Source organism: Falco cherrug, chromosome 10 (assembly GCF_023634085.1).
Source record: "Falco cherrug isolate bFalChe1 chromosome 10, bFalChe1.pri, whole genome shotgun sequence".
Lineage (NCBI taxonomy): Eukaryota > Metazoa > Chordata > Aves > Falconiformes > Falconidae > Falco > Falco cherrug.
In genome coordinates this window covers 6,342,434-6,483,064 of record NC_073706.1, presented here as the reverse complement: position 1 = coordinate 6,483,064, position 140,631 = coordinate 6,342,434, and the positions used below count along the sequence as shown (strand labels likewise).

The following is a 140,631-nucleotide window of genomic DNA, read 5'->3' as shown; positions in this document are numbered from 1 at the left end:
ACCGCCCTGTGCTCCCAGTGCAGATGTGTGGAGCTTCACCTGCTCCTCAGCTCTCCTGAGCACCAACACTCCAGGATAACCGAGGACACTGCGTGAGTCAGAAATGACCCGGTTTGACCCTCTGCTCCCAAACTAGAGATTAAACTAATTAAATTTTTGTGGTAACCAAGCAAATTTGCCCCAAACAAGGTGGAACAAATGGGTGATGCTTTATAATAACTCTTCCAAGGCCAATTCTTTGGGGAAGCTGCTCCTCTAGATTAGTTTTTATACAGCTCTTCACAGAATGCACCCAGGGTAAACAGGCAGTGGAGTTACTGACTCCAGAACTACTTCTGTCTAGCTAAGGGAGCTTGGTCGGGGTAAAGGCTTAGTGCTTCACAGACTGCGGAGGGCTGGCGGTGATGGAGAGGAAACCTCAGGGAAAAGTCAGCTCCCCTTCCCCAAATTACCCTGTGGTGATGATCAGGACTGTGGCAACGCATACTCGGGAGTCCCTTTCTGATCGTTTCAGGAGTTACAAACTCATTGTCTTCACAGCTCGGGTAATAATGTTTCCTGACTGATTCCTACAGGTTATGCGTGCTATCATTTTAAGGAGAACAAAAATGAAAAAGACAGTGGATTAAGACAATCTCATTCGCTGCAGTTAGTGTGTGAGTGTGCTGGCACGGGCAGGAACGCCAGTATCGATATACACCTGCATGGAGATATAAACAAATATAACCTTACAGATGTAGCTGTGCAAGTGCTAACAGAAACACATCTACACGTACACAGATATTATAAATCTACAAACATATATACGTATCCCCATGTGACAATCTGTGTAAATCTGGGGTAAATGCACATTCTTGCTCACAGGCAGAAAGGCAGGTGCCCCTGCTCTGGCACACGTGTGCACAGACATGTACACAGGTGCCACCTGTAATTGTAGACCAGGTGACATGTGCACACACATCTGTCGGTGAGTGCTGGGCAAAAGAGGTATCAGCGAACCGACCTCTGAGTCGGGGCTGGTGAATTGAAATCCAGAAGTAGCAAGGCTGGGGCTTTTAATGAAGTGAATAAGAAATGAAAAAAAAGAGAGATTGAAAGTGCCTGGTGCTGTGATACATAATTGATGAGACTCCAAGCAGGGCTTCAGTGTCTAATAAATTATTAAACACTGACTCATTAGGGAAAGATTTCATTATAGGATAATTTAATTAAACAACAGGCAAAAAGAGGAAAGAGCTTTAAGGGACTGAGTCCTGATTTTTCCACTGTGAGACTGATGATTTAAAGAGAGAGCAGCCAAGAAATGGTCCTGGGGGTGGGAAGTTGTTTACTGTGCACGAGAGGACTGCTCCTCGGTTTCCTCGATGCTTACATTTTAACTTACCTGTGGCAAAGTGGATGTGGGCTTTTGTTTTTCTGCTTTAAAGGCATTTTGCAGACACTTTTCCCCAGTGCAGAAGATGGCCCTCATTGCAGGCCGGCTGAGAAATGGCCCCGGCAATGCTGTCCCGGCTGGTGACAGAAGTGGGCTTTTGGGTTGGGGTTCCTGGGGAGTGCAGGGCTGGAGCGGTGGCTGAGGACAGGCTTTGCTCCCAGGGGCTCCGGTGGGGCCGGGACTGGGGTGACCCTGGTCCCTCACTCACCAGCCCCCCTGCTCCAGTGGACAGGACAGCACATGAGGGCATCCAATCTCAATTTTCAATCTTGATGAGGCCAGAGGCATTGAGCTGAGCCAGATCTCAAACCCAGGCAGGGCAGAGGGTCCAAGTGCCTCTGCCTTTGGCTGACCTCCATAGCTGCCCAGGGCGCCCACCTGTTGTCTTTCAGAGGAAGTAAAGTCCCTCTTGATATCGCTCGCCAAGTAAATATGGAAGGCAGTATACAAGACAAGGACCACCGGTGGTGTAGCTCCCAGGTGGATGGTGTCACCAGCCTGGAGAACAAGAGCAGAACGAAGAGCGAGGTGAACTCTTCCACGGCTCAGATGTGTTTGGATCCAAGGGAGCTTTTTTTTTTTTGCTTCTCTTTAAAGAGAATGAAGATGCCATCTAGATCCCTGAAGGTGGGTTGAAGGGATGCTGAGTCACCTGGCAAATACTTGGCAGCAGCAAGAGGGCTCTGTGAGGCAGGGCCAGGGTGCCCAGACACAGCTCCCTTGGGTCCCTGCATTGTCTGGCCTGAGCAGAGGGGAGAGCTCCCAAAAATCACCCTGCAGGCACTGCAGATAGCAGGGCCAGGGAAAAGAGACTGAGTGCTTGACATCTTCCCATGAATGGAGGGGAGATATTTCATCTGACATTTTCATCATCAGGACAGAAATTTATACAAAGAGTGTCTTTTTGCTTCTTTTTTCCTACAGGGTGTTTTTTTTACCCAGATGAGTTTATTGCTCCATCTTGGCTAGGTAAGGACGTCAGAAGGGGCAGATGAGAGACAGGGTGGTCAGGTCAGAGAGCCACGGGACAGCAGCGATGGTGAGCTGAGCAACCCAGAGGGATTGCCTTCTGCGTCTGCTGGTGAAGGCTGGTGAACCTCACTAAGTTCTTCCCCCCACCCTTTTTGTTTAAACAATGTCTGAAACAAACCTATCTGCAGATTTGTTGGGTTATTTGATTGCTTTGCTCAGGGTTGTGAGCAGGAGGGCTGCCCAGCTGCTGCCTCTGCACAAGGAGGTTTTCAAGATGGAACAGACAAGGTCAGGTGCATCCAAACTGATAAATAAAACAACAAGAACTTGCAAAATGACAAGCATAGCAGAAGCAGAAAATCCTCATTTCCAAGCAGCTACATTCAGTATCTGTTTTACTTCGGAAAGATGCATGCAGCTGTCTAACATTTGCTCAAGCCCTCAGTTTTGGGCCCCATTTCAATCCTTCAGGCTTTCCTACAACTAGAGCATATCTGCAAAGTAGGCTAAATGAAGACTGGTTTTCCAAAAACAGTGAGTTTGGTTACTGCAAAACCAACAATACCTCTTTTTTTTTTTTTTTTTTTTTTTTTTTCTCACAATGCAAAGATAAGGAACACATGAACATTATCTTTGATTGAAGGAATCTGTTCATCTCACCACAGGGAAAGCAAGGAAAGGGAAGAAACACTGAATGCATAGGTGATGAGGGCACATGGGGCTGTATTAATCAGAGTGCAGCCAGCAGGCTGGAGAAAATGGTGCTTTCCCTCTGCTCCGCAGCGGTGTGACCCCTTCTGGAGAGAAATGCTGGTTCTAGGCTCCCCTGTTCAAGATATTAATAAACTGGAGGGGGTCCGGTGAAGGGCCACTCAGATTATTAGGAGACTAGAGCAAGCAGCTAGGTGGGAGCTAGGAAAGGCTAATGGGGATCTTAATTGCTTCTAATTACCAGTCTTTTCTAGGGTTTTTAACAGCTCATTTCATCCCTCCAAGGGTGTCTCTGGTTATCAGATTGTAATAAAATGTTCAGCTGGATGTCATTCTTAAGTGTATAGCAAGCAGGAAAAATACCTGCCTTGTATCATCAGAGGAGAGCTCGTCATACATTTAAAACTGTACCTATCTGCAGTCGTTTGCCAGCAGACTGCCCACAGCTCCTTCCTATAAATGCTGACCTTTTGGGGTGCCTGTGTACTATTTGTCACAGAAAAACAGGAAATGCTGGGGTTTTATGCTGGAATACAACCCTGTGGTGAGTGTGGTCAGAAATTTGGGAAGTCCCCCCAAATGCCAACTTTTTATTATTATTCAGAAAAGAGGGATCCAAGAGAAAAAAGTGCCTGTCAGACAAAGGAGGAACCTGACAACATCTGTCTCTTTAAAATCACCTATAATTGCATGAGAGAAAGGAAAGCAGTCCAAAAAGCACTTATGTGCGCTGCAAGAAGAGATTATTCTGTCTGAGACTGAATGTGTCAGCTTTAGTTCAGAGTCTCATTAGATTCTGGCACAAAGCTGTGAACATGCATGAAAGAAAAAGACTTGGGAAAGGTCTTTTCTGCAGAGAAAGCCAAACCCGGGCTGTTTCATCTAAAAATATTACAAGAGATGGTAGAAAGTATGACTTCTTGGCTGTCTGGCCAAGCCTTTTCAGATTAGCATGGAAGCTGCTGCTCTGCTAAGACAGGGAGGCTCTAGGAGGCATGTGGAGCCACAAAGCCCATCAGAGGTAAGCGGTGGCTGGGCAGGACACGTGCAGTTCTGCAGGGACACCTGGACCTGTCTTGCTGGTCAAAATTAAGGAACCTACTCTAAAGGTAAGTCCCTTTAACTGGTCACCTGGGAAATGGAGCTAGGGTGCTTAAATTCAACAGATAAGCAAGTAAAAGCCAATTAAGCAAAAAGACAGTGGAACAGCTGAAGCAGATCACAAAATTAAGAGCAATTAACGTATTCCAAGGGACAATCTTGACCTGTCTCACAGCAGCGTGATGCACACCCATTGCTTCCATTAGTTGTGGGGTAGTTCACTAGTGAACTTCTGCAGTGTGGGACAAGGTGGTTGACACAGAACCAGTCTCCTGAGGCTCTGAAGAACTCAGTCTTCAGCCTTATTTTTCCTTTCTAAATTTTCCCAGATTAATTCAAAATTCCCTTTCTGCAAGTGTTCTTTGACAGATCTCAGTGTGTGAATTAGAGAAACCTTGTCCCCTTTCCTTATAAAACCCTTCACTTTCAGCATTTCCTGCTGCTGTGCATAAAATGTCTGTGAGGAGAAATGTCTCCCTTCCTCTGGCTGACAGTGAGCATCAGCTAGTGCGCTTCCGAGAGGATGGCACATGCTCGCATCCCTATTGCTGCCAGAAGGATTGCTTTTCTGATGACGCCTACTTACTCGCAAGGACAATTTTGGAAAGAAGACAGTCAATGAAGCTGAAGAAAGCTGTCTTAATAATGCAAATTAATATTTTTGCATGACTGCCCAAATGCAGTGCTTGACCTGTTCCAAGTATTCAATAACAGCTATGAAGAACTCCTGGAATCTTCCAGTTTTATGCTCTGAGTTTTGAACTGCCAAAGATTTAGAAGTTTGGCTTGGTCTGCATAGATGCTCGGGAGATGATGCTTATTTTGGTCTGCAGAGGGAGCAGATAATTTTCTAAGGAAAAGTGTTTCTGAGAAGAGTTTCAAGAAGATTTGATTGCCTGCAGAGGATCAGGCTATTCCTCTGGGATAAGGAAGAAAAGAGGTATGACATGGTTAAAGGGGGAAAGAGGTGAAGAGGAATACTTCCCCTGTGTTAGTCAGGTTTTGCATAAATTCACTTTTGGTTGTACATGCACAAGACCAAGGTTTTTCTCCCATTTATCCCAGAAAAAGTCTAGAGTGACTCTAACCAGTGTTCACAGGTACCTTCCTGCCTCCAGACCAGTCCCTCCTTGCTTTTTCACCCTTCTCCTCAGCTGAGGCCATCCTTGCAAGGCTTTGCACCACCATTCGGTTAGGTCTTTAGCCACTCCTGCAACTCCTAGTTACAGAAGAGCTAATATTCATCCTGGCTCTCCTTCCTAGGGCTCATCACTCCAGTGATGTTGGCACCACAGCTTGCAGCCTACATTTTTCCTGGCCGTGCTGATGACAGGGGATTACTGCAGCAGAGCTGGACTTGGCACCAGCCTCCAGAGCCAGGCTGGCAGCCGTGCTGCGGTCGCAGGAGGTCCTGGCAAGGGAGGTCTAACAGCTTCCAGGTCCACTGACACCCCACGCCCCGTCACTGAACCAGGACTTGCATGGAAAAGGTTGTTGGGAAACGCTGTTCCCTGATGAAACTTTTTTCAGGTGTGAATGTCCTTCTCTGCTTTCTGTTAGTTGGAGTATTAGGATGTTTCTTGATCCTTAATGGAAAAGGAGTAGAAAAGAGATTTATCTAACGGAACAGGTCATTTGAAGAGCTTTAGTTATCTGTGCCTAGTTCCTGGCACTCCCACAGTTTTGTTTGGTCATCTCTAGAAAGCATGTAACCTCCTGCCTCAGTTTCCCCAAATATAAAATGTAGAAGTCTCCAGATGTGCTGTGAAACTTAATGTTTGTCTAAAACTTGCCTGGTAATGGAAGACTGTACTTTGCACTCACCGTGTCTTTTGAGTCAAAGGTTTGGGGCTGCTTTGTAGACATTACATAGCCCTGAAGCCTGGAAGTCAGGCAACCGGGAGGGAGTCAGACGGTGTGAGGTGGGACAGGCAGGCGTCCCTCTCAGTAGTACCAGCATCTGAACTAGACATGAAGGACCGGCGGCATGTTACTGGGATCAGCGGAGCCCTGGGGAGGGAAGAATGGTGGGCTGCTGGGGCCTGTCTGTGTGCTCCGAGAGCAGCCCAGAGCCTTGTCCTCCGGCTGGAGCCGTTTCAATGGCAAAGCTCTTCCAAGAGCAGGAGCAATGGCCACGCCAGGCTGTGGAGGTGCTTGTTGTTGATGCTCTTTCCCAGAGCCAGCTGCCCTGCGCTGGGGTTCGATAAACAGATTCTGCAAAGCCTTCAGAAACGTTTTGGGTGGAAGTTCTGGCAGCAGAGTAGTCTTTAAGGTTATTCTTCTTCTTTGTTATCATAATGATTGTTTTGAAAGATTTAACTTGTTGTATTTCAAAGAGATTTTCTACCTGATATGCAGAAAACCACCCCGAGGGGGAGGAAGAATCCTCTCCAGTGGAAGGCTCCCAGTTACAGCCCAGAGCAGAGACAAGCCCCTCTTTTATTGTGCCAGTCTACCTGCTTTACAGGCTGACGGCTCAAAAGGATTTAAACCCTCTCTGTCCCTCCATTTCAGAGGTGAAACGGGCTTGTTCTCTCCACGTGACCTCCCGGGAGCTTGGCACATTCCTAAGTAAGTTTGACCCCAAGTTCCTTTTTCTGACGTTTTTGGAAGAAGCCAGCCTGGTCATTGACATGGGCTGGGATGTTGTCAGTGTTCCGACCGGCGATGGTCTGTCGTGGCTCAGCACAAGCGATGGGCTGCTCAGCAGAATGGCACAGTGCTGCCGTGGGGCTGCCTGGGGGTTAGCACCGAGGTGTCTTAGGGGAGCGGTTCTATAGGCAGGAACCCTGTGGGTACCACAGAGTAGCCCTGGGGTGCTGCAATGCTCAGCAATGCAAGAAAAGCTGGGTCACGGACGGAGCATCTCTCTCTCGGGCATTTCGGGCTGCCTCGCAGGCGGCACAACTTCCCTGTCGTCCCATGCGGGATTGTGCGGAGAGTATCCCTGCGGCACAGGCTGGTGGTTCCAGAGGTGCTGAGGCCAGGTAGACGCATCTTCCATTGCTCATCTCAGTTCTCCAAATGCCAGCCATCACTTCATTGGTAACCAAAACCAGACGGAGCTGGAAGCCTGGGAATAAATGCAGCTTGGAGTACAGCAGGAGGCACTGCTGTCTCGTTGAGGGAAGGTCTGAGGTCAGGTCTCCTCCTCTCTTTGTAGGTGAACCAGGTATATGGGCTGTGAGATCCCAAGGAATGCATTTGTGGCACTAGACCAGAGTCAGACAGTATGCTTAGATCCATGGCTCTGGAAGTTTACTTGGCCGGTGTTTGATTCTGCTTGGATATGTATATATCTGATACAACACTGATAACTTCCGAGCACCCTGGTTGACATTAACTGTGATTTCTGCAGGTTTATTGCTGAACATGGGTGTGTCTATGGGTCCTTTTTTACCGTTTCCCTTTTTACAGTTGATTCAGAAGGCTGCAAGAGTATTCTGGGTTTAATTTATTTTCTGTCTATTGATATTTCTAAGTTAAGAAAACAAAACAATTGCAGGAACAGGCCTTTATTGCATTATAATTAGACTCACGAATAGGTTTGTGGGTTTTTCTTAGATTAGTTGGAGCCCTTATATTTCATCTGAGCAGTAAGGAGTGCTGGATCATTAAAAAAGCAATTCTTTCTTCATTCATCACTGGAGTTACTGCTGTTTTGAAAATACAAAATTCAAAGCTCAGAAATTCTGAGTAAAAGTCTGATTTACTACATAGTTTCATCACCTTTCATGTTGCCTCTTCTTCCTGAACCCTTCCAGCACCACCTGTCCCAAAAGCACCTCCAACGTAGATACACTACTGATGGTGACCACTGAGTTATGCAGATCTGCTCAGCTCAGCTGGGTTGCAGCAGGTGAAGCATTCCAAAAGCTCATCTATTATAGTTTTTCCAAGTGTGGTTACCACAGGTGGAAAATATTGAGTCTCTGACACAGATACAGATGCCTCGTCTTGTCCCTGAGGCAAATTCAAAAGCTCTGAACAGAGACTAAGGGGATAAGAACTGAGTCACCTTTCTTACAGATTTGCTGAGGCTGCGGGCAGGTCTGATAGTAAGTAAAGCAGAAGCTCCGTGTTGGATGGCTGGAAGGATTTGTGCATTTAATGTAGGATTTTTACATTTAAATGCAGCATTAAGAGGAATCTTAAGCACTCACTTGCTGTGACCAAAGTTAGAGTTAACTCCCTCTGGGATACTGTGCCCTTCCAGAAGCCTTCCTTTGCAGGCACCACGGTGGCATCACCGGTAGCTTTCTTGCTGTGGCTCGCTCGGTCTTAACCATTGCAAAGTGCCTTTGGTGAGTTTCTTCAGAGTTTTGATTTTTTAAATAAATTTCCAGGATAAGCCATATTTCATATGAAAAAGCAGCAAAAGGAGGAGTGGAAGCAGTGGAGTGGAGTGAGAAGAAAGCTCTAAAACTCTAGAGACTTTTCAGTTAATTTTAACTGTCCTAAGAGGCACTATAAATATCACAAGCCCAGTTTTTCACCCTTCGTTAGGTATTCCAGTCCAGCTGTATTTATTGAGGGTGATTCTCCAGCTGGGCAAAACTTCACCATTTGTAGCACTTGAGAAAGCCAGTGAGAGACTAAAAGCAGAGCTGAGGTTGGTAGACCGAGTACAGACCATAGCCAAGAAAGCTGCATTTCTGGCTTCAAATAATATTTTCCAACCCCCTCCATAGTCAGACACTTGCCAGATCCCTGTTTAAGTTCTAAAATTATTGGATGTAGCACCTGAAATCAAACGTAGACATGACTTTGTCTTTAAGGAAGGAGTCAGGTTTAAAATTATGGCACCTAAGAGCCAAGGGAAATTTTCTAGGTGCTAAATTTGGCTCCAGAGCTGCCATTTCCCAGCATAGTAGAATAGCTCACCCCAATCCAAGAGGTCACAGCAAAGCATGAATGAAGGTGTTAATGTAAAACCCCAAATCCACAGACTTCTTGATTTATGGAGCTGACTCTGCTTTCTAGGAACGAAGAACAAGATTCGTTAGAGATGAGGATGAAAAAATAGCTTTCATGTTTGTCATGCCACAAGGCTTAGATGTGCCATTTGCTCCTGCCACTGACAGTTGAGGATGCCGCAGCCACGCTGTGTTTTGTGGTGGTGTGTGGAGCCTCCAGGGGCTGTGGCTCCAGCAGGACTGAAGGGGTTCTACCAGGCAGGGAGCAAGGAGAAAGAGGAACTGATGAGATTGTGGATATTGATATATGCTAATAGAGGCACGTGGGCTTCTATGATGCAAAAATAAATGGTGTAAACCCCTGCCTTTGACCTCCAGGACTAAACTGCTCCTGTTCTCAGCATCCTCCTTTGCTGCAGAGGTACAGGAGGTAGGTTAGCAGCTGTGGCAGGGCAGGTGTACCTGCTGATGAGCTGATGAAAAAGCTCAGGCATTAATTTATTGAAAGAGAGGGTCAGTGCAGGAGGAAGGAGTGATGGTTAATGTCATGGGTCCTCTCCTCTTCTCCCCCATTAGTGTCACTCACTGTGTGCTGGGTGCTTTATGTTACAGGATGGGAAGAAGATGTAGTTCCTACTCCTGAAAGCCTTTACCTGCTGGAAGACGCTGCTGATCCTGAAATAAGACGGTGAAGAGGGAAAACATGTGTCACAAAGCCTGGGCTTGAACCATGGTGGAGCGGGTAAATGGGATATCTAAGCATGCCTGCTATTGCATAGGGCTGAGTCCCTCTGCATCTCCCCAGATGGCACCATGATGTTGTGGAGCTGCTGTAACTGTGCAAACTCCTGAGGCTCTGACCTCAGCAACAATGAAAAGAAAGCAACAGAAAGAGTTTTCCTCCACTAGATCCTCCTCCGCCCTCGGTATCCATAAGCTGCAGTGGGTGACCGCAGTGTGAAGGTAAACCTTGCATTGACATGGAGAGTGATGAATAGTTTCTACCCTGAAATCCAATCTCTGAAATTGATTGCACTGTCAGAGTAAATCCATTACTGGAACAACCCATTTTACCAATGCCACATTTCAATAATTTATTTTAGAATAAAAGGCTTTTTAAAGTATCAGATGAAATTAAGACCAGTTCTTTGATATCTGTAAATACTGGAAGCCCTGCTTCAGATGGATGTGTCATAGATACTTCCTGAAAGCAAAATTATATTTAATATAGATAATAGGCTAGAGAAGGAGGGAGGGCTAAAGGGAAGGAATCTCATTAAAAGTATGCACCTCCCTGTTAGGGGTTGGCCAGTTCTGTCATCTTTATTAGGCAGAATCGCTCAATGACTTACTTATTTTGAAAATACGTGGTATAGTGGTTAATAAATGTAGAGACCAACGGTTCTGTGAGTCATGTCTCTGCACTGATGTTCAGACAGGCCAGCATACTTTTATTCAAAGCTAATTAGGTGGCAGATACAAACACCCAAAGCAGGTCAGGCTGTAAGTCCATCTGACCTTGCACACAGTCTCTACCACAGGCTGGCACTGGGGAGGTGTAAGACAACAGGAGCAAGCTCACATGTCCCATCACAGCTGCTGGTGAGCTACTGCAGGGACTTCCACTGGGGTGCTTGGTACCCCTTGGTGGACTTCTTTATTGTTTCTATGTATAGTACTGTATGGAAATCGCAGCATTAAATAAGCATTAAGTCACAAGGAAGACACGTTGTTTGCAGTAGTTAAGAAGGATAACTACCATTGATTCCTAATTGTCCTGTTAAGGTTTTGAGTCTGTGGTTATCTATACACCTGGTTATTTAGCTCCAATGCCACCTGTGGATAGCTCTTAGGACTCTGTGTAATTCTCTTGAAGTGTCATCTACAGACCCACTAGTTCTGCACTGTCCAAAAGCTACTTTCTGATGTTGCGTGCATTGTTGACCTGGATGGCATAGCTCATCCCACAACAGTGTTAAACACCACTGGGTGAGCTCAGTCATCAGAGAAAGAAAGGCTGTCTAGTCTGTTTTCACTGTAAGTACAGACTGTCTCTGGTGCTGTCTGCCAGGATTTTGTTCTTAGGTGGTACCTCACCAAGTTACCGGGAACTGAAAAGGGTAAAAATGAGGTGGTGTGCTTCATTAATGGGTCATTTTTATCTTCCTTTGACCATTTTCAGAAGCAATACTCTCTCGTAGTTGATGAAATGATGATTTGCACATGTTCCTGTAGGACTTACTTCACTTGAGATAACAAAATGATCCGAGGGTAGCAGTAGCACCCATGCCCTGCCCATGCACATGCCACCTGCCCTTGCCTGCAAACACTACTACAAAATAAATTCACAGACTGCTCAGAATAGGCTCTTGCTTTGGCTGAGACTGTCCCTTTTTTAACATTCGACATTTTAACATATGACATGAGACGTTCACCCAAGGTTGTGTTTATAACCATGGCTATTCCCCTGCACTATGGCCGGACTCTGTATTGCATCCCACCTCCAGGCGAGGCAGCCCTGACCTGGTGCAAAGCAGCCAGTGCTGGGTTTAAGGCAGTTGGAGGTTTCTGTGTTCACCATGTGGTGCTCTGCAGCTACCCACTGATCAATGAGGATCCGGGTTTAGGAAGCGGAAAGAAGGGGAAATGCAAAGCAGGGATATATCCCCATATTTAATAAACATGTAACATTTTATCCTCCATCTTCTGCCTGTTTACAATACAAATAAAATGAGCTGCCCTTGGTGTGACATTCCTTGCATTTTTACATCAGCTTAACCCTGGAAGAGCTTAATCCTGGTTTAATGGTCTTTTAATAGAAGTGGTCAGTAGTTTGGTAAATGTTTAAGTGACAGGTTGACAGACGTGGAGTTAACGCTTTAATCCTGGCTGCAGGCCAAATGGCTACCAAGCTGGTTTTTCTTTAAACCTGAGTTGGGCATTTATTTCCAACTCAGCCTCAGGTTAGAAGTCATAGCTTAGGCAGCAAAGTTTGCTCTGGAAGTTTACAGGAGGGAAATGGCTGTGGCGCTGGGCTGTCAAGAAGTAACTTTGGGTGGTGTGAAGCATTTCTATCCCAAACATTTGACAGACAGTTTCCTTTTCTGCTGTAGTATGCAATAACGTTATTACATGTGGGTCTGAATGCTCTGTATAAAAATTTTCTTCCTCTGAAATCCTATGGACTTTCTCTATAAGCGATTGCTATAATACAGAACCATAGAATCATTTAGGTTGGAAAAGACCCTTAAGATCCTTAAGTCCAACCATAAACCTAACACTGCCAAGTCCACCACTAAACCATGTTCCTAAGCGCCACGTCTACACTATGAAGAATTCTGGAAGCAGAGTATTAGACTTATTAGAGATTAGAAATTTCTCAGAATAAGGAGGTACTTATAAAAGTTGTAAATATCAGTGTCTTTATGCACTGGTCGTCTTGGATCGATTTCTCACAAAATCAAGCATGGGTTTAGAACTGAGCTTTGGTGACAAATCTGGACTACAGAGCTGATGCACTTGTAATCCAGATGTGCTCACCTTCCCTGACCATGCTGCCTTCTGAGCCAGCTCCGACAGTGCACATCTGGTGCCCGTCCACATGCATCCCTCGCTGGTTGTGCCGGTGCAGGAAGAGCACGGCACAGCTCAATTAGCTAAGAACCAAAGTGAAACCAGAGTTAAAGAAAGAGACTGGTACCTCAGACCACCTTTGAGTGCGGTGCAGTTCTCGGAAGAGCGAGCTGATGAGCTCAGGCTGTGCAGAGACGCAAAGCAGCCCTTTCCCTCTGCCGCGGTGTCCAAGACACCTATGGGAATGTGGCCGTAGCCCTGTGGTGGTGCGGTTCCCAAAAGAAGAGGCACCTTGTGTGGGGTTGGCACTGCCAAGAAAGGACCACAGCACTGCCTGAGCACAGCTGGGACAGCTGCCCACCCTGCTCTCTGTGCCCTTCCCTCGCACGTGCTGCTGCTCCTGCAGCGCACCGGGGTCCTCTAAGCCTCAGCAATGCCAGTGTTTGATTTAATACATTGCTTAAATAAGTAGTACTCTGAAAAGGACTGAAATAATTTCTTTTCTGTTCCAGACCATATTTTGCTTAGGTCAATCTGTTAAACAGTAAGTTCTAATTTTATGGGAACAGTCTTTCTTCCTTTATGGAGGAGGCATTTAACAGATTCATTACTTGCTACCAGTTTACATGGGAGGCAGTGGGTTAGTATGAACAGGCAGCTTGAATACATTTCAACTAGTAAATGAAACTTTCTATTTGTGAAATTTACACACCATGTTTTTAACTATGCTTTATTTTCCCCTTTGTTTTGGAATTTACTCTAAGATTTTTGTTACATTCAGCATGTGTATGTTTGAATATATGTCTGTATATAAAGTATATTCAGTTTGAAATGACCTATTCACAGAGGGATAGATTAGAAAAAAGCCTCTCCCAGTGATTGACAGCTGCACTCAGACCGTGGGGATTATGGGGTATCAATGAGGATTATCTCATTTACTTTCATTAACCCTTGAGTTTACTTTGCCAGTTTTCTTCCACATGCCACTCAACTAACGTTAACAGTTTCTTTTAACAGTCAACTTTGCTGCCAAAGTTGAAGGCTGGGTTTTAAAGATACACTTCAGTGCTCTAAAGTGGTTAGTGATAAAGAGAGATGTTTAATGTTAAATGCCAGTAAGCATTGATGCTCTCCACCAGTGTAAAAAACATGTTTCAGAATTTATCCATTTTTATATAATTAACTCAATGGAAACAGAAATTTAACTCCTATAGGTGTTTTCTTCCTACCATCCCACAATTTCTTTTTTGAACTTTTGAGATAAAATTGAACAGAAAATTTAAATCCCTTCCCCAATGGTGAGCCGTTCAATACTAACACTTAAATTCAGTACTTTCACTCATGACACATTTGAAAAAGCTCCTGGTGGTGTTGAAGCTACGCATCTAGTTTCTGCTGGTGAGAAATACCAGCCTGAGACCTTCAAGAAGCCAAAAGTTAAAAACCAGGTAGAAGAGATGGTCCTTGGAGGACCCTGCATGTCCTCAGCCTTTTTGTGAGGTTGCTACCAGGTGCCACTTTGTAGCGGCAAGGTGGTAGTAGTTCTGTTTCTGTTGGTACATGTTCAGCATCCACGGGAGAGAAGCCCTCCATCGTGCCACCATTGCCAGAGGCAGGTTAACTCCTGGCAGCTTTAAAGGCTTGCAGGGAGACGTTTGGTGAAGGAGCTGGGTTTGCATTCAGAATCCTGTTGGCTGGAAACAGTCCTTCACTCAGCCTTGAAGGAAGATTTATCAAAATTTTTCTGATTCCAAATGTATGCTGTATGAATAACATCCCCCTTGGTTTCTGTCCCTACTCTCCCAAGGCCCAAAATACAGACGATACATGAAATGTGAAACCTTCTGGTCTCTTGGAAGAAATTAGTTTCTTTGCTGACGATTGTGCAGCACAGTTGCTTATGTGACTGCATGTTACATGTGTAATACTAATGGCAAAAATGGAGAGAAAGCTACTTAATCCCACTTCTGCTCCCGTGTGACTCTTCTAGGGGAACACCCAGTTTTCGAACATGTGGAACTAAATGCAGAATGGATATGTATATCCACGGAGGCTGAGCTCAGCCCAGAATTCCCTGGATTAAAGGCTGGATATAATTTTCATTGTTCATGCTTTGCACAACTGCCTACTGTATTTCAAATCCTGTGTTATTCACTTGCAGATCATGAGTGAAAGATGCGGCTGGATGGGTCCAGACAGATGCTCCACTGGAAAAATGGCTTTGCCACGTGGGGGTCAGGTTATAGGCTCAACATTCGATTTTGGTGGGCAAATTTACATAGTTCTAAAATGCTTTATAAAAGTATGGACAACAGGTCAGTGATTATAAGAGAAATGTGTATTAAAATTCATGTTAGTAAGATATTTGATAAAGTTAATTAAAGATAAAATTAATATTACTAACTAATCTAAAATGGAAAGGAATATGAAGAGTACGGTTTTTTAACAGAATCTAACTAACTTTCTAGGAAGGCTTTTTTGCAGAACCTCCTTCTATGTGCTCAGAATACGACTATTACCCCAAGAATGAATTATGAACAGCAGTTCCTAATGTCATGGATGTTACTGAAACCAAGGAGATGTCTTTGCTTGACATTAAACGACAGAAGTAAATGTGTGCAGAATCACAGCACTGGGAAGTGTGCTGGTAAAACAGAGGAGATCTTTCCAGGCACGTATGTTGCTTTGTAGTATTGCACAGAATTGTTTCTAAAATGTGAATATATAATATAATCCTATGATGATTTTAGGTCAAATATACCTAAAAAAAAATCATTGGGAAATCCCGGTTAGCCACTTTGTGTGTCCCCTGCTAACACAGAGTCGTGCAGGCAGACATGGAACTTTCAGGCTGTAGGAATTAGGGTGCACCAGACTATTCTTATTTTAAAAACTTACTTTCTATTTCCAAACTACTCTCAGTCTTCTGACTTGATTTTTTTTTTATTTATTTTGTAAATTGTATTTGAAAGCAATTGCTTTCTTCGGTGTTTTCTTTGGTGTTTCAAACACTTCCAGCTGGAATTCGCGACTACCTTTGCCTAAGAATTTAGCTGCAATCTGCCTGGGCATGTCCTTTGGTTAAACAAATAAACACAGAAATGTTTGGGAATGAAGGAACATCGGATGTCAAAGGCAGCTTCACGCTCTAGAGAAACTTGTTGTGAGGTGCCTTACAGCCCCTAAGCCAGGACTGTGTCCTGCCCCTGGGAAGGTGTTAGCGGGGCTCCGCCGGAGCGCAGGTGCCTGCAGCTTGCCCGTAGTTAGGAAATTAAGAAACACAACAGATCCAAACCATTTGCTGCCTTAGCAACTCATCCCAAGTGCAAGAAGTAGAGATTTCCTTCAGGTTACACAGTTACTTACTCTCCAGTCAACCAATTAGTGCCAGACAAGGCAGTGACATCTGGATTTGGTTAGCAGAGCATTAGCTGTTCATTGGGATGTTTTGACTGGACTCTTCAATGGGATTTATTGTACTTTATAGTTGTTTATTTTCCAATCAGAGTCAGCCTTTAAGTCAAGATTGCTGCTTCAGCCCCTTCTGAGCAAAAAGAAACACAAAGAAAGAGTCTCCTCTGACTGTTAGGTAGAGAGGGTTTCTCAGCAATCATACATGGGCTTAAGCCACTGCAGGGCAAGTCAGCAGCAAGGGCTTGCGGCACGCTGCCGAGCAGAGCAGAGGTGGCAAGAGGGTGAGGCATGGTGGCAGCAGGGCAGGTATGTCTGAAAATACATCTGGTGCTGCTCCTCGCTTTAAAAATAGCAGGTTTTCAGCCAAAGCTGGAAAAAAAGTTGTGAGAACGGGATTTCCCTGCATTTTAGCCTCATCTAGCATAAAAGCAAGAGGAGCGAGTGCTCGCTCCGGCGCTGCCAGCTTGCCGACCTGCAGACCGTGCGCCTCCGAGAGCTGGAGGACCTGCAAACCGCCCGTGTCGCATCTGCTGAGGCAGCTTCCAAGGAAGCGTGCCCAGCTAGTGAGGTGGTGCTTTCATCGTGGGGTTCTCTCTTTGGGATTGGAATGAATCCTGAAAGGGCATTTTGCTTGCTAGGGCCAGTGACCATCCAGCACCTGGGAACTGCATGCAGCAGTTACAAACACAGCCCACATTCACTTGACCTGAAGGAAAAAGGCTCCTCTAACTTTTTGCCTCTGCCCAGCCACATGCTGGGGCATTTGCAGCGCCAGCACACAAAGCCATTGTGCAGAAATGCACCCAAATCTGACGGTGGAAGAACTTCTCCGAAGTCTGTGTGTAGAAAGCAGCCTGATTTTTCCTTGCATGTTGAAGCCTGAGTTTCACTGACAGTTTTGGGTGCCTTGCCTCAGAGGTTTTTTTGGGAAAAAGAAGTCCTAGATGGGCTCTGAGCCCAGTTAGGAGGTGGGAAGAGGTGCAAGTCTGCAGATCCTGGCCCTGGGAGACAATTCCCATGCCCTCTTCCCTCCCCCTCCTGGCTCGCTCCCTGCCCCATCACACACACAAATGCTGGTGGCGTTTGGCTCAGCTGACGGCCGGGCGAGTGCTCCTGCTCTCCTGGGAATGCCGGTGGCAGGCGGAGGGCCACCCAGCCAGCCGGGCTGAGAGCCCTGAGCACAGGAGGCTTTCCCGACATGGAAATGGGTTTCTCCGACACACACCTGGTATTCCTCAAAACCCCAGCCGTACCTCATTGCCTGGCCATAAAATAGCTATGTGCAACCGAGGAGGGGTGGCGCAGTGTCCTCCAGCCTACGCAAGCAGCCGTGACTCTGGTGCTCCCCAAGAAGAGGTCGGCGCGCAGGTGAGGTGTCCCATGCTGCTAATGGATCGAGCAGCAGGTCCTCCACAAAACTCCCACTCACTCGCCACGGCCGGCCTGCAGACCTCCGCTGATGCTTCCCCTCTTTAAGCAAACCCCAGGAGCTGCATCAGTCTCGTTCCGCGCCGTTTGGCAGACCTTCAGCCTCATTCATTAAACCTCCAGCCAAAAAATGTGCAGTTGCAGACTCACCACGGCTACCTCTTTTATTACCCGGCTCTACATAATCTGTATTTTTTTTTATATATATATATTATCCAGCAAAAGTGCATGTTTCTATGCTGGCCACATTTCAGTTCCTAATCCTCACTGTACAAAAAACTAGGACTGCTTTTTTTTCTCCCTCTTTTTTTTTCTCTTTATCAGTGTTTCCTTTGGGTCTGCATTGAGCTGCTTCAGTGATATTCAGTCAAGATTAAATACTTTGCACTTAACATCATTTCTCCCACGTTTTTTTGTATTTATCCTAAGCAGAACTGTAATTCACAGAGGAATACATCCTCAAATTATACTCCAGCAGCAGCCTAGCTGGCCTTTTTCTATGCCTGTTCTGAAATGAAAATGACTTTGAGCTCACGAATGGAAAAACCCAACTCCATTTGAGAGCAGGTATTAAGACTTGACACGTTACCAAATACGTCAAAAAAATAACTGAGGATCAAGAGTCCAGGGGGCATCGCATTGCCACTTGAAATTGGGTAATAGATAGGACGTTTGTTTTTCACTCACCACTTTGCTGGTAATTGTTGGGTTTATACCACAAATTTGATCGTACGGAGCACACAGCATTTGACCTCTCCTTCCCTTACCTCCAACCACTCGCACATGCTGTTCCACAACGTTGGCATTTGGGACTGATGCTAAGAGAGACCACATGGAGTGTTTCGGATTATAGGCGAGGGAGGTGATCTTAATTAATTCTGATGTGCTCGTGCTTTCTATGTGTGTCTGTAATGTCATCAAGAGCTTCTGAGGGAAACTGCTAACCTTGCAGCCTGTCGTTTTTAATGGAGGGAATAACAAGTAAAATCACCTAATTTGCTATGAACGTGAAGTGGAGAATTAAAAATGCCTGTGTCATCACATTTGTCTGGAGGTATTTCCTGACCAAACAAAGGCCCAACTAATAAAGCGTATTCCAGATTTTCACTAAATAATGTGGGTTGTTACATAATAAAGTCTCCGTGCTCCTGGCCCTGCTAGAATCCATGGGGAAACCTCTATAGCCCGACTGTTTGGGGAGGCAGAAAGTATCTGGGCTTATTAGACCTTCATGCATGGAGGGGGTGTACGCACAGTGCAAATTTTATAGATTTGTCTTGGCCAGACTTTTGCCGTTGCTGTGTCGTGCTCATGGCTGCCAAGGTTTGGAAATCAGCACAGTGCATGCTACAAGGAAAACTTTTGTCCCTTGGATTCCACCCACCCCCACTCCCAACATATAAGTCAAAAGTCTTTTATTTGAACTAAATATTTAAATGCTCTGTTATTCAGACAAATGAGAACATGATCTTGGGCCTGAGCTGTGGAATTAATGTCAATACACTGGAATATTTTAACTGACCTAATGTGTGTTCGTTGGGATTATGCCAATCGTCAGGTATGTTTGCACATGTGAGAAAATTCTTTGCTTTCACCAGAGTGGCTTGGAAATCTGCTATTAAGACTACTAGAGGCTTTAACCTCGAGCCTGGGGTGGGCTGGGGAGCTGACGTGGGGACACCCGGTTCATTCTCAGTCGGACTTCAAAAAAGATATATGGGATTTCCTTTATCATGTCTTCCACGCTAATAATAGTCAGACCAAACCCCACAAAGGTTATTGTGCTCATTGAATCATTCCTTATCATAATTTTTTTCACCAAAGGCTCAGATTTTATATCATTTATGTGAAACCATCCCACGGTTTTCTCCATGCCGTATAGCTGTGCTACCACACGGTGTGGACTGTGCCAAATGGAGAACAAATTTATTGTAAGATAAAATAGATCTTTGTTCGCAGCATGACCCCACCAGCAAACGCTGCTTGTAAAGCCCCAGTGCATGCTCAGCTTGGCTGTCTGCGGGCAGCAGCACAGTGCAGGGGGCACAGCAAAATGATCTTTGAAAGCTGAACAGAGCAACTGCAAAAGCATGGAAGTGAGGTAGGATTCCTCTTCAAAAATGACCTTGAATCCACAGTGGAAAAAATTACTTTTGAAAGTAAGAGGTAGGCTCCAAAACCATAGAGGTGCCTTCTAAAAATGGTACCCCGGAATGGGGTTTGCTTTTTCGTTATTTTTGCCCCTTATTTTCATTTCTGGAAGAGCCCATCAGCAGACAATTTCAGTTGACATATTTAAGGAAAAAGGTATCAGAAAAGACGTGGAAATCACTGCAGCTCCCATGGCATTTCAAAGCTTTGCTTCGGAAAGAGGTTTCTGGTGCAGACCCTGAAGGCGAAAGCCCCCCCAGCTTTGCCAAGGTGCCACCACTCACTTGGACAAGGATGGCTGCAGGAGCAGCTGTGTGAAAATGGTGGCTTTTAGGAGGAAGATCAGGAGGATTTAAAAAAAAAAAAAAGAAAGAAAAAAAAAGCAAGATGAGATGGTAAAATGGTAAAAGGCACAGAAGTTCTTACTAAAAGATGAGCTGTAGTAGCTCTGTGTGTCACCAGGGAGTTTGGGCCACAGGGAAGTTCATTTGAGGGCGCTCTGCACAGTGTGAGAGCTATTGCTAATGGCAGCTTCACAGTCACTGGAGTTTATCCATTACCATCTGTCTTTATTTTGCACATCCTACTCGGGGAGACGCCACAAATCAAAATGACTTGGTGCGTCATCCCCGCTCCTCCAGCCGGGCCACGCAGTGTGTGTGGCTGGCAGTGCTGAGCAAACCGCTCGGAGACAGGCGGAGGGCAGGAGCAGGGGTTCCCAAAGAGGATGGAGCCGGATTGTTTGCTCAGTATCAGCTCCACTGCTCTAAAGGTCACAGCAAATTGAGAATAGGAGCCCTAGCGAGTCAAGACAGTTAGACATAATATCTGGCTGTTCTTGCCCTTTTCGGATTTTTTCTGTGGTCTGGCGCTGGGCTCCAAGCTGGGAACTTCAGAAAGTTGCTGCAGGTGCGGTGCCAGTATCTCCTCCAAGGGACTGATAAGGGGAGTCTTTCCCATCACCTCCGCTAAAAAAATTCTCTTTCAAGTGAGTGATAGCCAAGGAAGCGTGGCATAAATTTTTCCCTTCGAAAAATAACTTCTGTGCATAATGTTGCCAGCATAAATCCTCTTAGTCAGCAATTCTCCCTCCATACATTAATGTAACTGTTCTGCAACATTGCTTTTCTTAAGGTAAACAAATAAAAATGTTTAACAAGAGAAAGCAAGCCAGTGTAAGGAAAGCAGTAGGTGGTAACTGGGACAAGCAGATGTGATAGTAAACAGAACGAATGCCATCTTCTCTGAATACTTTAATGATGCTCGATGGCTGTTCACAGATTTAAGGCAAATGATCTTCAGGAGTTCTCACTCATCTCTTCCCTGCAGCCACTTTTCAGTAGTTGTATTAGGTTGATTTTATTATAGTTGTAACTTCAATTTGTTGTAAAATTTATCTGGGCAAGGGTCATAAAAATACATGTTTTAATAGCCAGGAGTGTGGTTGACCTTGAATCTCTTGCTGATGAAGGTGGGGAAATTCTGAGAATGCAGTTACTGATGGTGTAACCCTAGCTGTGGACGCCACTGATGCTCACACATCTACCCAAGCAGAGGCTCTACAGCCTCTTCAGGGTCTCAGTTCAGTAGCAGTGCTTTGTCTTTTCTCTAAAACATTCATTTCATGAAACATAACTTGGGGAACAAGCTCAACTGCTGCATGCCAGCCCTTGTCCCATCGCAAAATAACAAAAAGACCCCCCCAAACTTAGAAGAATTCTTGTCCTGCTCCCTGGTTTCCTCTTTTATGGGCAGGAGGGTGGGAAAAAAGTGCTCTTTCTTCTGTTGAAAACAACACGGAAAGAATAATCTGCAGCCAGGTCCCAATAGGGAAGAGGGAACATGATGTCGAGCTCCTGGCTGCAGCGAAATGGCAAATTCCAGCACAGAAGCCGGGGATGCCAGGCTGGACTGGGGAAAACGCCGAACCGGGAACAATCTGTGACCACAGTGCCAGCGTGTACCCGGGGCCCCCATTACCCAGGAATGTGCTGTTGGCAGGGGAAGCGTCTGTGTGCCGCTGGGAGCAGCGCCGGGGCAAGCTGCTGGGCCAGCTGCGTGGCACCGCTGGGAGCGGGCTGGTCCCTGGGCCATGCAGGATGCCCAGGGATGATGCATGGAATGATGTCTGTGCTGCGCCACCGCTAGCCCGTGGTCCTCGGTGCAGTGGGATCTCATGCGGAGCATCTTCCGGTCCGTGTTTCAGTAACCACATCTTAATACATAGGAAATTAAGAGATAAAGCAACTGTTTTAGCAAACCTGGAAACGTGAGCGGCTTAATAAATATCTCTTTTGCTTCACTCCCAGATGTCTACTAAGCCTTGTAAAATGGTTTCCTGAATAGCCTGGAAAATAATTATGGAATTCAGCATTATCACAAATCTGACAATTGCTAGCTTGAGTTTCATTTTTTCTTTTTTTTTTTTCCTTTGAGCCTTCTCACCTTCTTTCTTCCCAGGAGAGCCGAGTCTAGACGGTGAGCCGGGAGCACTGGAGAAAGCAAGACAGAGCAAGTTCCTTCCTAGTACATCTGCTCCACCCTGTAGTCCAAGTTTTGCACATGTGCTTTATTCACAACTATTTCTAATTAGTTGTCACAATCTGACGCCTCATAGACTGAGAATCTAGGAGTCTGTTGCCTGTATAGGAACAAAAATATCACATTTGTCTTTGCAATCAATGTTGCTTAATTTGAACAGTGCTGTTGGCTGCTGCTCATCTCCAGGGGTAGAGGAGAGGAGTTCTGTGCAGAGCCGGGGGAGCTGACTGACCCTCACCGCTTCTTACCTCAGGCTCTTTTTTCCCCTCTTACTCCTACATTTTATGTAAGTAGCAGGAGAGCACTTCTAGACAAAGGCTCCCAAGTATTTGATTTACAAGAAATGAAAGACTCAGTAAACTACTTGGACCATCTCCTGAGGACGAAGCAGAGCTGTTCCCAGGCCATGCTCCCTGGATCGTTCCGTGTGTGTACATACACTCCTTGACATAATGCAGAGAGAAAAATAAAAAGTACATCATGACCGCATCCCATTTTCTACTCTTCATGAAAACTGTGTTCAGCTGCAGAAGAGCATCCAGCACTAATGTAAGTGTGTGGGCATTATGGAATGGGGGAATTCTTCCCGAAAAAAAGCCTGCAAACCTGGAGGAATCAGTACTGAAGTCAGAAGGCTTTTAAATGTGCCTTGGCAGGCAATGGTACTGCAGTGCCAGAAAAACAGCCTCCAGTTCCAAGCGATGCCATCTGAACGTTATGAAAGATGAGCCAGCTCAAAATAGTATTTTTAACACAGATTAAATTGCACTGATCTCAGAAGCACACGGGGGGCTCCTGACACCGATGCCCCTGTGTTCTGAGGCTGTACAGCACAAAGCAGGACAACACCAACCCATCTTCTTCTGGTTCTTGTGCACAGCCTACAGCAGCTTTGCGGGGGGGGGTTGTCCAGCTCTCTGGTCACGTGAAGCTCTACAGCAATGGTGGTTTTGTAGTAAGGACCACATTGGGAAAGCAAAATAGTTAGAAAAAAGAGCAGCAATGGGCCAAAGGAACGTTTTCCTTCCCGAAACCTTCCCTGTCTGGATTGCAAGGACCTTTTCCACCTGCATCAGTAACATGACGGGACTTTGCAAAGGAGTTTATAAGGGTTTTCCCTCTCCATCTCCAGTTTCAGCATCTTGGGGATATCGCTAGCCTCCAGCACCGGCCTCTCGCGGCAGAAACACATGAACTCCGGAAGCTCTGCTCCAGGTCTCAGATAGGGAAGCTGAATACTCGAGTCAACACTTCAAATTTATTGATGTCTTGCACAAATATTTATGGGGCCATTTCCTCTCCCAGTGGCAGGCAGAGAGCCAGCAAGCCCGCTAATTTATGGCATGGTATTTATTGACAGAAATGTATAATTGTTTGGCGTTTAAGGAGAAAACTGGGTGCTGCAGCATGCGGAAGGGCTGTGTGAGCTGAGAGCCGGGTGAGAGAGCGGGAACCTGAGGGGCTTTTCCCAATACAGCAAAGTGGGGGCACTGGGTGCTGTGCCAGCACGGGAAACCCTGGGAACAGCCAGGTCCCTCACCTCTGGGCTCTGCTGTTGTTCCCCTTCATTGTCCTTCCTCCAGCAAACTTCAATGACTTTGATGAGAGTGTGGGGAACAATCTCGGGATCCAGCTGGTAACCCTGCAAAACTCCATCTGCGTGGCATGGACACATGCAGCATCTCCTGGACCTGCTGTCCAGGCTAGTTGGACAGCAATACCGATGTGTCCTGACAGTTGCCCTGTACCGAATTTCTCAGACTTTTATTCCCAGCCAAGATCTCTACAATGAAGCTGATGGTGCTCAGCTCTGGAAGCACATATTTAAAGAACAGAGCGACAGCATACTTGTAGGCTTCCAGCTCTGAAGCAGTGCCGGGGGTTATGTCCTGTCACAGCCTGGGTGGCTGCGGCCGGGCTCCTTCCCGGCTCAGGCCAGCGCAGCACCAAGCACAGGCTCAGCACTAGCTGGGGTCCCACAGACCCAGTCCTTGGCATCTCCGTGGGAGCCATGAGGGAATCAGCAAAAAAAACCAGAGACCATTTCAAACTCAGTAAATATAAGCTGGAGCAAGCAAGAAGGTTTAGCCAGACGGTCAACACAAGCACATTGAGGGTTCCTCCCCTCTTTGGCTCCGGGGTGAGAGGATGGGGTTTAAGCACAACGTGGCTGTGTTTTCTCCTCGGCAAAGCTTCCTCATAAGCCATATCACCAGCACAGGCTGGGAAGCAGAGCAGGAAAGCGGGAGAGGGAGATGGAAGAAGCTGGCTTGCCTTGCAGTGCTCCAGCAATGCAAATCCCAGCAGATTCACACCAGGAAGGTGCCAGCCCAGCATCCAGGCATAGATAGAAGGATGCAAAGGTGGCCAAAAGCCACGTTCATCCATCCTCCCCTTTCCTCTTCAGTGATGGATCTCCCTGAAGCCTGCAACAGAGTCAAATCAAAGTGTTGCGCTTTCATGTATGCCTAATCACAGAGAGAAAAGTCACCAAAACTGTATGTCCCATAATTCTATTATAAAAAATGCAATAAAGTAAAAGCATCCTTACAAAGCCATGGTTGAAGTGGATTTTTAACTAGCTTTGTCACCGGCCTGTAAAAAATAAAATAAAAAAGCACAGGCATTAATTTAAAACAGAAACGATATTACAGTAACTCTGTGTATAGTGAGAGTTTCAATTTTAATTTTAGTTCATTATCTTTTTCCTTATTAAGAAAGGTAAATCTGTTTTGTGTTTTCATTATTTCATTAGCTCAAGAAACCTCATCAGTTAACCATGAAAGCTGCCAGCATAAATAGCACAATTTTCATATGTGAGATGGAATAATTTGCTTAACCACCTATTCAGCAGAGGCTGGAGCTAACAATTAGAGAAAGCAGCGTGAGTCGAAAATAAGTTACAATTGATTGTGTTTCAGTGGAAATGAAGTTTGGAATGTGCTAATTGGATTTCATGTACACATCTGAGCCACAGTAAGTTGACATGAGACTTGGGACACCTTGTGAAAGAAGACTCTTCTTAGGAAATGTACAAAAAATTGTTTAATATGATATTTAAAACACAATTAAAGCAACATGCTAATGACACCCTCACTTCTCAGAACTGGCTGGTGACACGTTCTTTTACAAGTTACACCCAGATGGAAAATTTAAGACAAGCTCTGCAGGGTGAGACATCGTGTGCCCTGAAAGTGCTAATGAACAGATTCACTTTGGAGCAAATGTTTTAGAACATTCATGATTTCAGTTCTTTTTTGGCCAAAAAGTCCTGTTCCAACGATGACCTTTGTGACCTGATTAAAGATTAAAGCCAATTAAGGGTAATCTCCGATAGCCTGTACAGTGAACTATACACTAGGATCAGTTTCAAGAGACCAGTTGGACATTTCAGCTGAGTTTTTGAAAGCCCTGTGAGAAGCAACATTTCTTTGTGGAACTGCAGAACCACACCGCTTGGTGTATCTCTACCTTGTCTTCTCATGACTGGGGATCCCTGTCCACATACAGAAAAGTCTGGGCTGCATCCAGGTGTAGAGGTGAATTTGGCGGATGCTGTGGCCATGCAGCTGGGAGCACATGTGGGTTCAAACCTTCGCCCTTCCTTCCAGGCAGGCATCAGCCTTCATAGGCAGGCAGCTCCAGCTCCTCCAGAAGCCTGTCATCTGCTTGATTTTTTTAAGCTTTCGCAAATACCTTTCACTATATTCTCTATAATGCGTAATTATGGTCAGAAAGGTGATACAGCACAGCCAGCTCCTGGACCTGGAGACGAGTGGCTCTGTATGAGTTGGCAGAGGTGATCTGTTCCAGCCATCACACCATAAGGTAAGAGCCGTAAAGCAGCAGTGATTTCCCAGGGGATCAGCAGAGCTGCAGCACCAAACTCTTTGCTACCCTTTGCATTGTCCAGTCATTTTTTTTTCTGGTGTACACATGTCCGTAGGGCAGTAAGGGCAGAGCTGGCATGCAATGTAGGCAGTTAACCACGCAGGTGCTGGTAGGGGTCTAGCTAGCGCGACAGAGAGCTCAGCAGAGGTTAATTTATCCTGGGTTTCAGCTTATCTGTCAGCCCACGCTGCGAGCAGAGCTGGTGATGGCCAGCCCGTTGCTGAAACCTGAGCTTGCTGGCACAAAGGGAGCAGGTATCCCTGCAGGATCCGGGCCATCTGGTGCATAGACACCGCCTCTGTGTGCCTTTGACCACGTTAGCTAATCTCTCCTCAGAGTACGCCTTTACATCTTAATTGCTCCCAACTCCTTCCCTGTTCCCAGGGTGTCTGCCAGAGGGATCAAGGACAAAATAATTGATGGTAACAGACTACTGTGCTCCTGGTGGGAGTGCCAGTTGCGGGTCTGCTCCCTCTAGCCAGCTTGTGTGCGTCCCCGCAGCCTTTTTTGCCATAGCTCCCTATTTTTCCTTATTTGAAGGATGCAGGTTGGTTCTTCCCACTCACAGGGCAGGCTCTGGACTCAGGACCCCAGATGTTTACTTTCTCCTATGACTACCCTTGCTGCTGGGGGGTCTTCCCTCTCGGAGCCTGGGACCAAGAATCACAGTGGCTTCCTTAAAGCGGATGGTCTCCTGTGGCTGCAGGTCTTTGCTTATCCTGACCCCGTGACTTAACGTCTCCCAAACATTTACTGAAAAGTGGCATATCCTGAGCCATGCTTTTGTTTAATTTACAGTTCCTCCAAAAGTCTGTATTAAAGTACACATACAACACTACTCATGCCAATAGCCCATTAGTCTACAGCATTCTTAAATTACTGGGCTGCTCCTGATAGTCATAACACTTGTGAGAAGGCTTGGAGTTAACACTTTGATTAACAAGGTGGAGAAATCAAAGCAGATTCCCTACAGGTGTGGGAAGAAAAGGGTGCATTGGGTACATGCACCCTGGGTGTGCTCCCACCGTGCCATTTCTGCAGGTGCAAATCTGGTTTAAAAGGTTCTGACCTTCCAGGTAGCCCTTCTCTCGTGTCCACCCCTTGTACTTCTCTCCACCTCGATGTGCTTTATGCAACTGCTCCTTGGGCCACACTGCAAATCAGAAGAGCAGTGCTGTTTGTGTTGAACTGAAACTGGGAAGTTGAAGGTGATATTTTGTGGCCTTTTTGGAAGAAACCTTGGACTGAAGAGGCTCCACATTGTGCCTGTGGTCAAAGCTGGTGAGTCAAGCAGGCAACATCCAACTGGCTGTATGGGTGTCTCCGTATTTCTAAGGAAAAGGAGTTTTAACTACTTTTTGTCCCCTACCTGTTCTGGTTTGGTTTCGCCTGGAAGACATGGTGCCATGTGAACCAGGTTTTGTTTGTTAATTTACACTGGTAAATGTCTCCAGGTAGCTCCATTTGGAGTGAAAGTGCTGTTAGACCTATGACACCTGCCTAGGCACCATTGCACGCTCTGTGCAGCCAAGGCATAAGAACCACTAATCTGTAGGCAGTGAATCCTCTGTGCGCTAACTCTTCCTCATATGTAGAGGCTACTGAGACAAAAACAAGGAGGTGTTTGTTGCTAATAGCTATATGTGCACTGTAGAAACCCATCTGCTAACCAGAGGACCACCCACAGATCATTGTTTTGGACACTTAAACTGTAATTTTCTTTTATAGATGTCCTGCAGTACAGACTCCACCAGGATTCTGGTCTCTGGCACATACATACGTATTGAGCACACTGACAGAAACCTAATGACTTACATGGCTCAGCCATTAAGAAAATATTTCAGAGGTTTTTAAAGGAGAAGTCCTGAATTGTTCACGGAAACCTCCTTGGATCTCCTTTTCTGGGAATGCATTACTTGTTGTGCTGGTGCCACGTAGGGGTAGGGAAGACAGATACCCTGAGGACGAGAAGCTAAGCTCCCTGTTGTGTTCACTCAACAAAGCCCAAGGGCCTGGTTCTGATCTTATTCATGTTGGTGCAAATCGCGAGCCATGTGGGCTGTGGACACGTGTTCTCTTCTTGCTTAAGTGGCGCCAGCACAGAAGTTGGCTCTTTGCTGCTTTCTTGCTACAGGTTTCCAGTTTGCCTGTAGTGCCTGCTCCTGGCAATAAGGTGTCCTGGCTGGGGGCTGCTCTTTCCTTCTGCAGCAACCCCAGCACCCACTTTCCCCGAAAGGTGTGCCAAGAAGGAAGCCAGGAGCACCCACCTGGGAAGCACCTATTTATTTTGCCAAGCCAGGTGTGGAGGTTTACTTTAAATAGGAGACTTGGGGCTCAAACCTCCAAAATAGCTTTGAAAATCTGTCTGTACTCAAAAGTAACTGTAGGATAGGGACCCATTTGGTGTGCCCATTGAATGATCCCACTGATGATCCCATCTGTGCACGGAGGCTGGTTTTTCCTCCCTGCTTCTCCTTTGCTGTCTTGTTGCCCCCATCTTTGCTTGCTGGCAGGCTGGTTTTCCCAAAAAAAGCTGCAGGGAGCCTGACCTTCTGACAGCTGTCAGCAGCGTGGGCTGGCTGGGTGTGTTCCCCTCCTGGGAGAGGCAGCCTGGCCCCGGGAAGGGCAAGTAGTTGTAGCAGGACTGACCTGCAGGAGACAAGTCTTCTCCAGCCCATCCTTGACTTGCCATGTGACCTGAGAAACATCTCAGATTGGATTGCAAGACCTTGGCTTTGGGGTGGTCAGTGATTTTGGACCTTTATGGCAAGCAGGGTGGTGTTTTAACACACTTTTATTATTGTTTATTCTTTCTAAGGTTTCTATGCAAGGTGTGGAATGGTGTCTAGCACAAAGTGGGGCATTTTGTGGTCTGGATATGAAGTGAGATTGCGGAGAAATAGAAATGTTCAATTGTAAATACGTGAGAGAAGGATGAATCTGTCCTTATTCTTTTCTGCTTGAAACAAGCAGTGTTGTTTTCTGTTGGTATTTTGCCCAGTAAGACCAGGTGGGCATTTGATCCTTACTGGCAAGGGCTCTTTGGGAGAGAGATGGCCAGTTTAGTCATAAGCTCCTTAGTATTACTGGTCTCTTACAATGTTATATTGTGGAGCTCTGAAGCTGCACAGAGATGTGGATTGGGATAGAGGGGGAATGGCGTTATGTGACAGGGGTGTCCCCAAATGTGCTAAGCCCAGTGATGGGGCGAGGGTGCCAAATGAAGCTTCTGCCTGGGACAAATTTTAGCAGTGTAGTACCCTGCTCTGTGGCAGCTCTCCTGAGCACCTCCCTGCAGCCGTGGGGGGACCAGATGTGCTGTCACTGGTGTCCCAGCAAAGGAGGCAGCAGTGGCAGCACCCATTGAACACACAACGGGTTTGCTGAGGTGGATGAGGAACAGGCCGTGGCCAAGGGACAGTTTCATGCTCAGAGAGTGAGCCCCAGCAGGTCTGCGTGCTGGGGCTGGGAGCGGTGCATAGCAGGAATGTGCACAAGGTGGTATTGCTCTCCCAAAGCCACCCTCTGGGGCCAAAAATTGAATTTCAGCCTCAGAAACGCTGTTGAGGCTATAAACTGGCCGCTTGCTTCATTTTGCTGCTTTCTGACTGCCTGGGTTATAAATTGCCACTGCATTAGATTCGTATTAAGGGAACGGCAAGGAACTTCAGTGAAGGGGTCCAGCTCGTTTCTTCTGTGTTTCTGATCCAGGGGCAGGATTTTAGCAGGACAGACAGAAACATTAGTAATGCTTTGCAGTTTATGGGGTGAATTTGAGCTTGTAGGAAATCCCGTCATTCTTCCAGCACGTGCATTCATTACAGCTAAGGGCAGCTATACAGATGTTGGGATGGAGGAGGTCACCTCATAATGTCTGTCACAGGGCATCCTTTTTCAGTGGGTGTAGCTCTAACTCTGCAGAAGGCTGAGGGTTTAATTAGACTGTGACACTACAGAGTCACGGAGATTAAAGGGCATTTGACTTTTTTTTTTTTTTTTTGCGTGCTATTTAGTTTTTAAAATGTCATTGCTGAGTACTTTAGGACCCTGTTTCATCACTACATTATTTTTATTCTATGCCAGTGTCACCTCATTGATTTCTGGATGTGAGGCTGGAGGGTTCAATGCACCATGGAAATTCTGAGGTTGGCTTTGAAATGAAATCTGGGATTCAGCTCATTTGTCGTCTTGGGGAGTTTCCAGGCTGTGGTCACACTGTGTGTGTTCGCGTATGCAGAGAATGAAAATTCTGCCAGTTCGAGGTTTCTTCCTGGGCTAATGACAAATATCACTGCTGAGCCAGTGGTCCCATGGCTTGTCTAATGTCAGGTGCCTTCAGGATTAGCCAGGCCAGATGTGGGTTGTTAGGAAAAATGACTGTTTTCATTAATATTACTTTAAAAAATTCTTGTGAAAAAGAACTGGCTTTTGGCATCTTTTGGTAGAAGACACATAAAAGTATGAAAAATAATTTTGAAATTATGGTTCTGATTTTGTTTTGTATCCTTTCTTTCCTGCTATCTTGTTCCTTTACTTCCTCATGGTCTTGCACTGAAGAGGTGAAAGAAGGCAGAGGAAAGGGAAGAGCAGTCATCACACTCAGAGTAAAACCTATACATTTTAATTTTGAAACCCGAGATATTTGTTTTAAAGAAAAATTTAAGGTTATCTAAAAAAATATCAGGAAAATGGCTTTCTCAGAAAGAAAAGCTTAGAAAATTGCCAGCCAGCTCAGCTTGAAATAAACTTTTGGAAAGTTGACAATACAACATTGCTAGGGTATGCTGGATTAATATTTCCAAATTATCATTAAGTGTTGTGTTGAGAGCCATATATCATAGAAAGTGGACATTCCTCCTATGGAGAAGCTGGGGCAGGCAGGGATTGTCCAGCCATCACACATGTGGCTTGGGGCTGCTATCTTTCCTCCAACTGCCTCCAGCCCGAGGGATGGGGCACGTTCTGCATCCTGGGATGCGCAGTGCTTTCCAGGCCAGCACCATCTCACACTGCTCCAGGCTGCTCTAGCCCTGCGTTGCCTACCCTCCAGCAGTAGGGCAAGTGATTGCATTATTTTTATTCTATGCACTGCAAAGACCTCTCTCAAAAGAAAGGAGAGGCAGGAAAGCAAAGACAAACTTGATTATTAATAGTGTTTGCTTGTGATACTTCAAGAGCAGACCATGAGGATCTCCCATTCAAATCCAGATGGTGTTACTCAGTGGTCCAAATGTCTTGCAGCTCAGAGTAAGAGACACTGCAACTTCTTAGAGGTTCCCAGGCCAGGACCAGTAAAGAGAAAAGGAACATAAACCTGCTAGTTTCAAATACATACTTTGTGGGTATGAACCACATGCATACTATATGTCCATGTGCTGCATCTGACTGCATTTATTTGTCACCCATGTGCTTGCACTTAGCATTTCTGTGAGTGTTTGTGCGCAGGGTGTGAGTGTGCAGGTGTCGTACATGTGCTTCTGTCCTGGGTTTGTGCAGTTGTTTATGAGGTTATGGCTGTGTGCACTGTAAATACATGGTGTAAGTATATGGTTCTCTTTGTGGCTGCAGAGAATAGATGGGAATGACCAATCTGCATGACTGGGAGGACATAAATATTTGCAAAGAATTCTCATAACTGCTCAGTTCAGCCTTCATTCTGGCTTCAACTTCTGAATTTGGTTTTGGAGATTACTCTTCATGGCATGTGAAGAAGGAAAAGATGTAGTAGCTAATCCATATATGCCTGCTGATCTCAAGCAAAAGCAAAATGTTCCTCCTCTTCAGTTCTCCCTCTTCTTGATTGGATGTCATTTTAAAGTAGTAAGAGATTTGACATTTCTGTAAGCGATATTCTGACCCATCCCTGTGTTTTCTCTGGAGAGCCACTGAGGACCACCACTATGGGGACACTAGCAATATAAAGTCTGACTTGTAGCTTCTACGTGGCCAGGCTGTTCTTCACATCTTCAAAGCACAGGAACAGTTTTACATGCGTCTTGTGAAAATTATGTCATTGAAAAAATAATGGAAGCTGATGAACTGTGTTTTCCCACCCTAGATAGCATGAACTGCTGTCTGAAGCTATCTAATAAGATTAAAGATAAAGGTTCTGAATTCAATTCGAAGTGTCAAAATGTAACTTCGTAACAAATGAAACATTTTTCAATTACTGGTAATATGAAACAAAATAGTGGGAAATAGAAATGGCAATCTTTTTAGGTAACCTGAAGGCCCTTTCCAAGAGGCACTGTGCATTAACAAAGCGGTGAAAATTTTTACATCGCTATTTTCCCCTGTGCCCATAATAGCATAAAATAAAAAGATTTTAGATAAGATTTCATTCAGTGACTCAATTGCAAAACCACACAGAGCCTTAGTGGGCATTCAGTCCTCAATCTAATGGAAATTTTTACGAGGATGTCAATGCTAAGTTGATTCCTATAGCGGAAAGCACATACAAAGGATCCAATTACAGATGGAAACCTTTTGCTTTCTAAGAGACTCTATTAACCCCTAAAGCACTGAATATGTAAAGGGTTAGTGAAAAGTTTGCTGCTTAACTGGATGATGGCTTATATCTGATTGCTTCCCCCACCATCAGATCACTTACCTTTTTCCTTCTGTGAATAGCAAATAATAGTCTGCACTTGTGGTAATTAACAGTCATGCTGAAGCATGCAAGGAATAGATCAGATTCTAGAGGAAAGCGACAACCTGGTCACATTAACTATAGGAAGTATCTACCTTACAGATTTTAACCTTAAAAAGATATCATGCCATGAAAATGGTCAGCCCTTGGTAGAATAAAAAAGAAAAAAGCCCTTGGCAGACCTTCTGCCAGGGAGTCCTCAACGGTTGAGGAATTTGTAATGCAGGAATGGGACCAGCAGCAGCAAAAAGTCAGGGGGAGAGAGAAGGGTGATGGCATCACCCCCTGAAATCATTGCCAGAACAGCATTGGGCTCTCTGGGCTCCCTGTGGTCCACAAGACAGTGCATTGCACTCTGAGCTCGCCATTTCACAGCGGTTCAGTGGCAGACTGGGGAGCATCCTCCAGTTCAGGTTCTCCCCCCCCATGGTGTCTGAGCAGCATAAAAACTGTATGGTCGTTTTTAAAGCAATATTCTTGGAGCCAGGATATGCAGATTTGGTGCTCTACTATTACGAGCCCATAGGCAGCTCTTCTTAAATTATGTTGAAATGTTTATTGACGGGAAAGAAGCACTTTGCCCGGTGAAGTCTCAAACGTGTGACTCCTGCCTGCTCTGAGTGACAAGCAGAGCTCAGGAGCTGAGTTTTTGGTGAGGGGCTCATGAGTGAGAACATTTTGAGGTGGATGTGGGTAGGGCTTGTAACAGGCAGTGGAGCCTGCACTGTGCTTGCTGCACTGGTGGTGATCATGTGGCAGAAGAGGCAGATGCATTTCTACATCCACTTTTGAACACTTTCTGTTTGTGTGCTTCTGCTGAGTCTTTGTTCTGCTTAATATTATCTCCTCCTGCCATTGCACTCGCATGCTTCGTCCCTGGACTGTGTGCACAGTGTACGTACATATGCCACTGTCCCTAACTATGCATTATATGCAGAAAAGTGAAAAGGTATGGCTGGTTATACAAGTAAACTCTGTTTGATTCCCACTTGTGGTCAGGTCTAACTTAATTTCATAGCAGTAACTTCTGATCCATGGCAGAGCAAAGCAGAAAAAGGCCGTGGCAGAAGTGTTTATGGACTGAGCTCCTAACTGAAACCCTAGAGATGGGAGTCCAACCACAAGCTTCAGATCTGAATCCAGATTTCAAATGCCCCAAAGTTTCAGTGGGTTTGGATCCAGGCTTTTGTTCTGGACCCATAAGAGCCCAGTGAAGTCAAGTATGGTGTTTGTTCAGCGCTTAGTCACCGCTCTGCTGAGGCTGCAGATATGAAAACATGCACAGCATGCCCTGGGCAGCCTGGCCGGGCTCCAGTGGGGAGCTTCATCCCCTTGGAAGAGATGGAAAGAGGTCCTGAGGCAGGGTGCTGGGCGAGCGTGTGTGCCTGCGAGCGTGCATGAGGGGCTTCTGGCTTCTGTTTTTTGATAGGAAAGACAAGAAGAATATAGGGTCGAAGTTCTTTTAATCTCCACTGATTTTTTTTTTTTCTTTGTGTTTAAGCTGTGGACATCTGAGACATGTGAGAATGTCAAAAATGCCTGGTGCAAGCCAAACTTTCTCACTTATCCCTTGCATATTTTGAAAGACTTTTATCGTTGTCCCCCCAAGTCCAACCTTGGTCTCAGGTGATGGGTAGTGAAATTGCTCAGTGTTTGTCCCAGGTGGGTGAGCTCTGCGGATAGCTGTCGGTACTAAGGGATCCCTCCAGTTATTTGTCAAAGACAAGGATCCTCTAAGGGCAGAAGCTTTATATATTTATGTTACTGCAGCAGGAGAGAAAGGGAGGCCACCGGGAAGGAATGTGTTGTTCAGACCCTGCTCGCCGCAGGCTGTGGGATGCTGGCGAACACCGCTGGGTTTTCCCTGAAGGAAGATGGATCAGTCTCCTGCTGCTGTGACTTCCCAAACCAATAGACACTCTGAGAGTTGCTTATGAATAACATATTTGTGTCTAAAAATAGGACAAGCCAGAATGCGGCTCTAGGGTTGGCTTTGTCCCCATCACCCCTGCACTGGAGAGGAAGGCAGGCTCGTGGGGGAGCTGACTTGCTTCCACAGGGACCTGTCTAGATCTTATTTCCTAGCCCTGCGTTTTTTTCCCTTGTCTATCTGAATCATGCCTTTCAGGTCAACTTGTGCTCCTGTGATCGGAATCAATGCAAAGCAGTCTTCAGCGTAGCATCTATCTACGAACCTAATTTCTGTTCAAAATGACTTGACATTTTTGGAGAACCGATCATCCAGCTTTGTCTGGGCCAACTTACCTGGGCCAACTTTGCTGTTTTAAGCTTAAACAGTTCAAACAGTGCTGTCTTCACTTGGGTGTACCAGCAGCATCAAGGTCTCTGTCAACACTCAATAAATAAGAATAGCGCACAGGCTGTAACTTCTAATGATAAGTACTGCCAGTATCCTGTGATACGCCTTTTTTGGGGGAGTGATGAACTATATTGACATTGTATACAAGGAGAAAATATCCTGCAACTAAGAGCAGCTATATTTAGAAGACAGACAACTGCAGCAGGCGATGGAGTGCTGAGGTGGCGGTAACTGATACCCCGCAGTGGAGGTCAGTAATGTGACCTTTCTGCTTGGCAGCCAAGCAGCTGAGCCTTGTTGTTGTCTTTTTGGACAAATTACAAGAGCAGAAGAGCTGCTGCCTGTTCAGAAATGCTCTAATAAAACTGCTATAAATTACTTAAAAAAATAAATAAATATTTACAATAATTTTGGTTTGTCACATGTTAGCAGACTTCAGAGCTTCTGCTAAAGGGGTGAGCACAGCTGTATTTCTCCACAAGATGAAAATACGCACAAAGTTTGAAAACTTGTTTGTGGGAAAACACTAAAAATTTCCAAGCAAATCTTGTCTTTCAAATGTTTCTTGAATATTTTTTTGTTATACCATAAAGCAATCTATTAATCAAAACATGTCTTTTGAAGTTACTGTTTTGATTTTTCTGCCTGGCTTTAAATTGAGAGATTGGATGCATTTGTTAGAATTAGCTTTTTGACCCAAACAGAGGTAGTCTTTGTAGCAATAATTAATGATGGGAAGACATCCTTCTAACATGGCCCAGACCAAAAGTTCTCCAAGTGATTGTAAGGGTCCCTGGCCCCACAACAGAGCAAGCAGTAAAATATCCTTAGCCATCCTCTCGCTGCAGGTGGCCCTCCGCTGCACAGCCCAGGGGCTTCCTGAGCCCCTGCTCGTGCCAGCAAAGCTACAACGGGAGAAGAGTCACCCAGTGCTTGTGCCTAGTATGGTCCATGCATCACTGAGGTGGCGTGGTCATTCATCCAATGTGATTGTAACAGAAAGGGATATATCTGAAATATTATCTAGCTTTTTGTATGCATCTGGATAACTCCACCACTGCAGCCTTCATCACATAATTTCGAGAGTCTTGTAGAAGACCTGTTTTTGAGGACTAGGGGTCCTCATAATTTGCTGTTCTATCCCGCACTGTTCCCAGCCACTAATGTGATTCAGATACATGGAAATATTAAAGAAATCTCCACCTAGTCACATTTAAAAAAAATAAGGGTTACAGGTGTGCAAGGATCACACATAGGTTCTCAGAAGAAATATCTTCTCTGATTCCATTGCATGCCTAGTATGTTGACTTTTCACATACATACCGCTGCTTTTTTTTTTTTACTGGCCTTGTCTCCTCCGTGCTTTGAATGAACTTCAGCTCTAATTTCTTACAGTGCTCCTTATGCTGCAGCTAATGCCACTTCCCTGTCATTAATTGCCTCGTTCATGAGCCCTACATGAGTGTCACTTTGTTGAGCTGCCAAGGTATGTAGGATATAACGCATCTAGCTTGTTTTCTTTTCCTACCCTCCTGGCCCTGAGCCAAAGAAATGCCATCACCTCATCACCTGCAGCTCTCCCTTCTAACATCTCTCATTTTAAATTAAATCTCACATTTTATTTCTCAGGCATGGCAAGAATTTTACAGCAGCAGCACTTGAAAGAGGTGGCTTTGACCATGCTAGGCAAGGACATGTGTCTCCAGATGCCCGTGGTCTCTTTGCTTCCTTTCTGCTGTGTGTGCATAGATGGACAAGCTGTTTCCCTGTGGATTTTGCACGGGCAAATACTGGGATAGGAGAAACTCTACAGAGCAATAGACTGAACCGTCTAACCTGACACTGCGGTGTCCAGCTCCAGGGTTAAGACACAAGTGACATTTCTTATACAATTTCAGTATGTCTTCAGCTTAATCTGACAAACGCTATTTAAGGAAATTTCAGGGTATTTTTGTCTGATTTGAGGGCCCCTGTGAACCTGGAGTGGGCAGAGTTTGTGCCACAGCTCAGCGTTACTCTTGCATATGCACACTGGCTGCTCTCTGGGCATTTTACCTTCTTCCTTGATAATCAAAGGCAAAGGCTTGAAATGAACTGAAGAGTGGACTACTGGTGACTGAGTTGTGTTGTTAAATTTTTAATGCAGAGGTCCAGGACTGGGCTAGACTGAACTTGGGTTTGGAAAGTTTTTCTGTGCCATGCTGGGCAGATATATGTTTGGATTCTCTTCTTGTTTATGTATTTTTCTTGGCCCCTGCAACTGCGTCTGCATTGTGATTAAAAAGTATTTAATTAACATACAAAAATAAAATTAAAAAGTGTAATAGTTATTGTAAATATAAAACTGTACCAAACCACTCAGGCAAACAGCACCCTGGGGAGTTGGTAAGCTTGGAAAAGCTGGAAAAATACAACTACAACTGTAACAAATTCTCCCAAGAGGGGTACAACAAGCTAGAAAAATAAAACCCACCATCTACTGCAGCCAACAACCACCCTGAGGGCACCGAGGCAAGGAAAATAAAATGCACACCCAAAGCTAAAGCAAGAAAAGTGCCTTTCCCCACACTTGCTCCCTGGACTGGGAGTGTGACCGGCCAGCAAAGCCAACTGGGCTTTTCCTGGGATTGCAGTGTTAGGAGATGTAGAGGTGGAGTTATGGCCTTTTGAGCCACAAAGCTCACGCCATGTAACAGCCAGCTGCTTCTGCCAGTGTTGGGTTGTCCCTGGTTCAATGTTTTGGCATCAGCCACTTCTTTTTCCCTCTGTTCTTGGGTTTTGGGTCTGGTGTGGCTCGCCCCTGTGCCGGAGCACTGTGGTGTGGAAGCCCCTGCAAGCAGCAGGGATGTGGTGCCCCAAATTCTTGCAGCCTGTCAGTAGGGAGCAGCGTCCAAAGAGATGTGTGACATGGAGAAGGCAGCTTGAGTAGTTGCGGTGTTGAATCCACCCTGTGGAGAGGGGCAGTATCTCCCCCAGGTACCCGAGGGCAACCTGGGGACTCCAGGTCAGACCCTCAAAAACCAGAGATTGTAACTTTTGCATGCCAGCAGCTCTTCCCTCGCTGCATTCCTGTGTTTTTGCTAGCTTTATTTCCAAATAGTAAGTTCTTGCTTTTCTGTCCTGGTAGTAAGTGGGATTAAAATGCTTGAACAGAATTAGCAAGTGAATATGGAAAACAGAGAGGAGGCTTAGAGTGGGAAACCGGGGTCAAGGAGATGGGCTTTGCAATTAGTCTTGCATGCTGTGAGGCTGGGGATTGTCATTATCTCGCAAAGACCCTGTCTTATCTTGAGCCCTTTGAAAGGGCTTTTCTTCCTGGGCCTCCCTGTCCTCCATGTCTCCGTTGGCCAAAGGCTCCTGGTCATCCCAGGGGACCACAACTGCTGGGCATGGGACCTCCCGGGTGCTGAGAGAGGGTGGGTGATGCAAGGGGCTGTTCATGGGGAGCTGGGATCAGTGTGGGGCGTGAGGGGTCCTGGCTGGCAGAGTGGGGGGGGGGCGGGGGGCGGGCTAGGAGGATACTTTGAATATGGAGGTGATAATCTGGAGTCCTCCTTCAGCTGAGACAGTGACCCCTTCTGTGGGCAGAGCAAGATTCAAAGCTCTCTCTGCCCAGAAATGCTACTGTCATATAATTTCATCTGGCTTTTTGTGTAGCCTGAAGGCGCACTAATGCATCTTTCTTAACTGAGTGATTTAAACCTCTCTAAGGTCTGAATACATAAACTCTTCTAAATTGCTATAGCCACATTTTTACTCCCTTTAAAAAACAAGTGTAAATTCCTCCTGGCCAGCCACTTTTTATGGATCCCTTCAGTGCTTTTGTGAATTGCAAGGTTCTTGGGCCCCAGCCACGAATATCAGGTTTGCAGCAACTGAATTATTTTCATGATTAAAGATAGTAAAGCATTTACAGGCTTTTTTTCATAGAAACCTCTCTTGGTTGCAGTTGTCCTGAGCTCTGTTGTATTTCACAGAAAATGAGATGGGAATTCATGCCAAAGCAAAAGGTTCATTTCAAAACCACAGTAGAATTGTGAATATAATGGCATAAGATTAGGCTTTATTTTTCTGCTGGTAGCTCTGGAAGCAGAGACCCCATCTTCTGTGCTCAGAAACTCCCTTTTAACATGAACAATGAGAAAACACGTCTCCTTCTGCCAGGGGAATTAGTGTGCCTTTGCCCTACAAAAAGGGACATTGCCTGCCTATGCCCAACCCTCTTCTCTCCACCAGATACGCTGGAAGTTATGTTGCATTTTGCATGTTCTTTCCCCACAGTCCCTGGACAGACTTTGTGCTTTTAGTTTATTTTACAAACTTTTCTGCAGACCTGGATGGTGGTATTGAAAAGCTCAAGGAGGCACCTGCATGATATCAAAGTACAGAACAGGTTGGGATGTGTGAACCAGCCTTGATGAAATAAGAACTGTCTTGGACTGCTGCCTGAAACAAATCAGTCATTTGATGTGACAAAACAGTGTGGTGGTTGATGTTGTCCCTGCCGGTATTTATCCCTGCAGCCTCGGGCATTTCCTGGTGCTGTTCCAGGCTGGAAGCTGATGTACCAGGTTCTGGAAAGCTCTTGTAGAAATAGCCAAAGCCCTGCTGTCTCCTGGGGCTTGACATCACCCTGTGGGAACCGAGCTGGTTCTGGGAAGCTCTGGAAAAGTATCCTTCAGATGATGTTGCATCCTTTCCAGACAGGTGTTAAACTTGGCCTTCCTACTATATGCTACTAGAAAGCAGAGATTTATGAGCCAACTCCATGATATATAGCGTTTGATCCTAGTCCTGATGGCTTGCAAAATCTTGGACCTTGAATTGTTCCTGATCCCTTAGCCTAGCGGTGCTGCGCTGGCATGGCTCCAGGGCAGAATTTAGCAAGTCCTGCAGCTCAGGCCAGTAAAACTCTGTAACTACTGACAAATGTGATCTTCCTTTGCTCCTTACCCTTCGTTTGCCCCATTTATTTTCCTGTCACTGAAATCCCTCATTACTCTCAGTTCAAGCCCTTCACAAACCTTGCTGAATTTCTGCAGCCTGGTTGTTGGTTGGTTTTTTGGTTTTGTTTTTTTTTTTTTCTTCAGGCTGAAGCTTTGGTCTGGCCTTATAATTACAGTATTATTACTGTATTTTTATCATTGTTAATTATTTTTACATGCTGAAATTGATTCAATATGCCTGGAGCTGCCATGCTGGAACATGCCTTGATTCTCTTCCAAGCTGGAGCCCTCGCGCACCAAACGTGGAGAGTTCCAATGGCTTTAAATCACTGTAAACCTCACTGAGTGATTTAAGTTATTGGAATGTATTCAAGTTTTTATAAGCCCTCAAATGTGAACCCTGCTTGGATTCTGGGTATGTACAGTGCAGCAGATCTAAAATGATTTGAGTGCTCGACATATTTTCTAAGCCCCTGGCCGGCTGGGGAATAATCAGGCTTGTTGGGCAGCGCACTGTGCAGGGACTTCATATGATGGGAACCATCACATTTTAAGGATGCTTCTAATTCCTTTAAATTGAAACATTCCTACTTCATTTAAGGGACTTGGGGTAGAGCTTTCTGTGTGGCTTGGAGGATCTGCAGCACCATAAAGTGTGTTTCATCCCGGAGCTGATGGATTGACTCCTGCGCAAGGTCAGTCTCAAGGCAAGCCATGACCACGTGACCTCTGGTGACAGCCCGGCAGAGTGTGACCTCTGCCAGGACCCCAGGAATGGGGTGAGCAGGGGTTGAACCCTCCTCTGATCTCTGGCTCAGGTCCTAAGTCCGAGTCAGGTGGTGTCCATCCTGATCCTTGCTTAGTGATGTCTGTGCACCAGAACAAGCGGGGTCCCTCGGGTGTGTTTTCTAATCAGGAGGGCAGCAGGGACATCAGAGGCCAGCAGCTGGATGTGCTGAAACTTTTAGCTCCTTTTTATTTTAAAAGGTCCTAAGTCAGGAAAAAGTTGTAAGAATGCAGGTGAGAAGGTGGCCATGAGATGGAGGGAGGAGACCAGGGTGGGCGTGAGAGCGAGCATGGCAGAAGGGCTCCCTCTCACCCTGGCTCTCAGCAGTACTTGCACATCATATGAGGCTTTCTTGGAACCCTGTCACTGGGGCCACCAAGTTCAGAGTCCCCACGATACCCGATGGAGCTCGAACACCTGAACTCTTCCAGTAGAAGCTGCAGCCTCCAGCTGTGCCGAGCATGGCTGGTGATGCTCCATCCACAGCTGGAGATCCCGTCTGCACCCAGGGTGAGCTGCAGGCTCGGGGTGCTGGATTGCAGTTCCAGCAGGCACAAAAGCAAGTGAAAATGCAAAATCTTCTGAAAGCTAAAAAAAAAAAATGCTCTCTGAGTAGAGGTGTTGCTGCAGAGCAGTGAGTCACAGCTCTGAGATGCTGACTTCAAGGGCGGGTGGACTGCAGACAGCAGAGAATCCACAGTTCTCCAAAATATTTACTCGTTTCAGGTTTCAGTTTTTATGGACAACTGCATAACATCTCCACTACAATTCCTTGACCTTGCAACCCAATAGCAAGCTCTTTTTATACGCACAAGTGCAGCTGCTGAACACATTGCCATAGTTTGGAGCTTGGCCTTGATGAATTGTTTAATTTGGTTTAATATCATTAGGTACGTATTGTGTGTATGTTAACCTGTGCAGTAAAACATCTAAGGTTTGTACCTGTAAGACTAATTCCTGCCGCTCCTAAATAATGTAAATAATGACAGCCTTGAGACCTGTGAGTGCTGAGGACCTTAGAAAATTCAGATGCTTTTAGTTCTGTGCCTGTATGGATCTAATAGTCTCAGTTTATTAAAAAAAGTAGGTTTTTTAACCGTAATGAACTAAATTTTGCCCTGAATTACCAAAAGTAACTGTAAATAAAACAGAAAACCTGAATTTACCCACCTATCAGTGAGGGCAGAATTAGGCCCATTATACTGCTCAAATCACATTTTAATAGTAAGAGATAGTTTTGTTAGTCGTCTTAATGACAGCGCAAACCCCAAACTACTGTACATTCAAGGAACAGCTTTTTCTATTTTAAACAACATATAATTCTCCTTAAAACCTCTTTTATTAAAAAGTTTGAAGAATAATATTAAATACATAAACAGCCATGTTAATTAGATTATATAGTTAATGTACATTGGAACTATGACTTATTGCAGAGTTACTGACCATGAAAGCACATTTTGATCATTTCAGGCTGTAATCCCCACTTAATCCATCCCCAGTCTGTCAATCAGTGGAATACAATCAGGATATTTATGATCGCATCAGACTAGAGATCTGGAAGAATTTAGCAACTTTGCAGAGCTGAATCCAGAAAAGAAGGGGGGAAAAATGTTTCCACTGGCAAAATGAACCGTTGCCAGGAAAAACATTATTGTTGACTTGGCCCATGTAATTGAATTTTCTACTCAGAAGTAACTTACAAACCAGCAACTAGGAGAAATTATCAATACTGGGAACTCTCATAATAACAAGGCAGAGGAGTTTTACCTGGCACAGCACTTTTTAAAATCATGTTTTTCTTTTTTTAACATAGCACTGTGGGTTTTTTCCTCTCCTCGTTTTTGCCATCATGAAATAATTCAAATAGCTAGAGCAGCAGGAAAAAGCATCCCTCTCTCGGGCCCCCTACCTCCTGACATCCACCGCAGCCCCTGCTCCAGTGACTGCAAGTGCCTCCCAGCAAGAGCCTTGTCCCTGGGCAGGGAATGCCTGAGCTTTGTTGAGGCACCCGATCCCCTGCCCAGGTTAGGGAATGCTTCAGGATCCCCGCTGCCTTTAAACACCTGATTCAGGTCGGTGTTTCTGTGAGGGATGTGCAATTCCATAGCCGAACACATGGCAGTAGCCAAGATGTCCTGTAAGTAGGTGATACCTCTTGTAATGGAAGAGACACGGGGATGGTCACCTCTTGGGGACCACTGTGGCTGTCACCACAGGTGATTTCGATACCCTCCAGGTTTGGAAACATTTTCCATGGAAAGAACTGAAGAAACAGAGACCGTTAGGAAGAAAGATGTATCAAGAAGGAGGGAGGGGACCCTGGGAAATGATGATGAACCAGCACTGTTGGTTGGGGGGAACTGTGTGGGGCTTTACAGACGGGGCACAGTCCATCAAAGCCAGGGTAACCCCCCCCTGCCTGGCCATGCTCCTACCTCTCAGTGACAGGGTATAGGAAATAACTTCCATTACGGACGTGGGGTTCTCTCACTATCGAACAGCAAGAGAAACTGAGGCAGGAGGCTGTGCTATTGCCTTCTCGTGGCTGTTCACAGCTATACGTGGGGCATGATTTTCCCATCTGTTTAGACAACCACATCTGGTTGCTGAAGCAGCATACAGAAGCTTGATCTGGCCATTTCTGCCCTAAGTAACGTGAAGCAATATTATGAAGGCTTTTGCCTGACGGCTGATGTGCAGCCCCTGTGATCAAGCTCAACCAGAAAGCGGCTTTTCCCTCCCCAGCCTGAATGAACATAAGCACATTCGCACTTTGTCATTTGGTTGTGATTTGGTCCTTTGCCTGGATGGCAAAGGGCTGGATTCCAAAAAATGTTTCTTCCGTGATCTTCAGTGATTGGAGCTGTGCTGAGCTTGGATAGGCAATCCTGTGATGAACTTCCCAAGCTTGGCTTTTTAACAAACTCCTCCTCTTTAAGCTCAGAAGGCCATGGGAGATGGTCCTCAAAGAATGAGCTTGCTGGGCTTTTGTTGTTGACTCCTCCAAGCCCCACTTCTCTTAGTTGCTACCTTATCACCTCTGACTCTGAACAATCTCAATAACATTATCAAAATGAGAAGTGGATTAATATCTCTTAGGGTGGCTATTTTGTTATTGAAGAGACAAATCCAAAACAGAAAACAGCAGGATAATCAATAGTCCTTATGGTTTGCCAGGATCCATCTGATAAAGAGATTCAATCAACACCCCTTCCCCACTCTGATAGCAATAAAGTCCTTTGAATGGAGCATTGTCAGGGGATTAGTCTTCTGCTTGTAAAAGAAATGCCTTAGCAGTTAGAAGCATGATGCTGTTATCTTGTTGACAGTGTTCTGTGTCATTGATACTGTCTCTGATGCAGCTTCTGTTCAGCCACAATTTGTTTTCGTTAAGCTTTCATACAAGCCCTGCCTTTTATAAGACATTTCTCAATGTTTCCTTAGAGGTACTAGAGCATCTCTTGATAATTATATAAACTAAATCTGCTCTGGACCTTTTACTGCCCATAGCGCAACGTGGCTGCTTGCTGGAGAGCCTGAAATATGTCAGTCGTAGTTTGTTTCTATCAGAGTAATGTGGTAGTTGTATATATGCCACTTTCCCAGGAATGTAAATGCTTCGTTAGTTCTGTCCCTGTCCTGAAAAATCTAATATGGCACAAATAAAGTGCGGTAAATGGCTTCATGGAAAGCAGATGTGAGTGGAAGCCTACACTCCTACCAAGGCTTTAGAGGACTTCAAAGCCTGAAAGAAAGAGCTGAACAAAATATTCAACTGTGCCAAATTTTCACTGTTCTTGATGAAAGAGCAAAAGTGAGGAAAAAAAAAATAAAAATAAAATCTGGCTTCTTGTTTTAATTTTCTGCTAGCCTGGGGCAAGACTTTTAGAAGGCATAAATTACAAGCAAACAGGGAGAGAGACTGAATGGAGCAACTGCTGAACAAAGGGCATTCTTGGAAGGGTCTGGGTTTAGAGAACCTAGAAATTGTCAGCTCAGTTATCAGGAGGCAGTCTCCCTCCCCGCTCGCCAGCCTGCTGCTTTTGAGCAATGCCGCAGCTCCCCATGAGCTGACTGCATGCGAATGCTGTCGCTGCACGGCGGTGGCGAACGCTTGGAAAGTGTCCTCTGCAGACGTGTTTTGTAGGACAGCCAAACAGAGAAGGCTTTGAAAATTTGGCAGCAGATGTGAATGCGACATAAATGATTGCAACCTTTAAAGTTGTTTTCCAGAACAAGCCATTTGGGCTGGACTTGGAAGTGATGTAGAATATAGATGATGGTATTCAAAAGGCTAAAACATGCCAACTCTAAACACTAGGATAATTTATGCCTGTTGTTTTGGGTATCAAGTACTACATAAGGATAAAAAAAAAAAAGCAACCATGCACAGAACAATCAGATTTTTTTATTTCTTCATCAGATACAAAGTGTGAGTACGGGCTGTGACTTAAGAGCCGGTCAGAAAACGGAGGAGAAATATAAGAAGCTGAGCCACGTTGCTTGTGGCAGTTTTACAAAATGACGGTTCATCTGTTTAAGATCTCTTCTATCTTTAATCCCTTCCAAACTGCCCCGTAGGCTCCATCCCTGGTCAAGATTTGGCTGGCACAGCCTCACTGGTGGGAGCTGTGAAGCTTTGACTGTCTTCTCCACCAGCGAGCACCTCCGTTGTAGGTGCGATTCACGCTGCTCCACGCTGCGTGCCCTCGGTCTGTGTGGGAATAAGTTGCTGGAGAGTCTTTACCTACATGGCCAAGGAGGCGTGATTTGAGCTGTGCATCTGGGACAAATACTGCTCTCCCTGCTTTTCCTGCTCTTTCGTACGTACTTCTCCAGCTCCTGAAAGGGACAACATACCTTTTAAGTAATATCAATCCACATTTAGTGGCACAATTCAAAGCTTAATCCATACAGGTGCTCGTTGTGATGGCACGTGATGATGAGCTAAGGGTTTGCAGAAATCGTTTTGTAGATGGACACGTAGCTGTAAATTAACTGTGGGATCTCAAGGCACATTTACCAAACGCAATTGCGCTGCTATGTCTGAAAATAATTACATTTGCTTGAGTTTGGGCCAGGCTGCCTAAAGATTCTCCACACTGTAATGTGTGGAGCTGCTGGTGACTTGGCCTGTGGTTTAGGTGTAAGTATGGGGTTTTTTGTAGCAGTCATGTAGCACAGGAAAGCAACAACAACAACAAAAAAAGAAAACAGGGCAGCTGAAGTGGGTGAGCAGTGATAAAGGAGAGGAAAAAACACTCATTTTTCTGCAGTAGCCCAAATACCAGGCTGTATTTGTTTGCCGCTGCCTGCTGAAGCCTTCGACCTCAGCCTGCCCTTCTCTCCCTCAGTGCTGACAGTAAGTGAAGAAATGCTAAATTCATTCATCTGCCCAAGATCCCTTTGAAGTCCACCACTAAAAGCTCTATTGTTTTATTAGCTGTTAATGTGGCACGGGGGAATTCGGCTGCGCACAGCAGAGCTGGGGTGCGGGGGGAGCCCTTCCTGGTCATTTGTCACTCTTTTAGAAGTATGACACGCTCTGCTTGGCAAGCACGCTGGCAAGCTGGAGCGCTCCGGGCTGAGGCTGGAGCCACTGGGTGCAGGAGCCCTGGGGCTGGAGCAGCTGAGGGATTGGGACAGGCTGAGGTCACACACCTTGGGACCCGCTGCTGAGCACTCTGCAGGCCAAGGTCAGTGCTGAATTAAAGATTGTGAGCTCGTGCCAAGGGCCAGCCATGCTGGCTACTGGCTGTAGAGAGCCCATGGTCAGAGCAGGCAGACGGGGGGGCAGGTTCTTAGAGGGGAGGTGGCTGTGGGTGCTGGTATGGGGGTACTTTACTTCATCCCTTCCCTGGATTAAGATGGTTTGGTAATGAATGCTTGAGTGCAGCTAATCTAAATCCTTTTTCCATCCTTCCTCTGATACACGGCTTGCAGAGCTGCAAGGTGGTACCTGCCTCCTGGAGACCCTTCAGCACCAGCCGTGGTACCTGCCTCCTGGAGACCCTTCAGCACCAGCCGTGCTCAGTGCTGCACCACGGGCCAGGCAGGCTGGCTGCTGGCTTTCGGAGGCCATCCAGTGCCTGAACATCAACACAGCTTCCAAACTAAATGCAAGCACGTGCTGGGAATGCTGCTAAACTGCAGGACGAGCTTGTCTTTCTTCATGTGCACCCTGCACAGGCAAACGGTTAGTGGTCCACAGGCAATTGATAAAGCATCCATTGCCGCCTTCTTTTGGTTTTCAGCTCTTTGTATCTTGCCTCTCTCCCACAGTGGAGGGAGCTGCAGGAACTTGCTGGTGTGTCGTTGTCTGGACACACATACACTTTGCAGCTGCAAGCTGGCTCCTGTGCGTGATCTGAAAGCTGGGCACAGAGCACTTACGTGTTAAGGAAATGAAGTGGATGCTGCCTCAGGCTGTTTATTGCTCAGCCCTGTTGGCAGGTACAAAGGATCTCGGCAGAAGCCATCCATCACTGGAGCTGCTGCTCCCTGCAAGCACAATGCAGCTAATGGCAGGAGCTCTGTCCTGGTAAACACAAACAGGAAGGCAAGCACAGGCTCCTGGCCGCTGCCTGCAGGCAGCCCCCTTATTTGCTTTGCTTTGGTCCGATTGCTTCTCCTAACTCAGCTTGATCAGTCTATCACCAGAGCCTTTCTTTCCATCTGTGCTTTCCAGTGCCTTCTGTGGCACTAAAACTAAGTCAATAGAAATGCAAAACTTCTATCTTATTTCCTCAGTCTGATGATCTTGAGAACTTTGCTGGGGTAGTTTGGTAGTTTGCATAACTGCTTAATTACACTGCAAAGTGTGGCTTATGCGCGGAAGCATACCCATTAATATTGTGTTTTCCTGTGATGTAAAACTGCCGCTGTTTGTTCCTGCAAACGGGGAAACCAGTCTCCCAACATTTTCCCATGGCAGAAAGGTGAGGGGTCACGAGGAGCTTGTTCGCTAACATCCATAGCACAGGGGTGTGCAATCGATTTGATCTGCTGTGCCCCCACCTCTGGGCCCAGACACAGGCAGGCAGGGCAGCACTGAAGCAGAGGGGACAAGAGCATGTCAATGGGGAGATCAGCATGCATTTTTGGTAGGGTCATTTAAAATTCAGTGCCTTACAAAAGCACCATGGGGTGGCAGAAAATAGCTCCCGCTTTAAGGTCCTGGTTGAGCAAACCACCTGTGAGATTTCTGCGTGTGTTCTGGGTAGAATACATCCCTCACTGCACTGGACCCATCAGGTTTGAAATGTATGTCTGTCCTGAAGCCTTTTTAAGGTTTGTTGTTACTGATTGCAGTTTTGCTGAGAGGTAACCTTGCAAGGCAGTTGTGCTAGAACTAAACTCAATGCACAGTGTACATCAAGCTGTTCTTAAGTAGTTTAAAAACTAGTGGCTTTACGGCTTTCTCCTAACATTACTAGTGGGTTTGACATCCTTACCAAAATCTTCGCAACCATTTCAGTCCAACGTAAGTATTTGTAAACAGCAAAAAACTACAATAATAATGAAATAATAATTATTCAACTATTTATGATGCTAGAGAGGTTTTCTTTTTTGAAAAAAAAAAATAAAGAGGAAAAAATTGAAAACGGTGGTACCAATTCATCAACTCAGTATTGTAACTGCATTACCAGCTTTTGCAAGCAGTCACAGCTACTGCATATACAGACTGTGTAGCTGGTGCAGGCAGGGAAAGCACCTGATGAGAACATGGAGGGGCTGGGAGCCCCCTCTGCAAATCCGAGCCCCCTTTAGAGCAAATAACTATGCACTGGTGATGAGGAAGACTCAGTGCTGTTGCTCATTTAGTAATCAGTGTCTTCTGAGCTGCTGTGGTCATCATGCACTGCTCCAGTGCAGTCCTGGCTTTCTAAAGCACATTTGGGATATGCTGTTTTACACCAGGAGGAAAGCGTACCCCCTCTACTGATCAAATTCACTATATTTCCAAGCCCCAGTTCTTGGCCCAATGGTTAGATGGGTATTAGGGGTGCCGCACGCTCACACGCTCCCCAGTTGCTTGATCTGGGAAGCTTTAGGATGACAGCTTTCCCCCCTGAGGCCAAGTGTCAGCCAGCTTTGGAAAGATGTCATTCCGGGACAAATCCCTGCAGGCAGTGCCTGTATGCCTTTTGGGTGGCCACACTGGGTTTCAGGGCTTTTATCGGCGCAGACGTGGGTGCTCTGTTTCCCCGTCTGTGGGTGATTTGCTCGCATGGGTGCTGGCTCCTGGCAGTCCCAGCTCGGCCGCTGCAGGGTCCTCAAGCCATGAACTGGAGCATCTCTGCAGCAGCACAATAGATTGCTTCCTCACCACTCACTTTCCAGAAGTCTGAGAGAGATTTGAATCCTATCCCGAATTTTTCTGCTCTAGTGCTTGGAAAATATATTTAAAGGAGGCATATACTCAAAGTGCTGCTCTACAGAAATGGTTCTTTCATCACATTCGCATTAACCTTAGAATGCTTTTAAACACTTTCTCTTCTGTGGGAATGAAACTAGGGAATATTTCCAGCTACTCAGAACTTTTTATTTTGACTCATGACAATTGGTCAAACCCAAGACAGCAGAGTCCAAACCTTTTGTCTTCCGAAAACACCCTCTTGCCACATAGCTGTGTCTCTGCATTCAGAGCCCTATTTCTGAATATAAAGGAGGGATTTTGTGAAGCTCACCAGCACTTCTAGTGCCAGCGCGGTGCATCGTGTCTCACTGCTGCGTCAGAAAGGTAGGTTTGTGCTTAGCATCTTATTTCAAAACATAAAACAGGCACTTTTAGAAAGCGGCTTGGTACTTCAAGCATCTGGCTTCCAGTGGAAAAACGGTGTCATGTCCCAGGTGACTTGTGGCTCTGAAGCTGGACCAATGTCACCGCAGGGTCCCAGCTTTCTCTTAGAAAACAACCAGTGTGCATGTTGAGTTTTTCTCTGGTTTGTTTTTTGGGTTTTGGGTTTTTTTTATGTTCCCTCTCTTTAATCTTACAGCTACTGTTTAGGGGTGGTGAAGTAAACTGAAGGTGAGGCCAAAGGGAAGGTTGCGGGTTTGCTATGTGTTGCTCAAGCTGTAATTGCACCACAAGGGTCCCTGTACAGTTTCTCCACAGACCTTGGCACTGACCTGCATGTTGAAGCAGGTAGTGAAGACTGCAAATGATTCCAGCTTCCCTGATTTCTTTCAGGGAATTTGCAGAAAATCAAAGCTTACCATTTACAAGTGGCCTGTGGTTGTAAGGGATGAGAAGGGGCAGGTTTCAGAGGGGTGCTAAGTGCATGACGCCCAAAGCCAGTATTTACACATGCTTCTCCTGAATTTGTTTTAGGCCGTGGAAATGAAGGTGAGGAGCGAGGGGGTTCACCTTATTGAGCTGTTGGCATCCAGCTAGGCTGCCTGACGCAGGGTCCATGCTCCCTCTGTTGTCACACAGCAGAGATCGCCACGCTGCGAGAGCTGCTGGCTCCGTAGAGGACTGATGGCCAGGACCCACTGATGGCCAGGAGCCACGAGCAGCCCGTCAGGGACAAATCCCAGGGGGCTGGCAGGGGCTTATACCCACAAAACACTTTTCTGCTTCAGTGGGAGGTTTGACAAGTTTGAGCCAAGCGGAGACTTTTCCATCCTTAAGCCATGAAGCTGTGGCAGTTGCAGCCAGCTGTATTTCCAGATGGGTAAAATTCCAGAGAAATTATGATGGATTTGACGCACCTTAAATGATGACAGCAGAGGTGCTGACTCCTTCTTTAATTCCTTCCCTTAACAGACAAGGTCCCTGAACCTGGCCCACTTCACCGACATGTGCAGCGCTTGTTTCTCTCACTGCATGTCTGGTTGGCTTTGCCTTCCTCCCCTGACTCGTAACTCCCAGCTCCTTTCCTGCGGGAAAGATTAGGAAGGATAGGAAGTAGTCTGTGCAAAAAGCATCCCTGGCCAAAGTAAATACAGGTCACAAGATTAGACTTCATCAGAACTTTAAGCCTGGCCCAAGCTAAACAAATGAGCTGTCATGCTTTGGTAAAAGCTCCAGTATGAGTGAACTGGCATGACTGCAAAAACGGTAAAGCAGCTAATAGGTTTTGCAATATGGAAGCTTTAAGTTTTGTTTTTAATGCTGCATTCCTGACAGTCAAGACTCGCGCTGAACTTCAAATGCCATTAATTTTGTGTGTTGGCCTCGCCTGCTACTATGCAAACACATTTGCCAAAGCACAGCGATAGCAGCAGAAGAGGCTGGTCTGTCCCAGAGAGCCCTTACAGAGCGGAGGAGCAATGCAGGATGGTAAGAAACACCCTGTTGCAGCTTGAACCCTGGGTGTCTTGGCTGTTGACACTCTGAGATTGAATCTTTGAATGAATTACAGATCTACTTTGAAAAAAAACTCTAGCTGTTCAAATATCTATCTACATAAAAAACACCAACTGAGCCACACTGATGGTTGCCATAGTCCATTGCCGTTAGGTAGTTGTTGACAGAAAAGGTTAATTGAACCGGTAAATGGGTGCAATCTCTCAGGTTTACTTGCGAAAAATAAAAGGGTCATTTGCACTAAGAGAGGACCAAGAATATTTTCTCTTGCAATGAGCAGAGTCCATGGACATGGGGCTCTGGTGCTGCCCTGTTTTGCATCTCTGGAGATGTTAATCCCCCTGAGCATGTTGGTTCCCACACCTGTGCAGCAGCGATGGCAGTGATGGGGCAGCTGCCGTGCTGGGAGGAGTATTTGATGCTGTAAACCACACGAAGCTGCAGAGATCTGCAGCCCTCTGATATGTTCAATAATTACTGGTCATAACCATTATAAGAAGAAAAAACCAAACTCAAACGAACAAGCTTTAAAGGTCTTTATGGAACAAAAGCCAGGATTTTAATATTGTTTTAATGTACCTGACAAAGCTTTAGTTTAGAACTAAGGCCAGCCTCTTATAAGTGTGCAAAGGTTGAGAAAATTTAAAAACCAAAATATTTCTCCCAGTAGAGATCTTGCAGCTTATCAGGTAACTGCAGGCTGTATTTCGGCCATTTTTAACTGGGCATTAAAAGTCTTTTTGACACTTGCTTTATTCCCCTACAATAGACCCTAACAGCCCCTCCGAGGCCTTCTACAGCCCAATGTGTAAAACATAATGGGGTTTGGTTTAAAGAGTGGAATTTGACCTGAGAGAGATGTGAGAATTCAGGGACTACTTAGTCCTCAGTAGCACTTGGGGGCTCTTTAGTTTGTGGGGCACTTTATTATTCATTAGTGCTTGGGGATGCTGCGCTGTACTTGTTAGCATGCTGGCCAGTGGCTTTCTCTGGTTAAGCATTGCTGTGTTGCAGCGTACAGATCCTTCCTCCTCCTCTTCCTCATGGAAGGAGCAGCCAGGCTTGGGGCTGCTCGGAGAGATCAGGGTGTCCATGAGGGTGTTTGTCAGTAGAAAAGGATTGGGGAGTCCCACTGGCCACAGACACGATACCTGTGGTTGCAGGGGAGCCCTGGAGTTCACACAACCATAGATATGTAGACAAGAGACCAAAGATGTCCACAGTGAAGCGTTTGTGCTGGTGGACTCTTGCATAATTCCTGTTCAAAGCTATTTATCAATGCAGGTGAGAGAGGGTGTTCTTTCAGCCTTGTCCTTCTGCTTCTCCTCGTCCTTGCAGGAACACCAGGAGCAAAGAGCAAGCTGGCTGCCCCAGCTGAGCCCCTCCACCGGCTGTGTCCCTGGGAGAGCCTGGCCCTACAGGAGCCATCGCCGAAAGCAGAGGAAGATGCTGTGTTGCTGGTGGGCTCTCCGTTATTTTCTGGTGCTGTGAAACGAGTCTGGGTGAAAACTGCCAAAAGTCTTGCCCTGCCCTGTGCTGCCCCTTTCTTGCTTTGCAGCATTGGCCTGTTGTGTAGATGCGGCCGTTCATCGTGCGTGGGCACGGCTATCCTCCAGGCAGGGCTGCATGGGGAGGGGGATGAGATGGGCTCAGGGGTGGCGGTAGGCTTTCTCACTTTTACTTTTCCCCTTAGCTGAAATTATTCCCAGACGTGTGAACTCAGCAAACAAGGATCAAGTTTTCTCCACAAGGCAAGGTTTAATCCAGGCCTGGAATAGTGCCTGAGCTTCCCAGCGGTCAGGAAAAAGCTTGCCGGGAGCAGATGAGCGATTCCTTTTGTATTTTCCATCCATCAGGAAAAGCTGCATCTGAAAAAATAATAGCTGAACTGGAAAATAAAATTAGACAAGTCTGAACAAATATGGAAACCATCCCTGACCTGGTATTGGAAAAGAGTCTCAAACGCTAGAAAGGGGAGAAGCAGAGAGAGGGAATGGATAAATTTTGGCCTCTGTCAGGAATATGGAAGGAATTATTTCATTCTTTTTCCCCGTCTATTTGTTCTCTATATGGCACTCTGTGTGGTTAACCCTCTGTCTTTGTCATAAATATATGTGGCGGAGACAAGTTTTTTCAGAGGTCCCAACCAAACCATCTGTTTTGCATCTGTGGTTTTGCATATGTAAATATTATTATTAATAGTAGCAAAAGCAATCATAATGGCAGCAGGAATAGAAACACTATTAATAGTCACAGTACTGACATTTTTGTTTGTATTGCTGCAGGAGGTCACATCGTGCACCAGGACTCAGCTGTGAGTTTGAGTGAGAACAAAAGGATGGTTGTTATTCCCAAGAGCTGTCAGCGATCGCAGGCACCATCATGGGTGTGATGCCGGGGCTGCCACGGTGGGACCATGGTGCCCGACCACCGTGACTTCCCCCAGACCCTCGCAGAGAACCTTTCCAAGGGGAAGTAGCTCCTGACAACTGCCAGCTCCTTGCAGCTCCTGCCATTGTGGCAAGGAGAAAACGATTCCCAGCAGGGAAAGCTCAGCTTAGCAGCTCCAAAACACCTGGAGACAACTGGAACAACTCCCCAGTAAAGGTAAGTATGTGATTCCTGCTTATCCAGAGACTGAATTTGTCCTGGTAGGTCCAGGGGCAGAGCAGTGGTTTCTGCATTGCCCAGTACTGCACCTGCGGTCTCAACCCCCAGCCCAAGGTATCTTGTCTCCATACGGACCACTGGCTTTCCTGGGTGGGTGATCTGTCAGAGCAACTCATTCTGCAAACCGTCAGCAATCCTGGGGGTTGAGGGAGACCTTATTTTTCTGTCTCTGCTTTACTCCTATGATTAAAAGTGACAGCAACTGTTCTCCTGATTCAGTAAGCAGAGGGAAGACCTCAGGGTGGGGGGAGCTGAGGCTGGAGGTGGCAGCAGCAGCCAGGTCAGGTAGAGCGGGAAGAACAAGGGCACAAGCCACAGACACCAAACGTGGGGAGCCCGGAGGGGCTTGTGCTGGAAGGAGCACTTTGGAGAGGACAGAAGAGATGCAGTGAAGGGAGGAAGCCCCACTGCATTCTAGGCTTGGGTCTGGTCCACGCAGTGCCTGGAGACACACAAGCTAACAAAACCCTTCTCAACACACCCTTCTTCCAGGTTCTCCCGGGGTTGAGCCGGTATCTTTGTTCCTATACAAGGAATGGTTTTTGTTCGGCTCTGGTTGTTTTTGCTGGATCTGTAGTGCATTAAACAGCCCATCTTCTGGTTTGTATTTTTTCCAGTTATCGTATTTCATGTATCCTGGCTCCTTTCATCCAGCCCTGTATCCCCCCCAAGCAGAGACTAAGCAGGATCCAGTCCTTGAGCTTGCTGCCTTCACAAGCACAAAAGGGACGGGGACCCCCATCCTACATTTCTCTGCAGAGCTGTGGGAGCACTTGCAGCAGGGACTGACACCTTCCTCTGGTTTCAGTCTGTCACCTAGATCACGTCACCACAGCTGGAGCTCCAGGACTCCATGGTGGTACATGCTGCCCCTCAAACTTTACATCACCTGTGTACAAGCTGGTTTCTGAAGTCAGTCTGGACCAGCAATAACAAGCCAAGGTTTATACTTATTTCTTGCATCATTCAGATTTTGACTATGGCCCGCTACAGGAGCACATGTAAGAGTGGGAGGTGGTTTGTCGGTGCGTTTTATAAGCCCACCCTGACAGTGCACTGTAACTTCACTTAAAACCTCCTGCAATTCAGTGCTGAGTGCCACCTCCCAGCCCATCCCTGTGTGGGTCTGCAGACCCTGGGACAAACAAAATGCTTCTCTGCCTCTCTTGGAAATCTTTGCAGGCAGGCATTTCAAACACAAGAAAAAAAGTCCTAAATAGATAAAAAAGGGATAAACCTTTTGTTTCCTTCCCTCTCTGGTTCTGGCATAGTATTGACCCCACAGTACTGACCTCAGGACAGTGGCTTTTGCAGCCATTTCCTTTGCAACAGGGAGGAGATGGGCACCTGGGGGAGCACTGGTTGGGGTGTGGGACTACTGGGGCTCCTCCTGCCAGCGGCAGCACCCAGCAGGCACCCTGAGGGGAAGGGGCAGCAGAGGACCCAGGCAGGTCTGCAGAGGTCACCCGGCAGGACACTCAGCCCCCTCTGAGGAGCTCTCTGTGAGCTGGCTGATAATCAAGGCTGCCCCTCGCTGTCCTCCCTGTCCTCTGACCAAAAGAAGAGATGGAAAACAGGGATAACAGGATAAGGTTCTTTTATGTACTCGCGTTGTGCGTTGTCCCCCTTGCTATATCCCAGTCTTTCTGCCAACGACAAAGTCTTCCCTGGGCACAAACACGGCTTTGAGGAAATCCAAGCCTTCTGGTTGTGACATCCCAGGTGCCTTCAGATCTGGCAGCTGCTCAAAAGTGTTGTTCTCCTCTTGTTGAGAAGGCCTGAGAGCAGGTATCCGTTTGAGCAGGTTGATTTACGCAGGTCTGAGCCCTGTTTCACTGTTTCGTGCAAGTCATTGAGAACATTGGTCTTCACACCCCTCACAGGGGTCTCGCTATGTATGCCTGAGGGAGGGGGCACAGCCCAGAACCACTCTGCTCAACCCTGTGCAGTCCCCTGTGTCTTGGCTGTGCTCCTCTTAGCCATAGCCACCCCTCCTGGGACACCGGGCTTTGCGGTGTCCTTGTCCCCAGCCTGAATCCTCCCGAAGACTCTCCCCTTCCATTTCCCAAGAGATGCTCAGCTAATCTTTTCCTGCCCACTTAAAGGAGCAAGTGGTGTCTGTGGGTGGGCTGGGGGTGGCAGGGCTTTTCCGACCAGCAGCGATTATCCAGCAGCAGCTTGGGGGAGGGGGGGGGGAGCAGGGAAGCCGCTGCCTAATCCATCCCTAGGCTGGATGGGCGCCTGGATCATTTCAGCACAACCCGGCACGTTCAGACGATGCGCACGCTCTGCAGTGCAACCCGCCTCCTCGGAAGTCTCATGGCCCAGGCATCTGTCACCGAAACCTGTCTGCATGAAAGGCTGTCTGCACAACCAGAGAAAAAAGAAAGGCATGACAGCACAATTAGTGAGAGCAAATGAAAGGCTTTTTGAAGAGGAGGAGGGAGGAAAGGGGAGAGCTGCATAAATCCCTAGTGGGGTTTTGGGCTTGACATCAAAACCCCTTAACAGTGTATTACTTCAGCCCCCAATGTGGACAGATGTTGAGCTGTGGCTCAAAGGAAGTCAGAAATCTTTCCTTAAAAAAGATTTGGCTAGGAAACTAAAGAAAATATTGTGAAAGAAAAGGAAATAAAAGCCCACTAAAGAAGATTTATCACTGCCTCAAGCATTTCTGTATCCTCCAGTCTTATGAGGTCTCTGCCTCAGGGGGGGAGAAAAAGAGAAACAGCCTGTTGCTACGTTAATGGGTCACAAATTTAGAGCGGGGACACGTTTGTCCAGTTAGATGATGATGGAGGGAGGCAGCTCACCCGGCTGCAGACTCCAATCCATGCTAACCCGAGGCAGCCTGCAGAGGCCTCTGGCACCAGCCTGCAGCTTTCCCTGGCAAATCCATCCCAGCTGCCCGTTTTGCCAGATCATTCACTTTTGCCAGGTTCTTCTGGAGCCCTTTGTCAGTGGCAAAACATTTTAGTTCCCAAAAGAGCTTAGTATCACCCAGAAACCTGGAGATTTTGCTGTCCGTTCCCTTCCCAATGCCACAAATGAAGGTGCTGAATAAAACCAGACCCAGCAGAGATGCTTGGGCAACCCCGTTGCTCAATCTCATCTGTCCTTAAAAACTGTCTGTTAAACCCTGCACTTTGCTATCTACAAGACATGAATATCTTTTAACTAGGTTTCAATGCGTAAAAGGACCATTGTTTCAACCACATAGCAATGTAAATTTTCAAAAATATTTTTGCCATAATCTTTTTTAAAAAGTCCATCTGTTCTGCCTGTTGGGTCCTCCCTATCTGTGTACATACTGATATTTTCCCAGTCCCAGCAGGCTGGCACGGCAGGCTTTCCGTCTTTGACAGCCATCCCTGCTGGTGCTTTCCCACCTGCCTGTCTGCCCCTGTGCTCACTGCAGGGGCAGCCCCCACTGCCCAGAGGGGACGGTGACACTCACCCCTGCACCTCCCAGGGTCCCCTTCCAGAGCTGGTTTTGTGGGTGGGAGCTGCACCAGCAACCTGCCAGTCTGCTGGTATGGTAGCCGCTTGTAAAGTCACATTGATCTAGTTTCTATAACTTGCAGGCTACAAAGACTGAACTGGGTGTGAGGACCTCCCGAATACCTGCAGCTGTGAACACCACCGCACGTGAACACCACCGCACGGCTGTGCCTGAGCTGCCTCGTCGTGCCTTATCCTCCCTGGTACCCTATTGCACCTTGTAGTGAGCAATGGCTCCCTAGCCAGCTTCTTGCTTCTGACAGATTTAAAGAAACTTTTTTTTAAAGGTCTTTGCAAGGAGATCTTCATGCTCTTTTTTCGCTCTCTTGTTTTTCTGTCTCCACTTGCTATGTTTTATGGGTTTTCCTTTTCTCCTCATGTGGGAAAACTTCCCACTTTCAGAATGCTGACCTTCTCCCTGGGATACCTCCTTAACCTTAGCAGTGAGTCAGGCAGGGTGGTTTTTAGGACCTCTCAGTTCTTTTTGAGTTGTGACACATGTTTTACTTGGGCTTTAATAGAGCATTTTTTAATCACCTCCAGACTGCTTGCAGGCTCCTAACTTTCTGTCTGTTCCTTTTCATTTTGTTGTTATTGACTAATCACCTTATTTTTTCATAGTTCCCTTTCTTGAAACTGTAGAGCCACACGCTGGATTTATTTGGTGTGCTCTCTCCCACTACAGCATTAAATGAGTTGTTTTGTGGTCACTAGCAGGGAACAGCTCTCCCACAAACACCTTGTGAAGCAGGTCCTGTGCGCTGCTCCCCACCAAACCCAGAGCAGCAGCCCTCCCCACTGCTCCCAGCGCTGCTCCGTCCAGGAGACCCATTATTTTACCCAAAACAACAATTTTTTTTTTCCTGATGCATCACTGAGCTGACTGGGTTCTGTATAATCTCATTTTATGTTTGCTGATCGTTACCTTTACCCTGATCAGCGGTCAGTAACACAGTCCTAGCTCTACATTTTTACTGTTGGAATCTGGGATCTTCCATCTGGAGAAATCGGTACTGGTACTGGGGTTGTCATTCAGGGTCACTGGAAAACCTGGCATTATCTTGTTATTTTTTTTAAGCTTCTGGTATAGGGACAGAAACACCTCTTCAGTTTTGCCCTCGCGTGGTTGCTTAATAGAGTTCCTGTGGGTCTGCTGGTACTATGCATGGTCAAACTCACCTTGTTTATTGCAGCTACATCATTTCTTTCCCTGCTGCTCTTTCCCTGGATACTGGCCACATCCTCCTCGCAATGAGCACTAGTCTGAACTTCTACACCCACTGACTTTCCTTCAGCATCTCAGTTAAACACTCCTTTATGGTTTTTCCATTTTTCACTGCCACCAGCCCAGCTCTGCCATGCTGGAGGCATGGGAGCCCGTGACCCCAAGGCAGCAGGTTGGGAGCTGCCCCCCCAGCAGGCAGCCCCCCCGGGGATACCCCCACTCAGCAGGGGGGCTGCGGGGCCGGAGGTGGGGCTCGGCAGCATCCCCCAGGCTCTCCCAGCACCTCGTCTGCCATCGCCTTGCACACCCGAACACAGAGTGCTCGGCGTGCTGAGCTGGGTGGCAGACCCCTCCTGCCTCATGGCCCCAAGCTGCTGGATTTGGAAAGTTGCACTATGTTTTTCGGAAGAAAGCAGGACAGGCAGCCCTCTTACCTTGGGCTTAGTCATCTCCCCACCACAGGCTAACACACAGCTTTCTGTGCCGTCACCCACGGAGCCTGGCAGCGTCAGTAGCCCCGTTTGCTCTTCCCAGAGCCAGCTTGCCCCCAGCTAGCCCCGCTCGCTGCCCCAGCAGCCAGCCCCCCGACTCGGGCCCGCTCCAGCCCTTCGTGAAGCCCAAGGGTCCCCATCCTCCACCCTTCCCCGGCCCCCAGCTGCCTGCCCACCCCCGCGCAGGGGTGCCCCTGAATTCCCATTCCACCCCCTCCCTGCCGGGCTCCGCCGAGGCCGCCCGGTGCCGGTGCGGCGGTGGCGGCGCGATGCCGCGGTGACGGGCTGGCCCCTGGCGGCGGCGCGGCCGCGGTGCACAGGCACGGCCCCACGGCAGCGCCGCGCAGCTCTGCCGCCCCTTCCCCGTACCCCTGGACACCCCTGCGCACGGGTGCATGCAAGCATCCCCCGCCTCGGCCGGGCAGCCGGAGCCCCGAGGCTGGCTTGAGCTCCTGGCACGGCGCTGATGCTTTTTTCCCCAGTAAATCAGTGTCACCCCTGATGCAGCTCAGTATCCACGGGCCTTTTTTTGCATCTGTTTTCTGTTTTACAGGTGTCCTCGTATGCCTTGAGGTGACAGCACCTGCAGTGCCCGAGGGACTTCAGAAACACCAAGTTCTAGCCACGGCAGGGAGGCTGAGGTGGAGGTGGGTGAGTAAGGCTGTGGGTGACCCCCATTGCTCAGGGGGAAGAGAAAAAAGCACCTCCCGAAAGTGATTCAGGCTTCCTGACAGCCACAGACTGAGCTACAGTCAAGGACAGATCATTTTCCAATGTTTCTGTGGCTTCCCTTTGAGACCAAACCCTTTGAGAGGGTTTGGGTGGCATGGCCACGTCCTGTGTGTTTGTCCCTGTAGTGCCAACCAGGTAGCCCTGTGTAGCAGTCACTGGTCCCCAAGGAGCTGCAGTTTTAGAGGAGAGCCCGAAGCTTTGGGATTTGGTTGCTTCGAGGGTTCAAAAGAGGCAAGGCTGGCTGTTCAGCTGAATACCAGCTCCTCTCTCACAAGGTTTTGGATGGACTGCGGTGTTACTAGGGTGGTTTTTTTATGATGTGTATGTGTCAGGAGGAGGGATGAATTAACCAAAGAACATACAATTGTAAGAGGTGGAAAACCTGTCAAACGGACCAGAATACTGCATGCGGTTTTGTACATGCAAACCCCGGTCATGAATGCAAACCAGGCTCTGTGTACAAAAGCAAGCAGCCAAACATGCCAAAGAGATGTACTGCTGAGCCTGTGTAGGCATGGGCAGTCAGGTGGGTGAGCTGCTGGACCTTGACCCTTCGGGAAATAGCAAGTGAGCCAGCACTCATTCTGCCTCCACTAAAACAAAGTGTTTATCTGCATTAGCTCCCATCTCAGACTCCAGGTTCCTACATAAACGTTAGAGAGGGGAACAACAGCAATATGTGCTGCTGAGTGCTTGGCACGTTCCTCCTGCGATATTGTGCCCTCTGTAAAGTGTCGAGTATTTTGAAGAACTGGAAAATAATATACCTTGCTTACAAATGAACTGCACAGGTGGAGAGCATTGTCAGTAAAAGTTGTGCTTTAATTCCTGTGTAAAAAAACATTAACCTCTTAAATGATAGGAGATACAAACCGTGAAAAATAAAAGATATCAAAGGGAGGACATGTTCCCTGCTTGAGACCAAGGATTCTTCAAGGACCCAAAGGACAGCTATAAGCATGTCCCAAAATCTAAGGCACTGCAAGGAGAACCATCTCTGAGCAGAGGTCACTAGTTAAAGGTCACGGAAAGAACTGTCCTGATTGCAGACCCTGCTCCGCTCCTCAGGGCGATGCTGTGGGCATGTCATCAGTTTCATGTGCTGCTGGCGTGCTCCACTCTCCGGTACTGTGCATGTGTGCAGCTAGCTCCTCTTCCACGTCTCTGCTTGAACATGTTTCCTTCCCACGCCCTGCTGAGCAATGGCAAGGGTCAGCTGCGGCAGCTGCTGCTCGCAGGGAGCCAGGAGCCAGGCAGGGGGCTACAGCAGTTACCCCTCCCAGCCACCCCCAGTGGGCTGCGTGCTCCAACCTCCTTTGCTACAGCGATGCCTGCCCTGCCACCTCCTTCACAACCAGAACTGCACACACCTCTTGATCTTCCCTAGCCCATCACAGGCTTTGCATGGAAATGAGCAGGTGAGAGCCCACAGCCTGTGTTACACCAGGGGATTTCTCTGCCCCAGAGAAATATCAGTCTGGGATTACCCTAAAGTGAAATGACAGGACTATCATCCCCTCCTGCCTTCTCACAGTCCTGTCCTGCCTACCCTGTGCTCTAGTCCTGCTTCCCCTCAACTACAAACCCTGTTTTGCAGCCCTTCTCCTCCCCAGTGTCACCAGTGCCCTCCAGCAGCACGCCCGCAAGGCTCAAGGCAGTGACCCGCTGATGAACCGTGCTACAGCTCTCACACCCCACCCCATGGTCCTGCCACAAACTTGGGATTTTCTTAGCAGCAGTGAACCAGACTTTGCAACAGCCCTGAGCTGCCCGGTGCCACAGAGCTCAGGGACTGCTGCTGGGAAGCACCCAAAGCCAGCGCTCACGCTGGGACAAAAGCACACGTACCGTTTCCTGCAGAACTGCTGGTCTATCTCCTCTAAGGACTGTCCTTTTGTTTCCGGAACAAAAAGGTAAATGAATATAACAGCCATCAGTCCCATCAGTCCATAGAGAAGAAACATCCAAGAGAAGCCGATGGCATCTGCAGAGAGATCCAAGCGCATGAAGGCTCTGTTGGAGGTAGGTCACATCACAGGATACAAAGGAAGCCGACTGCTTCCTGCGAGGTGGTCACTGGTGCCTGACAAGGGCATTTTACTCTGAGAAGCGTTAAACAAGGCAGAGGAGCTCCTTATCTGCAAGGCCTGGACTGGGGATCAGCAAGGGAGAAGGATGGCTCACAGCAGGCTTTGCCAGCAGCACCACGGAGGGAAGGAGAAGGCAGCCGAGCTCCAGGGCCTGGCAGTGCTCGCTGAGCACCCCAGTCAAGAGCTCTGCTAGAAAGAAATGTTGTAAAGCTACCGGCGTGGAAGCTGCACGCTCCAGGGTTTGCTGATACTGCAGTACAGCCCAGCGGGCAGCGGGTGATTTTTATGATCAGGTGAGGGAGAGGCTCAGACCAGTGTTGCTGGTGCCTGGGTTTTCTGCTCTCAGAGACATCAGGGTCACACCTATTCCAGTGTCAAGTCCCCAGAGTTCAAAATGCCACTTAATCCCCAAATGGTTTGTGGTGACCACCTTTCCCAACCAGACAAGGGAGACGGAGGGATGGGGGGGATGGCCACTTACCAATAAGGTCCAGGAAGGAGAGGCTGATCAGTAAATTAGCAGCCCAGTTAAAGCTGTTACAGAAGGCAAAGGCTCTTCCTCTTATCCCAGCAGGGTAGATCTCACTGAGGACCAGCCAGGTCACTGCATGCATTAGAGAGATTAGAAAGACAGTGTAGGGGTTAAACAATTTATTTGGGAAATGGGCAACGGAGATTTCAGCAGGGGTTTTAAAAAACTCTGGCTTCACCCAGCACCTGCTGCTGGTGGGGTCAAACATTCATTGATCTCAGAGTCAGGTCACAGCAGAATGCTTCAAAACTTCCATGTTCAGCACTCCACAGAGGAATGAAATACCAAGGAACAAGTTCAGGACACAAGGAAGAAAGCAGGAGAGTTGGTCGTTACATTCAGGGGAGATGGAAGAGGTCTGGCATACCTGCTGTCAAGTCATGCTCTTTGTGAAGAAATGAGAAAAGGGTAGGATTAGGGAGACAATGTTGCGTTTGGGCTAAAATCAGAGCTAAAGCAATATACATCTTAAAGAAGTCTCTCCTATCCCAGCATTATTTTGCTTGAAATAATTTACAGGGTCACCGTCAAAGCCACGAGACTTGCTCACTTACATCTTTTCTTGAGTTAGGTGCTGTTTTCTCCCATCAAGGCATTTAAAACAATAAATGCCAGAAAACAGCAGAGCTCACAGGGAAGCAACAGCTAATCTCTGTTCTCATCTGATGAACAAATAACGCTTTCAGAGAAAGACCAACTGATACTGAGAAACTTTCAAAGAGATTCACTTCAGAGATTCTGTACTGACATTATCACACAGCAGAAGCCCCTCTGTCCTCAACCCTGTATTTTTCTCCTCACCAGGGTGCTAGGAAGATTAGGTAGTGCTTGTGGGATGCTCTGATTTTCCAAAGAGCTTCGCAGAAAAAAACCACATTAACAAGGGTAGTGATAGCATGAAAAAGAAAGTCATGCTAGTGCTGTTGTACCAGCCCTGTAGCTGACAGAGCTGCAATGCTAGAAAATGATTCAGCAGGCAGAAGGGGACATATTTCCAGTTCTCAGACACCGAGCTGCTTGGTAAAGCAGATACATAATTAATGTTTCAAGCAGACTGTAAAGATCAGCCCTGATTTTATTCTCTGGGTCAGTGCAAGGAGATACCATACTTACTTGGTCCGAATCCAATTGAGAAGGCGCTCACAAAAGCCATCATGCTCAGCAGCGTAATCCAATTTAAGACCATATGTTCCACCCAGGGAGCACCACTGAAAGGAGGGCCTGTGCTTTCCACCGTCTCTTTCTTGGACTGACCTACCAAGCCCCTTGTCTGAGTGAGGGAAGAATCGGGAACAACCTCTCTGCTTTGAGTACTGGCAAAAGCCTTTGTAAGGCTCCTCGTGGCAGCAAAACCAGAGCCCGCCTGATGTCTGACAGCACCTAGTGCTGGTGGGATGGGTGACACAGCAGGCGGAGAGGATACAGAGGTCAGGGGGTGCTGGGTGAAGCTGTGGGATGCATTGGGGTCTGCAGCTGCTTTGCAGTCCCTGGCCATGGCCAGCGGAGCAAGGCGGCTGGTGAGGCCAATGGTGGTGACGGAGATGGCCATCACCACACAGCCAGCCATGAGCAGCACTCTCCTGCCAGCCTTGTCTGCAAAGGCCATCGCGACAAGCGTGGCCACCACCTTGATTGCCCCCAGCCCAACAGAGGCCAGGATTGCTGAGGAGTTGCTCTGGAACCCCACTGAGTGGAAAATTTTGGAAGCATAGCCCAGCACATTGGGCTGCCCAGTGAACTGCTGGAAGAGCACCAGCCCCAGGCCCACCAGAGTCCGCCTCCTCATATTGTCTCTTGTCCTGAAAAGGTCAAGAAATGAGTAATCCTTCTCCTTATAGGGCTCCCGCTTTGCTGCTGCTCTGTCCTCAGTGTCCTGCAACTGAATGAGGCCCTTCTGGCAGTCTGAGTCCCACAAGCTTAACTTAACAGGGTTCACAGGGAGAAAGAGGATGCTGAGGAACTGCATGGCCGTTGGGGCGATGGCCAGGCCAAACATGTACCTCCAGCCCTCACCCACATCCGCAAAGATGTAATTCAGCGCGTAGGACAGCAGGATGCCTACAGTGATGCCCGCTTCGTAGAGAGACACCAGCAGCCCTCGCTGGTGAGCAGCCACCATTTCTGAGACGTAGATGCAGCAGGCCATGGATGACACAGAGATGGCAAAGCCCACGGTCATGCGCCCAACGACCAGCCCGGTAAATGACCTCGCCAGTGTGAGAACAAGGCTGCCAACCAACAGGACCAAGTTGCTGACCAGGATTGCTCTCCTCCGTCCATGGCGGTCAATGAGGATCCCCCCCACCAGCGAGGCAAGGAGAGCTCCGATAAGGAGGGCGCTCACGAGAACTTCTTGCTTGAAGCAGCTGAGGTGAAAGTCTATCTGCAACTGCAGCAGTGCACCGGAGATAACCCCCAGCTCATATCCAAATATCAGCCCGCCCAGGAGAGACACTGTTGCAGACAAGAGGAGGACCAGCAGCGCACGACCTGGAAAACAAGCAAGTAATGCCAGGTTCAGTCGTCCGGTGCTAGCCAGCAAGCAATCCACACACACAGCCTGGAAAAAGCTCTCCCAGGACACCCAAAGTTTTCCATCTACAAAGCCATGACGGTGAATTTCCCGACACGTCACTCGGTGTGACACATGTGGAGAGGCACTTGCAGACAGTCCCACCACCCACCGTGCCCGCACATGCTTCCACCAGCTGCAGGGGCACTCATCTGGGGTACAGAACTGTGAAAACAGGACTTCATTAACAAAGTTAAGGCTTGCACTGAAGTGGAAGACAGTGATTTGTAGTGCCTGGAGTTGTATGGGGGGATCTGACGTGGTCTCCTTGATTCCAATTACAAAACCTGTTCTGGGCTGGAAATGCAGCTCCTGCTTTCTGGCTCCGAGTTGTTCTGCATTATCGTTTTCGTGTTTCAGTGCATGTAGCGCAGTCAGCCTTCACCACAGGCTCTGCATTCTTACTCCCTACCCTGTTGTTAAAAACACTGCCTGCAAAAGCTGATTTCTCCCAGTTAATCTTGCACTCTCAGCATGACTTTGTGGGGGCGGCCCTGATTTCTTCATCTCTCCTTCTACAGCACACAGTGCCCAGGATCCCAGAGCCAGGCACAACCTTCTCAGGTTGGTCCAGGACTACAGGACAAACTTATTGTGAGCTGAAGAGCTCACTGTTGCCTGCCCCAAATACAACAAGCAATTCCTTGACCTTGCCCTTCCCATGGAGCTGAGCATCCAAGTTTAGGAAGTATGTAAGTTTAGCTAAAATAAGGAAAAAAAACCAACAGCAAAAGCAAATCGAACCAACTCACCCTAAACAACGCTACAAAACCCAGGTGCTTGCTGCACATGCTTCTCTCCCCAGGAGAGGATGAAGGGGTGACCATGGGTAAACCATTAGCCACATTAAAGCAGGGATTGCACGTGGCGTGAGAGTCAGGGCTGACACGGGGACTTTGGGAACAGCAGTGACAGTGACATCCCCCCTGGTTTTGAAGGCACAGGTAAAGTGCATTAGCTTAGAAGTTTGTGCTGGCTTCCAGCATATACTACTACTACCTGTATTCACACATTGGCTTTGTTTAATTAGCAATACTCACAGTTTTGGTAGACCATACGTGGAAAAAATGTGGACACAACCACCAGACCATGGAAAACTTTCCTCACCCTGCCTAAGGGCTTTTTTCCCCTCACAAGCTGTGTTTAATAGGAAGTGTCTCTATCTGGCCTTTAATTACAGCTAGAAATGATTATTTCTCAGTGATGGCTGTATTTATATTTGTGTTTATTCCATAACCCTCTGTGATTCATTTGTGTTGCTTAGACTGTCCCCGCCACATGCCAGTCCCTCCCACCGTGCTCTGTGTGACTACCTGCCCTGCTTTTATCACTCCTTGTACACATTACGCAGATAATTAGAAAAAATATTTGCTCACTGAGAACAAAAGGCATTGCGGTGAAGTTGGCATGCCATCCATTTCAAGCCATAAACTCAATTAGATACAGACAGCCCTGCTGTAAATACCACTGCTGATGCCATCAGATCGTGCTGTATTTCTCGTTAACCTAATGAGCTGTAATAGCTTATGAAATCCAGCTTTGCATATAGTTTATTCTGATGGAGCTGGGGAACTTGAGGGCTCTTCAGAACTTCGCATGGGGACAGAAAGTTTGGTGGGTCTTGCAAGGAGCTGTGCCAGGCGATTTCCAGCCAGGCTCTGGTCGGAGGGTGCTCCAGGGGCCGGGCAGGACCCCGGGGACCGGGCAGGACCAGGGGATGGGGCAGAACCCCGGAGACCGGGCAGGACTCCGGGAGGCGACAGGCCCCCGGGGACGGGGCAGGACCTCAGGGGCGCGACAGGACCCCGGGGACGGGGCAGGACCTCGTTGACCGGGCAGGACCCCGGGGACGAGGCAGGCCCCCGGGACGGGGCAGGACCTCGTTGACTGGGCAGGACCCCGGGGACGAGGCAGGACCCCGGGACGGGGCGGGACCCCGGGACGGGGCAGGACGCCGGGGACGCAACAGGACCCCGGGACGGGGCAGAACCCCGTGGCGCTGCGCGGGCTGGGGCTGGGCTGGCCGCCCCACAGCCACGGGCACGGCAAGCGGCCCCCCACCCCCGCCGCGCTGCGGGCACGGCCCCGGGGCTGCGCCGCGGGGAACTACTCGTCTGCTTCGGTTTGCTGCCGCTGGTGCTGGCAGTGCGAAAAAACTGCGGGGGCGCGGGGGGAGTCCCAGGCTCTAGGAAAAATTGAAAACTTTGGGTTGGGGGGGGGGAAACTTTTCCGCCCGGTGCCAGCCGCGCTGCCCCGTCCCGGGGGGGCCCGGCTGCCCGCCCACCGCCGGCCCGATCCCCCGCCGCGCCCCCCGCCCGGCCGGCACTCACCCATGGCGCGGCAGGGCGCAGCCCCCAGCGCTCCGCGGCGGCGGGCGCGGATCGGGGCGGAGCCGGTCGGGCTGCGGTGGCCGGAGCCGCGCAACGCCACGTCGGTCCCGCCCTGCCTCCCGGCCGGGCAGCCTGGGGCTTGTAGTCGCCCTGCCCGCCCCTCGGGGGGCCGAGGGGTCCCGGGCGGGCTGGGCGCGGCCCCGGGGGCCGGTGCTGAGGGCCGGGGGGAAGGAGTGCGGTACCGGGGGGCGGCGGGTCGCCCGCTCAGGGTGGCCGAGGACATTGCAGCGGGGTACATCGCTGACCCGGCTGGACACGAGGACGTGGCGGGGTACGGCTTTGGCAGCCGGAGGGACAGCTCTGTCCCCGTACATCCCGCTGCAGCCGGGAAGGAGTCGGTGATGCGGAGCGCCACTCCTCTGGGCCAGAAAGGCTCCACACAACCCGCGGGCCATGGGCGGTGTGCTGGAGTTTTGGGGTAGCTCAGCCGGGAAGCCAAAGACAGCCTGCTAGGAAAGGAGTGACCCTTTGAAGGCTTAAAAAAAAAAAAAAAAAAAAGCAGCATGATGACTGAGTTTGTGCTCTTAACTTTGCTATGGGAAAGAACGGATTGGTCTCTCGAGCTTATCTCCTTCCATTAGGCAAAGCATTTCAGTATTCAACTTCCCTTCCAATTAACATTCTTTTTCTGCTGAGTGGAACAGAAACTTTCCCGCTGGCTACTTCATGAAAGACCCCAGGACTTGCACTTGGATGCAAATTTTTTTTTTCCAGAGTCTGAAGCTAAATTCATGTACCCCAAAGTCCAGTTTGTTTTACACCCAAGGATTTTACAAGATCTGACATGCCTAGAAGTGCTTTCAAAACTCCACGCAAATGTTCTGCCTTGGTGCTGTTCACACAAGCTGCAGTTGCTGGGTGGGTTGCACTGGGGTGATGTGCACCCCATGTTCACAAGTGTGCTGTAACCCCGCCGGTGTGGGCGGTGGGCTTGCACAGCCCTCCCAGAGCCGGGGACTGGGGCTGCGGCTGAAGGGTAAGTGCAAATGACCATAAAGCTGCATGGCAAGCCGGGACGTGACTGCAGGCAATATTTCATTTAATCAGGTGGTTCTAACAACACCAGCTCCAGCACTCTGTGGAGCCTGTGCTGGTAAAGCTTTTTGCTACAGTACAGGGTTGAGTTGGGGGAGGTCTGTACCAGTGACCACCATGCCTGTGGTGCCAGCACATCCCTCTGACACAGGCCAAAGTGAACAGGTCGGGTGAAGAATAAGGAACATATGTGTTTTTTTTTTAAAAAAGAGCTTTTTCATGCCACATGTTAACTTAATGGGGCATTTAAGAGAGATATTTAAAGAATCATTATTCTAAGCAGGGGGATGCATTAAACATCCCTGCTCTGCAGACCAATGGTGCCAACTTTTTTTGCTCCAAGTCATAGTTTTGGGATGTTTAAGATGGGCAATACTGAATCATGCACATACCTTCAGCTTTAGTCTGTTGGAGATCTGGCCTGCAACATGAGCAGCAGCTGATCGAAGGGTTTGGTTTCATTTCTTCTCAAAGTATAGTGAATATTAAAAGTGTTTCAAACAATCTGCCTGGTTTATAGGTTAAATAAATGCTTCCCACTCATATGCTTTAATTTCAATGGAAATAAAGCATGTAAAAATACCTCTTCTAAAACCTGGTATCAGATACAAACGGACAGCTGAACAGGGATCACACACTTGGGGAAGAATGGCTTCAATGAACCCCAGCCAACAAAAGCCAATGGTGTTCATAGAAAGAGCTTTTCAATAGGATTTGTAATTCATAATAAAGAACTTTTAAGAACTCTGAAATCATGACCAGCTCTCATGATGCTCAGAGGGAGAAATGACTGCAATTTTCTCTCTCCCCCAAGACCCTGCTTATGAGGCCAGTTCATGGTGGGCAGCAAACACTACAGCTATGTGTCTGGGCTAATGTTTCATGTTTTGGGAACATGGTTGGGTGCTGGGGCTGCAGTGTGATCTTGCCCATGATCTCTGGCTCCCATAGCTACTCCCCGGAGCTCAAGCCTAGGCATTTTGGGTGAGCTGTGTTATGACTTGGAGGAGCTGTCATCCATGCGTGGTTCCCCACCACGCCAGGCAGAGAGCCAGGGGGGATCTACAGGCCTCACCAGCCACTGGGCAAACCCACTCTTGGCTACATGGTCTGCAGTTTGCCTCAACAATTCCTTCCTTCTCAAATGACTTCAGAAGGAAGAAAATATATTTTATTCCACAGTCACTCAGCATTCGTTTATCTGCCACCCCGCTGTTCTCTGTAGGCTTCCTGTTCTCTGGTGGGGCAATAAACATCATTAGCACTGGCAGCAAGGAGGTGAGGTCCTGGGAAGTGTAGGCAGAGCTTTATGGTATGTTTACAAAAGGTGGCCAAAAAGATGACATCAGAATGTACACAAGTGCAGCTGCTGCATCGACACTGCGCATGGCTGGGCATGGTGGTCCTCTGGAAAAAAAAAAAAAAAAAAAGGTGAAAACCTGCTATGATGTACAGCAAGGATAATTTGGGAAAAAATTCTTCTTTCGGGGTTTTTAAAGTACACCTTTCTTATACCATTAATGGTTACCAGGTATTCTGGGCCTGTTGAAGTTTTGTCCCTAAGCTCTGCATGAGAAGGTCTGGCAGGGTTTGATCTACCGGGACTGGCTCATGCTTCATGCCTGTGGGCAAGATTCTAACCTCGTTCCCTCCTGCAGTGCTTTCCTCCTCTCCAGACCGTGTCTGTTGGCAGTGCCATTTCCCCATCTGATCCTTATCTCGCTCTTGGCTGCTGGACCGGTGGGGTTCGAGTTCCTGCATCCATCAGCACAGCGCATCCTCAGGGCTGAGCCACAGGAATGTGCTTCCTGAGGAGCCTTTGAAAGGGCAGCCTGCATTTGGAAACAACCCGGCTGTGATTACTGAAAACGTTACACTCTACCTCTGGGGTGGAAAAGCTAAAAGAGGCTTTAAAATCACAAATTAAAATACAAACATGAGAGGAGAAAAAAGTCCATCCTGGAAAGGGGAAGGTGGTGTTCAGCAGCGGTCATCACACACTCAAGCACATTTTCTCTAATAACAATCGACCCTTAGGGAAGGGTTCAGGGGTCCAAACCGACTGAGCTCAATTCAGTTGTTGTTGAAAATGACAATCCATGAGCAAGCACCAGTGTTACAGCCGGCTGGGACAGAGCCAGCTCATCAGGCACCTGCATTTATTGCATGCTCATTCACAGCCCAGAGAGTTTCCTCCTTATGAACATCAGGCTGCATGCATTACTTTTTTTATGTTATCCTAACCGGGGAGGGGTTCGCTGGCAATGCTGGTCAGTACTGGTGGTTGCCCCATGGGTCCTGGTCCTCTTTCCTGAATATTTTAAGGATGCTTCCAGTGTGGCAGCCTGCAGCAGCCCAGGGTGCTCCCCTGCATCCCCACACCCCTCGGCTCGGTGGTTGGTCCCTACAGCCTGCCACAGCCCTAGCATCCTCTCCGGGGGGAATTGGCCAAGATCCGAAGCTCTGAGCTGTGATGAGAGTCAGAGCTGTGAATTCACAGATGGGAGGGTTTATCCCTGTGCCCACACTTTGCAGGTTGGGGACACAACCTTAGAGCCAACACATGCCTTAGCTGGGTGCAAGGAGCCACCTGAGCCAAATTCAACCCATTTCCAGCCTCCATCCTTAAATAAGCCAGGGGGTGAGGGGAGAGCTGCCCACAGCGCTGCAGCCTGCCCAATGCCAAGGGATCGGCAGGACAGCAGGAAGCCCATGGGATCTGCCTTGGTTTCCATGAGCTTGGTTTGCTGCGCTGCAATTTTTAACTCAATTACATTGTTTGTAAAAGGAGAGTTTATAAATGCTTGTCACCAGGAGAACAAAGTTACATAATTAAACAATTTACCAAAGAGTCTGTGGCTTCAGTGCAGTTCTCTGGGGTGATTCAATATTCCAATAAAAATACTGGGTGATACCATAAATATTGTAAATGGCTCTAGATGGTTTCCAAGGGCTATGTCAACTGTTTATTGCATTCAAAGAGAAAAGAATAAGTGAAATCACAGGGAAGATAAAATTTAAATAAATAAAATAATGGGAAAAATAAAGCAAAAATATTTTCTTTTGTATTTTGAAAGCTCTGGAGGATGTTTTTGGCCAGCATGAGAGAGGGCCATCATATTTACCAGAAGAATGAACTGAGGGCATCTGTGTGCACTTGCTGATAGGTTATATATGTACATCTGTGGAGGCTGTGCACGGATGCTTAGATAAAATCTGCCCACAACAAGGGGAAAACTTCTTTGTTTATTTGATTGTTTGTGGCATTTGCAAATTCCAGCCGCAGAGCCCAGGAACGCATCTCTTTCCCTGGCCAAGCTGTCAGGCTTCTGCAGCCCTGCCACAGCGAGGGCAGCCAAAGGAGGATGCCACGGGTGGGCAGGATTGCGGGGTGGATTACTCGTATCATTGAAAACTTGGGAAGGTTGTTTAAAAGTTGTTACTGAAGCAAGATAAATATTTGCCAGGCATGATCCCACCATGCAATGACAAGTAAGCTGTATGGAATGTGTTAATAAAATATAAATGTTCTAAAAAGGAAACAAATGTTGTGGATGAGAAAACAAGGACAAAATGGACTTGTGGCACCTCCAAAGGCAACAATTGAAAACATATTTACATGGACTGGGCTGAAGTGTCATCTCTCCTCCAAGGAGCATAAATTGCAGTATGTGCAGGTCTCCCAGTAGAGCAGTGGGTTTTCAGGGTGCCTTAAAAACCCAAACACAGCTCCCAAGAAAGTGAGGTTTGTCCATCTTTTACTAACACAGAGATGTGGGGCTTGGCTGCTCGGGGAAGGGGGAGTCACCGGACCCACCGCGTGAGTGGGGTGGGCCAGCAGCCGGGCTGGTGCTGCCTGACATGGGGACCCGAGGAGACCCCTTCTGCCCCCCCAGCCGCGAAGTGGGCAGCTGCGGTGGCTCTGCACGACCTCCAGAGAAGGCTTGTGGCACATGAAGCACCAAGAGCCTGCAGTGAGCCCTTGGGGGGGATGTCCTGGTGGTGATGCCCCAGTGCTGGAGCATCCTGGTGGTGATGCCCCCGGTGGTGTCCCAGGGGTGATGCTCGGGAAGGCAGCTCCAAGGTGGTGCTGGCAGCACCTCGAGGGGAACACAAGACCCCACTTGCTGCCTTGGGGAGATGCAGATCCAGCTTGCAGGCTCTGCGGCAGCTGCAGGTCTCGCTCTTGCACTGGCAGAAACGCAGGGAAATGCCGGGCTGGGGATGGCTCGGGCACAAGTCTTGCCATCCTGCAGCTTCTCCGCACCCCCCACCACGGCAGAGGTGGACAGAGGGCCGCCCCGTAAGGGGGGAAGCATGAAGAAGGATTTTGGAAAAGGCAGCACCAAGGAAGAGAAGAAGGAAGTGGGGCGCAGGTCGCGCTATAGCGAGGGCGCCGCGGAGCGGTACAGGCGGCGGGGGCGGAGCTTGGGCAGTTCGTAGGTTTCCGGCCCGGGCTGCCGAAGGTTGCCGAAGCGGCGGCGCGCAGGCGCTGTGTGGCGGCGGTGCCCTCTGATGGCGGCGGCTGAGGCGGAGGCGGGCGGCCTGCGCTCTGGCATGGCCGGGGCGGCGGGCCCCGTGGCGGCCGAGGCGGGGGCGGCGGGCCCCGCGATGGCCGAGCCCGGGGCGGCGGGCCCCGTGGCGGCTGAGGCGGGGGCGGCGGGCCCCGCGATGGCCGAGGCGGCCGCCGCGGGCCCAGCGGCGGCTGAGGCGCCGCCGCCGCCGCCGCTGCCGGGGCTGCGGCTGGTGCAGCAGGGTGCCGAGGCGCACGTTTACCGCGGGCTCTTCCTGGGGCGGCCGGCCGTGGCCAAGCTCCGCGTCCCGAAGCGGTACCGCCACCCGGCGCTGGAGGAGCGGCTGAGCCGGCGGCGCACGGCGCAGGAGGCGCGCTCGCTGCTGCGGTGCCGGCGGGCAGGTGGGCCCGGCGGCGGCGTGAGGCGCGGCTGCCCCGACGGGACGGACACCCCTGGGCGCCGAGTGCCCCCCGGCTGTGCACGGCGCTCAGAGCCAACGCCGGGCCGTTGGCGGCCTTCCTGCTTCATCTCGGGGGGTGCCGGTGGTGTCCTCGCATCCCAGGGCGGCCTGCTGTGCCGCCCTAAAGCGCAGCTTGGCCTCGGCCCGGCAGCCCCCGTGCCTGGCTTGGCGGGGAGCATCACCCCCCGGAGGGGCGCATGGTGGGGAGCATCACCCCGGGAGGGGCTGAGCCTGTCACCGGGCTGGAGCGGCCAACTCCTCTGTGGCTGGAGGCTGGTGCACCTGGGCTGGAAAAGGGGTTGGCAGGGGGCTTTCCTAGACGTGGGTTATTGGTGGCTGGGGGTGATCTCAGTGGGCATTTCTGCTTAAGACTTGTAGCAGGTGTGTTTTGTTGTTAAAGTTGGAAAATCCTGTACATTAACCAGTAGTGTTTTGTTTGCCCTTTTAAATAGGGATTGCAGCTCCAGTGGTCTACTTTGTGGATTATGCCACCAACTCCATATATCTTGAAGATATTGTTGACTCGGTTACCGTTCAAGACTATATTAATTCTGTACAACAGAGTGGAAATGATACCAGTAGCCTCCTTATCCTAGCAGAGAAGATGGGTGAGTTGTTAGCAAGAATGCACGATGAAGACCTTATCCATGGGGATCTCACAACTTCCAATATACTTCTGCGGTCACCCACGGAGAAGCTGGACTTGGTGCTGATAGACTTTGGACTCAGTTTTATTTCAGGTCTTCCGGAGGATAAAGGAGTTGATTTGTATGTTCTGGAAAAAGCGTTCCTTAGCACCCATCCAGACACTGAAGATATGTTTAAAGCTCTGCTAAAGACCTATGCAGCTACATCTAAAAAATCTGGTCCAGTGATCAAAAGGCTGGATGAAGTACGACTAAGGGGAAGGAAGAGAACCATGGTTGGGTAGAAGAGAGCAAGTTTTGGGATGGAGAAATGTTTACTGCTTGGGTTCTGCAAATACGGCTGTTTATACTTCCAGTTGGTTTTATTTGACGGATTGCTATTTTAATAACTGTATCTTCAAATAAATAAATTTGAATAAGTTTGTGTCATAAAGTAACCAAAGTATTTGTGAGATGGGAGCACAGACACCAGAGAAACAACTAAAGGTCGCTACTTTCTTAAATGTTAAATGTTTATTCTAAAAAGTAGTTCACAGTGTCATTTCACTAGCCCTCTTCTTTGTGTGGTTAGAATCATACAGAGTAATCTTCCTCAGCCTGTGCGCCACGGATTTGTGGGAGGTAGGAGGGACCTGGGGGATACCAGAGCATCTACAAAAGGTAATTGTGAAAAACAAATGTGTTACTTTTCGCAGAAGACGTACAACAAAGCACTTAAATCAATTATGAATGGCTGTACACATCCTGAAAATTTTTAGGAGACTGAATTCCAGGGCATGGGGTAAATACAGTGCTACAGGTAAATACAGACACATTCATTTTCTCCCAGTAGTAATTCTGGCTTTTCTAACTTTCAGTTGATAGTATTTCCTTAAGCAAGTATAAAAATTGTTAACTGAGAGCAGTATTCTGCTGAGAAACTTACACTTTAAGCAAGAAGTTTTCTGTAAATTTCCTTTTTTGGAGCTTTATGAGAGGGACCGTCTGTATTGCGATTGCCTGCCTCGGTAGGCATTTGGCAGAGGCAGGCAGTGGTGCTGGGTGTTTCGCTAACATTTAATTGGTATTACTTGATTATCTGGATTACTGTATCTAATAGTGTGAATGGTAAGATGGCCCAGAGGAAAAACTTACAAACCCCACAGGAGAAGGGTTAGAAGATGATCAGTCCTCTGCACTGCAAGCGGACTGGGGCGTGAGCAGTCTGCTGGGTGAGTGTGTGAGTTTTATCATTTACTTCAGCCCACGATTTAGGAGGAACTGTGACTTCTCGCTGCGTTGGGCCGCTCTGTCGTCGGGCAAGATGCTCCGATCCGCTGCGCTGCCGGTGCTGCTCCGTCTGAAAGCGCACAAAAGCGGGCACAGCCCTGCCTGGCAGGGGAGGTGGGGATGGAGGGTCTTCTCCTCGCTTAAAGCGGAGCAGACCCCAGCCCGGGGCCGCGCTAGGAGGGGCCGGGGCAGGCGGGAGGGGGTGGGGGGGTGGCGGGCGGCGCCGCCGAGAACCACAATGCGCTGCCGCGGCAGAGGGCTCACTCCGTGCGGTGGCGCCGCCGCAGCGCTGCCGCTTTATAACACTGAAGTGGGCGGTTCGCGGCCGCGCAAGTGTCCTAGCGCTGCGGGCTGCCCGTGCCCGGCGCGCATTCACCTCTTGCCAGAGGAGCCGCCTGGGCGAGTGCCCGGCCCCGGCGTGGGGCCCCGGGTTCCACGGCCCAGCCACAGCTTTGGCTGCGGGGCCCCAGCACTCCCTGCGACCCCCCCGGGGGGCTTGTTTTTATGGCTGGGGGACCCCAGCCCGCCCCGCAGCCCGGGCTGGGGTCAGGGAGCAGCGGGACGTTAGGAGCCGTGGCAGTGGCATGCTCTCCTACCTGCACAGAGAGCGAGTGCAACGGCCCGGGTGGCACAGGGTCACTTAAAGTGATCCCCAGGGTGGCCTGTGGGCTGCTGGTGCAAGGCCCTGTGTCACGGTGTGCGCTAACAAGTCCCCTAACGAGGCCTGATCGGAGCCCCCGGTCCCAGCCCAACAGAGGGGAGGCAGCACGCCTGAGCCCCCTGCCCGCCATCCCCCATCTGTACAAACACTGCTTTGACTGTCTCCCGGTGATGCCAGGATTGAATTATGTTTGTAAATCCCTTTGAAGAAGTCTGTTTCCAACTATCGTTCTGTTTATTAAAATGCAGCTCTCCCTGTGGGACAGAGGAGGAGAAACAAAGCTGCTCGACTGCAAGTTCCTGCGGCCGACGCGGTGCTCTGAGATGGAGCCCCACGGTGCAGCCGGGCTCTGCAGCCTGCGGCGAGGCCAGCCCTCCCGGGGGCCAGTGCGTGGGACTGGCCTTCCAGCAGGGACTCCTCAACTGGCCTCTGCCGAAATCTGCTCTGTGATGGAGCTTCAAAACAAAGCAGAACATGACTGGTAATGAAAAGCAAAATGTTTTGCTTTTTCACGGCATGATAAAAACTCTCCCTTGTTATGTAAGTGTTACTTTTTGCACATCTGTGTTACAGCTTGTTGATGTTTCCTCTTGGTCAGCCTGATGTGTCTACATGGATTGCTGTAGCTGTTGCTCTTGGAGGGTGGAAAAATCACAGCAGGTGCATGTCCAGCAAAGAGGACACCCTGGACCTGCAAAGCATCCACCGCACGTCTTGCAGCCTCAGCTGTATTGCTGGTTGTGCCTGTGGCAGCAGCTCTTTACATGAAAAGCGCTGATTCCTTGGCTGGTTCGCGAGGCTGGTGGAGTTTCTAGTCTTGGTTTGGCTGAGGATAGCTTGGCTTGCTGCTGTGTTAGCTTTCAGTGCATCTGCATGGTCATAAGTGACACTGAATCGTTATGTTATCGATATAACTTGCCATTGCATTATTAATATTTGGGCTTTTTGCCTAATGTGCATGCATTCTCATAAGGAAAATAGGACTCATCATTTTTTTTGTGTTACATGAACAGTTTATCTGCTGCAAATGCAGCTTAAAGCCACCAGTATTCTTTCAGAGTTTGGTCTGACTTTGTAAAAAGTCCTTGCAACTCAGTTTAGATTGTTTAAGTTTAAAAGGAAAACCAATAAAATAAATATTACTCTTTGAATTGAAATTGAAGCAATAATCTTTGGGAAGAGGTAAATGATCTTTTAGGCTAGAAACCCAAACTTCTTTTTAACTCAGAGTGACTGTCTTGTTTTGTATTTCCACCACTGGCAAAGCAGCCCAGTGCTCAGTCCCACCCTTGTCAATGGATCCGGACACGGAGGATGGTCACAGCTCCGTGTGACACCGGGAGAAGCAGTGATGTCCTGCCCTTTGGTTTACCCAGAGGGGGTGTCCCCACCAGCCCCAGAGGCTGTGTTGGCCTTCATCCCCCCAGACCCCCCACCGGGCCTGCTGGGGGCACCGACAGGCGGTGGGGCTGTGCAGGGTGGGTGCACCCAGCCACTGGAGGTCTCTCTGCCACCATCATGAGCACCGGGAAAACATTTATCTTTGGGAAAAATGTTCTTTCAACAGAAAATATTTATAACTGCATGCTGGATGGACAGTTGCTCACTCTGGGTCTTTCTGCTGCTTGAATCTTCCTGCTTATAAGAATGAATTGTCGCCTCAGGGGACTGACCCCAGGTCTGCCAGGAACAGCTTCATTTCCAGGCGCTTCCAGGCACCTGCCCGATCTTGCTCTGCACCTTTTTTTTGGGAATCAACCAAAGTGCCACAAACACAAGCAGCATGCGAATAAGCTGTAGAAAGAGGAATAAAAGGGAAGAGGGAAAGACAAATGCAATGGAAATAGAGGCATTCCATCAGCAGAATGTGCAGCATTAGGATTTTTGAGGGAATCGCTGGTTGTTGATGGAGTTACGTTTTTTTTGTTTATTTTGGTGTCTGACTATCATCAGTGATTTCTCTTGTGGGAGTGGGGAGCCAGCTTGCGAGCTCAGGGCTACCAGCCTGACTTCAGTTTGCACCAATAACAAGTTGTTTTGCATACTAATGCCATAAGTGCAGACCTGAAATAAGGGTTTTTTTGGAGATAGATGTGAGCTGGAGACCTATAGGACCACTAAGAGGAAAAACAGACATGAAAGAAAACTCATACAAGTATGGCAACAAACAGGAATGAAAATACTGTTGCATAATCTGGGTATGCTGTTACCATGACTTTTGGACAGTGGCTGCTCTGTGCCTGCAGTTACTGTGTGTATACGTAAAAACTGCGCATACAAGCTATATGGTGTCATTTTTTTGAGTGAACTTTTTTTAGTCTAGGCCTTGATGTCTGCAGGAAATTGATATTTTCCAGTTTTGCAAGATGCAAAACAGCGATAACCTTTTGCAACCCTCCTCTCCCATCAGAGCTGATAGGAAACCAAGTTAGTGCCATAAAAGCATAAAAGCTCACTTGTAACCCAGAGTTCACTATGTGAGGGTCACTACAGACAAATAAAGCCTCTCCCTGGCCCAAGCGCAAGCTGTGTCCCAAAGCAGTCCCTTTGGGAGCTACGCGGCACCTTTCTTTTGCAATAAGCTAAGCTTACTCTGTAAGTAATGGAGAGTAATGGCCCAGGAGTGGAGTGAGGTCTGATCCCAGGGATGGCCATGGAGCACAGGGAGGGCACGGCAAGGGCAGCTACGGCTGCTGCTGGAGCTGGAAATGGGGTGGTAGGAACAGAGTTTACAAGGAAACAAATTAATTACACGTTAATTCCCAGCTGAAGTCCTGGGAAGCCGAGTGAACCAGCGCGTAGCCCCCACAGAGTGCGCTCGGCTGGGAAGCGCTGGAGGCTGAGCCCAGCATCCACCCTGCCGAGCCGAGGGGGGCCGGGGGGATCGGAGAAGGGGCTGTCCGGGCAGGGACGTGACTCACGGCTCGGAGGGGGAATGTGCTCCTGATCCCCTCGCCCTCCGCACTAGCAGCAGTCTGTATCTTCGTGAGAGAAAGAACAGACTGTGACACTGATGGCTTATTATTCTTTTGAAGCTTTTTTTAACTTACAAAGTTGATTTTGAGAGAAAAAGCTTTGTAGAGCTCCTGTGGTCCAGCATGCGGCACACACTTGTACACGTGCTCCCAGTCTCTGGTGGATGGGTATATTGGCTGAGCTGAACCTCTGTCAAGCAGTTGCGTTGTTTTGATGGCCTGAATTTTTTCTTTCAGGTCCTCCACCATCCATCTGCCCATCCTCTCCATCACGCACCACTACCTGAGCTATAAAGCAACTTACACAACCCCAGCCCACTGGAGTGGTATTAAGGCAGCACAGGACTCTCCTACTCATTTTTTTTTTTATCATGGTAACTTTTCACCCATGTTGTCGAGCAGTTAAAGAAAGGCAAGATAAAAATCCCTGCAGCTTTCTCTTGGTCAGCCCTGTGCTTTCTTTTGGGCCCCTAGGGAAGGTGCATTTGCCAGCAGGGCTGGGCAGCCGCGGGGCCAGGCGCCAGGCGGATGCCGGATCCTTGCTTTGCCAGCGGCCCCCGGCAGTGCCCGGCAAAAGCTTTTGTGTCCGTTCCGCTATTTGAAAAGAGCCGTGGTGGTGATGCTGTCACCCTTCAGCTCCTGCCCGGGATGGCTGGGGGGATTAACTGATTTGTTACTATTTGTGCAAAATTTTATATATGCCATTAAGGAGAGGGAGTGGAACAGAGGAGGTGGATCCAGACCTGGAGCACAGTCTGGTCAGACAGGCGTACCATCCTGTCTCCAAAGCTGATTGTATTGCCACACTCTTCCTCTCTAATTTCTTCTTCCCTCTGTGCCAGTGATTCATGGGGTTTGTAAGCTGGAGAGAACTTTCCTCAGTGGGGTCTGCTTTTTTTATCCAATGCATCTGACTCCAATTTGATACTCTACGAGTGACCTGCGTGGAGGTAGTAATTCTCCACAGAGCTGATTAACTGTGAAAAGAGAAAGGTTTCTCTCCTGAACATGATTTTTCTACATTTTTCATATGGGGCCAGCTGACCCATATTTTGAATATGTTTTAAAGCCCTCAAAGAATGCTGGTGAAGTACTAAGTCAGGGTGCTATTTTGCTTTCCCTTTTTTCTCCTCCCTACTCAGCTTTATTTAGCCTCCAATGGTGAGAATTCAGGTGATGCAAAGAGCAGAGAGAAAATTCAGCTCTATTGACTTTGATCTCTTGCTCATCTTGATAGTGCATCAGTGTCCTGCGATGTGCCTCTTGCCTGGGCTCCCCGCAGTCTGACGGGGACTGGCAACCTCTGCGGTGCTCGCTGAGGTTTACCTGGGTCCGGAGGGGGGATCCTCTCCTAGCCCTCGTACTTTCCCATTTTCTTCCTGATGATCCTGACGCAGGGCAGAGCTGGCAGGAAAATCTGCCCTCAGATCTAGAACTGGCCAGCTTTTATGTTTTCTTTTTGATTTATGATTGAAGCATCCTTAATTGCGTGGGTCTGGCTATGTTAAGGGCAGCCAGGGTACAGTCATATGCTACTCACTCGCTGGGGCTCATACTTGTGCGAGCCAAGGCTCTGCCTCCTGCTTTTCCAGGATTTCCCATGGCTCCGTCCTGCTCCGCACCACTGGCCTTTTGTTTGGTTGTGTTCACTTATTTTCAAGGAAACAACCAAAAAAGCATTTCAGGTGGCATTGCAAACAGCTTGTCAGACCCCTGAGCCACTGGTGACATGGAATTGTCAAAGGCAGTGGCAGCTCCGCGTCTAACGCCTTTGAGGCACTGGCGATGTGCGTTTGTGCGTTTGTGTGTTTGTGCCTTTGAGCATTTGTGTGTTTGTGCCTTTGTGTGGTTGTGCGTTGATGCCTTTGTGTGTTTGTTTGTGCGTTTGTGCATTTGTGAGTTTGTGTTTGTGCGTTTGTGTGTTTGTGCGTTTGTGAGTTTCTGTGTTTGTGCGTTTGTGCATTTGTGCGTTTGTGTGTTTGTGCGTTTGTGCGTTTGTGCGCTTCTGTGTTTGTGCGTTTGTGCCTTTCTGCGTTTGTGCGTTGGTGCGGTGTTTCGGGCCGTGGAGGGAAACCCGGTGTTTCAGCCGCCGCCTTCGGGTGTTTTTTCCTACCAAACGCTCGTACTATTTCTTTACATCAGGTGTATCGAGCCTGAGTTACTCGCAGACCAGACGCAACCCGGCGGACCCCTCCACGCTCCAGTGGTGCCGGAGCTCCGCACGCCGCCCTCACCCCTCCGCACGGCCGTGCGGGGCGACCCGGGGGGCCGGGGCCGGGGCGGGCGGGGCGGGGCGGCGGGGCCCCTCCCGGGGGCGGGCCGGGCTCCGCGGGATAAAGCGGCGGCGGCGGCGGCGGCGGCGGTGGCGTCGGGCCGGGATGGCGGCGCTGGGGGCGCTGGTGAAGAAGGCGTGGAGCGTGCGGCGCTTCGTGGTGCTGCTGTGCGCGCCGCTGGCGCTGCTGCCCGTGCTGCTCAGCCTGCCCCCCAAGGTACCCGCCGGGCGGGGGGCGATGTGCGGGGTGTGCGTGCGCCTCTGGGCCCCTCGCTGCGGGAGGGACGTGCAGGGGCTGGAGCGTGGCCGGGGCTGGGGCACCAGTCTGATGAGGGGCGGCTGGGGGTGCAGCCTAGCACCCTAGAGTGAGCCCCCGAGGGGGCCGCGGGGGACCTTATTGCTCCCTATGACTGCCTGAAAGGGGCTGTGGGCAGGTGGGGGTCGGTCTCCGCTCCCAGGTAACGAGCGATGGGAAAGATGAAACGGCCTCAAGTTGCACCAGGAGAGGTTTAGATTGGATATTGGGAAAAATGCCTTCCCAGAAAGCGTGGTCCAGCATTGGAACAAACTGCCTCGAGGGTGTCACCATCCTTGGAAGTGTTTAAAAACCATGTAGATGCCGTGCCTGGGGACATGGGTTAGTGGTGGGCTTGGCAGTGCTGGGTTAACACTTGGACTCGATGGTTTCAAAGGTCTTTTCTGACCTAAAACGTTTCTATGGTTCTGTGACAGCAGCTGGGGCGCGTGGAGCAGGGACACAGTCGGGACGATTGGCTGGGGTGTGCTGGTTGGGGACACTGATGTGGCAGTTGCAGCCAGGGGTGCAGACTAGGGGCACCAGCTCTGGTATACCGATGGGGCAACGCAAACTGGGGCCATGGACCTGGGGTGCAAGCCGGGGATGCTGATGCAGGGCATGGACCAAGCGAATGGATCAATGTTACAGACTGGGGGTGCAAACTGTGGGCACAGCCCTGGGGACATGCAGCGGGGACATAGCCGTGGGGCTCTGTCCTGTCTTGCTGCTCACCTCTTGCCTTAGCCCCAGCACTGCCTGGCCCTCACGAGGGTCACCCTGCTGCCTGCCAGGGTTTCCCTGTGGAGGCAGGGGGCCACCAAAGCCTGTGGCCTGCCACAGCTCCTCACCCTTCCACAGCCACCTTAGTATGAATGGAGGGGGCGTTCTGGGGTTATTTTAACTTTTTAGAGGGAAGAAGGGATAGATAGCATGAACTCTGTTTAAGGTGCTTTGATGGACACTGGGAAGTGTGAGGAGCCTGTGTTTCAGAATCCGCTCAAACTGAGCAGCACTGACTAGTACTTCTTGCTGATACCTGTTGCTGTTTTTATCGGTAGCACTCAAAGGGGAGCTGGGGAAACTGAGGCAAAGCAGGTTCATGGCCAGCATCGTGCAGTGAGGTTTTTGTAGAGCTAGGGTGGAAGGCAGGTGCCTGGGGCTCTGAGGCTGCCTGGCATTGCTGTCCCATCCCCTTTGCTATGGGAATCATGGTGTGGGCAGGGAGAGAGGGACACGGCAGAGCTGGAGGTGGCTGTGCAGAGAGGTTCGTGCCGCAGGGCTGGGGAATGCGGGGGAGCCACACGTGCCACCCGTGCTGCTGTGGGCTGTTCTCGGGGTGGACCTTTGGTGCTATATCTGAAAAGGCTTTGCAAGTAAGATACTGTGTTCTGTAAGCATTGAAAAACTGGTCTCCTGGTAAGGTTTGGGCTTTGGCATGTGTGTTAGGCCGCACGTCAAGCGATCTGTGGCATGATTTTGGGCCGGAGGATTTTTGCAGCTGTCCTGTATACACAGCTTTTGTGCACCAGGAGCTCCTGAGCCTTCAGTGGAAGTCCAGAGGGCAGTGAAGTCACTGGGGAAATTTTCTGCTGTTGAGTTCAGTATGGGCAGGATTTCACTCTTACATTCTGACTCAGATCCATTTGAGAATGACTTTGTTCTCATCAGAAAATAAGTGATGTTCAGTACCTGGTGATTATAGAATGATTCAAGTGCTGTAAGGACACAAACATGGCATACACTTCTGTCTGTGTAGTGCTTGTCAGGTTAAACCTTTGCATTCAAGATAGCAAAATAAATGTCCCAAATAAAAAAAAAAACACACCAAAACGACATAGAATGATCATTTATTTATTTAATGGTACCGTATGTTAGAAAGAGAAAATTCTTTGGATTTGTTCTCCCTTTTTTCTGTTTGGCATTACTGTGTGAGTTCTTAATAGGAATATACTAAATGTCCACCTCAAAGAACAGAAAGTGTGTTACACAATAGGTATGTAATTCCTTTACAGTTTGATAAGTAGGTAATTATATTTGTATGTTCATTTACAGTAGCTGAACAAGTGACTTCAATGATATTTAATAGTATCTTGTTTGACTTTGGCACTTGTAAAATTGTGAGATATGGTTAGAGGGTGATGAGACGCACAGTGCGCTCAGCATGGCTGGTGCCTGAACTGCTCAGTAGTTATTTTAATGTAATTGTGAGAATAAATCACAGGTGAACCTGGCCCTGTGCTGCGGGAAGGCCCTCGATCTAGATGCTCTGTGCACCAGTACAAGCGTGTAGCGTTACACCTGCTGCATAAAGGTTTGGGTGTTCAGGGAAGGGATTTCTCTGCGTGTACAGAAGAAAAGCCCCTGCTGGCGTAGTGATGCTGTTGATGCCTGCTCCGCTCTGGCAGTGTGCCAGTAGCATGCCCCTGGGTGGACCCACGGAGGACCTCACACACAGCCCAGTCCTAGCAGTGCTGTTTTATTGAAGGAGAACTGGTGATGGGAAGGTGAAGAAGCAGAGGGGCAGCTGCCGGCAGGGAAGGTGAGGCCCTGGCAGAGCTGGCTGCTCTGCCTCCTTGCCTTAGTGATCTGTTCTTCATTTTCTGTCAGTGCTAAATGCATTACAGTTGGTAGCAGCAGTGAGACTGGCCAGCACCTGCGCTGGTCCCTGTCAAAACTCTGATGCTTGTTGGCTGTTAACCAGTGCAACATTTCAAGCAAGCCTGACTGCATCTTCAGCAGGTTCTCCCCGAGTCTGGCATAGCAGTTTGTTTGGTAGCTGTGAGCTGCCAACCAAAATTGTATCTGCTCATGTTCAGGGGTTAGTGATTCACTTAGTTTCAACACAAAATTCTTTCACTTGTTCTGCCAGGAAAGAAACTTGTTGTTGCATCAATAGGGATTTAAGCTCTGAAGTCTGGAACCTGCTTGAACTGCCCTCTGCAGCCTGAGCCGCAGGGGGCTGCAGGAGAGGAGGGCAGCAGGTTACGCTTTTAACTGTGGTGTAAAAACATCAAGAAGGAGAACAGGCAGGGAGTCTGGGATGGTAGAGTTTGGAAGTTATCCCGGCGTGTGATGGAAAACGCGTGCACCACCCGGGTCAGATGGCTTACCCTAACACAGGACTCGAGTCCAGTCTTGTGCTCTCCTAGGCAGTCAGGAGGCAGGAGCTGCTGCAGGTGCTCAGCAGGCTCTGTCCCACAAGGAATTCAAGTGGCTGTGCTGCTGCTGGTGTTACTGGAAGGCTGTCCCAGGCAGGGCACCCAGAGAGGGCAGGCTGGGGCAGGAGGAGCCGCTGGGTGCGGTGCAGTCATTGCAGCAACCTCGGTGCTGAGTGTGCACACCTGGAGCATGGGAGAGTTGGATGGGCTGGGGAACCCTGTGCTCCTGCAAGGATGGTTGCTGTGCTGCCTTGCAGGGTGTAATAGAAACTGGTAGATGAGAAGCAGGGAGGCTCAGCCCTTGTAAGGTTTCCCTTGTGAGAAGGTGTCTTACAGGCACCTCTGCAATACTTTCCTGCTCTGCGGATGCTAAAATCTGTTCTCACATTGTGTCACCTTCTCCCCACTAGGATGATCAGCAGTTTTAATCTCCCAAGGGACTGGAGCCATAGAAAGCCACCTGAGCTTTGGCTTCAAGGGCAGCGTTTCACTTGGAATCTGGAGACCAAGAAATCATGACCTGAAGTTGATGTAACAAAGAACCACAAATAGGACGTGGTTTCTTGGGTCAGTGTGTGCTTCTGAGTGGCACCCTGTGGCCTGGATGCAATGGGTTTTCCAGTGAAACCTGCACCTAGGTGACATCTCCCTGGCGACAAAATCCCTTAAGAAAAATAATCCATCAAGTCTGGCCTTGCTTATTGCTGATGTTCTCCAGCATCCGTACCCGCAAGCTGCTATTAAAGCTCTCATCAGCTGTTGCCCTGCAGGTCTCTGTGTGAGCCTCTTCACGGAGGGACTGTGTCAGGGCTGGCCCTGGTGCTGGCATTACATTGATGGCCCTTGTTTTTGGCATTACATTGATGCCCTTTGTAGGTTGCAGTTGTGGAGAGGGAGACTTGCATAAGTGGTTTTGTCTACAATCTCTTTTCTCTTAAATAGAGAAATGACATTTCTGCTTTGTGGGTGGGTTTGCTGAGACCTCGGGGTGTGCTTCCCAAACTGTGGCTGGAACAGTGACCTGTGTCCATCACGTAAAAAAGCAGAAGGACATGCTCTGTGAGGAGCAACTCACCAGGTACCAGTTCTCTACACAAGGGTGTCTGTGTCACCACCTGCTCTGGTTGCTGCTGAAATGGCTGAATTTTTGTCCCGTGAGTGGAAGTGCCTGTGACCCCCCTGCTCAGAGGGCTGTGAATGATTGCAAAGAGCTCGGACAGGGCAGGAGGGGCTGGAGGAACTGTTCTGCTGGAAGGGGCATGGGGGGCACTTTTAATGAGCTGTGCAAAGAGCTTGTTCCAACAGCTTCTAATGAACTCAATGTCTACAGCCTCTTGGCTTGGTAACAGCTGAGGCAGCCAAATCTGCTAAAAGGAGCTCTGAGCAGGCAAATAGGGCCCGGTGCCTTCAGAAAACAGACTTGACTTCCTCGGTGTCCATAGAGCAACTTAAAATTAACTTGGACGTAATGAGTCCTCCTCATTAGAACAAGGAGACCTTAAGAACTTCCAGAAGAAAAATGACATTGCTTGCACTTGGAAGCAAAGAATGTGAACAGAGGCTCTGTGGGGAGAGGGGTGATGCAAGTGGGCTGGTGGGGTGTCCTGGGAGGTGGATCTGGATCCTGGGCTGGAGAGCACAGCAGGAACACAGGCAGGTAAAGAGGCAACAGTCAGGAGAGCAGCCTGGCAGGTGAAAGAAGTGATTGCAGCCTGATTATGTGTTTTGTGCATGAAGTACATCTCTGCTATGTCTGCGCTTGGTGGTTTAGAAAGTCCAATTTCACAAAAGTGGAAGCAGTGGTCAGTTAGATGAGAGGAAGAACTTTAATGGGGAAAGAGGGGTGATTACTGGAAGTGGCGTGACCACATTTTACCGTGTGTACTGTGAGCTTCAGTCTGGTGGGAGGGCAAGCCTGGCGAAGAGCAAGCTGGCACAGAGAGAATGTGAAAGCAGCAATACTTGGGGGAAGAGGGAAGTGGGCAAGAGTCAATATTAGTTGGAGGCTAAGAACTGTAGAAAACCTTAAAGGGAATGTGAAAGAACTGAGGAAGAAATTCCTGGGCAAGGTGTTGAGCACAAGTGTGCGGCACAGAAGGAATCTGACCCATGGATTCTGTTGCCAGATGGACAACACGGAAGAAGGCGTATTCAACGAAGCATTTTTGTTCTGTACTCAGGAGAGTGCTTATAGTACAGTGCTGTATCATAAGAAGCTGTCTGATAATGAAATGTCTTTGTTGTGACAGTAACTAAAGGGAAGTTAAAATAGTTGGTGTCCAACCCTGGCTACTTTAACATCTACAGGTTTAGGCAACTTCCATATAGTAGTTTTATAAAGGCTGCCTGAGGGTTGTTGTAAATGGGTGCATTTCTGCAAGCCCCAGGTGGACTGAGGTCGCCAGGAGCACTGGCCGTGGGTCAGGCTGGTTGGGGGTCCCTCTTGGGAATCAGATGCCACTAAAGGGCTTGAGATGGCAATATGTGGCTACCAGGCTGGCTACCCACAGCCAAGAGGGTTAATGTGATATTCGTGTGTGTGGACATGTGGAAGTTGAGCAAGCAGTGAGGATCTACCAGGCTGCTGTTGGCTGAGGTTCTGGCTTTCACCAGAATGTTCTTCCAGTCTGGCTTCCACAGCTCAGAAGTGGCTTTGACAAATTGGAGAAGTCTCAGAATGAAGAAGGGACTGGAAGACAAGCCATGTGATGAAAGCTGTGCGAGCTCAACCCATTTCTTTTAACGAATAAAAAGGCACAGAGTGACTTGATTGCTACCTTGAAGGCACATCCATCATGAGGAGAGTTTGGATAAGGGTGGCCAGAGCTAAGGCATAAAGGAGGCGCATAGAAGAAGATGTAGTCAAAGGAAGTTGAAGCTGGCAGATTCAGATTATCACAACATAATTTTAACAGCGCGGCTAATTAATCATAGGAACAGCTTATTAAACTTATGGTGGGTTCACTGTCACTGAAAATGTTTCTTTTTTTTCCTAATCAAATGTGGTGGATCAATCTCAAAACCAAACCCTGATGCTGAAATGGAGACTTAAAACGGGAGCCCTGCTAACCTTGCACAGGGTGTCGGGTCATCACACTGCAGTGTTTGAGCTTCACGGTTGATGAATGTTTGAAGATGTAGGATCTGTAGCTGCCTCCAAGAGGTGTGAGCCTCACACCTCTGAGCCAGGGAAGATCTCAAAGATGCCCATTTCAATTTTTTTCATTACTTTCCTATGTGATCTTGGTCAATTTATCTGCTTTCTCTGAGCTTTAGCTGTCCTGTTTGTAAAATAGAGAAAATGATTCTGTTTTTCTGCCAACTACAAAATACTTTGAGAGGTTTAAATAAGTGTTTAATAAGCTTTATCTCTTTTTAGCATAACTCCAGAGCAAAATACCTTCCCTGAAGCTCTTACAGCTTGTGTCCCTGTATCACTGGCCCCTTTCTAGCCACTCTGCAAATACTCAGTGGGAGCAAAACAACCCAGCTGGCAGGCAGGCTGGTAAACAGGGCTTGGTTTATGTCCAGATTACATAATCTTTGGAGGAGCTGGGTTAGTAGAAAGGAGATTCACATACCCATCCCATCGGAGAACAGGCAGTGTGAGTGAGATGGCCAGTAGCACAGTCACAGCTGCAGTGTGAGATGCTAAAAGCCACTGGTACTTTCTTGTACCGAATAGTTCTGAGCGTCACAGGTAGGATGTTCCTTTGTGAGAGCAGTGGGATAAAAGGGCTTGAAAAGCTCCAGTTCAGCCAAAACCTCTCTTGGTATCGGGATCGAGGTACTGGAGGAGCGCTGGCACCTGTCTGCCACTCATTTGTTTGCCTGGTCATAGGGTGAAAGGGTGGTGGGAGAGCCTGTGTGGGGGTGATGAGGCTGTGATGACCATGTAACATGCAAAGGTTGGTAGAGAAAACCTGAAGTTTGGCTGTGCTGAGGTAGGGCTTCTTCAGGCGCTGGGTCTGGTGGGGAGGCTGTGAGCACTGGGCAGGTGGCACTGGGCTGCCCGGGAGCTGCCTGGGGCTGGTGGAGAACAAGGTACAGCTGAAGTGCCTGATATCCCCTTTGAGGCTAGTGGTGGGGACTGGTGGCTTGTACACGCCTGCTCCTTGGTGCTATGCCTGGGCGAGCCAGTTTGCCTTATCTGACCCATGTTCCCTGCCAGCACCTCCTTTCCCTGGGGCACCTCATCTGCCCTTCCAGGAGACCTCCCGCTCCCTCCAGCTCTCCTTGCCCACCGGAGACTACCTCGTGGCTTGGCTTCCTCTGCCATAGCTCAGCAGGTCCCCCAGTGTGGAAAATCCCCGGAGCTTTCAGTGCAGCGAAGACAGGATCTGTCTGGAGGGGCAGAGGTCGTTCCCAAGGCTCTTGAGCAACAGGCAGGGGAGCTGCTGGAGTCCAGAGCCACCGAGCACTTCCCTGGAAATCATTAAATGGTTATAAAATTAACCCAATTGCAAGTCCCATTTTAAAGTTTGTGTGCACTACCATTTTCCCCCTGAACTTTGATAGACTTATTTTGAAAAAAGAAAAAAAATAAAACCAAGGCTGCCAGGGAGGTGGGAGAAGTAGGAGTCTGATGGTGGCGCAGCGGAGGGATCAAAGGATAAAGATTGTGCAGGAGCGATGGTGCCTGGAGCATCCCTGGGCAGCTGAGGCCACCTCCCCATAAGACCATTCTTCTGACACTTGTTAGCAGTTATTGTTTGCATACTCGGCAAACTCGCTGGGCACTGCAATTAACACTTGCAAGGTATCTCAAAACCAAGAACCTTTAAATTTTATATAGAGTTTGGTTCAATGTTATTAATGGTTTTAAATTTTTTTATTCTGGGGAGTGCTTGCTCCAAATCTAAGTTATTCTGAAGTGGTCTTGTTCGTTTTTTGTTCAACAAGGGTCTGATCTTAAGTAAAACTTGTGCAATTTGCCCTCTTCTGTGGTAGAATAAATTGGATAAACAATACTACAGCTTACTTTTTCAAGTGGTTTGTTGTTGATCCACATAGGTTTCAAAATTTCAGGAAAACCTTCTGTATAAGCAGTTCTTTCTGCCCTGTTTTGGTTTTACCCCATGGCTTTTGATCTTGCGCTAAGATTAGTGATTGGAGTCATGCTGTGTTTCATTGCAATGTTTTCCAGAACATTTTCTGTGCAACAGAGAATAAATAACCCTTACTTAAAATTAGTTTTCTAAATGGTACTTATCTGTTTCATCAAGTCAATTAAAGCCTTCACTGATATGCTCTTATATCAAGGCGTTGTTAAATATTTTAAGTTGCTTCACCCCTGTAATAGGCAGTGTCTTTATTTTGAAGTTGACTTTTGTGCCACTTCCCTTGCAGAAAGCGGGAGAATATTGTGCCAACGGGAGTAAAAAATTATTTATACGGCCTTTAGAGATCAAATGGAAAAGGGCTTAATGAGACCAAGGCTATTTCTTTGGTGTATGAAAAGAACCAGAATAAAGAGCAATTATCAGTTGCCATGGGAGTGAAATCACTAATCTAGTGTGCAAACATTTTAAACTGTGATTCTTTATTTTTGCAAAAATTCGCACTGCCAGGTTTGTTGCTCTGGTCCTGCCGGTTTGGAGGGAGCGAGGCCATGGGGAGCTCATGGGAGCTGCCAGGTGCCCCGGCTGCGCTGGGAACGTAAAGGTTTTACTTCACACTATCTCGTGTGTCATTTTACTGGGATATAAAATTAGGACTGAAAGTGGTCTTTAAATCCAGGTCTTGGAAGCTTCATGTGAAGTGTGGGCTCTGTTGTGATTAATGTATTAAAAAAAAAATAAATCAAAGCAAATTGCTCTGTTCTGTGTTTCCACCTGCACTGGAACCTTACTAGTGGAACTGCTGGTGAAATGCAAAGACTGAGCGCTAAAAGCAAATCAGAAATTCTGTCATTCTTGCCACTTCTCAAACACTCGCTACAGGTGTATTGAACAATAAATCAGCATTGGTTTCAATTCACTCAGCTTTATGCACCCAGCTGGGTGTCAGGGTAGATTGTGTTCTTTGGCGTTCTCAGTAACGGTGGTTGTGTTTTATTCCCCGTTTGTGACTGGGCTGGCATCTGCTTCAGGAGCTTGGGGACAGCCACATCCAGCTAAGACCTGGAGGGAATCTTTTGCAGGTGGCCAGGCAAGTCATAGCTCTGCTGTACCTGCTCTGGCGCCTTGCCGCTCCCTCTCACGCTGCAGCTGAGACCACGTTACCCCCAAAACACAGCCCCTCGCTGCTTCCCACCCAGCCGCAGCCGGGAGCGGAGCCGTCATCCCCCTCGCAAAAAGCCTCGCGAGCCCCAGCCCCGGGCGCAGCGGAGGGAGGTCCAAGCAGAGGGACAGAGGTGCCTTTGAGTAACAATTCAACCTGTTCAACAAGCTGGAAAAGAGTGGTAAAATAAATAGCTCTGTGGCTTCCAAATGACTCTCAGCTGTTATTTATAGCGCTGTGGGCACTCTGCCCCACGGTTGCTGACAATATCCTCGTTCAGCCTTGCCGTGACCGAGCCCAGCTCTGCACTGGGCTCCCCCCTGCCCTTCCCCCCCTGCAGGGCTCTCCCCTCCTGGGCTTGGAGCTGTTCTCCTGACTTCTTCCCATCGCTTGTTGTTTCGATGTGGCTGTCACGACAGATGCTCTAGTTTGTGCCTCCTGGGTGGATGAATGAATCACGCAGTGGCGCGGGGGTGCTGGGTTCTTGCCAGCCTTGGCCAAGGCTGGGGTGATGCTGGACATGGGCGAGCTCCCTGCCCTCAGGAAGCGGCGTGCCACCAGGGTGCTTGATTTACTGATTTCCGTAAGGACTGGGATGGGTTGCCATGGAACGGTTTCTCACAGATCTCTTGGGAGACTCTGATCCAAGAAAAGAAACCTTTGTGTGCCTCCTGTTGCAAATGGGGGCACTCGATGCATCCACCTCTCAAAGCTGTTTCTCTGTAGCCACGCAAAGCACAGGCTGTTGGAGAAGAAAGTTGGAAGTTGGAGAGGAAGCATGAATGTGAAGTGTAGCAGGGTTGGATATTGGGACACCTGAGGATGTTAGCAGCAGTGCCTGCTGAGGATTGGCACCCTAATTCAACATTTTGGGACAGTTTCTACTCTCCAGGACTTCCTTGGCTGATGCCCCAGCACACTGCCACCCTGCAGCACGTAGGAGGCTTAGGCAATTGAGGAGAAGTTGGGTTTTGCTGTGGTCTGAGGAGATCAGTGTAAGTCCTGAACCCCTACACATTGTAGCAGGGAAGATGTTGCATTTGATGGAAATGCTTTGGGAGAAATACTCTGTCCTTGAAGGAGTAACTGGTGCATTTTGCTTGCTAAATGTCTGTAGGTGAAAAGATATCTGTGTAATGCCACATGTCTTATTTTTCCTCTCTCCTCCGTTTGCAGGAAGGAAGATGTCTCTATGTGATCCTGCTGATGGCCCTGTATTGGTGCACAGAAGCACTGCCCTTGGCCGTGACTGCTCTGCTGCCCATCGTCCTCTTCCCCTTCTTGGGGATCCTCCCATCTAACAAAGTTTGCCCGCAGTATTTTTTAGACACAAATTTCCTCTTCCTCAGTGGTTTAATCATGGCCTCGGCCATTGAGGAGTGGAATTTACACCGCAGGATTGCACTCCGGGTGCTGATGTTGGTGGGAGTCCAGCCAGCCAGGTGACTATGGGGGCAGGGGGATCTCCATGGGGACGTGAGCTACAGGCGCTTGGGAAGCAGCTCCGCTGTGGTGGGTCGTGATGTGAGCAGCTCCCATAGGAGGGGGCTGCCCACACCCCCTGTTCTCCAGCTTATTAAGTTTATCCAGCTGTTTGCCTTTGCTCAGAGGCCAGTGGAGCACGAGGAGAATCATTTGGTTCAGCCCCATATTTGTGCTCAATCCAGTTATGAGATAGTCACAGAAGTCCTTTTTGATGTTGGTTTTGTTATCCCTGCACATGAGCTTTCCTTCCTATAGCTGTAATATATCAGAGGACTTGCTGAACTGAAGACATTCAGCTTTTCCTTTTTTTTTTTTTTTTTTTTCTCTTCCAGACTAATTTTAGGGATGATGTTGACAACTTCTTTCCTGTCCATGTGGTTAAGTAATACTGCCTCCACTGCTATGATGCTTCCAATTGCAAATGCAATTTTAAAAAGCCTCTTTGGGGAGAAAGACACATCTAAGGATATGAACAGGGAAAATGAAGAAAACCAAGGTAATTGAGACAGGGCAGTAGTATAAGCCGGCTGAGGTCTGTGCTGCTGCTGTCAAATATGCCCCGTTTATATTGACTTCACTGGCACAAGTACCAGTTTTTTTTTTTTTAGCTGCAGCTTGATCTCAGTGCTGGTCCTATTTTAATGCACTAAATTACTGTGGTGGAAGAGTACTGGCATAAAACTCCCTTTTATCTTGCCCCTTCTTTATGTCATGCAGGGGGTAACGCTTATGAGTTGTCTGGAAAACCCAAGAAGTGGTGATGCCCAGCCAACCTGCTCTGTAAACCTCCTGCTGGCACAAGTTACACTCCAGCTCTGTGGGCACGGTGGTGATGGGATTCACAGGGATGCCTCACTGCGGGGGTAGCCGGGGAGGACTGTAGATAGTGACACTTGGACAGATGAGTGCTACATGATGGTGCATTGCTGCAGGGGCAGGCAAGGGACTGCCCGGGCGGCAAGAGCAGGGTACGGGTGAGGACAATGTCCCCTCCATTGCCATGTGCTCATGGGCAGGTGGGTTATCCTCTCATTTCCCTGTTTGTTCATCCATGAAACTGGAGCCTGAGCTGGAGGAGAAAGAGAAGATGAAAGGCTGGCAGGTTAAATACCCATTTAGAAAGCGCTCTGTGATTTTTCCAGCTTGATAATACTGCTTGGTGGTGGTCCTCAGCGGGTTGTGGACAGGCTGGATCAGGGGTATGCAGTCAGATTAAGCTCTTCCTCCAGCTCTGTCTTTGCAAGTCATTTACCGATAGCTTGGGCTTCTGGCAGACAGTGGTGAGAAACAGCAAACCAGAAATGAACTCGTGAAGTTCCCTTTGCAGCTGTTACTGATGGCTGGAGCAGTAGTCTTGGCTTCTCTTCCTTGCACTAATTAATAATTCTTCTGCCCCTGTGACTTAAAAGCAATGGCCTTTTGGTTCCCACTGAGTTCTAAGACAGAAAAATGAGTCCTCAGAAGTAGACTCAAACATTTGCATACTCTAATAAAGATAAAATTAATAATTCATCATTAATGTCTACCAATCATGTTTGCACACCAGGTTGCTTTATCACATTTGCTTCATGAGTTTTTGACTGTTCACATCTATTAAAATCAACCCCACTGACCTTCTTGCTATAATTTCTTATTCTGTAGAAGCACTGTGTTTTCGTCAGTCTGCTTTTAACCTCCTTGATCCCACCCTCTGAAATGATTTGACTCTGTAGTTGTGACTGTAAATACAGTAGAGTTTGGGAACGTGTAAAATCAAGACCCCTCTTGTCCTAGACAGTGGCAGGCACAAAATTAACGTCCCTGGCCCACAGTGCTTACAGTGGTGAGAGAAACCAGCAAAGGCAAAGGGAGAGGCATGCAAGCAGAAGAATGAATAAAGTGATGCTTTGCAAATATCATGTGATTGTGTGATGATGTATTTTTCTCTTGAGGTAGAAACTTAGAGAAGTAATAAAAAGTGAAGGAGGAGTAATCTGAAAAGTGTACAACATCAAAATGCAGGTCTTCTTGTAGGCTTGTTATGTGAACTTTAGTGCCCCAAGGTAGACTCGTCCTTTTCTGTAATCTTTCTGAACGGATGAGAAAAGCAGAGTTCCTCGAAGGAAGCCCTACACCTGAAGTCAGTCAAAAGTGACGAATCTGATGTTCCGCCTAGGAGCGGAGATGTGCAGGTGAGCGTTCCGCAGGGTTTCCTGCCTGGCAGGTGGCCACTGCAGTCAGGGCTGCTCGCACATCTCCAGCAGGGCTGGCTGGATGTAAGGAATGTGCCTTTGAGGAAAAGGTATACTTATTTCATAATTTAATTTTATAATCTAATTCAATTGTAATCTGTGTTCCAAAAAACAGATGTGTTTGTGAAGGGGCCTGTATGTGGAAGCAAGCTTTTGCAATGACATATGATAAAATCAGTTTGCAAATCTGCTTGGACATGCTTTATTAACACCGTAGTGGTGTCAAGGAGGCCAAAAAAATACTTGCATGGAAAAAATATATAAAAAAATAAAAGAATATGTAGAATGTAAAAGCATTGGATTTTTCTGAAGAAATCTCTGCAAGTATTAAACCAGCTTTGTGAAGGGTTTTGCTTACACACACAGGGCCAGAATTAAAGTGATGTCACTGAGTTGGTAGCACTTTTTTGCTGATGGGAGAACCTCAAGGTTGCATTCACTTATGTCCATCCTCAGCCATGTTACAAATCAGTAAATACTTGCATGGTTGTGTTGTTGTTGACAGTTAAAATTGGGTGCAGCATTTTGTTCATTTTGTCACCGTTGGATACTGATGCAAGAGCGCTCCGAAGTGAGCTTTGGTGGCTGAAGTCCCAGCTGGTTCTGGTTGATTGAAGCAGGGCTATCAACTGCACACCAACAGACTTTTTTTCAGCTTCCAGAATTTTCATTTTGGAGGTGGGTTATAGATTCCCTACAATTCAGTCTGACGACGAGATGGAAGCTGCTGTGCTAGTGAGTCTGACCATCTTTCCTGCTCTCTGCCCACTAACCCATCATCGGCAATATTTCATTTCTCTGAGCAGCTTAAATATCTCCAGGTAAAAATCACAAGGAAATATCTCCATCCTTTATTTCCTGCGTAGAGAGTATCTTCTGCAAATTCGGGACAAACTGCAGTCAGTACTTGAGGTGTTTTGTTGGGTTGGAGACCTGCAAATGATGTCTCTACAGGGGCGTGTGGGAAATGCTGGCTGTGGACACTGCTGGCTGCCTGGCCCCAGCGCTGCTGCCTGCGCTCCCTGGGGGGTGGGAGTATTCCTTCTCAGGCCTTTTCAACCTGTTGGAAACAATAAACGTGTTGTTCAAGCCGAACTTACCTAGGACAAGCCTTTCTGCCTCTAAGGTGTATGAGGTATTTGGGTGAAGTGGCCACTGACTCCTGCTTGCGCTGCTCCGTGAGAGGTGCGTACAGCCAGGTCCTACCTCGGGGGTCTTTGGCCTCTTCTGATTTACGCGCCTGTAACAATTTTCAACTCCTCCTTACGAGTTTCATAGGAAAAGTTTGTTCCGCAGTAGCTGTGGCTTTCCTTTGCATGGCTGCCTTTTGCAAACCTTCCGTGAGAGGTAACTTGCGGATGGCCCTGGCAAAATGGGATGGGAGTTTGGGCTTAATGTTTTTCCATTTTTTTTCTCTGCTAAGAGGTAGAACGGAATATGTGTCTTTGCAGAGCCAGCGCTAGGCTGGAATGGGGTGGCAGTGGTAAGAGGCTTGGGCTAAATGTGTCAGGGGATCAACAGTCAAACCACGGGTTAATGTTCGTCCTTCTAATTACATCCCTCCATCACTGCACTGTTGGGATGAAAGCTCAGCATGTGTGAGTCCAAGCCAGTTAACTCCAATTCCGTAAATTAGCAATGTGTAAAACATGACATGGCAAAAATCTTTGGTTCACTGCGCTGGAACGAGCTCGGTGTCTTTGGCACACGTGTGAGTGGGTGCAGAGACTTTGCCCACTGACTGCCCTCCTCCGTGCGCTTGCTTTTGGGCTCTAGGGCATGTACAGGTAGAAGAGGCTGGTGTTTCAGTCTGAGGATGGGTGTGAGGAGATCTGGGGACCACTGGGGTGGCAGTACCAGGAGTTGGGCTCAGCTTGCCCTGGCCTGCAGAGCCCAGGGAGGTGACAAGGGACAGGGCTCTGGACCCCGAAACATGCAAAGAGCCCAAGGCAAGGCAGCAGGGCCAGTGGTGATGGGGAAGGGCCACCTGGGCTGAAGGTGGATAAAACTCTCAAGTGCTCCGGTCCTGAGGAAGAACATGGAAAATGGGTGTTAATGGCACACCTCTACGCCCAACCTCAGGAGGTTAAGCTGTGAGCCAGGACTGCAAATGCCACAAGCTTTAGTGTGAGATCTCGTAAAAAAAGAGTGGTTGTATTGCGTTTCTGTCTTTCGTTTTCTGAATCCTCCCATGTGTATGTGTGCGGTAGAGTGGCGTGCACCTCCTGGTTTACTGCCAAAGAGAACCTTGGTCCTTCTGGTCAAAATATACCCTTTCCTCAAGTGCTCCTGAGTCCTGCTGGTGTTCCCTGTGGCTAAGGACAGTGAGGCAGAGCCCACATGAAATGTGCAGGGGGGTCCCTGGGAGCTGAGTATGCAGCAGGATCCCCCCGGGGTGGCCCTAAACTTGTGTTGAGGACCGGTAGCTCAGCCTGCTGGTCCCATCATTTATGGAGGGGATGTTGGGCTGGAACAAAGCCTAATTTCCAAATGAGTCTCACTCTTGTTTTTAAAGAGGGAATTACAGCTTTCTGGTGACGTTGCACTAGGTGTCTGCAGGGGGTAAAATTCTCATCCCTTGGGAGCAGAGCTGCGCAGCAGGGAGTGCTCCTGCTGTACCTCGGGGAATGTGCCTTATGGGTACATCATGCCCAAGTTTTTCTTCCTAAGAATGAGCTATGGTTCACCCTTCCCACGAACACCCCACCCCAAACCCCTTGGCTTGATAAGAGACACCCTGGAACTCCTGGTCACGTTAGAAGACCCCAGAGCCCAGCCAGTGGCAGAAGTAGTAAAAGGACGGTGTGAGTGCCTCTGGGTGTTGGAGGAGAAGCCGCGGCGGTGGCAGGGGGAGATGGGCTTGCCCACGCCCTCTGGGTGCTCCTGACCCTGTCCCCTGGCCTGAGCTCGCCCTTTGTTCGCACAGCCCCTCCTCTGTCAATGGCAGTTGTTTCCTCCGTTCCTCTGTTTGGTTCAAGGAGAATTTTCTAGATGCTTTGAACTGTTTTAAAGTCCTCATCTTTCTTTTTCAGCATCTTTACAGCAGAATAAACTTTACACTGTACCAACTGAGATGCAGTTTCTGGCAAGTACTGAGGAGTAAGTTAACTATAAAGTTTGTATTAGAGAGTTGAGAGAGAGAATTATCCCCTGAGCTAGAGCAAGTTTTAGGAATTTGAAATTCAATCATTGAAATGTTTTGATTGTACCAAACATCCCAATCACTAGCAGCCTGATGATAGAAACCCTCTTCTGTGTGTCCAGCATCCCTCTGCATGTCCAAATCATTGCAGAGATTTTCCAGCCACTCTGAAATGGTAGCCAGAGGTGTCTCCTGCGGGGGAATTGTGCCTTGGTTTTCTCAGGAACATCAAATGTGTGAAGCTGGTGATGTAAAACCCACCAGGATTTACACACTGGTGTGATGGTCCTGCTTTGATAACAACGATGGGAAGGAAGCATTTTTTCAGGATCAGGTGTTTCTTTCTTCTCGGTGCTATCAATTTATTTTTTTTTATTTGTTTATTTTTTCCTTTTAGCAGTCCTGTGGACTTTATGCTAAGTGTTACAAGTTGCTGAGGGGCTGGGCAAGGCATGTGCACCCTCAGCTCCTGCGGATGGGTGCTGAGGGTGCTCTGCCCTCTGCACGGCTGCCAGTCCTGCATGGCAGTTCACTGAGCAGACCCTTCTGCTGCCCTGAGCTGCTAATGTGTCCTTGAGGACAGTATTAGCTTGGATTTCTAAAAACTGGGAATTTTCCTTCTGTCAAGACTCTGAAGTGGTTGCACTGTATTTAAACCAGGGCTTTCACCGGATTCTCTTTTGGACTATTTTAAAGCAAAGATCTGACGGAGGAGAAGGAGGTTGCCAGCGATGTTCTCTCAGATTTAAAGAAGGAGGAGGAATACAAAACAAATATATGGAAAGGTTTCCTCATCTCAATCCCATACGCGGCCAGCATCGGAGGAACAGCAACGCTGACGGGAACTGCACCAAACCTCATCCTCCTGGGACAGCTGAAGAGGTATGGGAGGCTGCCCTGGAGAGCCTTGTAAATCCTGGAAAAGAGAGACGTGTTCCCCATCCCTGCAGGAAATTCCCTTCTGTGCCAAGAGCTGGTTTGGGAAATTCATGCACTTCCAGAATATTTTGGGAAACTTTGTGAGCAGAGGAAAGCAGAGAGTGGTTGCATCAGCTTAGGAGGTTTGCAGCATACCCAGGCAGGCTGTCAGTGAAATGGGTGCACATGTGCTTCACCTCACTGACGCTCTTAATCCCATTGACTTTAATGGGACTTGACTACATGCTTGCAATTAATCTCATAACAGTTTTGATGAAACACGCCATGTAGCGTTCTGTGACCCGTTGTATCTACTGCTGTAGAAAGAAAGAAATAGAAAAGAAAGAATACTAGAAGAAAAACAGTAGAAAGAAAAAGAAGGAAACCATTACTTCTGGCCTGTTTTCTTAGTTATAAAAGATGCCTCCTACGTGCGTAGGAACAGAGATTTGTGTCATCCTGAGTGCCCATAGGTATTTCTTAACATTGCTAGCCTCTACAAGTGGTATGTGCAGTCTCCCCTAGCCATGTACAGCATCTCGCTGAGGTTCATGTTCAGACTGTCCAGCAGTTATTGTAGCATGGTTTAATCCTGGGTGCTCAGGGGCATCATTGTACGCAAGCATTGGTGCTCTGGAGGGGGGGGTGTCAGATCTCCCCTTGCAGGCTTGCAGAGCTGGGATGGGTGAGCTGTGGGTGGCAGGGTGGCCTGGATGGGTTGTTCCAGCACAACACTCCCCAGATCTCCTAGAGCCCAGATAACTGCTGGTGCACACAGAAGAACAGTTTTAAAATGCACGCTGGCACTTGTGGGATGTTTTGCTGCCGATTTCAGATGTTTGTTTACCCGTAAATTGGAAGGGTTGTTTTCCCTTCTTGGATTAACCTGATTTTTCCCATTTGCTTAGTTATTTTCCAGAATGTGATGTGGTGAACTTTGGTTCTTGGTTTATGTTTGCATTTCCTTTAATGCTGATTTTTCTTCTCCTGGGATGGCTATGGATCTCCATCCTATATGGAGGAATTAACCTGAGGTACGTTTATATTCCCTACACATATATGTAGTCTGGTTATACCAGCACTGTGAAATGCATGTTCATCACGATTCTCATACTAAATCTACTGATATCATCCAGTATCACCCAGTCATGTCCTGGATAGTGGGGGGTTTCCTAACTAACTTCAGGATGCTCATGCTGTTATCAGTCATCTATTTTAAAGACGCTGATATGCAACAGCAATTGTTTAAAGATATCTCATGGTTACATATACTTTATCTAACTTAAATACATATGTGTACAGAGTATGTATTATATATTCATTCAGTTAAATGTACAGTTCTTAAAGGTTGTTTTACTGCCTGACCTGGTCCTGTGGAGGTCAGTGGCAGATTTTCATTGACAGAAGGGAAAGCAGGATCAAACTTTGAAGACCAGCATGAAATCTTGGTTCTCCTGGAATTAGTAGCAAAAATCTCCTAGAACATGAAAGAGCCAGGATTTGTTCAAGGGGCAGAAACTCGGGTTTGGAACGGATTACTTCACAACAGGTCTTAATTTTACAACAATGTGTTAATCTGTAACTGAGAATAACATGTTTTTCCGGTAAATCTTTGCTGGATACATGCAACCCCTAGCGTACACTACTTAAAATGATTGCAGCATTGCCATGCTCATTCATTTGGATCCCTTTTCCCCCTACACACTCTCACATGATAGTAACAGGCTCACAGGCTTGGTTCCTCTGGGGACCGTACAGAACTTCCAATATTTAGAGAAGTCTTTAATTGCTATTTTGAGTTTAAAATGCAAATACAGAGGGGGTGGGGGAAGAAAGCAGGTGTCCAAATATTTACATTGTCCCAGAGACAGGAAAAAAATCAATGGGAAAATTTCAATCCAGAAAATGCCAAAAGCTGGTCCTTAAATTGCTTGTGGAGCTTCACGGGAGGCTCGGCGTGCTGCTGTGGGCTGCTCTGCCGGCACACAGCCACTTAGACCTGTGCTGCTCTGCGCTTGTGTGATGCAGAACCTGAATCCCCACATCCTACGGAGAGGTGTCCTGCTGCCATGGCCCTGGACAACCAGGTGATGGAAGAGGTAGCTGTGCTGGCCAAAGCCCCTGGCAAAATGAGAAATTGTTCTTGTGCTTGGGGAACGTGATGCTTTTTGTTTTGTTTGGCTCATCTCTGTCAGCACAAAGCCTGGCTTTATTGGGATAGCTGGGCCAGCGCAGATACCAGTATTCCCCAGTGGCAAGGTGCCTTGGAAGAGACATTGCAAAGCTGCACAAGTACAGCCGAGGTTCTGCAGGAGTCTGTTGGACTGCTTTGGCTGTAACGGCTTGGGGACAGTGGCTGGACTTTCGATGTGGGCAAGTCCTTGGTGTCTGCAGCACAGTACAGGCGGATGGACATCGCTCCAAGAGTAGGTCGGCTTTGCCTGAATCCAGAAGGCATGAAAAGCCTTAGGGATGGGCTGGCTGAGCTGAGGCTGCTGTTAATGACACCCCGCAAAACCCAAGAAATTGAAGGACCAGGTATAGCTGGTTGGGGTTCAGGAACTTCTGAGCGATCAACTCTTCATCTGTATAGAAGATCCAGTCGCAATATCCCTTGGAAACAGTGAATGAATTAGGGAAACGCCAGCACCGTGGGGCAGGATGGATGTGCCTGATGCAGAGCTGGGTTTGTGGGTTTAATCAGGGTCACAGGCACGGTTAGAAACTGGGTTCAGCGTCATGGGTTGTGACGGGAGATGCAGTGCAAGATATGAATATATCATTTGTATGCACATACTACAAAGGAGCAAACTGTGTGTGCAGTCAGCACAGCCGCTGGGCTAAGAGGCTTAGCCAGGAGCACATTAACATTCCCGGCCAGTTAGAAATTCCTCACATTTTTGTTGATCCTCAGCAGCATCATGGGATCACCCAGGAAATTGCAAGTGACTCAAGAAATGAAGGGACAGATTAATTTTCTGTGTCACCCTCTTCCCAGTTGTTCTGTCCAAGTAGGTAACGGCTAGAGATGAGGAAATCCGGCATTGCTGGGACTTTCTTTTGGCAATCAGAGCCCATGCTGGAGGAAACAGTTCAGAATGTAAATGAGAGGAAGCTTCCCAACCTCTGCAGGGTCTCCGTTGTGTGAATGCATAGAGAAAGGATATATAAAATAGGGCCTTATTGCCTCTGTCTGCACCAGAGCCTTTCATCATTAGTCTTCATAATCTGAAGAAAATGCAAACTGAGCTGCCAGAGATGTGCAGTTCTTTGCAAGTTGCAGAGCAGGCACTGGAGCGGTACCCGGAGCCAGGCATATGCTGCAGTAGGAAATGCAGTATCTACTGTGTGTCAGTTCTGTTAGAGGCATGTAAAAATGTAACCATGTTTCTTGGCAGGGGCTGGAGAACAAAAAAGTCAAATATAAGAGTGGATGCAGAAGCCCGAGCCAGAGAAGTCATAAAGGAGGACTATCAGAAACTAGGTCCAACAAAGTGAGTTGTAAAGTCGGGGCTGAAATGAAAAAGAAATCAAGTGGGTTTGGAAATGTCCTGTCTTAAGAGTGGAGGAATGGGGGAAATGAAGTTTTTCAGAAGAAGATGAAATGCATGTTTCCACTCAGCGTGTTCATAAGCTCTTTAAGTTTGCTTTTTGCACGCTCCAGCCTCTTCACCTTCACTAACATGAATAGTTGCCAACAGCAGCTTGTGCTCAAATCTTCCCAACAACAAAGTTCATATTTGTGTGGATTCATGCTGGGTTGTTTAATTACTGTTTGTAATTTTTTCTGCTCCATGGACAAAACCAATCCTGCGTGTGTTACGTACTAACCAACACAGGCTGAATTCTGAAGGTTTGTGCATACCTGTTCTGCAAAGTAGGAAGCATTTACTTGAAAGACTGATGAACCATATGATAATGTATCACATGGATTGTGGATATGCTGTAAGGAATCTTAATAGCTGCTAAAGAAAGTATATGGAAAGCAGTCAGAGCCATGTCATGGAATACATTATTTTTTTCTGAATAACTCCTTCAGCTCTATTAGGTGAAGACAGGACAAGGGACTTTTAGCTTCTTATTGTAGTTTCTCAAAGGTCTTGTCTTCTGGAAAAAGCTTGGTGCAGATTGCAATGGTGGGGATCATATTTTGGAGAAAGGAACCAGCAGAAAGAATCGTGAGTTTTAGACTTAAGAGGAATTCCAAAAAAGAAGGAAACAGGAAAAGCTGATTATCTCTAGGAATCAAACCCTAGGTATGTCCAACCAGCCACCGATATTCTGGGCAGCCAGGGCTAGTGAATGTTTTTGAAACTGTAGGTCTAACCTTAAATGGTCTGTGTTTCTCCATGTGTAAACCAATATTTTCATACTCACAGCAATGCTGTGACGATTCAGCGATGTTTGTGTCATGCTATCGACATTGTAATTATTGCTGTTATGTGGAAAATGGAGTGGTTCTTCAAAGGCAATTGTCTGTGCCTGTGCTGTAAATGAAAGAAATTGGTTTATTTGTTCCATTCGGTACATTATCGAGCAGCCTGCGAAATGTCTCTGAAAGAATCAAAGTCCCACTTTGAGGTCTAGGAGTGAGAAAGTCCATTAAGCTGAGCTCTATCAATTTGATTAGCAACCCCATAACTTAAAATCAGTGCAAGCGGCTTTTCCCCAATGGTTTAAATGCCCTTCCTTGTGCTCGGAGAGATTTTAAACAGTGTTTTGAGCACTGTCTTGGCTAAATCTTGACTCCACTGGATCCTTAGTGAATGACATTGCCATTTACCCTGCTGTTCGTCATGTGTCTAAGGGGTGCTGTTTAGGTTTTGACCTTGAAGAAGCTTGTTCCTGCTGTCTCATACACGATTTGAATCTCAGCCATCCTTTTACATGGCTTGAACTGGAGTGGGAGCATCCCTGGGTGGCCATGCCTGAGGGACATCCCGGAGGGCAGCGGTAAGAGGAATGACCACGAGGAGCTGCTTGGCCCGTGCTCTCTGCCACACACACACACTCTGCACACACAGGGTCAGCCTTGCATATGCCTCTCCTGACATCTAGGCATTCCTGATGCCTGTCTTGCCTCTCCCTAATGTCTTCCAATAAGAGATAATTGCTGCCAAATACCAATATTTGCAAATAGATTTACAATCTATTCTGATGTTTCACTGTAGTTATTTTTAGGAAACCAGCCTAACTTCTCACCCAAGCTGCTGCAGCCTGAGCTCAACAGTTGTCCTGGCTTGGATCCACCTGATTAGCACATCAGCATTTTAACTGCATTTATTTTCATTTCAGGTTTGCAGAACAGGCAATTTTCTTCTTCTTCTGCATGTTTGCAATCATGCTTTTCTCCAGGGATCCCAAATTCATTCCAGGTTGGGCAAGCTTGTTTGCACCAGGGTAAGACTTTTTATTTTCATTCCACTGTCACATTTTTCAATAGCATTTCCGAGTCTATGAGATTCCTGGGTTTCTGATTATGTTGCTTAACACTATTGCTCAGGTTTCCTGGGATAAATTAAACCTGCTTCAAGTAGCAGGACCAGCTTTATTGTTTCTGCCTCTAGAAGGAGGTACATGATGCCTGGTGGGAACTTGGCATGTGTCTGTCTGAGGCCATCCCTAAGGTTTTAATGTTGGGCATGCTGTTTAAACGTACATTTAGAGTGAAATTCTGAATTCTTTATGCAATCCACTGATTTCACTGGAGGTCTGGAGACTGAAGAGAGGTGGCAGAAGCTGACCCCAAGTGCTATCCTGCCTGTTTGGCAAGTTTGTCTCTCCTGTGACATTCATACCTTGGGAAGACTAGTGGATATAGCAGTTGGGGAATGCTAAAGCTCAGAGAGGATGTCGTTATTTCTCAACAGAAGAGACCTTCATAATTTTTTTTAAAGTAAAGCCCTAGCTTAATAAATTATTCCTTAATACAACAAAGTAGTTATGGACTTTTTCCTCATCGGTTAACAGCTCCTTACAATCACATGCTTGAGCTCTTTGCTGGGTGGAGTTTGCTTTTCACCTTAGAGTCTGAGAATTTGGCTAAGAGGTCATATAAATAGGATAGTCTGGGCTCTGCCTTGCTTCCTCCCTGCAGTAACCTGAGGAAACTTGTCCTCACCACCCTTCATGGACTGACCATGACTCTGCAGTCAGAACAGCCAGAGCATCAGTGTGGTGGGGTTTAGATCTTGGTTTTTACATTTCTAGGGCAGCTTTTCTAGGGGGTTCACAGCCCATTGTAGAAATGTAGCTTGACAGGGAATTAAAAAGAAAAGAACTGTGAACAACAAGCATTGTTGAAATGTAATCTTCTTTGGTAAATCCCTGTTCTCATAAACTCCATAATTCTACAGGCTTGTGCTTCTTACAAGTGTTTCTGCTACTTTTGGACAGGTTTATCTCGGATGCGGTTACAGGAATCACCATTGTGATTATACTGTTCTTCTTTCCTTCCCAAAAACCTTCCTTCAGGTGGTGGTTTGACTTGAAAGGTGAGTAGGAGACCCTCGGGCAGGAGCTGTGCCCTTGCTGCGCTCTGGCAGGGCAGGCAGGGAGCGGGAGCCAGGACTGTCCTGGCTTGGACCCACACCATCCCGCAGCCGGAGCAGCGTGGCTTGGAGGTGCAGTGTGATGCTGTGGAGGCTTTGTTTCTGAAGGGCCGGGGGAGGTTCAGCCCTCGCTGCCCTGCTGCCCATTGCAGGAATGGCTCAGCTGCTCACATCGCTGCTGGAGATGATGCCGTGGTGGGCTGAAGTGAACTGAAGTCACTGTTGATTTACTGTAGCAGACCTCATGTGAAACAGGGGTTTGGTTGCTGACCCCCAAACAGCTCCTGTCCCTCAGGGGGCAGCATGAACCCCTGAGAGGGCAGAGCTGTGTGAGTTGCTCGTACCAAGAAATAGTTTCTAGAATGATTTAGAATTTAAACTCCTAAAACCCAAACTCTCGAGCAAGCTTTGGTACCAAGAGCTCTTTTGAACTCTTGGGTCTGTCCTCCTGAGTAGCAATTAGTTACAAATTTTAATTCATAAGCCACATGTGGAGATGCAGCTGATGCTGCCCCATCCACGAGTGGCCTGGGTGTCTATGGGAACAAAATACTGGCTGCTCTGAGTCATGCACATTTGCCGTGTTGTCCGTGCACAGGAAGATGTTTAATCAGGCCTCCTCTGGATAAAATGTATGTGCCCTCATTCAACAGAAAATTAACAGTCCCATTAGTGCATCCTTCGATATGACAGAGCTCACTTCATCAGGTGTTAAGAGATGGCCTTTAGGGGAGATGAGCTCTTGGCTATAAAACTCAACAGCTATTGAACAGCAAGTGTAAAATTAATAACGTCTTCATAATTCCAATGGTAGGACATTTCCTCCTTCCATGGGCTCCTATCTGTTGAAGACAATGCTTATGTCTGTTACAGAGAGAAAATTAACCTGATATTAAACGTTCCCTCAAGAAGGCCTCAAAGAAAATGTTAAGTGCTAGAATTTATTTTCTTTTCCTTTTTTTTAAGATCTGATATTAAGTTAAATGATCTTCTAATTGTCTAGCTTGAGAGACTCCATATGTATGCTTTATCAGCAACTCATGCTTAGTGAGCTTTGGCACTGATGTCAGGCTGATGATATCATACTGTCAGATGATGACTGATGTGCAAGGGGGTGTTTGATGTGAGGGTTTCTTTTTTTCTAGCACCAAACACTGAGACGCAGCCCTTGCTGACTTGGAGGAAAGCCCAAGAGACGGTGCCCTGGAACATCATCCTGCTGCTTGGAGGGGGCTTTGCCATGGCAAAGGGCTGTGAGGTGAGACCTGCCGCAGGTGCCGCCTTGCAGCCAGCCTGCCCGACAGACCTGGGTTTTGTTAGAGTGTCACCTGGGGTTCTCATTTGGCTCTGGGCGATTTGCATCTGCGGCGTCACAACACTCGAAGGACATGTTTCTCAGCTCCAAGTGACAGCAATGCGCAACAGGTAGCTAAGGAGGTTAAGAGATCTTGCAACTCCTTTCAAACAGCTTGCTGCTAAATACCCTGGGGATGCTGCACATAGGTGCTGGTGTAGGTCGGGGAAGGACATATATAGTTTCTAGTTCTAGGAGAGGATCAATTCACCTGCAGGGATGCAGGAGCTCCTCTCTCCAGCTTGCTTGCTTGCTCTCCCCTTCTGCAGGAGTCTGGTTTGTCTGTTTGGATAGGAGGCCGTCTGCATCCCTTGGAGGGTGTACCACCGCCTGTGGCTGTCATCCTCATCACGATCGTCATCGCCTTATTCACAGAGTTTGCCAGCAACACAGCCACTATTATCATCTTTCTGCCTGTCCTGGCAGAGCTGGTAAGGTTGTCCCATGGCAAGACCAGTGCTCCTCTGGTCCCTCCTCACCCTGCCCCTTGGATGGGCAGACGCGTGTCGTGCCTGTGCTGTGACCGGCACCGTGCAGTTCTCCTGCCCCTGGGCTCTGACGCTTGGGAGCAACAAAGCAAGTGCCTGTAGCGTAATGTGGACACTGAAGGATAATAATCCCTCAGATGTTGTTGGCGAGATACGTGATCATTTCTCACAGGGTGTGGGATAGGGCTCTGCACGGTGCACCAGCTGTTTGCGTCCTTTGATCTATCTGCCTATGACTGAATCCCCAAGATGCATTTTCTCTTCTTTTCTGTTTTTCAAGGCCATTCGTCTGAAAGTAAATCCCCTCTATTTAATGATACCAGGAACTATAGGATGCTCTTATGCGTTCATGCTGCCAGTCTCTACACCTCCTAACTCAATTGCATTTTCTTCTGGACACTTGATGGTCAAAGATATGGTAAGTTCTTTTAGATACAGAAAATGCTGAAAAGAATCAGCCTGAGCGGAGTGTTTAGAAAAGGAGTTTTCCAGATCGTTACTGGTTCAATATATAGTAAAGACAGAAGTCTGATACTGTTCTCAGCAGTGTTTGAAGGCACAGGGGTATGGAAGGAGCCTGTATGAAGTCTCATCTTGTGAAATTTGGAGCTGCCGTGGTTCCAAATGGTGACAAAGATGGTCTTGAATGTGCTCAGCAGCTCCCAGACCCTGCCCCTGTTCCTGCTAGTGTCAGCAGCTCAACTTTCATACGTTTCTGGATGCAGAAAACGTTCCCCAGCTCAGTGTAACAAAGCTTATGAGTATAATTAGGCTCAGTCCCAGTTCCTGCTCACATTCCTGAGGCTAAACAGATGTTAATGTTTTTGATGGATCAAAGCTTGGTAAGCATCTGCAGAATGGCCTTTGTGCCTTAAGAAAGTCTGCTTAAGATGTTGCTAATATTAATGGCAATTAAGTCTTCCGTTTTTGTAATGTTTATATTCAAATAACTTCATGCTTCACATGCTGTGGAAGTCCAGTCTAAACTCAACTGTTGTCTTTGTATTTCTTTTGTAGGCAAGAACTGGGTTGCTCATGAATCTTATGGGAGTTCTACTTCTTAGCTTGGCTATGAACACATGGGCCAAGAGCATCTTCCAGCTGGGGACCTTCCCTGCATGGGCCAACATCCATGCAGAAAATGCCACCTCACTCTTGCCAGCTGTAGAAAATGTCACTTTAAGTGCACTAAATAAAATATGAACAAAGCCACCCCCGGGGAAGGACTCACTCACTTAGGACTTGGGCACTGGAATCATCAGAGTATGTGCAGGAGGAAGGCCATGTGGTTGTTCGCACTGTGTGGGACCCTCTGGTTTAATTTTTTTTTAGAAATACTGGTCAGTGTCACAACATCCATTTGTTATTTTCTCTGAAGATCTTTCCCCACCTTCCACAGGTACCGATCAGACTCTCCCAGAGTCCATCTGCCATAGGTTGTTGTTAACTGGACAACCCTTTAAGCGTTGAGCATCTTTAGGTGGATGCGTTTTCCCCTGTGAAAGCTAGCGAGCTTTGCTGCTCTAGCTTCTGATACCCTACCTCGTTTTGGGGAGTAGCCCTGGGAACAGGGTGGAAGCAACTGGATTATTTATGTGCAACCCAATATGAGTGAGTGTATCAGAGTCTGGCGTGGGGGGAAGGCGGCGTGGCTGCGTGCCTCTGGCAGGGTGTGAAGGATGTGGTCTCGTTACCATCTCAGGAGTAATTCTGTCATGGAGGCTGAAGACTATTTCTTCATGTTTGTGTGTGAAGGGATGATTCAGGAGATGTGTTGTTAGGACTCAGTGCATTACTCCATGCTTTGGAAACAGGAAGAAAACAGTTTGTTTCCAAACATGTTCAATGTTTTGAAAACCTGGGACAGTAATTGCTGCCTGGTTCTTTGCACTGAGTACACAGCTGGGGGTTTGGGACCAAGTTATTTTCCTAATGTAATTTTGGACATCGGTGGCATTTCACCGTTGGTGAATGTGGCCAGTCTTAGGTTTGTGAGACTGACTCACTCATGAATGACCCACTGAGTCACAGGTCAGTGGACAAGTTGCATTGGAATATTATTGACGTCTCTGAAAAATAGGCTTTGATTCTTACCATCTTTCAAAATCAGATTGCTTGGGTACTTTCAATGAAAGCATTGCGAATTGACTGTGATTTTAATCACCATTTTATTTGATTTTTTTTTTTTATTTTCTGTAAGAATCTAAAATATTTAATGTAAAAGATCAGTCACTGAAATAGATGGATTGAATGGTAAAGGACCTGATTCTTGGTTTAGGGAAGGTGAGTGACTGGATCCCGGTGCTGGGTCAGATTTCTCTGGCGATGTAAACTGGTGGAGCTGGCAAGGTGGACTGGCCTGGGGTAGGGATCCAGCACATCCCCCTGCTCCTGTGTTGCTGAGAAACCCCAGGGCCAGGTGGGAGGGCTGGCAGGGCGATGCTGCCCAGCCACAGCTGCTGCTTCGAGGGATTACCCAAGGGTCACATGGTAGGTGGGGACTCATGGGGGTTCATCCGAAATTGCCAAAACCCACTGAATGTGGAACTTTGATCAGTAAAGTTCAAAAAATTCCTTAATGTTCAACAAAATCTTTAAGTTCGATGAAATCCTTAATGATTATGGAAAACTACAATAAAGCACGTTTGCTAGCACATCACATCGTCCTGTTTGCTCTGTAGCTTGAGGGGAGAAAAGGCAAAGCCCGAGCCTTCCCCTCCCCTAGCTTCACCCCTGATTTGGGCAGTGGTTCCCCAGGAAGAGCAGGAGGGCAGTGAGGTCTCCCTCCTTGTCTGAACACAATGGAGCCCTACATTGGAGCCGTGTTAGGCAGTGGAGCAATGGAAAAGCTCCTAGCCCAGCATCTCAGGGCTGCTCTGCTGAAGAGATGCAGCCCTGGCAGCTGCCTTTGCTGGGGATAGCCCGTATCACCATCCCACTCCTCCAGGGCAGCTCCATGCTGGCTGTGTGCTGGGTTTGCTCGCTGTTGTTCTGCATCAGCGCTCCTCATCATGCCTTAACAGAGATGGGCTGAATGGGGAAGGGAAAATTGCTCCCTGCAGTTCCCTTTCCCAGCCAGCTGTCCTGCGAACAGCCCAGCATCGCTGTCCCGGGGCCAGGGAACGGGCAGTGCCCTGTGTGGCTGGGTGTCGCGGCAAGGAGCCCTGCTGTCCCGCTGCCCTGCCACGGCTAGAGATGCTGCTGCTGCTGGGGAGCGGGGTCGGTCACTGGAACAGAGCCTCCTCTGTCCCTGCAGCCCGGAGAGCAGGCAGCGAGGGCCTTTGGATTGTCTAATTTTGAGGCTTGAAAGGTAACATCCAGTCCAGCTCCGCTGCAGACGTAGGGGTTGCAGATTTACTCACAGTCTCAGCTCTGGCTTGGCGCACCCTAGTTGAACCCAGGGGCACAGTTTTACTTGGGCATGAAAGCAGAACTGAGACCACAGAGTTTGTGTGGAAGTCTCCAAAAATCATTCCCAGCATCCTAGCATGACTGCAGCACTGTCTGTCCAGCGATCAGAAGGTATTTCCCAAATGCAGCCAGGGAAGGTATGTTACCTCCGTGCCCATTAGAGAAACCAAGGCAGAGGGGGGACCAGGGACTTAGGCAAAGTCACATGGCCAGCCCTCGACAGACCTGGGAAAGGTGTGAGGAGCACCTGGATCCTAAACCTCTAGTTTAGTCAAAGACTTGGCTTCTGCCAGCTCCATCAACAGCCTCTGTGCTTCCCAGGACTCCCTAGGGGATCTGATTTAAGGCATGTGGATGACAGCATTACCTAATTCTGCTTTCTCATATCCAGGCATCTGTGAGAGCAGGACTAGTCTTGCATGCTTGATTTTTAATTATTTTATTCTTTTTTTAACAGAGGTTTTAAGATTTAGTATTTCTGGGGCTCAAGGGTGAACCGGGCTGCGTGAATAATTTCTGATTCCATTTGCTGCTGCTAGTACTGAAATTTACCAAAAGCAGCTTTTAATGGTAAGTCAGCCCCGTTAAGGGTCTGTGATGTGAACAAAGATAGAAAAATTCCCAGGAAAGGGCATTTCAAGTGCTGTACTAACTTTCTGTGACTTTGTGTTATTTTAAAGCAACTTTGCCCGCCTATGCACCGTTTCTCTAGGAATGTAAAAATACCACAACCATCACAAAAGCCATTCACATTAGCAGCCTGCTTGTGAATTTTAATTAACAGGAAATGCCACTCACGCATTGAAACTCAACATCCAGAATATTTCTGCTTTACTCCTTTGATGTTCCCCATCCGATCCTGGACCAACATCCACATGTTCTCCTGAGACACTTGGAGGAAAATAATTCTGGTTTATTTACAGTAGGAAAAGCGTTTTGTAGCATCTTTTATCCCAGAAGCATTCTGGTTGCTTTACAAACAGTTCACACAGAGGAGCAGCTGTATGGGTCTTTGCAGCGGTGAGTGGTTCTGGGGCTGTGCTCAGCCGAATTGTACCTGGCAGCGATGCTGGGAGCTCAGGAGCCAAAGGGAGAGATTCCAGGAACAAATGAAAGCCCGGCACGATACGGGAAATTCAGCTATTGCAGGTTAGATAGCCTTGGTTCCCTTACCACATTTATCCCTCATCAGTCACTGGAAGGATATTGCTGGGATTTTTCTGTTTCTGCAGTAGAAACATAAGAAGGCATGACCTGGCTCTGTATCACCATAAGTTGTTCATTTGCATGTGATTTTAACAAGCAAAGAATCACCACTAATGGGCTAATCTTTCCCGTACCCTCAATTTCTTGAATTGGCAAAATAACAAGATCAACAGGTGCAGATGATATTGCTGTGGAGATAAATCATCCTATTTTTAGCCCTCCATTCATCTTCTTTACCCTAGTAATTTTCTTAAGTTGTTTAGTTCATGTACCCCCTGCTTCTACCTGTGATACAGCTGCTCCTGTACCTTGCACCCCCTCCCATCATCGACACCACCATGGGGTTACACTAGTGCTACAGGTTGAACGTGCAGGTGTCTTGGCAAGCAACTCCTGTTCGGACCACCCTGAGACCCTCTCCGTGAGCTCTGCAGTCTGCAAAGCAGAAAGGGATTTAAAATCTCTGTCCTGGTGGGTACGAGCTCAGGCATCATCCCTAACCAGGGCAAAGCCAGGCTATGCTGTGTGGCTACAACACAAATGAAACCTGTTGTCTTACAGCAAGCTGGTTGTAGGTATGCGAGTCTCTTTTTCTACTGCTGTAGTGCTGAAAAGTCTAAAGCAGAGATCTTAGGGAATTTTGGAGCTTGAGCTCTACAGAGGCTGGAGCTTGTCAAGACAGCAAACCCCCTTTTATAGCACCGGGGAGCTGGGCCACAAGCTCCTAGTGACACAGGGTGGGAAAAGGCACCTCGGAGCATCCCAGGGGGATGCAGCACACGCATCCCCAGCACCGGCTCGCCAGCCACCCGTTTCTCCTTCACTTCCTCACTTTTCCGTAAGACTTTCCCACCCAGAGGCTTCTTTAGTTCCTGAGCTGGAGCGAGCACAGACCTTGAGGTACTTTAGCAGAAAGTGGCCGCAAGATGTCACAGCTGCCTCGCTGAGCTGCGCGGTGCCTGCTCCCGGTGCCGCTATTAGCACACGCTCTTCATCGAGGTGGTTTTTTGGTTTGTTTTTGTGGTTTTTTTTGACAAAGCAAGCTTGTTCACTGTGTCCTGGTGAATGCTAGGTGTTGGTGGGTTTAGCTCATTTACAGATTAGCAGTTCGGGGTATAAAATCGAAGATATCTTAGGTGTAGGCACTCCCTCTGCCCCACAAAGTGCAGCCTGCGATCAGTCCTGAGCTGAGCCAGAGGCAGTGCCTAGGTTTGGCTTTGCAAGTGTTCCTTGGTCTTGCCTGGAGTTACTGGGCAAGCACAGATTCTGCATGAACTTCAGTTCCCCTTCACAAGACGGTGTAGCAGACTCAGAACACACTTATCTCAATGTTGTGGACATGAAGGTTTTTTTGGTTTTATAGTCTATTGTAATTTTATGGGTTTTTTTCTGCCCCAGAAAGCTACCCGCTTAGCCTTGCTTAGGGTCCCAGGGGCTGATGCTAATATCAGTTAGCTCTGAAGTACAGTGAGAAAGAAGAAGAATGTGATGAGCTTTGCAGGGTACAGCTATGAGCCTTTTAGGGTGGTCCTTTATAGTCTGCACATTGAATGCCAGACCTAATTCATGGCCTGTGCAAGCAATTGCTATGGATGCTCTGGACAAATAGCACTTTCTGTGACGCCTGCCTGGTTGGTGCCTCTTCCCGACTGGAGCCAGAGTTTCTCATTCAGCATCTGTGCTCCAGGACAACAGGAGGAAAGCTTTGCTCTACTGGCCACACAAGAAAAAGAAAAATAACTATAAAGCAGAGCCGTGGAGTGGAGCAAGGGCAGAAAGGCCCTTGGCAGGTACCTGCAGGAAGGGCTGAGGGGGTGGGAAGAGGTTTGCTCATCATGGCTTGTCCTCCAGCAGCTGCTGCTGCCATGGGTCTGGCTGTGTCCCCCGGGGAAGCTGGCGGAGAGCAGAGCCCCACGTGCTGCGTCCCAGGGGCAGCCGGGACAGGGATGACCTCCAGCCCTTCGCCCTCTCCCGCCCAGGGGAGCATGAGAACATCCCGGGGGCCCAGCGGTTCCCAGCCGGCGGAGGGCTTGGCTCAGCTCGGCAGGGACAGCGGGTCCCTGTGAGGAATGGGCTCAGCGGTGGCTGGGAGAGCTGTGTCACCTTTGCCCACAAGCGGTGGCTTAGTATGAGGGTGTCTGGCAAAGGGGCGGGTTTGGTGGGAGCCAGGGAAGGCTCCTGTGACCCGCAGGTTCCATGCGAGGGCTAGGCAGTGCGTGTACGAGTTTCTTGTTTGCCAACTGAACAGAGGAGGGAGAACCCTCTTGTACAGAAACATAACTGAGCCGCAAACACCACAGGCTGGTCCTTGTCTCCTGGTGAGCAGGTGTGGTGGCTGGAGCACCGTGCCCTGCACATCCCAGGGGTCAGGCGAGTTGGTCCCATGGGGACCATACATCCTGGCCTGTACATCTGGGAGCTTCTCAGCAGTTTGGGAATCCTGCCTTGGCAGGGTTTTATCTCCAGTGAATTTGCTGGCCATAGGGAATTGCGAAGGGTTCAAGTTTGAAGCTTTACCCTTCCTTGGCTAGGACTATGACATGAGCCTTTAAACACTTTGTGAACCCTGCATGTCAGCTCACAGTTTCAGCAGGGAGCAGCAGTCTGCCAGAACAGATGGACGATTGTCAGCATGTGGTTTGCTGGACCCTGCCATGCCCTTTGTGCCAGGACTGATGTCTGGAAGAGGAAAAGGTCCCCTTCCCTCTGAGAGAAATCCCAACCTTGCAGCTCAGTGATGGGAAGTGGGAGAAGTCAGCTGGGACGAGACAGCTGATATCCCCACAAGGGGTTGTGACACCCTATGTTCCATGTGATGCTTGCTCCATCTTTGTCAGTCCATATGTCACTGACTCATTTTTTTTTCAGCTGTGTCATGAAAATAAGCCTTCTCTGCAACAGTAAGACCAGAAGAGGTGTAAAGCCTGAGCAGTGCTGTGCATCCTGACTCTGTCCTTTTGTGGTGTTATTTCCCAGGCTTCACACACCAGGTTTGTCCACACACTTCAAGAATTGACAGCACTGTTGATCTGGATTGCCTTAAAGCATTTTTTTTTTTTTTTTAGTCCTGGCTCTCTAGTGCCAGCTGCCTTGGTTTCCTATCCTGCACCTCCCCACAGCTGCATCCAGGATCCTTTCTCGGAGCAATACAGCACTAGAGCATGGACAGTTTTCGAGCAAGACTGAGACACCTCTCTGCCACTGGGTATGTAGTGGCTGCTTTAACCCCTCTCCTTTCCTCTGTCTTGATAGCTGTTGAATGGCCTTTTTCCACTGAAAAACCTCTTTGCTAGCCAAAATCCTCCCTCAAAGGATAACTGAGGCTGCTATCGGGTGGGGGGAGACAGGGATTGCCTGGCTGGGTTTAACCCTGGGGAGAGGCAACTTCCCCCCACCAGGTTTTCTGGTCTCTGGAGAGTGGCTCCAGATGTGAAGCCTGAGAAATTATCTTCCTTCCCAAATGTTTGTTTCCATTAGACATTTAAATAGCTTTATGGGACATTTCATCCTGTCCACAGTAGCCAAATTCTTATCCTTGGAGATTTCCTCTGGCACTGGAGTTTCAGCATGACACTGTTTTCTATGATCAGTTCTGTGTTTGTCACCCTTAAACCTGCAGATTTTGGTTTGGTCTCCTCCTAAGAGGCAGGGAGATCAGAAACTCCCACTCAACTGCCTCTTACCCACTGAACACCTTGTAATTACAGAGCTGGTCTAATGATTTCCACAGCAGCCAGGAGCCTCCTCTTCCTCCAGCATCCTCTAAATAGCCACTAAAGCTGCTTTTAGCTACTGCCAAGGAGTTGACGCCTCCGAATGACTTTGTTATGATTTTTTTATAATAAAACAGTGGCTATAGAATAACAGTGCTTTCGTGTGCTTGTGTTAGAGGAGGAGCAGTCACGTTGTACTTGGCATTTGACCTTTCAAGAAATGCCTTGAACTTCCCTGTCCTGCATGCTTCCAGGGAAGAGGTCAGGTTAGCAGAGAAGCAGAGTGAGACCAGAGGTGCTCAGAGAAGGGCACTGTAAAAACTCGTGAGTGCTCACCTGGAGAAAGCCCCCTAATTAGTGCATTTCTCTGCTTCCTCCGCTAACACCTGGGTGCTTGTTCTTTTCACAGGATAAGAGCCCGTGTCTACTGTGAGAACTGTCTGCTCCCAGAGGTGCGCAGGACCACGGCAGACCTATGGTGGATTTACTCCAAGCCTGTCCCAGCAAACAGCAAAGAGCTGTGGACCTTGTTTCTGCAGTGTTCCTGCATTACAGCAGTGACAGGGGGCCTCTTCTACAACTGGATGTTTGCCTCCCTGGAGTACTCCTGGCATCTCTCCATTGCAACGGCCATCTCCTTCAGTCTGCTCCTTCTGCTGACCCTTTTCTTGGTGCACCCTGCCCGTTGTGTCTTCAGTATGATCATGCCTACGTTGGGTACCAAACAGGGCCGGAAACTTCTCTTGTCAACCTGCATCATGATAGTAGCGGTTAATGTAACACCCAACATCATAAGGAATATTAAAACCATACTGCAGGTCATTGAGTGCATCTGCAAGAATTCGTCTGAGAGCCTTTTGAACTCAACTGCTCTGCTACAGACAGCTTCCTGGGAGTTTGGGGATGCAATCCAAGGAACCCTTCATTCAATTAATGTTTATAGGCCTATGAATGGACATTTTCAGTTTTCTTTGTTTAAGAACAGCTCCTTGATCTATCAGCAAATGCACCTTGCTGGTGAGAAAATTGGGAGGGACTTTTTGGCTGCTGAGGTACTGGTCAAAGACTCTATAAGAATAGGCAACAAGCTGGTTGCTGGCTTCTCCATGTTCTATCTCTGTTTTGGGTCCACCTGGTATTTGAAAAAATACCTCACCAAACTCCACTTTGACAATTTTTATATCACCAAGGAGCTGGAGCGTTTAGCTGTGGACAGAAATGCAGCTCATCTGCTGGTGGACTCATCCAAAAACCTCATTCGACCAACAGGCCTGAAGTTGTCCCGGGAAGAAGTGATGCTGTGCCTCATGCAAGCCATGCTGCTCACCGTGGCCCTGATGGTGATGCTGGTGGTGGTGGCAATGGACCACTTTGCCTTCAGCATGGCAGACACTGTGGTGAGAAAGGCAGCTCAGTTCTCTGTGGTGCCTGTCACTTTCAGCATCAAATACAGTGTAAGTACTGGGGTGCCCTGGCCTTCTCTGTGCAGGGACCCCAATGTGTGTCACACCACAGGAGGTCATGGTGGGGATCACAGCCTTTGTAGCCTTATTTACATGATCCTTAGGTGTCTCCCCAGCAGCCAGCTGGATGAGCAATAGGCTTGGGGGGGGGAGGAGGTAGAGGCACAACCTCAGCTGCTCCTTCCAGTACATCAAATTGCACCATATACCCGCTCCAAATTACAGCCCCTGGGAGCGAGGAGTGGAGCAAACAGTGCCTCACGCTGCACTGACACTGCCAGCACGTGGCAGCCAGACACCCCGTATCTCTAGGTCCCTTCCCCAGGCAGGGTGGGGGACTGGGTGTCCACCTCCCACCGCAGAGTGGGTGCAGCACAAGAGGAAGGGGGAAGCAGGATGTTTCCTCATCTTGCTGCACGGGCTCTTATTTGTTATTTAAGGAGAAGGCTCTGTTCACTGGCTTTGCTGTTACCCTGTGCAATCCCTTTCACAAACCTCTCCAGTTTCCATCTGTTTTAATATCCTTTATCTGGGCTAGTTTGAGTTTGGATTTTTTGGATTTTTAGCTTTCCTGTGCTACCGTGCAGCCTGCCTCCCTCCCCAGCCCTGGGGTTCTTGGGTGCAGGTACCTGCCTGTGATGAATTTACAGTAAAATAATCAGGGCTTAGAAAAAGCTTCTAATATTCAAATACACAGCCACAAATACTGCTGCCTGGATTATGTCTTTCATTGTAAATCTCACACAGTGAATACCTGTTGTGCTCTCTGTAACAGCAGATACAAATGATGGGTAGGACTGGGTTGAACCGTGCCAAGTACTCAGCACCTACACATGCTGCTATTCTCACCCAGCCTGACGTGTATGTGCACTTCAATGTCCTTGTCTTTAATGCACAAGCTGTAATGGTGATCACATACTCTTAGGCTGATGTTTTTGTAGTAACCAGTTGCTGTTGGTTTGTTCATACTCCATGTAACTTTTAACTCTCTCTATTTCAGGCTAAAATAGCAATCCTGCCTTATCATACGAAACTTTTTCAACATTCTGATGAAGAATTACCACATCAGGACTTTGAAAAAAGCTACCACCATTCTCTGATCTTCAGCTCTGCCCACTGCAAGCTCACCCCTCCGATGCCTCCCAACCTCTCTGTGCTGCTCGTCGTGGGGCTGCTCTTCTGCATCCTCTATGCCACCGTATTCCTGGAAACCTATGCACATCGTCTGTGCAGAAAAATCGCAGCCTCCTTCTTCCAGAGCTGGGAGGAGAAGCGAGTGCTTTACCTCTACAAGAAGCTGTGCAGGAAGCACAAGGAGGAGCAAAACTGCGTGAGAAACTAAGGGTGCTTTTGGAAACAGAGGGGGTGCCTGAGACCTGTGGCAGTGGCTGGGCACAGGCTTCTGCAATGGGATCACACATTTAATTTTTCCAGTCAGAGAAGTGTTTGGAGTCTGGGGAAAAATACTTGCCAAAATACACAGAAATAAAAAAAAAAAAAAAAAAAAGATGTCACATTTTGCATTAATTTGAGGAAAATGGGCTAAATAATTTACTTTTTTTTTTTTTTTTTAATCTAGAAGGTCTGGAGTCAGCTGGTCCAGGAGTGGTGGGAGATAGTTCATGGGACTTGGAGGATATCTGCATCATTAGGCAAGGCTAATGGGGAAATATGTGGGACTCAGGGTGGGGGAAGAGCTCATTTACCTCCCCCACCACATCCATGCTAGAAGAAGTACATGCTTCCTTTCTTCCTCAAGTTATCCCTTTGGGCAGCAAGAAAGGAAACACATTTGACTTGATTAATTTAATTTTCAGGGAGTTTTTCTTTTCGGTTTCATGCACAGAAACCTGGGTAGACTGGATAAATATTAGCCTTTAGAAGATAGTTTATTCATCAATGAAAGTGTAATTTCAGCCCACTGGAATAAATTCAAGACCAATATAACCATGAGATGCACAGCCTGGGCTTGGGTGGTGGTGGAAATCAGGTTAAAAACAAAGCAACTTTGCAGCTTCATTTCTTCAAAGCATCTCTATTATTTTCCTCTCTTCCCCCATTAGAGTCTTCATTAAGGTAATTATTTGACATAATGCACCTCGATGAGATTAAATTATAGAAGTGAAGTGGCAGCTGCAGCCAGATGCACCGAATTCTCTTGGCTTCTGAGGTGCTTGAAACAAAGTAGGTCTGGATTATATTTTTTTAAAAAAACCTCTATCTAACAAAGCCCTGATGCAATAATCTCCCCAGGTTTCTTGATTCCCCACTATTCCAATGATTAATCCAAGCACCTTTCTGCCTCTACAGCTGCTAGGGGGCTTTGGCAAAGGGTTTCTGCATAAAATGTTTGTTCTGTTTGGGGAAAGCAAACACATTTCCATGTGCCCACTGAGTAGCCAAAGTTATCTGGAGCCAGGGGTTAAACAGAGAACAGAGGAGCCCCTTCAGCCAGCAAATCATCCCAGCAGCATGTTGCCTTCCAACTAGCACATCTTTAAAAAAAGATTTTCCTTCGGAAGACTTATCTTCTTTTTGCAAGAGATGCACATTAATCTTTAAAAAAAAAATTCTTTATGGTCAGCAGCATTTAGGTACTGTCCCCCCCCTCACCCTGAGCAAGGTCCAGCTCCTTTCTCTGCCTTCTGAGGGTGGTCTTCAAAGGAGAATGGGGCATAGGGAGTGAAGGCTGAAATGGTGAAGTGCTGGGCACAAGCATGGGGGTGGGCTTTACTTTAGAGATGGGCCCTCTGGGTTCAGATGGGGGTTCGGAGCAGATGAGACCACAGAGATGGACTAAGAGGGTAAATACCACCCTGAGTGTCCCGTTGCATCTTTTAAACAGGCACTGCCCAACTCCCAGCCAGGGCAGCTGAGCAGCGTGTGAGGCAGCTCCTGAAACACCCCTTTTCAGCCTCAAAAAAATCATACTTATTTGGAAAACCTGACCCCAGTCCGTAGCAGTTCTCCCCATCTTTTATAGAGTTTCCTTCAGCTCCCTCTAAATTTCAACTGCTAAAGACTAATCCTGGGAACTTTGCACTTCTATACTGTAAAATTTAGCATCAGACAAGCCTTGATTAGCATAATTACATCTGCTGGAAAGGATAATAATCACTGTGAGGTACTGTTGCTCTGCCCCCAAAGTCGCATTCTTCATAAACCCTTCATGAAGCAGAGATGTACTCCCATTTCCATTTTGCAGAAGAGACTAAGGACAAGATTTTATAAAGCTCTTTGGTGGGTATCTCAGCAGGTTCATTGACAGGGACCCATGGGCAGCAGAGCCCTTGTTGCCTGCGTCTAGGGGTTAATTCTCCTGCCCTGGTTTGGACATCTGCCACAGGAGGCAGAGGATTGTGACCCAGGTGCTGTCCATCTCCTCCACCTCCTGACCCTCATGTAGGGCTCTTAGCTTTAATAGCCGTGTAGGAATCAGAAAGGGAAGGAGCTGGGTTTGGAAGATGAAGACCTTGTGAAGTGCTGGTGAGGAGGTGAGGGCTGGGTGTAGCTGAAAAACTGGCTTTTCCAAGGTTTGTTACTTAGAAAGGAGGGTAATAAATGCTGGAAGTGTTGTGCTGTGAAGTGTCATCTCAGTAGTGTCAGAAGGGTTTTTTTTTTTTAAATGTAGGAAGGAAGAAGTCACTTTGATAGCCCTTATGGTTATTTTAGCGTGAAGTTGTACTGGTGTTAGAACATGTGCCTGCTGAAGGCTGGTATACTTGAGTGTCACTGAGAAATCAATGCCTGTGAAAAGGTGTTTACACAAGAGTACTGTGGCTTGAGGTGATGTCGTTGAATACAGGTGTGTATCATATGTACGTGGTTAAGTGATGAATCTGTTTTGAGGAGAAAGGGCATGTTGAAACCTGGTGCTTTGCTGTTATGCCACTTCACCCAGAGCTCAGCTTTTCATGCGAGAAACTAAGCCCAGGGAACTGCGGCAGATGTGACACCCGAGTGGGACACTCAGGGAAGAACTCCGAGTGGTTTCCAACCTGAGGGACCAGTGAGGAGAGTCATGGGGAAACTGCAGGTATGAAATAAAACCTGAAGAAGTGTGGGGAGACCTGGGGCGGCCTGTGTGGGGTGAGCAGAGGGGACCTGCCAGCATGGCTGGAAGGAGCTTAATCCCTGTATTAACTTGCTTTTTCACCTCCCCGGGGGTGTCAGCAGGACTCCAGGAACAAAAGTTGGACGGGAGGTCCTGAGGAGCAGAGGATGCTCCAACAGTCCCTGCTTCAGCAGGAACAGCTTGTGCAGCACATCAGCTGTGTCTTCCCTGGCCAGGGGGGCTGGTGGGAGGCAGAGCTGCTGGAAATGGCTTTAATCTCCTGGGACATCTTGTTCCTCAGCAAGATAAAGGCATGACAAACCAGAAAATGCTACCCATTACAGGCATGCCATGCACTCAAGAGGTAGGCTGCCTTGCCAGGGTTTGCTTAACAGTGCAACTGAGAAATGTTGAACAGACTTAACCAGCAGGCACTGTTAATTTATTCAGATATTTTTATTAAGTAGGACTAATTTACAAACCTCATTATTTGCTAAGGGATTTTCAGCCCTCAGAGCCCCTCCATGCTCCCACCTTTGCTTTGGCAGTTGTGGCTCTTGTTGCCTCTGTTTCCACCCAGCCTGTCCCACAGGCGGGAGGGAGCAGGGCTTTGCCAGGCGTTGCTTCCACCCACAAGGCCCCAGCACTGGGTCTGGAGGTCCTGCATGTCCCCCTCCTCCAGGGGGGACATCACTGCTGGGCAGCGCTGCTCCTACAGCAGCACAGTGGCTTGTCTGCTGTCTCTAGCTGCTTTCTGCAGGGAAGGATTTCATCACATCTGGCTTCTAGGTTTGGATGTTCATGAAGCTGAAAGTTCAGGGTCAGATGTTTGTGTGCAATCAGGCGAAGACAGGGCTGGGGTGCTTGCGGGGGCTGGGGAGCAGTTACTGATGGCTGCCAAACTTCCTTGCTGTTGCTCGTTAGTGCCAGCCTACACCTTTGCTGATGCCAGCCCTGACCCTGCCGTCAGCAGCTTGTCATTGTAACTCAAATCTGTTCCAGCTGCCACCAGTGGAAATGTTGTTGTTGATTTTGAGGGAGCTGGAGCAGGGAACTGGAGGGGGTTCCAAAGGGCTGGGCAAGAGAGGGGACTTGCAACTGCAACTGGCACCTCTTCCTGCAGCTCCTGTCGCAGTGAGGACTTTGCTCCCAGCAACGAGCCCTTATCTTGGCCTTGGCGCCGGGGTAGCTCCGTCTGGAGTCATGTCCCCCATCAGGTTACCCTGAGGCCATTTTTCCCAGAAATGACCACCCCATGCTGCCTGCAGAGCTGCCGGTCTGGCAGGGCACACAGGAGCAGGTCAGGCAGTGCTGTGTGCCTGTTTTCTTCCTTGCGCTTGCTGAGGTTTGAGACTTCTTAATTATCTAGAGAAAAATGTTAATTACATGAGAGAAAGGCCAACAGATTAATCTCTCCTCCACCAGTGCGATAAGCTCAGGGGACAGAAAGACACACACACACATGGGATGGGATCTGCCCTGAAGCCCCTGATTCCCTTGCGGTTTCATGGTGTGGTTTTGTGGATTTCTTTAATAGATAAAATATATGGTAAGTTCCTGCTTATGGCTGGCTGGCAGGCAAGAATGAATTGCCTTAATATACTGACAGCAAGTGTAAACTATTCAGCTGGGACGGTGCTTTAGGAAAGGTCTCATCCATAGCCACAAATCCCCATCTACCAGAGCAGGCAACCAAGCAAACAAAAACCTCTCTCCAGAACTATTTCCTGATTTTAAAGCAAGTTTCATTTTTATTGCATTTATCCTATCTACAGTGTTTGCACTGTAATTGCAATGAAGAACCAACAATTATATGTGCCAAACTTTAGAAAAGGAAATATTAATGAACTTAAATAAAAGCAAATGAAAGCTATGTCACAGCATTGCGCGTGGCTCTGCTCTGGATGCATGCCCTTGCTCACATGCCATGCAGCGTACCTGAAGGAAGCATCAATGAACGCCTGGAGCACACCTCTCCCTGGGAACCCCCCTCCTGGCATGTGAGGTGCTGGTGATTTATACCACAGTCAAAAGTGTCAAACGAAACATGATTTCAGTGAAGGAAAACATTAAAAAAAACCAAATATGCTGATGTGCAGTATTCTAGAAGGTGAGATCTTTTTCTTTGATTTGACTGCTGAAATCTCTTGCTTTGCAGAAGCTGCAGTTGTGGCTGGCCACAGGGAATGGTTCTTCATGTCACCAGAACCGCTCGTTGAGGTAGAGCTGGTGGCACAGGGCCAGCTGGCACTGTGCACCCACAGGGTGCTGCCAGCAGCGCTGGTGCCCAGCGGCAGATGTCCCAGATGGTTAATCCCATCAGCAACTTCCATAGAACCTCCCAGCACTGATTCAGTAACGATGGTCTCTGTGAGTCTGCATCTCTGATTACTGCAGAGGGGGTCCAGCCTGAGCCTCCAGCGTGCTATGCCCGGCACAGGTGGGGAGCGGTGGAGATAGCATTTATCTGAGGGTGCTGTGTGCAGGAGAAGCCCCGTCCGAAGGCAGCACCACCGTGCCGAGCACTGCATGGTCACCCAGCAAGGGCAGCTCTGGCCCACGGCATTTATCTTTTAGACAAGGATGGGAGAGATGAGGAAATTCCTCAAAGACAGTTGGTGATGGGAAAGCCTCTTTTGGACAGGGTTTTCCTTGTCTTTCCTGTAAGGACAGCCTGCTCCAGGGCCCTGGCTGTGAGATGCTGGTGCCAAAAGAAGAGGTAGGGAAAAGAGACAAGATTAACTGTCGAAGTAAGAGGTGATACACAAATGGCTCCCTAAGTGCAAACATTTCCAGAGCCTGATTTGAAGCAGTAAAGAGACGTCAGCGCCACATTACCCTGAAATGATGCCCAGTACTGGTGAGAAGCGTCTGTTTCCTGACTTGGGGCTGGAAGCACAAATTCATAAACCTCCAGGACAGCTGTGCTCCTGCAGTGTCTGACACCTGTGCCGGGCTGGCAGAGGCAATTCAGGACTATCAGGATCAGTAGCTGGTGACCAGGCGTCCCATCGCTTCTGAAATGATACCCGATAATTATCTTGAATCAACGGCCAGGAGATGTCAGAGGAATTGGGAGCTGGTACCACAGCTTGTTCTTGTTCTTTTGAGCAGATTTTCTTAGAGACCACCTTTTGTTTTTTGGGTTGTTTGTTTTTTTTTTTTTTCAAGGAGGACCCAGAATGTGTCAAAACCACTTGAAGATATGTGACAGCTGCAGAGAGAAGGGGAGAGGTTTGTAATTCATGGGGAGAGTTTCCCTGGTTCTGCCTCTTTTGAATGCAGATTGTGTCAGGGTTTCACTCTGAACTCGGTGCCTCGCGTTTTGCAACAGGAGGTTTCCAGATTAGCTGTAACAGGCCTTCAGCCTTCAAGAAAAGGAGTGGAAATGAGGAAGAAGCAACACTGGTTATCCCAGAAGGCTGCTAAAAGCTGGGCTGTTGATACAGAAGCCAGCTTTCCAGGCACCTTTCTCAGCCTCCTGATTTCCAGGACTCTATGCACATCACTGATGGTGACAGGAGGTTTTGGCACCAGTTCACTCTTCGTGTGCTCAGAGAAGCCTTGGGATGTGTGATTTCAGCCAGCAGCTCCAGTGGGGCTTGAGATGTCCTGGCACATTGAGGAAATGCTGAGGAAATCAAGTGAGTCAGAGGTTTGCCTCCATCACTTCACAGCCCTTCCCAAGGACCAGGGCAGAAGGAGTTGCAGGTTTCTTTGCAGATGAACAACTGAGGAAATGAAATCACCAGAGGAGATGTTTTTGACATGCAAACATAAGATGGAAAGAAGTACCAAGTTTCCCCATGTTTCTTACTCATATATTGTTCCAGGCAAACCTTCTGTAATTCCTCATCCTAGCCGGGAATAGCTGGGGAGATGCTTTCATATCTGAGAAGGGAGAGATGCCAATTCTGTGAGTTTATTTCCCAAGAGATTTAAAAACCAGAAGCACAGCTGTTTGACTAGTCGGGGGTGATCCATGGCTTGGACAGGCGGCTTTCCTTTGAAATAGGATGAGAAACTGAAATGGCCAAATTGAAAGGCTGAAAGCTTCCTCTTGTCTTAGTTGGAAATATGCTGTGGCTGTTGAGACAATAAAGTGGGAAGTCTGCAAATTACAGGAAGGAGCAGGCTGTAGCCAAGGACTCGGCTAGGCTGGGCCAAGTCACCTTTTCCTCTTACCATGGGAGAGAAAAAATTGCTCCGTGTGCCCCATGCTTGGTGGGTAAGGCATGATCCGCGCAGCACCGAGGCGCAAAGGTGGGTAGATGAGAGACTGGTTTTGGGGGAGAATCTGTGACAGAAGGACCAGAGATGTGAGTTTCAGCTAGATGTTCTTCTGTACTTTAATGCCCTAACCAGTTAGGCAGGGCACAGTGATGGAGTTCAGTGATGGAGAACTTCATGAACACCAGCTCAAGTGGGATCCTGGGTATCTGCATCAGTGCTAAGGACTCAGAGTGTTTTGCCACCGTGGTGGTGGATATACTGTCATTGCCTGGGCACTTCTGCTGGGAAAAGCAAAGGACACACTTCTCAGTGTGACCGCACAGTCACACTGTGAGCCTCCCAGACCTGGATGCCAAGTGAGGGCAGCCTGGCGTCTCCTGACGCATGTCGGGGCTCTGCGTGCGGGGTGGGAGAGGAGCGGGAGCCGAGCTAAAGGCTGCTGTGCTCAGCAGGCACGCAGTGCGGTGCTGTACCAAGTGCTTGTTGTTACTGTGTTATGGGGGTGACATTCGGATATCTCAAAATAACCCTAATTACAGACTAATTATTCTGCCAGGGTTTTCTTTTTTCATCACATTGCATGCAGTGCTTTTTTCTCCCCTCCGTGTTATCACTGCTGTTATCCCCCCAGGATGCCCCTCCAGGATGTATCTCATCTGCCCTGATAAGTGTTTTTGGGAGCTGCCTGTTTCTGTCCCTACCCCAGGCATATCCCACCCTGCGTGTTGTCCTTGGGATGGGCACTCGGGTGGGTGTTTCAGGTTAGATGTGATGCAGCCGGTGCCCAAAAGGCACATTGGAAGATGTGTCCTTTGTCACACTCGGCACAGCTTTAAGCCTTGCTGGTTTTGGCAAAGGCTCAGCTTTGGTTACCCAAACCGCAATTTCCTTTTACAGCCATCAGTTTCCACACTAGAAAGTGGGAGACTTGGAAAAGATGGACTCTCTGGGTTTCCTCTTCATTGTGCTGCCCTGAAAGCCAATGCCCCCACCTGCTCCTCTGGCTTTTTGCTCACCCAGGCAGAATCCCTGGTGGACGGGGCATGCTGGAGCGGTGGCAGAGCTTATCAGCGGCATCAAGAGTTGTGAACTCCAACTGGCCGCGGAGTGTGCAGGTGATGCCATGGGTGCTGGGCTTGGCGGGAGGGGAAGGGATGGGTTCCTTCTGCTGTGGCTGAATCACCTCCAAGCACCCGAAGCTAGCCCGGAGCCAGCGCTGCTGGTGATGTGGGGCAGGGTAGGGAACCCCTTGGCATGCAAGGCTGACAATGTTTGTTTTCAGAGGCTTTGTAAAAAAAAAATGTGATGCAGCCCAGGTCTGGGAACCGGTCCTTGTGGGGGTCTGCAGGAGCTACATCCTTACAGGGATGCTTCCCTGCTTACAGGGGTCATTAGAACACCACCAGCTAGTTCATTTTTATGCGCATGTAGCACATACTCAGGCCTATTTTGCATATTTCTGCCTTCTTGCTCAGGTTTGATCTCTGAAGGTATTAACCCAAAAAGCAATTTGCTTCTAGGCTGTGACTCTGGAAAGGTGAAGGCAATTTTGACAGAACTTCTCCCTCCTTTGTTTTTCTGAGCAAGCAGTAACTGCTGCTTTTAACAGACTGACTCATACTCCATCTCTAGTAGCACTTTGCAGCCCTCAGGCTGCTTTGCAGAGCTGCTGAGCACCTTCCTGCCCACTCCATGCTGAGCTGCAGGGGTGCAGAGGTGGGAATCGCTTCTCCATGATCACTCAAAATTCAAAATTTGGCAGTCTTCTGGGGCCCAAAATCCTGAACCCACCCTTTCAAAACCACATGTGGCTTCTGTGATTCAGCTTCTCCACGTTCACCAACACAGTGTGGATGCAACCTCTGTGTCTCAACTCTAACAGCAGAACTTTTATGGGTTTAGTATTTGTAGGTTATGAAGCACCAGAAAATGGAGAGGTGTTTATCTTGGGCAAGAGAATCATTTTCTCCCAGCTTTTGTTATATATTTGTATAATAACAAATATATATATTTGCTAAATATGCGAAGCCTGAGGTCTTTTCTGCCCACAGGACTAAATGAGCTGCCCAGCAAGGCTGAGCGAGGAGCGTGGGGAGATGCTGAAGGTGGCGCTGAACTTCCCAAGCACCCAGACTGGGTGCAGTGCTGTTAACCCAGCCACGGGGTTGCACAGCCACCCCTTCCAGAAACAGCTCCATCACAGCCAGCACCCAGGGACACCACCACTCATGTTGGGGGACCCTCAGGAATATAAAGACCTCTCTTTCCTGACTTCTCAGGGACTAGGTGGTGGTGAGGATGGTGGCTTGAAGTGATGCCAGCAGAGAAGGAAATGCAGAAGTACATTAAAAGAACCTAACATGAAATGTTAGTTAAAACAATCAATGTCTCTGGCCATCAGAATATTTGGATTTAAGTCAAGCTGGAAGAAAATATTTTATATGTGTCAAGCTGGTCGTCCTCATCTTAAATCCATGCCTCAGTCACATCCTGAACATTGTAGCTGTTGAAGGAGTCTATAATGGGAAATATTAATCACTCGACACAGCAAACCTTACTGTTGGGATGACAGGTAGGAAATCTCACTCAGGTGTGTGTGCTGGGCACATAAAGCCCCCCCCCCCCCCAGCCCCAGCCTTGCGATGGACATGCCGGTTACCTCGGGGACTGGGGCAGGAGGAGCTGCTTCAGCCAGGCGATTTAATGCTGTTGTTACCTCTGTGCTAATAACTACTGGACTGTCAGTGCCGCAAAACAAAACGTTGAGGGAAATAATTGTCCACAGCAATCCTACACAATGTTGCAGGTTTAAACCAAACCAAAACTTTCTCCAGCCTCTGTGGGAGCTGGTTTTAGTTTTGTTTCCCGGTCCCGCAAAGCTTGTTCCTGGAATGGGTTTGAGGAAGCAGATGAACCCTAAGTTCCCCCTCAGGATGTTTACACAGGGTTTGTGCCTTCTCCCCTCCCACACACGGTGCCCCCCCACTGGCAGCTCACCCACCCGTGTTTTGCCGCCAGGGATGTGCCAGGAATAAGGTCTTTGCCTGCCTGGAACAGCGGCTCTGCTGCTGGGCTGAGGTGCAGGCTGCCAGTGGAGCCCTAAGGAAAGCAACTGGAAAGAGAAGAAGAGAATATTTGTCCTTTATAACTGACCCACAGGTGAATGAAAAGTCGTGGGAGGGAGTTAAATACTAGAGCAATTGTCCTCTGTGGAGCCAAACGGAGTCATATGGTTTCCCAAAGAACAGGGGAAAATACTGTTTGCCACAGCAAGGCAGAGCCTGAGGACACGCTGCTGCTCCATGGCTGAGGCAAAAGGCATTTTATCCACCCAGGTTTGTACGGCCCAGGCTGAGAAATTTGCCTGTGGAGCTAGACTAGGCTTGGACCACCCAGCATCAGGATGATCCTTCACATTTTGGATATGCACCTCAGTGTCTGGGATTAATGGGATGCCTCTGCCTTTAATTGAAATCTAATTAATAATAAAGTTTTACCATTGTCCTTTCATCCTCTCTCCGCAGGTTAGGGGACCCTTAGCATTTTATCTCTGCGAACACCATTGCTTTCAATTTCAAAATGCATTTTCTGACAGACTGTGGAGGTGTCGGGAGCAAGCATGGAGCTGGCAGCAGATCCTGGCTACTGCTGACCCATCAGGGAGATACTGGCTCTGCCAGCCTGACCCGCAGGGAGATACCAGATATCCCAGCCTCGTCCTTGGGAAGCCACGGGATCTCCCAGCCCAGGTCTGGGTAAGCCTTTGCCCCAAGAAGCGCAGCGAGGTGCTTGTTTGGGATGGGGTGGCTGCAGGAAAGACAGCACGAGAGTGTCACTACCCCGTGTGTATCGACCCCCAGGACAGGCACCCCTCTGCCCCAGCCAAGGGAAGCAGGAAAGACCATGGGTGTCGGTGGCATCGCCCTGCTCCATCCTCCTGAGGATGAGGAGGAAAGGATCCCTCATCCCCAGCTCTCCCTGCCCGGGGGCACGGTGCGGCCGGTGGCTCGGCTGGGGCCACAAGGCACCCGGAGCCCCGTGTCCCGGGACGGACCCCCTCGCTGCTGGGGTGCTCCCAGCCCCCTGCGCCTCTCCAGCCGGGGTCTCCAACCTGCTACCTCCGCTCCCTGTCTGGCCTCCTCCTCCTCCCCTTCAGCTCAGCGGTGCGCTAGGACCCGGCGGGCGCAGGTGGGGGATGCCGGCGGGAGGCGGCTGGGGGGGGTCCCGGCGGCTGGGATAGCCCTGAGGTGGTCGCGGGAGGTCCTGGTGTTTTCCGAGGGTCCCGGCGGCTGCGGGAGGTCCTGGAGAGTCCCCGGACCTGTGGATCCTAGGCGGTCCCGGGTCGTTCCTGAGGCTGGGGGGTCCTGGGGGTCCCGGGTACTGGAGTGGTCCCGGCCGCTCCCGCCCCTCTCGGCGGCTGCTGGGCGGGGGCGGCTGCGGGGGTGTGTGTGCAAGGAGCCGGGCGGCTGCAGGACTTGGGGTGAATCACGGCAAAAAAGGGGAGGGAGGAGGCGGGGCGGGGGCGCCGGGGCAGGGGGCGGCTCCTGGCTGGCGGCCCCCGCGCTCCCCGCAGCACGGTGCGCGGAGCTCCGCCGGGAAAGGAAGGGCGGGGGGGGGCGGGGCGCGCTGGAGAACGGCTCGGTCAGCCCGGGAGCCGCGCTGGGCGGCAGCGGCAACCAGAGCCTGGGCAGGATGCCCCGGCAGCCTCTGGAGCTGCAGGTGGTCACCATCCTGCTGGTGCTGCTCATCTGCGGGGTGGGCGTCGCGGGCAACGTCATGATGGTGCTGGTGGTGCTGCGCACCAAGCACATGGTGACCCCCACCAACTGCTAGCTGGTGAGCCTGGCGGTGGCCGACCTCGTCGTGCTGCTGGCGGCCGGGCTGCCCAACATCTCGGAAGTGGTGGCTTCTTGGGTGTACGGCTATGCCGGCTGCCTCTGCATCACCTATTTGCAGTACTTGGGCATCAACATCTCCACCTGGTCCATCGCTGCCTTCATGGTGGAGCACTACATCGCGAGCTGTCACGCCATCAAAGCGCAGCTCCTGTGCACCGTGTCCCTCGCCAAGCACATCATCTCCTCGCTGTGGCTCTTCACCTCCCTCTATTGCCTCACGTGGTTCTTCCTGGTGGATACGACCCAGGTCAACTTCTCGGACGGGGCACAGGTCAGCTGTGGCTACCGGGTCTCCAGAAGCCTTTACATGCCCATTTACTTCTTGGATTTTGCTGTCTTCTACATCATCCCATTGGGACTGGCAACTATCCTCTACGGCCCCATTGCCCGCGTCCTCTTCATGAGCCCCCTGCCTGCCACCCCACAGCACTCCTGCCTGGGCTCCATGCACCAGGGCATCTCCCTCAAGCTCTCCTGCCGGGGCAACAAGGGGGCAAGCAGGTAGGGGGTCCCCACTGGGCTGGGGCACGCTGGGCTGCAGGCAGCGCTGTCAGGGGCTCAGTGCTTTGAGGGGCAATCTGGCAGGGGATGGAGCGCCCCACTAGTTTTCTTCCCTTAGTGAGGGGAGTGGAGGGAGTTGGGGTGCTGCACAGAAGCCCCCCTAAGCGTGGCTGGGGTCTGGCAGTACAGATGGGCTCCCCTCTGCTTTGGCTGGGCTTGGCAGAGGAGGACAGGGCTCCAGGATCAACTGGGAGAGGCAAGAGAGGAGGGATGTTTGTTGGCTAATTAATTACTGATTGCCTCCCCAAGGAGGCGAGTGCTGGGTCACGTTATGCCAGCGGAACTTGCCTCCCAGACAGGGTCCTGGGGAGGTGACCTCAGATTTAGAGGAGCAAAGGGAAAGGAGAGCGGGCATGACACCTGCCCTCCGAGCCCAGCCCCAGCTGCAGACTGCCGGTCCCTGCAGCTGGGGAAGGCACCTCGCTGTCACAGCAGGGTGTTTGCCTCTCAGTGATTCCTCTGTCATTCTGCTGCCTGCTCGCTCCCCATCTCCTTCTCCTCCCACCTCCTTCGATCCTCATTCCTCCTCTTTCTCTGTCCACGTGGACAATCATTGTCTCTTGCCCCTTCTGTTTGGACAGGTCAGTATCTAGACATGGGACACTTGCATGCTAGCTGGCTGTTTGCGGGGGACCATCCCATTCCAGATTCAAACTTTGAATAAGTGGAGGCATGGGCTATTTTAAAGAAAAGGGCTGAATCTGGGAGTTTGGCTTGAGCTCTTGAAACCACTTTTGTTGTGATTTCCAGACAGCCTGAAATAGGCTTCAGCCTGTCCTAAAGTCCTTGTGTTTCCAAGTTAATATCTCGTTGCCTGACTTGCACAGGAATCTCCATTCCCCAGGAGAGATGATTCAGAGTCACGGAGGGGAAGTGAACAGCCCAGAGAACGTGTATTTCTTCATGAACCAATTCCAGTTCAGCTTTTTCTACCCTTTGCTCCAGCACAGAAAGGTTTAAAGCAAGTCCTGAGTTCTGTAAAAGTACTTGTCTATTCTCCCAGGGCCGCTGGCTGCTGCAGGAGCCTTGGGCAGGGGTTTCAGCAGTTAGGTCTCTAGATACTACAAGGCAGTATCTGAAGGTGCAGGTTGATGGACCTTTCCTTCCATCCAGAGCAGCCGCTGTGGTGGCTGTGCAGCTCCCCCCGCGGCACTGTGCCATGGAGTGGCCGTGCCGCACACAGTGTGCTCCAGCATCATTAGGACAAGTGGCTGATGGGGCTGGATGAAGGGTGCTCCAGCTCCTGGAAACATCTTGTGCTCTCTTTTCTGTTACACCAGCCATCCCCTGGCTGGCCTGACATCACAGAGCTGCCATCGCAAGGAATAAAGATGGCACAGAGGTTTTAAACTGTAAAGCAGTTTTGCAGGGCTTCCAGCTATGGTTTGTTGAATGCTTCCTTCTGATTGTCTACCGGCAGATCTTCAAAGCAAGCTGTGCTGCGAGTGATGAAGGAACCCCAGCTGTGCCATCAGTGGCATGTGGGCTCGGTAGCTGGCACAGGGGTGGGTGGCTGGCAAAGGGATGCAGTGCTGTGCCCCAGAGGTTGCCGCAGTCCAGGTTTTTCCGTAAATGTCTTTCACAGGTTGGATATGACACAGGACATGATTGCTTCATTTTGCATGTAGTCATAAGGGATTTTATACAGCTGTCTATAGAGTCAGAGGGGGAAAACCCAGGATCTATATGTTCAACTTTGATTCATTGCTGAAGGGTTGATCTGCTGGATGCTCAGTGCAGAAATAAGTTATCTGTGCACCAAAGGCAAGTAAAACCATACAGCTATGTTGACAAGAATTTCAGGCAGCATGAACAGGAGTGCTTGGAGCATAACAAATGCAGGTCTTGTCAGAGAATCCACCTGAGCTCTCCCTGAAATGCAGCCAGAAGTTTTTACTGGTGGTGCAATGGATTGAGGAGCAGAAGCTGCAGTGAGTCATGATTCTGCATCTAGTTATGAGGAAATCCAAGACCTCAATGACCCAGGGAGGAAAGAGGCCTCCCTGAGGCCCAAGGGCTCAGCACTGGCTTCTGCCTTTGGTTTGTCTCCCTAAGCATGGGCAGCCAGGGCCACAAGAATGATATTTTCAGGGAGATGCTGCAGCGTGCAGGACCCCAGGGTGACAGTGAAGTGAGAGCCAAGGAGAAGTGTGGACCGAGCGCTGGGGAATTGGCAGATCATTAAGAAAGGGATTTTAATGTGAGATAGAAGGTAGCTGAATCCATTCATGCCAGCAGAGCTGGCAGGTGGGGGTGCTGCATAGAGGAAGGAGCTTAAAAGTGAGTGTGGAGGAGAGCATTCCCATGGCCAGTGGGACCCCACCATGGGACATGTGGGCGATGGAGACAGAGGTGCATGTGCCCATGTGAAGGGGTAAAGCAGAGCCTGGGGGGGCTATGGTCCCCCAGCATCCAGATCTCAAGCTGGTTGGGGACACCCCACCAGTTTGGTTTTAGCAAAGTTGGGAGAGAGGCACAGAAGGCACCCAGGTGGTCTTCTCCAGGTAAGGTTCTCCTCCAAGAAAATCAATGGCAAAAAGCCCCTGTGCAGTTGACAGGTATGAGCCCTAAAAGGGAGCAGCCTGGACGCTGGTGTCCTGTGTTGTCTTTGCCAGAAGACAAGTTTCCTCTCTGATTTTCTGATAGCCATGGCATCACTGTTCTCAAAACCAGAGGAAACTTAAAAAAAAGAACACAGATGAAGCTCAACTCAGAGCAGTGGACACTGCTTTGTCATACCTGATGCTGGCTGAAGAGCTCATAAGCAGGTTTCCTTGTTCATTAATCACCTGTGACCAGGGTGAAAGGGCAGTCTGACAGGTAATGCCTCCTGAGAAGTGCTGACAGCCCTTGAAAATGTCACCAGGAGTCTCCATGGGGCCTTTGGCATCAGAAGTGATGACACAGCATTGGCAACTGCTCTAATAACGAATGCTGGTGGTCTCCAAACTGACAGGGTGATGAGGAGGCTGTGAAGCTGATGTGTGTGCTATCAGTGGGGAAGACTGACGCAAGGGTGCATCTTCTTTAAAGTGTAATTGCCATGTAGACTAAACTATTAAAGACACCATTAGAAATCATGCTTGCAATTCTGGTCCAAAACTGCAATAGTGTTGCTGTCTGACAGGCTTCACACGTGCAGCAAGAGCTCCACGAGAGCCTGCAGACAGCAGGTCGTGTCCCAGCCATGTGGTGAAGTGGGAACCCCAACCCTGCAAACACCTTTGAGTTTGCTGGGCGATAGCACACGATTTGCCAGATTCCCATCACAGACCATTGGTAGGAGAGGGTGGTTTGGCTCCTGGAGGATCTGTCAGCCTGGAGAGCAGAGCAGGGTGGGAGGACAGGCTTGTGTGTAGGTCAGGGCATTTCTCTGCCCAGGCTACAGGCACCCATGTCAGCATTTCTCCTCTGGCCTCTCTTTGTAGAGGAACTGGCCCTTCCAGGTCCTGCGCCCAGAGTCCCCTGGGAGATGTCCAAAGGAGCTACCCCAGAAATGCCCATTTTTCTGCCTTGACTCCAAAAAGCCTGGATGGCTGGGTGTGTTTTGCTGTGGATGTGCTCCTGCACAGCCCCAGCACTGCACTGCTTGCTTTTCGGAGTATGAAGATGCTGCTGTTCCTCACTGGTGCCTTTAAAACACGTCAGTCCAGAGCAGGACGACCCAAGGCGTGAGTTTTGCTGTATTTATCACCTATAGAAGAAAAGGCCACAGATACCACCAGCCGCCTCCATGCACGTATTTCACCAGCTGGAGAGGGACCACTAGAGGGAGTGGGATTCCTACAAGAGGATGCTGCAGCTCAGGGCGGGGGTGCTGGGATAAGGGGGGGTGTGTGTGTGACCAGCTGGGGAGAAGCGTCTGTGACTTCCCGGACAGGGGCAGAGGCTGGACACAGCGCTGCGAGAGCCGGTGGGTTGGAAGAGCTGCGCGGGGATGCAGGATGCCGATCGTCTTGTATGGAGCAAGAGGGATGCTCACAGTGGGTTTGCTCTGAGTTACACTGGGCTTGGCCTGTGGAGGTGGAAGATGAGCTGCCCCTTAGCTTTGGCACAGGGACCTGGGATGTAGTCAGCAGCCTGTACAGCAGATATCCTTGGGCATCCAGCAACAACACTGCCTTTACATGCTCAAAAGTGGTTTTCAACTAAATATCAACTGTTCCGGTAGAAAATCCCCTTCTGTCTACAAACTCATCTTGCTCCTTTACAGCTGTTGTGTGCACACACTATGTACAATAGAGTTGTTGCAAAACACTTGCTGGAAAAATTATTGTCCCTGAGCTGGTGCTTCCCCAAGGGATGCTTTGAGGCTACAGCAAAGCTCCAGTGCTTTTTTTCATACAGGTGGTTTTGTTGGGGTTTTTTTTTTTTTGGTTATTGTTTTGGGTTTTTTGTTTGTTTTTTTTTTTTTTTCCAGGAGGCCATAATTCAGGACTACTCCAGTTAGGGATACAAGTCCCAAATTCTCCTCAGTGCCGATTCATTTTTCACATGAGCACCAGAAGTAAGTTCAGAGCACCTCAAGTGGGCTACAGTAACTCACCTCAGCCAGGCAGAATGCAGAAAGACATGGAGACAGGTTTCAGCCATGCTTGCAGACAACACCAGAGATTTCTTTCCCCACAATGGAGATAGGAGAGTGAGTTTGGGATAGATTGTTAGGTTTCATCCAAAGGAGACATCCTGTGCTGACACAATGTTGTTAAAGTCGTACCCAGGAGAACATGGTCTGTACGGACGGTTGGCTTTAAAAGGCAAGTCTCAGTCTTCCAGTGAGCTCAGGGCAGGGCTGCCTTGTCCCAGCTTGTGGTCTGGATGCAGCATCCTTGGGGAGCACTGAAGGCGTTCAGTGAGGCAGAGGTAATAAATCCTCGTGGTGCTGTTTCCAGCCGGTTTCCTCTCCCAGGACAAAGGCAGCTTTTTTGCAGGGCTGTAGGACATGTAGCAGGACGAGCTCTTTGGATGACAGCACCTTGTGGTCTTCTGCACTCTGGAGGGAGGTGTTGGGAGCTGGGCGAGCACTCACTGGCACTGCCGGCATTTCCACAATAACCAGCCAAAAAGCAGGGGCAGTTATGGTTAAAAAGCAGATGAATCACTGGTTCTTTTCCAGACTACATTTCTTTCAGTCTCAGAAAGGACTGGAATGAACTTAATTTTCAGCCTTATTAGGATACACTCCCCCCATGTTGTCACTCCGGTGCAGAGTTCAGATCACTCTTCACAAACATCTTGGGTTCCTGAACAGTAGAGCAAGGCACAGAGTTACAACAGTTGAAAAGCCAAAGATGTTTCAGACTCAGGAGACAGCACATGAGCAGTATTAATTAATGCATTAGCTTTAAAGGAGACATTTCAGCGATACAGAAACCTCCCTGCCAGAAGAGACACCTGCCAGAGAGCAGAGCTGAGGGTATATAACCTCAGGGATTTATTCTTCCTGGCCCCAAGGGGTTTAACTGAGACACCTGCTGAGCAGGAGTGCTTGTGTCTCAGTGAGGATGTGAAGAGGTGTGCTATTTCACTTTCCCAGGACATATTTTGCCTGCCTAGGACTGCTGAAGCTGATGGAAAGACTCGCCCACAACCTTACTCCCAAGAGAGCTCTTTAACATGGACCCTTCCAGGCAGGACAGGGACATGTTCAGTCTCTGCATGGGATGGAAACGCATAGAGCCTGCCCTCTTCTCTCAGGAGGAATAAACTGCTTAGTAGAGTGGAATTAAATTCTGACTGAAATTGTCCTTAGGATCACTTAAACTGAGGAGCTGGTTGCATTTTGCTGTGGGGTTTCAGCTATTAGCACAGTTTTGTTCAGATCAACTTCATTCAGGTTCTCAGGAAATAAAACCTCAGATAAATCAAAAATATGGCAAAAGCAACCCTTCAAAAAAAAAAATTTGGGGCCTGTGGAAGGCAGCAGGCAGGCTGAACACTCCACAGCTGCCATGTCCATTTGCTGTAAAGATGCTTAGAACAGTAGAGAGCAGGATCTCGTCCACAGGCACTGCTCACGTGGCATACGGTGTTGAAGTAAAATCTGCTCCTTCGTGGGCCGATCTGGTATTGGGAGCTCTCTGTTCCCAGGTCTTGCAGTGCAGACCACAGCAATATGGTCTCACCACTGCTGTCGGGATGCTCCTTCCCTCGGCAAGGGGTGGCCGAGCCTGGCTTGCCCTGCCAGCCTCAGCAGCAGCCACAACCATGCTGGTACACAGAGATTTTGATCATCGTCAGCTATGTGCCAAGCAACTGCTGTCTACTCCCAGCCTATCTGTTCAGGAATATTTCTATAAACCAGATTATCACCCTAGCAGTTGCACACATTACTAGATATAGTGGCTTGAAACCAAAAGCTTGTGAGATGGCTCTTGCTCTTCCCAGCCAGCCCTTGTAAAAGGCATTGAAAAGCTACATCTTATGGACACAACTTGTACAATCTCTCCTATCTTTCCCAAAGGGCAACAAACTGCTGCAGCAAACATGCTGCAGTCTTAGCAACAGCCTCAGCACTCACCGTATCACTGCAAGATCTTATTCTGGGAAGTGTCCTCACATTCTCATTAAACCACACACAGCAAAACACTTCTATTTTGGCCTCAGCTTGATAATAGTGCCTTACTTGTACAGCAACTTTTGTTGCCACTACCAACCACCTCTGATTTCTACTCACAGCATTACAGGAAGGCACAGTTGCTTGTGACAAAGTAAAAAATAAACAAAAAAACCCACTCCAAGAAAAGCTGAGAGACTGTAAATGTGATCTAAGTGCTTATTTCCATATCGAGAACTGGAGCCCTTGCACAACTCCCCTTCTGGCATTTGAAATGCCACTGCCTTAATATGCGTGTGGCATCAGTGTTTACTCATACTTTCCTCCTTGGGGACATATGTATTCTGTAAATATTAACTGGAGGATGATTGTCACCTACCAGAAATAGCTGTTGAAATTATTAAGATCACTAGAGTTTCAGTACAAAAAACCATTTTCTTAAACAAGCTTGAGTCACGCTGAGGGCAATTACTGCTCACTTCTGAATTCTCAATAACTTCTTCTTCCTAATATGTTAATGCAGTACTTCCCTAGTGTGCTGCAAATTAAAATAACCTATACCAATTAGCCAAGTAACTCCCATATCAGCATAAGCAGGACTTTGTGTAAGACTTCAGACGGTCTCCTCTGCTCCCAGTGCTGCTCTATACGTGGAGCCTATTCCCTGGAACAATATAGCTGAAGTAGGTAACCAGGACATCCCAGACAAGGAGCTGAGCTATATTCCATGGCACCCCCAAAACTTAGGTCCCTGCTTTTGCACTTTGTTTTCCCATTAATTTATTGCTATGTACAATTTTCAAATTTTCTTTCTGGTACAGAAATTCCCATGATTATCCCAGACCATTTCCAGGTTGGTGGATGCTTGTCCTAAAGAGTTTTAAAGGCTTTTTTCAATGCTAGGTGAAAACCTCTCATTTAAGGGTTTTATTTATGCAAGATTATTTAATGAACAAAACGGATTCGGAGAGGAATAGCCTCATGGTTTGGGTGCCTATTTGAAATGCTTAAAGAGAGATAGAAGTGATATGTAGACTAAATTAGCTGTCTGCACCATTTTTCCAGGTAGGAAACCCCTACTGGAAATTTAACATCATCTGACTTTCTTTTTTTGCATATCACCACCGACAAGGTGACCAAAATGCTGGCTGTCGTGGTGGTCCTCTTTGCCCTTCTGTGGATGCCTTATTGCACACTGGTGGTGGTGAACTCCTTCGTGGACCCTCCTGTATCTGAACATCTGGTTCCTTCTCTTCTGCCACACGTGCATCTATCTGAACAGCGCCATCAACCCCATCATCTACAACCTCATGTCACAGAAGCTCAGGGCTGCCTTTAGGAAGTTATGCAAGTGCAAAGAGAATAGTGCTGAGAACCCCGCACTGTACACCGTCCCGGTGTACTACAGCATTGTGAAGGACTATTCCCATGACAGCTCCAGTCACAACCTCACCAAACAAGAAGTACTGAACAGTCTCCCTGTGCCTGTAAAGAAGAACAAGCCTGCCAAATAAATCCTGGGACCCTGAAAAAAGTGCAGGCAGTGCGAGCTATGTGGCCGCATGCACTGTGTTGGGAAACAGCCAACAGAAATTGCTTTGGCATTGCAGCAAGCTTAATTTAATACCTCTCCAGGGCATTTAACAAAACAGATTCTTACAGGCAAATTAATTTGCTTTTCCTTAGCTCTAATTTATTCTTGTTTGGTGAAATGTTAGTTACAAGTTAATGTTTAGCATCTTTAAAGAATCTGTACTTAAATACAGCAATGCAATGCCGTTCTGTGTTACGTGCCAGTGCAACTGTCTGTTGAGTTGGGCCAGAGCACTGAGAGGAAGGGCATTTAGGGAAAAAAACCCTCTTTCTGCTGGACCAGTTTTCTTATAGGGTGAGATTCACCTACCCAAATTTACATGCCTATAACAGACACCCTATGTGAGCTGCTCCTCTAGAGTCCCTTCAGAGTTCAATGGGACAACTAGACACTTCGAGGAAGCGCATCTCTCATCTCAGCGCAGTCCTCTGAGGAATGCACACACCTACTGAGGAGACGAACGCCTCCTGAGATGTGACTATTTCTGTCCTTTGACTGTAAATGGACTCTTTCAGGTGGAGACTCCTATGTTAGGAATAACTGAAGCTGGGTGTCACCAACCTCACCTCTCACTTCTGGAAATATTGCAGTGCTGGTGGCACATAAACCCAAGGTCCAGACCAGTTGAATTTGTTACAGAAAAATGAACAAACTAATAATGAGTGTTCCCTATGGTAACAGTATAACTTTCCACGCTGTGGTTTAAGCTTCTTCTGGATAACTGTACCTTTTCTGTCCAGATTCCTCTAGTTGCTTCAGCTGGATACCATAGCCTTGTCCTGTAAGTCCCGGTGTGATGTAGCTGCATGCCATCGAGCAGCGTTGCTCTCCATCCCAGCGACAATGGCACTTCAATGGCAGGTGAAGCAATTCTTGTATTTCCTGAGAATAATTTGTGAAAGTGCATCACATGCTTTGTGGGAAGCAACACATTGATTAATGATACAAAGATAATAACAATGCTTATCGCTGCTATCATCTTGTGAGCAAAGAGGGTATTGATAACTTGTGACATCCAAGAAACCAGCCCAAGGACACTTGCTACAGACTTGGAAGAGACTATCTGGTCTAGGAGTAAAATAAAAAAAGATTACACAAGCCAAACACTAAGGCTCTTCCCAAATAAAACAAGTGTCAGCCACCAGTAACCCTCAAGTGACTAAAAAATTCTTTGAACAGCCAATATGGCCTCACTGGTCAGCACTGTTTTTCCCCAGCTATACTGTTTAATGATCCTAGAATTTTGCATCCACTCAAGAAATATCCATGTGATATTTTTAAGAGCACAAGATGTTCTGCATCTACGGGAAATCAGTTCCCTGGGCAGTCAGAACACAACCTCTCTCCCACTGATGTGCCAGGAACTTTCCGGGACCTATTTCATTGTGGTACAGGGTGGCTTTGCAGGTATGATTATTATATTATGAGTTAAAAAAACTATCTACTTTGACCCCAAAATAACCTAAGGATGAGGGGAGAGAATACTGGTTTTAGCAATTATTTGAAGAGCTTGTGTTTGGAATTTAAGGGTTCATGCCACTTTTGTGTCATGAATACGTATACTGGTAATTTAGGAACTAAGTTCTTTATCATTATTAAGGAAGTTCTGCACTGAAATTTGGGATTTGCTTCTTGAAGAAAATGGAAGCGTTTTTGTTGTGATGTGAGAAAATTGTTCCACTTAGCAAAAGAAACTAGGAAATTAAACAGTTTGCTTGTAATAATCTTTTCTCTAGCACAGACCTCTCACCCCCCCTGCCCCCCGCCCCCGCCCCCAACTTCCCTTAGAGTGGATTTTTCCTTAGCAGCTCGCAACAAGCCATTGATAAAAGCATCTGCAGACAAACCAGAGCAGTAAGGATCAGGGTGCCTCAAAGTAACACACAGGTAAGGCATAGGAGGGGGAAAG

The 140,631-nt window shown here is 48.4% G+C and overlaps 4 protein-coding genes, 1 long non-coding RNA gene and 1 pseudogene across 6 annotated transcripts; 5 read left to right on the top strand and 1 right to left on the bottom strand.

Moving 5' to 3' along the window:
• Nucleotides 1-60,570: 60,570 nt before the first annotated feature.
• Nucleotides 60,571-67,386, bottom strand: SLC2A10 (solute carrier family 2 member 10). Of its 2 annotated transcripts, XM_055722913.1 has the most exons (5): nucleotides 67,294-67,386; nucleotides 63,505-64,881; nucleotides 62,341-62,463; nucleotides 61,618-61,753; nucleotides 60,571-60,961 (listed from the first exon to the last, which is right to left on the bottom strand). In XM_055722913.1, the coding sequence occupies exons 1-5, from the start codon at nucleotides 67,295-67,297 to the stop codon at nucleotides 60,865-60,867; spliced, it is 1,737 nt and encodes a 578-aa protein (XP_055578888.1). In that variant the 5' UTR covers nucleotides 67,298-67,386; the 3' UTR covers nucleotides 60,571-60,864. The 2 variants fall into 2 exon arrangements, 1 of the variants encoding a protein (XP_055578888.1); XR_008734288.1 differs by lacking the exons at nucleotides 60,571-60,961; nucleotides 61,618-61,753 and adding an exon at nucleotides 62,577-62,776 and having other exon boundaries at nucleotides 62,380-62,463.
• Nucleotides 67,387-72,874: 5,488 nt separating this feature from the next.
• Nucleotides 72,875-74,442, top strand: TP53RK (TP53 regulating kinase). The gene is made up of 2 exons (XM_055723017.1): nucleotides 72,875-73,303; nucleotides 73,815-74,442. Exons 1-2 carry the CDS (start codon nucleotides 72,904-72,906, stop codon nucleotides 74,291-74,293), a joined length of 879 nt encoding a protein of 292 aa, XP_055578992.1. The 5' UTR covers nucleotides 72,875-72,903; the 3' UTR covers nucleotides 74,294-74,442.
• Nucleotides 74,443-75,606: 1,164 nt separating this feature from the next.
• Nucleotides 75,607-77,096, top strand: LOC129736953 (uncharacterized). Its single transcript, XR_008734200.1, has 2 exons — nucleotides 75,607-76,420; nucleotides 76,513-77,096. It is a non-coding gene; the product is annotated as an uncharacterized LOC129736953 (long non-coding RNA).
• A 4,191-nt stretch (nucleotides 77,097-81,287) lies between these two features.
• Nucleotides 81,288-109,687, top strand: SLC13A3 (solute carrier family 13 member 3). The gene is made up of 13 exons (XM_005438997.3): nucleotides 81,288-81,403; nucleotides 92,041-92,306; nucleotides 92,682-92,845; nucleotides 97,613-97,679; nucleotides 98,419-98,604; nucleotides 99,549-99,674; nucleotides 102,039-102,134; nucleotides 103,936-104,040; nucleotides 105,037-105,134; nucleotides 106,337-106,449; nucleotides 106,815-106,976; nucleotides 107,314-107,451; nucleotides 108,051-109,687. Exons 1-13 carry the CDS (start codon nucleotides 81,293-81,295, stop codon nucleotides 108,234-108,236), a joined length of 1,818 nt encoding a protein of 605 aa, XP_005439054.2. The 5' UTR covers nucleotides 81,288-81,292; the 3' UTR covers nucleotides 108,237-109,687.
• A 5,044-nt stretch (nucleotides 109,688-114,731) lies between these two features.
• Nucleotides 114,732-118,259, top strand: OCSTAMP (osteoclast stimulatory transmembrane protein). Its single transcript, XM_005439027.3, has 3 exons — nucleotides 114,732-114,855; nucleotides 115,773-116,817; nucleotides 117,827-118,259. The coding sequence occupies exons 1-3, from the start codon at nucleotides 114,812-114,814 to the stop codon at nucleotides 118,166-118,168; spliced, it is 1,431 nt and encodes a 476-aa protein (XP_005439084.2). The 5' UTR covers nucleotides 114,732-114,811; the 3' UTR covers nucleotides 118,169-118,259.
• An 11,493-nt stretch (nucleotides 118,260-129,752) lies between these two features.
• LOC102054048 (thyrotropin-releasing hormone receptor-like) lies at nucleotides 129,753-140,320 on the top strand (annotated as a pseudogene).
• Nucleotides 140,321-140,631: the final 311 nt, after the last annotated feature.

Bases quoted from the DNA above. Each gene is read 5' to 3' on its own strand.
- OCSTAMP (XM_005439027.3), top strand. From the start codon at position 114,812: ATGGACAGTTTTCGAGCAAGACTGAGACACCTCTCTGCCACTGG. The intron at 114,856-115,772 runs GTATGTAGTGGC...TTCTTTTCACAG, and splicing joins AGACACCTCTCTGCCACTGG to GATAAGAGCCCGTGTCTACT. The intron at 116,818-117,826 runs GTAAGTACTGGG...TCTCTATTTCAG, and splicing joins CTTTCAGCATCAAATACAGT to GCTAAAATAGCAATCCTGCC.
- TP53RK (XM_055723017.1), top strand. From the start codon at position 72,904: ATGGCGGCGGCTGAGGCGGAGGCGGGCGGCCTGCGCTCTGGCATGGCC. The intron at 73,304-73,814 runs GTGGGCCCGGCG...CCTTTTAAATAG, and splicing joins GCTGCGGTGCCGGCGGGCAG to GGATTGCAGCTCCAGTGGTC.
- SLC13A3 (XM_005438997.3), top strand. From the start codon at position 81,293: ATGGCGGCGCTGGGGGCGCTGGTGAAGAAGGCGTGGAGCGTGCGGCGC. The intron at 81,404-92,040 runs GTACCCGCCGGG...CTCCGTTTGCAG, and splicing joins TGCTCAGCCTGCCCCCCAAG to GAAGGAAGATGTCTCTATGT. The intron at 104,041-105,036 runs GTAAGACTTTTT...ACTTTTGGACAG, and splicing joins GCAAGCTTGTTTGCACCAGG to GTTTATCTCGGATGCGGTTA.
- SLC2A10 (XM_055722913.1), bottom strand. The intron at 62,464-63,504 runs GTAAGTATGGTA...TAATGCATGCAG, and splicing joins CTCAATTGGATTCGGACCAA to TGACCTGGCTGGTCCTCAGT. The intron at 61,754-62,340 runs GTAAGTGGCCAT...ATCTCTCTGCAG, and splicing joins CTCCTTCCTGGACCTTATTG to ATGCCATCGGCTTCTCTTGG.